The sequence below is a fragment of the Pleurodeles waltl genome, chromosome 2_1 (genome assembly GCF_031143425.1).
Source record: "Pleurodeles waltl isolate 20211129_DDA chromosome 2_1, aPleWal1.hap1.20221129, whole genome shotgun sequence".
NCBI lineage: Eukaryota > Metazoa > Chordata > Amphibia > Caudata > Salamandridae > Pleurodeles > Pleurodeles waltl.
Window position 1 is genome coordinate 441898967 of NC_090438.1, and position 144179 is coordinate 442043145.

The window sequence follows — 144179 nt, forward strand, 5'->3', positions numbered from 1 at the left end:
CCACACAACACTGCAACAAACACATCAACACTTACACCACTCCATACCATGACAACAACATGTCCCCTACTTACACATGCCCATCACACAACACACACCCATCACTAGGGGATAAAAACAATGCACAACACCTCACATGCTGCCCAGACAAAACAGGTAGCACAACCACTACTTACACACAAATATCCACACAGAAACAGTGTCAGCCAAGAACAAATATGCCCTAAGAAAAGAATTGCAGGACAAATATATAACATGGAAACCAACAACTGGTTGGTCCTAATATGTATTAATAATTAGATATATAATTGAAATGTCCAAGGCTATAGACCTGTACAATGAGAAAATGTGCAACATGCACACAATGCACATCTGTGTGCCCTCAACTTGACTCCTGACTGCCATGTAACCTCCACAGGTAGGGGCATCGAGGGGGCAGGCAGGCACCTCAGGGATTATCGATGGGGCCTGAAGGGGGTTTGGGCCTAGGCTTTAGGGGGGTCCTTTGGGATTGGCCTTGGAGAGGGGAGTTAGGTCCACCCTTAGGGAGGGTTGGGTTCTCTTGGGAGTGGTAGACTTCTTGGCAGGGAGGGGCAGGGGTACTCGCGTGGGTAGGAGAGGCCTTGGAGGTAGAAGAGACGTGCCTGGTAAGGGAAACAGAGCATTTTGGGTTCTCACATGTGAAGAGGAGTAGGGAAAAGGTCAAAACATGAAAGACCACTTTTTGTGACACACAGGCATGGTCATCAGAATGGGGTTTGGGTGTGGATGGTGAGGGAGAGGTTGTGTGATGTGAATGTGTGTTTTTTATGGGTGCATGTGTGTGGGAGGTATGCTTGTGGATGGTGGGTGTCTGTTGGGTGGGTGAGTGAGGGCATTTATGTATATGGGACTGAGGGGGAGTGGGGTGCTAAGGGAATGCTATGGTGGATGGGTGACTCTCTGTTGGGATGGTGTCTGGAGGTATGGTGGATGTGCTGGATGTAGGAGTGTCAGTGGGGGTGGTGTCTGTGGGTCTGTTGACTTGGATGGATGTGTGAGGGTATGCTATTGTGGTGACTGTGGGTAGGATAGTTGTAGTGGCTGGATCTGTGGAATTTGGTGTGGTGTCTGCAGGTTTGTCAGGTGTAGTATCAGTGATGCTGGGGGTGGTGGGGTGTCAGGGCAGGTTGTGACTGTTGCTGTGTCTGCATCTGTATGTTCCTTGTGTGCATACTGGCGGTATGTCTTGTGGTGCCTATGTTTGTCTTGGATGTTGAGATGAATGCATGCCTTCTGTGTGCTTTGGCTGGTTCGGGAAGGGGGTTTGGATTTGGGAACAGGAATGTGGAGAGAGGATGGTAAAACAATGGGTGACTGGCTGCCGTCATTGTCAAGGGCAGAGCTTGAAAGGATCTCTGTAGGCCAGCAAGAGTACCACAAATGCCCTCCAGAAACACATTACTCTGTTGGACATGAGTTGCCAGTCCTTGGATGGCATTCACAATCGTCAACTGACCCGCAGAGATTGACCTCAGGAGGTCAAAAACATCCTTACTGAGAGCAGCAGGGCTGACAGGGGCAGGTACAGAGGTGCCTGCAGCAAAGGAGATGCCCACCCTCTCAGATGAGCAGGCACGCCAACTGGGTGCGGAACTACAGGGAGGGCAGTGGTAGTAAGGGGGTGGCGGACTTAGATTGTGCTGGGGTGGTCCCAGATGGGTCCACCACCGCCAGGCAGTGTCCACTGCAGGAGGATTCTGAAGATGAAGAACTGGATCATGTGTCCCCCTTGGCACTCTCCTCAGCCTCCGGGCCACTTGGTCCCTCGGTATTGGTGGTATCATGACTTTGTGGCCAGCAGCTTCCCCACTCAGCCTTGTCTCCTTCACCTGCTGATGCTGATGCTGGGATACAGAGAAAGATGTAGGGTCATCACATTCTTTACAAACACATACATTCTACCATACACAACAATAACATCACATATATGTGTAAAACACCCCCAGGTAGGAACCATTTTGAGCCAACATCATGTCACAAGAACATATTTTCCACAACCCTATGTGACAACATAAGCCAACTATATGACCACTACATCACCATCCTATCAGTACAGCTATGACACAAAGTATACCTGCACAAGATAATTTGTCAACATAAATCTGTATCCCAATACAGGACATCAATGAGAAACCTTAACAATAACAATCCATCATTGGTAATTAGTTTTGATTTTGATATTACATTCATACATACTCCAAATCTATACTCACTCAGTTCATTACCAGATTTCATCTCCTATGAAAGTTACCTCATCATATTTCATTCACAACTCAGCATGTTGCTTAGCAATCACATTCAGAACTTGTAACTGTGTGCATAGCATTCACAATGGCAAAAACCACAGATGCACCCCATCTGGCATATCCAAAGTTGGAGTATAATAGAATTAAAATCCATTTCAACAACACATGTATCAATTGTGTTTTTGCAAAGGTTTATACATACTTTGTGGACCTACTCATCCTAGTCATTCTCACATAGTACACAAAGTCCTGTACAGCAATAGGGACCTACTCAGCAGTCTGGATTTACCCACAGTCAATCCTAAGGACCATTCCAACACGTTCAATACAATGGACACCTTTCATGTTCATGAAGGCCACATACAGTTCTAGTAATCATGATGATTATCAACCTTAAATCAACACTATCAAAATACCAACATCACTATCAGCACTTCAGACATGAGTAACCTTAAATCTTTGGAGTAAAGTTACACTGACATAAAAAACTTCTTAAGTGACCATGATTGAGACATACACCTAGAGTCGAGCAAATGGACTGATAACAGAAACCATTCCATTAACATGTGAATGCCAACTATAAAACCAGCAACACCATGAAGTCAATGTAAACTGAGCGTAACCATACAAACATCCTTCTAAACAGATTCAGAATAGCTAAAGGTAGTGTGCCAAACTTGGATCACAAATCTGGAAAATGGCAGGGATTACCAATGTAAACATGATGTTGGCAAAAACAGTGTATATTGTACCATGTAGGAGATGTCCTGCCCTATGTAGCATGCCCACAATACATTGGTTAAGGGAATGGCAGCTAGCCACTTACCTTCACAATACCATGTACACTGTACAAATAGTCTGAACTCACATTTCAATCTTACGTCTTGCACTAGGAATGTAGAAATACCACCATGCTGTTCTTATCATGTAGGATGTCCCCCTGATTATAAATCACATTTTCCAATGCACAGCCCACACTTATCAATGGGGACACCTCCACACACCTCTAAATAAGTGTAGCAAGTATGCCACATGAAATTTCAGACTGAGATCACACCTTCACATGAACTATACATCTAGTTCACACCTCATGAGCAATTGGCATGTTTCTCACCAGTCAGACCCTATGTTGCACATAGAGTTAGATCCAGTGGAACAGGAATGGACAGAGACCAAAGACCTGGAGAACTCACCAACATGATATCCGGAGTATGGATCAGTAGGTGGGAAGAATGACCCTGGAAGTTACATATAGAGCAGTATAGTTTTACAACTATGACACAGTCACACATGCATCACCACAAGCTTTGATACAATATGGTTATCATTGGTGACTTTTATGTCCCTATACACAATAAAATCTCCACACCTGTATATAAATGTTATAACCTGTACACCTAGGTGTCACAGCTTAAATACTTACACATTATATACTGAACTGGCGGAGGGGTGTACATGTATTTAGTCTGTACTCACCCCCTTGTGGTTGCTTTTCGGCCCTCAAATGCCCATCCATCTCAGGGTAGGCCACTGCCAAAATGTGGGCCATTAGGGGTGGGTCAAGGTCTGACGGGCTCCCCTCCCTCATTGGGAGGACATCCCCAACTGGGCCTCTGCAGTCTTCTGAGCCCAGCTTCTCAGGTCCTCCCACCACTTTACATAGAGGTTGCTTCGCTGGCTGTGGACCCCCAAGGTCCACACTTGATTGGCAATGGCACCCCATATTCCCTTCTTTTGATGGGTTTTGACCTGCATGCATGACACAGACAAAAGGAGAAAGTTAGGTCCACATGCATCAGCCCACCACAACTGGTCGGAATACTTCAGTCACAGCAAGCAGGCAAATATTCCCTTCCTATCAATCCAACCTCTTTCACAATTTACCATCTGCAGCCATTCCATGTGTGAAGAAGAGTCTCCCATACAACATGCATGATCAGTATCTGGTATTGACTAGACACATATGACCAGGCCACATGATTATCCGTAACATGGTATGTCTCTGTAAACATTTCTCACACCATTATTGTTGTACATGCTGCAATCTATGTTGTGCATACAGGAAGTTAGATTACATACTATCTACCATGTATCACTACTGTATGACTGGCTATGCCCATGTACACATTTGCATATACCCAGACATAATTGCCCATTCCCTCACATTTCATGTACACCATCATACACTGCACCTTTCACACATTCATATAGCATTGGACTCAACTGCTCCTGTGGTGCACCATATAGCTGTTCATGCAGGGGTAGGCCCTCATCGACACAAGCTTGTTCAGCTCTTCTGGAGTGAAGGCTTGGACCCTATCACCTGCAGGATGTGGCATGATAGCTCCCAGAGGCAGTCTACAGCAGCAGAGGTAGTGGAGGTCTTGATGGCAGCAGTGTCAGGCATCAAGTGCGCAATACTGCAGAAGATGGCGGTCATGTCCACCACGTACATGACCGTCACTGCCGGCCAAAGGCAGTAAGGTTTTCCAATGGCAATGGCCACCGCGGTTGTGACTGCCTACAGCCATGACGACATTCGCCGGCAGACTTATCCAGTACTGTAGGTCAGGCAGCTGATATTTTAAGGCAATTATATGTATAGGATAGTAATAGAAGTTCATCATTTACGATTACCATATAGTGCACAGAATATTTTAAGTGCTGCCTTCGTGTTTAGTAGTCTCATTGTGCATGTAAGTAGGAAAAGCTATGTAACAGATGTATGGGTGGTAATGGAAATTATAACCTATTCTCAACATCCTATGTGCGACGTCAATGTAAATCAGGTAGGACTATCAAACACTGGCAGTCACAACTACATATATGCATGTTAAGTACATCAGAGGGTTTATGGAATCTGAATCAAGTGGACTGTCATAGGATGATAGGAATATGCTGCACATCAAATGTCGTATGTTGCATCTGTCATCATAAGGAAATATGTGTGACTTGTATATGAACAGATTCATAATGTGTACATTGTATATTCAACTACATTCTATTTTGGCCCCACATAGTTACCTTGACATGAGGAGAGGAAGATAACCTCCAGTGTACCTCCCCCTGGTAGACGTGCATACCATGGACAAGAGACACATTATACAGATATATTGCCTTGATTGGGAGACTGTCATGGGTCTCTGTGATCATTTGGAACCATATCTCACGCTTGCAATTTGCAATCTCAATAGCATACCTCCCGTTGTTCAAGTCATGTCAAGTCATGTCAGTGCTGCATTTACTGGCCACTGGTTCCTTTCAGAATACAGTCACCCTAATTGCAGGGCTGTCTCAGCCCATGTTTAATGTTGTTTTTAAGGCTTTACTGTCTGCATTGAACAGGTGGACAGCTACATCAAGTTTCTCTGACGTGCAGATTTGGCATATGTGAAGGCAGAGTATTATGTTTTGGGACACATTCCACATGTGATTGGTGCCATAGATGGCAACCATGTAGCCTTGGTCCCTGCCAGTACCAATGAACAGGTACATAGGAACAGGAAAATGTGCCATTCCATCAACATCCAAGTGGTGTTTTTGACAGAGCAGCTCATTTAACAAGTATGTGCCAAGTATCCTGTATCAGTCCATGATTCCATCATCATGCGGAACAGCAATACTTCACTGCTGATGATACAATGCCACACAAAGAGGGCAGTGCTGGTTGGTAAGTCACCTATGACAGGTGTGTCTGCAAAGTTTTTCTCCTGCTATCACAAAAGTGCATGTCCAAGTTGTATGCTTGTGTTGTCATACCTATTCCTTATAGGTGACTCTGGCTATCCAAACCATTCTTAGTTATTGACACCAGTGAGGTACCGAACCTTGCCTGGGGAAGTCCGCTTCAATGAGAGCCATGGAAGGACAAGGCATGTTGTGTAGCAAACATTTGGGCTCCTGAAGGCAAGATTTAGCAGTCTGGACAAATCTAGAGGAGCCCTCCTCTGCTCACCTAACAAGATATGTCAAATTATTGTTGCCCGCTGCATGCTCCACAACCTTGCCCTGAGACGTCAGATACCATTCATACCAGATGAAGGGGGGGGTCAGGGATCTCATCAATCAGTACTTCAGCTGACTAAAAGTATGTGATGTGTTGTCAATAGTGAGATTCCATTTCGTAATCTACAAATGGCCATCACCTCCTATTTACCATCATCTGTGAGGTTTTAGGAAGCTCTAATGCCAATGAGTAAGATATGCATGCAGATTGTTAGTTGGCATTGTGTACTGAACAATGTGGTATACAGTGTCTTGATTTGTTACTACACAAGCAAAGTCACACTTGTAAGAAGGACTTGTCAGAAATGATGTATGTTGACAATTATGTCCTAGCCCTTATCTTTGATAGTTTCAGTTTGGCTCTTCCTCGTTGCCAAATCATAGACAGGGTCAGAGGCAGATGGCATTTGCAGGCAGACATGAGAATTTGACATGTATTAAACCAGGTAATGATTACCATGAGTATGTGGAGTCTCACTCATATGGCCAGACTGTCAGGACACTGGTATGGAAGTATGTTCTCCTACCAAGATGACCTGTTTGGTACTAGAGGTGGTCAAATGGTGCCATGTGCGTGTCCATATATGTCTGACACATGTGAAAACGTTGAACCAGAGCCTCTACCATCACATTGGCTTCAGCTGTATGTGACCTTCCTTACCCATAGCTGTCCATGTTTTACTACTTTGCAGACCAATGTGTATGTTTCTGAGTACTGACATAGGTGAGTGGCAAATCTACAGGTAAATGACCATGGTAAGTGAAAGGTTCGAGGACTGGGGACACCACTACTGATCTCTGTCTGTATCATGGGGTATGTCTATTAGAAAGCAAAGGTGTGGGTATGTGATAAGGCTTCACCTGGTGATACAAAGGGCCAATCTGTATGCAGATGTACAATACAGCTGTTTTGGCTTATGTCTATGTTATAGTCCCAATGTAATGGGTCCCCTGGTTATACTTTACACATGTGATGTCCATAACAAAGGTAGTATAATACTGAGGGACATATTGGTACAAGAGTTGTCATACATGACAGTTGTACATGGTTGCTACATGACACCTACCGAGGGCCTGTGATTAAGTGGTATTTATTGGGGAGTGCAATACAATATGAGTGAATTGAAACAGATATAACAGAATGTAAATAGTGAATCAGTCATGATTGATGAAATCATCAGGGTCGCTGCTACACCATTTGGGAACACAAGTCCAGTGTTCTTGCACCATAGGATAATGGAGTTAGGTTTCAGAACAGTCAACAGGGTGTATCAGTGGCACACAATGGGAAACAATCAGGGTCACCTTCTGGCAGTGGGGTTGGTCTTGGCCTTGGCATCTGCTCCTCCTGGATGCCTGTGTGGATATCCACATTTGTGGGGGTATCTTCTGGTGCAGAGGGTGGGGTGTCTGAGATATGTCCTTCCCCTGGCAGGGCCCCCATTCTACTAGCAGCCACTACTGTTGAAGGGCCTGAAGACTCATTACCAGTGGAAGAGGCCTGATGTTGTGTGGATGGCCTACTCAGGGCAGTGCTGATATCCCTCTGCACCCCAGCAATGGAAGCCAGGATGGTATATTGTGCCTGCCACTGCTGAATGGATTCCTGGAGGTTGTCCCTCTACAGCTGTTGGATTTTCTTCATCCTGCTAAGTACCTGGTCCAACATACCTAGGGAATTTAGGTAGGCTCCCAAGACTTAGGAGATAGTTTTCTGCTCAGTATTGTCCTTTAGAGACCCCATCATCTGGCCCACACCATCCCTCCCATGCACCCTACCCCCACATGCCTGTGCCCTTGGCACAGTGTGGCCACTCCCAGTGGTGGCAGGACTATCATTGTCAGGGGTGACAAGAGGAGACTCAGGTACCTGTACTGGGATCCACACAGTGGATGAAACAGTCCTTGGAACACGGTTTTGGGGACAAATGGGTGCCTGTGATGTATCTGCAACAGGGCTGACCGCTGTGGAATGACCAGGTGTCCCTGATGGGCCAGCTTTGTCATCAGTGTCTTAACATCCAGGGGTGTTCTCCTCACTGGCACCTTCGTCCAGAGGGGTTGTGTCAGTCTCTGGTATCCTCTCCATGGTCACAATGGCAAGGTTACCTGTAGGACGAGTGGAACACAGTTGCTGTAAGTGATACAACAAGTTATGTTTAAGTTTTGCAACTAGTGATGTTGTGTGAGATGCACACACTGCCTTAATATGATCCCTACAAATTACAATGACAGCTGCTACCAAATTTGACTTCATGCAACATGGGACTCTGATATTTTAATAGCATACACCATGCTCAAAGATGTTAAGCTATGTTGTCAGTTATTTGACTGTTGATACCCTCTTATGTTGTCAGACTATTGACATGGGTGATAACCTTTTTGTGCCTAGAGAAGTGTATGGCATGATACACGGCACTAAAAGCGGCACAATACACAATAGTGTCAGAGTAGGGACACAGTTTGGGAGTAGGCAATTTACATTGACCTCTACCTGGAAGTGCTGCATGTGCATCCACTTGGGCATCTAAATATGGCCCCCTCCCCCACAGATGAGTAAATTTCCATTTTAGGATTCTTTTTTTCTAAGGGCAGTTTGATTGGGCACTCAGCTGTAGCTGTGTTTAATTGTAATGGTAGTGGGAGTGGGTCATTGCATTGCTGTGATTGCCATAATGTGTTTACAGTGGAATATTCATGATGGGTTATATTGGTTGTTATTTTCACATGCATGACATCTCACACTTGGTGCTCTGTTCTGGTTTTATTTATGGTGGAATATTGCCTATTGGGAATTGTATTGTTATCAGTTCTATCCTCCCATCCCTAAGGGTTGTGGACCCAGGTGAGTTTAGTGGACATGTGGCAAGCTATAGAGGGGTATTTGTAGACTTGGCACAGAGGGGTGGTGAGTGGTTTGGTAACTGAGGTGAGGTAAGGTGGTGAGGGAGCAAGCAAGACAAAACATATTGGTCACTTGTATATTACAGAGACTTACCAGACACCTCTGCCTCGGGTATTCCAGTCAGGCCCTCAGGATGCAGTATGTCCAAGACCTTCTCCTTCTAAGAAGTGAAAGTAGGGGGAGAAGGTTGAGGCCCACCACCAGTTGTGAGTATTGCCATCTGGTATATGGATGTCATGGAGCATAACTCCCCCCTGACCTCCCTTGTGTGTGGATAGCTGCCTACAGATTTCACCCTGTCAACTATTCTTTGCCACAACTCCATTTTTCTGGCTATTGATGTTTGCTGGACCTGTGCTCCAAACCGGTGTGGCTTTATCCTAACAATTTTGTTCACCATGACCCTTAACTCATCATCTGTGAAGCGTGGGTGTTTTTGAGGGGACATAGTAGTGGTAGTATAGACAGTGAGGAAGTGTTAAAGAAAGGTTGAAGAAAACATTAGTGATAAGGTGTTGATGTTAGAGGGTGACAGTTGTGTATTGTGTGTGATTGTAAATTTTGTGTTCTGTACGTTGTGCAGGTGTGGGTTGTATACGTAGATAAATATGTGATAGTTATTCCTCCTCTGTAGCTGTGAGAGGTGTTCTGTTTGCAAAGGATTGTGGGTTCTGTATGGGGTGTGTTATATAGTGGAGTGTCTAGGTGTGTTGAGTGGGCGGATGTGTGTCAGGTGTGGGATATTCAAACTATCCAGTGTGGTGCAGTGTTCAGTGTCATGTGAGTTAAGACCGCTGCGGTTCTCACTGCCAATGGTTTTGAACCATGGAAAAACCACTGCTGTGATTTGTGGATCGTAATCTGATGGGAGGATTTTTGTCGGGCTGGCAGTGCTGTTGGTCAAACTGTCTTTTTTCCATACAACAATATGCTGGCGGTTTGGGAAAATTGGCTGGTTTTTGGTGGACTGAGCTGTGTACCTCTTAATACGGCGGTCGGGTGACTGCCAACATGTCAACCCTTTGGCAGCCACCACTGCAGCGGTTCATGGTCTAACTGCCAAACTCGCAATGAGGCCCTTAGTCTCTGAAATAGAAATCAAAAATCCTCAGTGGGACAAGGCAGCAAGATGTGGTCCAAAACGTTGTCAGATAGCCACTTGACAAGGTCTTGGTGTAGCCATTTTATTTACTTTTGAACAGAAGATCCCTCACCAACCAAATACTTTTCACACCTTTACCACGTTAAAATTTGTACCTCTGACTTTTTTACAGTGCAGATTCTTCCACTGAGGCAATGCGACAGGCTGTAGCAGAACAAAGCTTCTCATGGCCAGATGCCTTCTCCACAAGGTCCTGTTGAATCAGTTGCTTCTGCAGAAAATCTCTGGTCAATGTCGACACACCTTTTTTTGGATTAGCTTCATGGTAAGAGTCTGTTCTATGGAGGTCCTTGAAGCCTAAACGTTTCATAAGTCCCAGGTTTAAGAAAAGCCAGGAGGAGTTCATTTTGACACCAGCCATGGGTCCAGACCCTTGGGGACAGCACTTGGGGGTCAAGACTCAGATCAGCAGAGGCCAACCTCAGGGTGCAAGGCAGGTCCAGTTGAAACTGGTCAGCTGGGCATTTGAAGAAAAGGCCTGTTGTTTCACGTTTTGTCCCTGTAGCTTGAACAGGAAATTGGCTTTAGGACCCTTGGAGTGCACTTCTCTGTCCTTGGTAAAAGAGGGAGAGCAGGTAGGTCCTGTTGGCAGGGCTCCTCTCAGGTCATGGACATCAGATGCAGTCCTCTTCTGTTCTTCTGCAAACCCAGAAAGTGTTATGCCGGGTTCCAGTCTATGGGTGGGGGTACTTCCTAGCCACTCCCTGACTAATCTTGTAAGAGTTCTCACAGGTGAACCTACAAACATTTGCTACATTTTTATGTGCCCTACTGCAAACAATTCCACAGTAACCCTCTCAACCAAAAAGCCAGATAGCTGTTCAAAGTTCCTTTGCTGCCCCTAGGGGTGTAGCTCAGGGAATGAGCAATCCCTCCTCTGTGGTCAATCTAAACAAGTCTTGCGGGCAGCTCCTCTCATTTGAATTAGAGTTTGTCTGACTAGAGGGACAAAGGAGGGGGATGACTCAGGTGCTACTTACATCTGCCTGTTACAGGTAGACCTTTTGAAATATAATTATGTTATTGAGCACAGCCTTGATGGTCATCCTGCTAGAGGAACAGAACCCCTCCCCACTTCCAATGTCTTTGTCTCAACTCTGGGTACACACTTCAACCATGGGCTATTTAGCTCCTGGGTGACATCTGTAGGTCATGCAAATGGGCTTCTACAGGCACGTAAAAGGAAATTTTAGAAAAGTGTAGTTTGCAAAATATTTATTGTAATTCTGACTTCAGTGGTGATTTGTGCTTGCAATCAATAGTTCAAAAAGGTCAAGGATGAATTTTGTAGCTGTTTCCAAGTCGGAGACAGCAACATTAAATATAGCATTGTACCTCAATACTTTTCTATAGAGCAGCCAAACCAGTTACAGTGAAAATAGTTGTTAAGGCCTTTTTATTGAATCTTTTATGCTCTTTTGCCATTATAAGGGCATGTCTAAAATTAAGGCCCTTATTACACCCCTGGAGGTAAATCCCGCTTTCCGCTGTGCTGAAGACCGCCAACATACAGTTGCGGTAGCGGAATTCCACTACAGGTATCACGACCCACAGCTCGGAATCTTCCACAATACAGACACCCACATAAGTCCGCCACACCAAAGGTCAGTGATAAACTGGCGATAGCAAAACCTACACCGTCATGCCAACAAGAATACGCCCACAGTATAACGACCCACAAATCAATGCAGCAGTCTTTCAACCGCGGTAATCGATTGGCGGTACATGCCGCCGCGCTCAAAATACACACATCTACAAAACACAACTACATTGGACAATTCGAAATACACACACCTGATACACATATACACACCCAATCCAATATAAAGCACACATCCACATTACCCACAAACTCTTACAACCAAAAATCTGAAAGAAGGCCAGAGAGAGAGATTAGGTAACACAACACCAGCATCCACAGACACACAACACCATCACTCATACAACATCCACGCATCTCAAACAACACACACCAACACATCCCCTCACACATCACAACAGACAGCACCTCACACATCACCCACACCACATCAAGGCACCTCAAAGACACCCCAGGTTTTCTGAGGAGGAGCTCAGGGTCATGGTGGAGGAAATCATCGGGGTAGAGCCACAGCTAATCGGATCACAGGTGCAGCAGACATCCATTGCAAGGAAGATGGATCTATGGCGGAGAATTGTCGACAGTGTCAACGCAGTAGGACAGCATCCAAGAACATGGGAAGAAATCAGGAAGTGGTGGCACGACCTACGGGGGAAGGTGCATTCCGTGGTATCCAGACACCAGATTGCTGTACAGAGGACTGGCGGTGGACCCCCCACCACCTCCCCCACAACTAACAACATGGGAGGAGCAAGTCTTGGTGATCATGCATCGTGTGAGCCTTGCAGGAGTGGCAGGAGGACTGGACTCTGGTAAGTCAAATCTTTAATACCCTATCCCCCACCCCAACTGCATGCCATCACATACTCCCATTCTTACCCTCACCACTATCACTCCATCAACTCCATATATCCCACAATGAAAACCAAAACATCTCAATACCAAGGCCCTGCATGCAACACCTATGCATGGACCACCGTCACCGAAGCATGTCCAGTACAGATACCTACACAGACCCCAAACCAACTATCACGAAAGGGCTAACACAATGACGCAAGTACAGGAGTAGAGGGTACCGCACTCAATGCACAAGAAGGCACACACAGATACTAAAATTACGCATTTACACCCCAACAAGACCTATACCCAAGGTCACCAGACAGGAGGTGCCAGACATATCCAGTCCCCCCACAGAAGAGGCCCACATTGATGATAGCAGCTCTGCACGCCTGGATCAAGATGACCAGCCCCGCCCATCAGGGACCTTGGGACAGTCGGTTCCCATGACACAGTTACAATCCACCACAGAGCTTCCTCCCTCAGGAAACACCACCACAGCACCCACCCAGCGGGCCCAGGCCACTGTCCCCAGGACTCATCAATCAGCAGTGTGTCCACCACTACAGGGACCCCAGGCAAACCCACCAACCCAAGACAATCAGGGACCTGGGGTCTCTGGCACTGGGCACACGGTTCAGGGGACAGAGGCACAGGACAACAGGGAAGCTGGGAGGACTTCTGTGCAACAGGGGGAGGACAGGCCCAGGGAACCAACACTCCACGAGGCACTCTCCAACATCATGGGAGCATACCATTCCCAGGAGACCATGGGCACGGTACTGGCCAGGTTTCAGGAGACCCAGCGGCTGCAGGAGGAACACTACCTTGGGATCAGGGAGGACTTGAAGTCCATTAACACCACCCTGGTCACCATTGCAGGGGTGTGGGGAGACCTTGTCAACACCATGAGGGACACAGTGGCACACAAACGGGCCCCTGACACTAGCCTGGGCGATGAACAGCCCTCCACCTCCGCCGGTGCTAGTGGTCAGGAGGCACCGCACAGGAACAACAGGCCACCAGCAACCCACACCCTGCAGAAGGAGAAATACCCCACAAACGGTCCCTGAGATCCAGGCACAAGACAGAGAACATTGCCAAGACCCCCACCAGGAAATAAGACCCTCCGGAGTGTCACTCCTCTGTCCCACTTTGTCATCCTGTCCACCTTAAACTGCCATTGCTCCACTTCCTATGCCCCATTGGACAATGCATCTGTGATACAAATAGACTGGACTCTGCCATGGACATTCCTCCACCATCATCCCAGCCCATTGCAGACCCCCTTCACTTATTAGCACAGAAATAAACACCATTGATGTACAAATCAATCTGGAGCCAGTCTGTACTTTCACAAATGTATAATTGCAAAATCTCTGGGATTTAGCAATGTCAATGTACTTGTTCACATAGCAAGGATACACAGCTGTAGGCGAGGAGTAAACATAGCAAAGGGCACACATTGGGAGCCACACCTGTGAAATGGAAAGCCAAAGTGACAAGTCAGGGTCCATACACAGAGTGAAAAAGGCGGATTTATGCTAGCTCCTACAATAGTATGAGATGTGGGAAGCAGTTCCATCTTCTTACCAGTGTCTCACTGGAAGTATTGCATAATGATGTTGTTTCGGTTGTCTACATCTTCCTCTTCTGCCTCATGTTCTTCACTATCCACAGGCTCCACAGCTGCCACAAGACCAACATCAGGGCCATCCTCCTGCAGAAAAGGTACCTGGCGTCGCAAAGCCAGGTTGTGCAACATACAGCAGGCCACGATTATCTGGCACACCTTCTTCGGTGAGTAGTATAGGGAGCCACCTGTCAGATGGAGGCACCGGAATCTGGCCTTCAGGAGGCCGAAGGTGCGTTCGGTCACCCTCCTAGTTCGCCCATGTGCCTCATTGTAGCGTTTCTCTGCCCTTGTTCTGGGATTCCTCACTGGGGTCAGTAGCCATGACAGGTTGGGGTAACCAGAGTCACCTACAAATATCGAGGGACAACTGTTAGACATCCTCCAAACATTAGGGAGTCTCCCATACCCAGACACCAAATGGAACTGTGTGGGGACTTTAGGCTCACCTATTAGCCACACACGGTACCTCTACCGTTGCCCCATCACATAAGGGATGCGGCTACTTCTCAAAATTTAAGTGTCATGCACTGAGCCCGGATACTTCGCATTCACATGGGAGATGTACTGGTCTGCCAAACACACCATCTGCACATCCATTAAATGGTAGCTTTTGCGGTTTCTGTACACCTGTTCATTCCTGCTGGGGTAGGGACAAATGCCACATGTGTACCATCAATGGCACCAATGATGTTGGGCATATGTCCCAGGGCATAGAAGTCACCTTTCACTGTGGGCAAATCCTCCACTTGAGGGAAAACGATGTAGCTGTGCATGTGTTTCAGCAGGGCAGACAACACTCTGGACAACACGGTAGAGAACATTGGCTAGGACATCCTTGAAGCCATGGCCACTGTTGTTTGAAAAGACCCACTGGCCAGGAAATGGAGTACAGACAGAACCTGCACTAGAGGGGGGATTCCTGTGGGATGGCGGATAGCTGAAATCAGGTCTGGCTCCAACTGGGCACACAGTTCATGGATTGTTGCACGATCAAGTCTGTAAGTGATAATGATGTGTCTCTCTTCCATTGTTGACAGGTCCACCAGGGGTCTGTACACTGGAGGATGCCACCATCTCATCACCTGCCCCAGCAGACATGCCCTATGGAGGAGACTGGTGAGCAGAGGGTCATACAACACTTAGGTATCACAATGTGTTTTTTGCAAAACATTACAAATTTGCCATATGCCTTTGTTTGTCCGTATACCTGGCCTAAATAGGTATGACGCAGTTTTTTTGTCTGCCATGTGGCCCCCTGAAATGGCGGCTGCCTGAACTGTAAGGTGGGACAAGGGGAAATTAGGTAACTGATAGTAGCGCCTTGAGACCCGCACGGGTGAGTAGCGCGCTTTATAAATGTTAATGATTTGATTTGATTTGATTGGCGATGTACACAGTCGCAGTAGGCGGTCGAAGACCGCCCGCATTTCAGCATTGGTTAACATTGGGCCCAATGGGTTCCAGGAGCCAATGACGATGCACGCCGGCGTAGACGGTACGCACCGCCGCGGACTTGGCCACCATTTTCTAACTGTTCCCTCACTTGATGCCTTACCTTCAACAGGAGAGGACCTATACTGCAAGTGCTGCTGTGACCTGTGTCTGGAAGCGACGATGGTTACAGTGTCTGGGGAAAGAGCCCCTGCTTTCACTTTGGAGGAGTTGGAGAAACTGGCGGATGGGGTCCTCCCCAGTACACGTAACTGTACGGTCCTCCAGGCAAACAGGTGAGTACACTGTGAGCATAGTGGAGGGCACATGATTGAATGGAGTGTCGAGGATGGAAGAGGGTTGGGAGGGGGACAGGCCAGCATGTGAGGATAGTGTGTGTGTATGTAGGTCTAGGCCACGGTGGGAGGTGTTTAGGCAATGCGTGAGACAAACTGTATGGGATAGTAACATCCATTCTAACTTCACTTTTCCTCTAGGTCAGCGCCCACCAGAAAAAGGGTATTTGGCGTGCAATCGCCAAGGACGTCTGGACCCTAGGGGTCTACCATAGAAGGGCCAGCGCTGCTGGAGCAAGGAGACGGCGGAGGCCCAGCTGGGGATGGCCTCCCAACGTGGAAGGGGTGTCTGTCGCACCATGACCCCCCTGATGTACCGGATCCCGGTGGTGGCCTATCCGGAGTTGGATGGGCGCTTGAGAGCATCATAGCAGCCACAACGGGGTGAGTACAGTCTAATTCAGCAGACTCAGCGCGCTTTACGAGGTGTCTGGGTGGGGGTAGTGGGCTGTGGATTCCCCTAGGCCAGTGCGAACTTGGTAGGGTAAGTCCCTTTTTAGGCAGGCTCTGTGACACTCCAACCCCAATAGCGGTAATAACCATCTACAAATAGGCAGCCTCCTGTGGGTTCCTGGTGCGCAGCAAACGGGCTTAGGCATAGTCCCCCATGGGCATGTGAATTTCCTAAGAACTGTTAGTGCATGGCTTAGTGCCTAGGGCTGCTCCCTGTGTGTTGTGTCCGCCAACAGTAGTGGTGTTGCATGCACTGACCATGTGTATTGTAGGAAAGTCCTTTTTTTTTGCCTGATCACCCCCACTCTTTCTGGATAGGTACTGGTGGTTACTGACTCTTGGCTGTGCCCTGGGTACTGCTTACCAGTCCCAGGGCCAGTGCTCTGTGTAAAATGGATATGCAAATTAGGCTAATTATAATTGGCTAAGTTAACCTACCTATAAGTCCCTAGTATATGGTAGGGCATGTAGGTTTAGGGACCACAGCATAGGTGGTGCACACCTAGGTGCATTGCTGAGGTGCCCAGTGTCATTTTAAAAGCCAGCCTGCCTTGCTGGCTGCTTTTAAATTAAAGTTATATGCAAATTCGACTTTGGAATTAAAGGTACTTCCAAAGTTTTAAACTACCTTATTTTTACATATAAGTCACCCCTAAGGTGTGCCCTATGTGCCCCTAGGGCTGGGTGCCATGTAACTATAAGCAGGGACTTTATAAAAATAGATTTATAAGCCCTGGTGAGGTAAAAACAGCCAAATTCGTTTTTCCCTCATTGAAGTAAATGGCCTTCATAGGCTAGAATGGGCAGACTTTATTTTTAATTTTAAAGTCTCCTTAAATGTTACATACCAAGAATTTGGTATCAAATTGATTGTTATAATAAATCCCACAACTTCCAGTTGTTGGATTTAATATAACTAGTGCAGGTAAAAAGTTTAGACTTTACCTAAAAAGTTGCCAATTTCAGCTCTGCATTGTTTTTGCTGCTGTGCTCTGATTGGCCAGCCTGCAGCAGCTTCTGCCAGGCCACTTTTATGAGGTGTGAAGTGGCCTGGCTTTACACAAAGGAATGTGCTTGGGGGAGAGAATCTCCCCTCAGCAGATGGGGAAGCAGGAAGGGGGAGGGCTGCCAAACTGGTCTTCAAAGGCAGAGAAGGACATCTGGAGCACCCAGCAACACCCCCACATCCTGCAACCCCAGACAGCTAGGTGCCCCCTTGATTAGATTAGGAGAGGGCAGGAGAGGGGTGTGTTTATGATTTTTAGCCACACCAGTGGGTGGGTTCAGCCAGATCTCTCCTCCAAAAATCAGATTCATCCATTTTGGATTTTTAGAGACTATTGCCTTCTGGGATGGATCTTTGCCACACTTCCCAGGAAGTGGTCATCACAGGGGGACGACCCTGTCCCTGATTGGAGGACCAGGGCCCCCCTGCTTTTCACCCAGGAGCAAGGATAAAACTGGCAGACCTGCACCCACGCCTCAGATCCCCACCAAATTTCAAGAAGAAAGAACTACAAGAAGAAGAAGGACTGCCCTGCTGGACCCCTGGCCTGCACCTGGACCCTGCACTCAGAAAGACTGCACCAGCTGCACACTTGGGCTTCACCACAAGAAGGACTTTGCCTGGCTTCCACTGGTTCAAGGAGGGACTCCCTGTTTGCTACAGGTGAAAAATTGCTAACCAGAGTCCCCTGCACCAACTCCTGAAAAAGTGACCAGCTGACCACTGTCCAGTGGCCAAAAAGGAGTTTGCGCCAGGTGCACTCTGGGAGTTGAAGTCCGCACTTCCCAAGGACCATCACAGAACTTCTGGACCCTTGGGGTGAGCTGTGGACCCCAAAAGAACCTTAAAAGAACATCTGGGTGAAGCCCCAGAAGTTTGGAAAAGATTGGAGAAATTTTAGAAAAAAGCTCCATAAAGTGACCGACTCGACGCGGAAATTCTAGCCGGCTTGCCTCAACCGCGACCCGGCCTGACTTCGTGGTTCGTCCCGGTCAAGAAAAACATCCGAAAAAAAGACTAAGTCCGAACGTAAAAAGTTGACCGGGACCTTCCAGCCATCGTATCCGAGAAGGGCTCCACGGACGTCGGATCAAGATCCAGGTTTTCCCCGGTCGAAGGATTTTCATCTCGAAAAAACGACTAAGTCCGAAGGTAGAAATCACCACCGAGGAAACCGACTTCGCGTATCCGGACAAGGGCTCCAGGAGGTCGGATCCAACTGGCAGGTTCGTCCCGGTGAAGAAAAACTTCAAAATAAAGACTAAGTCAGAAGGTAACTTTTTAACCGAGGCTTCCCGCGACCTGTATCCGAGCAGGGCTCCATCGCGGTCGGCCTGAAAGTTTGACTTTGTCCCGGTCCTGGTGCAACCAGATGACCCGATTGGCGCTTTTTGTTTCTATGCGCTAGAAAATAATAATACTTTAAAAATTCATATCTCCGGTTCCCCTGAACCGATTTTAATCGTTTTTGTGTCATTTTAAAGATAAAAATATAAGCTATTTTTATAAATTGGTTTTGGATTTTTAAACTGTTTCCTGTGTTTTATTTAATTACTGTTTTGTGATATTTGAATGCTTTACACTTTGTCTCCTAAGTTAAGCCTTGACGCTCGATGCCAAGCTACCAAGGGTAGAGCTGGGATTAATTTACTGAGACCTAACTGTACTTTTGTGGAGGTTTGTGGCTTGTTGCTAGGTGTAGGTACCTACCTGCCCTACCAATAACCCATTTTCCAACATAATTGGAAGCAGCGACGGGATCCTGTACTTGTGTTCAATATCACGTTACAGTTTTAGATAAAACAAATTAAAAATCCTTTAAATTGTCCTAGTGCAAAAATTGTTTTTAATTTTTAATTTAAATTTTTTTTTTTTTTTAAATTAATTTGGATTAATTTCAATTATTGAATTTTTGTAATTTTTCTAAATTCTTGTTTCCAATTTTTGCAAAAAGCTTTTTGTTGACACAAAACTAGGGAACCATGGAGCTTGATCTGGCTAGCCTACCCACACTGACAGTAGTCCAGCTTAGGGGGTTGTGTATTGAGAGGGGGTTGCCTGCAACCACTAATCTCAGGAAAGAAATCCTGATTAAATCCCTGACAGCATGGGCTGAGGCCCAAGAGGTAGAGACAGAGGAAGCTCCAGAGGAGGAACCAAAAGAAGATGATGCTAACTCTAACCACTCAGGGGAGGAAAGGCATCAGACCCCAAGTGAGGAAGAGGAGGAACGGTCCTCACTGGACACAGTCACTAGGGGCAGACCCAAAGCTAGTGGTAGGAAGAGGGTCCTTTCAGGAGGAGAGAACCCATCCATCAGGGAGAGAGAGCTGGAAGCCCAGCTAGCCTACATAGCTTTGGAGGCAGATAAGCTTGCCCTAGAAAAAAAGAAGTGGGCAAGCAAAGAAAAAAAAGATGGAAGCAGCGAGAAAGAAACTGAGGTGTCCCTGGGTGGGGGTTTTGCCCCCAGATTACCCAAAGGGGTGGTTCCTGCCTATGTAGAGGGGGATGACATCGATAAGTGGCTGGGGGCCTTTGAGAGGGCCCTCCAGATGAGGAAAGTCAAGCCTCAGTACTGGGGTTCACTCCTTTGGGAGTTAGTTCCCAACTCTGGGAGGGATAGGCTCCTAACCATGAGTGGGGAGGATGCAGACTCATACCCCAGTATGAAGAGATGCTTGACTAAAAAGTTTGGTCTAACCCCAGAGCAGTATAGGCTTAAGTTTAGGGACACCCAAAAGACAAGCACCCAGTCCTGGGTGGACTTTGTGGACATTTCAGTGAAAGCACTGGAGGGCTGGATACAGGGCAACAGGGTAAGTACCTTTGAGGGGCTGTACAATTTGATTATGAGGGAGCACCTTCTAACTAATTGTGTCCAAGAGAGGCTCCGCCAGTATCTAGTAGACTCTAGGTTGACCAACCCCAGAGAGCTGGGGGAGGCAGCAGATGACTGGTTAAGAACTAGAGTTAACCAGAGACCCCCAGGGGGTGATCAGAAAAAGGGAGGACATGGTTCTTCTCAGGGGAAGAACCAAGGGAAAGATGACAAAAAACCCAAAGAGTCCTCACAAGAGTCCCCAAAAACTTCTCAGGGAGGGGGAGCCCCGAGCCAATTCACTTCTAAAGGGAAAGGGTATCAGGGGAAGAATTTTGATCCTGCTAAAGCAGGAAGGTTTCAGGAGCTTGCTAAGGCCGGCAAGTGTTTTGACTGTTATCAGCCAGGACATAAAAGAGGAGATGCTATCTGCCCCAAGAAGCCCCCCACTGGTGGGCAATCCCAGGGGATTGCTAGTGTAGGGTTGGGGGTGGAAGTTGGCCCAGGGGTGGAATCAGGGTACACTGAAGTCACCTTAGTATCCGTGGGTGGGGTGGACATTGCAACTATGGCCACCTTACCTCCCATCATGCAGAGGTATAGGCAGAGGCCTAAAGTCAATGGGACTGAAGTGGAAGCTCTGAGAGATACAGGAGCCAGTGTGACAATGGTCACAGAAAAGCTGGTTTCTCCAGAGCAGGTCTTACCTGGTGTCTTCCACCAGGTGACTTATGCAGATAGCAGAACCAAACTCCATCCCATGGCTATGGTGAGTCTGGAATGGGGAGGTGTGACTGGCCCTAAAAAAGTAGCTGTAGCTCCTGCCCTCCCAGTAGAGTGTCTACTGGGAAATGATCTTGAAGCATCTGAATGGTCAGAAGTGGAGAGAAGGGTCCATGCAAAGATGCTGGATCTCCCTGAATGGGTGTGTGCTGTGACCAGGTCACAGGCAGCACAACAGGGAAATGCTGGACACTTGGACCCTGGAACAATGGGCCAAGCCTCCAAGAAGAAGAGAAAGGGCACTGGGTCTGGCTTACCAGCCCCAACAAGTACAGAGGGTCAGGAAGAATCCAACCCTGAGGGGGAGGATCTGAACTCTGAGGGAGGGACCCCTTCCCTGCAAACTCTGCCTGACTTGGCAGAACTGCAAGGGGCAGGTGGGCCCACCAGAGAAGATTTGTGCCAGGGACAAAGAGAGTGTCCCACTCTTGAGGGCCTGAGGCAGACTGCTGCCAGGCAAGAACAAGGGGATACCAGTGGTACCCACAAGGTTTACTGGGAGGATGGAGTTCTCTACACTGAGGCTAGGACCCTCAAAGAAGGGGCTACTAGGAGAGTAGTGGTCCCCCAAAAGTATAGAGAATTCCTCCTTACCTTAAGCCATGATATCCCCTTAGCTGGTCATTTGGGACAGACCAAGACCTGGAACAGGCTGGTCAACCATTTTTTTTGGCCAGAAATGTCAGAAAAAGTCAGGGAGTTTTGCAGCTCCTGTGTCACCTGTCAAGCCAGTGGCAAGACAGGGGGCAAGCCAAAGGCTCCCTTAATTCCACTGCCAGTGGTTGGGACTCCCTTTGAGAGGGTGGGGATTGACATTGTTGGTCCCCTAGACCCACCAACTGCTTCAGGTAACAGGTACATTGTGGTGGTAGTGGACCATGCCACCAGGTACCCTGAGGCAATACCCCTCCGGACAATCACTGCACCCACAGTGGCTAGGGCCCTACTTGGTGTGTTCACCAGAGTGGGATTCCCAAAGGAGGTGGTCTCAGATAGGGGCACAAACTTTATGTCAGCCTATCTGAAAGCCATGTGGGAGGAGTGTGGTGTTACTTATAAGTTCAGCACACCCTACCATCCACAGACCAATGGTCTAGTGGAAAGATTCAATAAGACCCTGAAGGGCATGATCATGGGTTTGTCTGACAAACTCAGGAGGAGATGGGATGTCCTCCTCCCATGCCTGCTGTTTGCCTACAGGGAGGTGCCACAGAAGGGGGTTGGATTCAGCCCCTTTGAGTTACTGTTTGGGCACCCTGTAAGAGGCCCATTGTGCTTGGTGAGAGAGTCTTGGGAAAAGCCTCTCAAGGAAGCCAAGGAGAATGTGCTAGATTATGTACTAGGCCTGCGGTCTCGCATGGCTGAGTATATGAAGATGGCAAGCAGGAACCTGGAGGCCAGTCAGGAGCTCATGAAGCTCTGGCATGATCAAAAGGCTACCATGCCTGAGTATCACCCAGGACAGCTGGTGTGGGTTTTGGAGCCCATGGCTCCTAGGGCACTACAGGCCAAATGGACTGGGCCCTATCCAATCCTGGAGAAAAAAGGTGAGGTCACCTACTTGGTGGACCTTGGCACCCCCAGGAATCCTCACAGGATCCTGCATGTTAATAGGATGAAACCCCACCAGGACAGGGCAGACATGACCATGCTGATGGTCACTGATGAAGGGAAGGAGGAGGAGGGTGAACCTCTGCCAGACCTCCTGTCCTCAAAGGAAAAAGATGGGTCAGTGGAGGGAGTGGTACTCTCTCCCAAACTGACAGATCAGCAACAACAAGACTGTAAGCAAGTCTTGGGACAGTTTGCTAGTCTGTTCTCCCTGACCCCTGGACTCACCAATTGGTGTGTCCATGATGTTGACACTGGTGACAGCTTGCCTGTCAAGAACAAGCTGTACAGGCTGTCTGACCAGGTCAAGGCCAACATCAAAGCTGAAGTGGCTAAGATGTTGGATCTGAAGGTAATTGAGCACTCTGATAGTCCTTGGTCCAGTCCAGTGGTACTGGTGCCCAAAGCTAGTCCCCAAGGTGGGAAGAAAGAATTAAGATTCTGTGTGGACTACAGAGGTCTAAATGCAGTCACTAGGACTGATGCTCACCCCATACCTAGAGCTGATGAGCTCATTGACAGGTTGGGGGCTGCCAAATTCCTGAGCACATTTGATCTGACCTCAGGATATTGGCAGATTGCCTTAAGTCCAAGAGCCAAGGAGAGGTCAGCATTTTCCACACCAGAGGGCCACTTTCAGTTCAAGGTGATGCCCTTTGGGATGAAAAATGCTCCTGCCACCTTCCAACGGTTGGTGAATAGAGTCCTATCTGGGTTGGAATCTTTTAGTGCAGCTTATCTAGATGATATAGCTGTATTTAGTTCCACCTGGAGGGACCACCTGGTCCACCTGAAGGAAGTGCTTCAGGCCCTGCTTCAAGCAGGCCTGACTATCAAGGCAAGCAAGTGCCAGATAGGGCAAAGTTCTGTTGTGTACCTGGGCCACCTTGTTGGTGGAGGCCATGTACAACCTCTCCAGCCCAAGATCCAGACTATCCTGGATTGGGAGGCTCCAAAAACCCAGACTCAGGTCAGGGCCTTTCTTGGCCTGACTGGGTATTACAGGAGGTTTGTTCAGAATTTTGGGACCATAGTGGCCCCTCTGACTGAGCTTACCTCCAAGAAACAACCCAAGAAGGTCATTTGGACCCCAGAGTGTCAAAAAGCTTTTGACACCCTAAAACAGGCTATGTGTTCAGCACCAGTGTTACTGGCCCCTGACTATAGCAAGGAGTTTGTAGTGCAAACAGATGCTTCAGAGGAAGGGATTGGGGCAGTGTTAGCACAAGTTAATGAAGAGGGCCATGATCACCCAGTTGCCTTCATCAGCAGGCGACTACTCCCCAGAGAGAAGAAATGGAGTGCCATTGAGAGGGAGGCCTTTGCTGTGGTTTGGTCCCTGAAGAAGTTGAGGCCTTACTTGTTTGGCACTCACTTCCGTGTACAAACTGACCACAGACCTCTCAGATGGTTGATGCAGATGAGGGGGGAGAACCCAAAACTGTTAAGGTGGTCCATTTCCCTACAGGGGATGGACTTCACAGTGGAGCACAGACCTGGGACTGCTCATGCCAATGCAGATGGCCTTTCCAGGTTTTTCCACTTAGCTGATGAGGACCACCAGGGTGTAGGTTAGTACCCATCACCTTTCATCTGGGGGGGGGCAGTGTAGGAAAGTCCTTTTTTTTTGCCTGATCACCCCCACTCTTTCTGGATAGGTACTGGTGGTTACTGACTCTTGGCTGTGCCCTGGGTACTGCTTACCAGTCCCAGGGCCAGTGCTCTGTGTAAAATGGATATGCAAATTAGGCTAATTATAATTGGCTAAGTTAACCTACCTATAAGTCCCTAGTATATGGTAGGGCATGTAGGTTTAGGGACCACAGCATAGGTGGTGCACACCTAGGTGCATTGCTGAGGTGCCCAGTGTCATTTTAAAAGCCAGCCTGCCTTGCTGGCTGCTTTTAAATTAAAGTTATATGCAAATTCGACTTTGGAATTAAAGGTACTTCCAAAGTTTTAAACTACCTTATTTTTACATATAAGTCACCCCTAAGGTGTGCCCTATGTGCCCCTAGGGCTGGGTGCCATGTAACTATAAGCAGGGACTTTATAAAAATAGATTTATAAGCCCTGGTGAGGTAAAAACAGCCAAATTCGTTTTTCCCTCATTGAAGTAAATGGCCTTCATAGGCTAGAATGGGCAGACTTTATTTTTAATTTTAAAGTCTCCTTAAATGTTACATACCAAGAATTTGGTATCAAATTGATTGTTATAATAAATCCCACAACTTCCAGTTGTTGGATTTAATATAACTAGTGCAGGTAAAAAGTTTAGACTTTACCTAAAAAGTTGCCAATTTCAGCTCTGCATTGTTTTTGCTGCTGTGCTCTGATTGGCCAGCCTGCAGCAGCTTCTGCCAGGCCACTTTTATGAGGTGTGAAGTGGCCTGGCTTTACACAAAGGAATGTGCTTGGGGGAGAGAATCTCCCCTCAGCAGATGGGGAAGCAGGAAGGGGGAGGGCTGCCAAACTGGTCTTCAAAGGCAGAGAAGGACATCTGGAGCACCCAGCAACACCCCCACATCCTGCAACCCCAGACAGCTAGGTGCCCCCTTGATTAGATTAGGAGAGGGCAGGAGAGGGGTGTGTTTATGATTTTTAGCCACACCAGTGGGTGGGTTCAGCCAGATCTCTCCTCCAAAAATCAGATTCATCCATTTTGGATTTTTAGAGACTATTGCCTTCTGGGATGGATCTTTGCCACACTTCCCAGGAAGTGGTCATCACAGGGGGACGACCCTGTCCCTGATTGGAGGACCAGGGCCCCCCTGCTTTTCACCCAGGAGCAAGGATAAAACTGGCAGACCTGCACCCACGCCTCAGATCCCCACCAAATTTCAAGAAGAAAGAACTACAAGAAGAAGAAGGACTGCCCTGCTGGACCCCTGGCCTGCACCTGGACCCTGCACTCAGAAAGACTGCACCAGCTGCACACTTGGGCTTCACCACAAGAAGGACTTTGCCTGGCTTCCACTGGTTCAAGGAGGGACTCCCTGTTTGCTACAGGTGAAAAATTGCTAACCAGAGTCCCCTGCACCAACTCCTGAAAAAGTGACCAGCTGACCACTGTCCAGTGGCCAAAAAGGAGTTTGCGCCAGGTGCACTCTGGGAGTTGAAGTCCGCACTTCCCAAGGACCATCACAGAACTTCTGGACCCTTGGGGTGAGCTGTGGACCCCAAAAGAACCTTAAAAGAACATCTGGGTGAAGCCCCAGAAGTTTGGAAAAGATTGGAGAAATTTTAGAAAAAAGCTCCATAAAGTGACCGACTCGACGCGGAAATTCTAGCCGGCTTGCCTCAACCGCGACCCGGCCTGACTTCGTGGTTCGTCCCGGTCAAGAAAAACATCCGAAAAAAAGACTAAGTCCGAACGTAAAAAGTTGACCGGGACCTTCCAGCCATCGTATCCGAGAAGGGCTCCACGGACGTCGGATCAAGATCCAGGTTTTCCCCGGTCGAAGGATTTTCATCTCGAAAAAACGACTAAGTCCGAAGGTAGAAATCACCACCGAGGAAACCGACTTCGCGTATCCGGACAAGGGCTCCAGGAGGTCGGATCCAACTGGCAGGTTCGTCCCGGTGAAGAAAAACTTCAAAATAAAGACTAAGTCAGAAGGTAACTTTTTAACCGAGGCTTCCCGCGACCTGTATCCGAGCAGGGCTCCATCGCGGTCGGCCTGAAAGTTTGACTTTGTCCCGGTCCTGGTGCAACCAGATGACCCGATTGGCGCTTTTTGTTTCTATGCGCTAGAAAATAATAATACTTTAAAAATTCATATCTCCGGTTCCCCTGAACCGATTTTAATCGTTTTTGTGTCATTTTAAAGATAAAAATATAAGCTATTTTTATAAATTGGTTTTGGATTTTTAAACTGTTTCCTGTGTTTTATTTAATTACTGTTTTGTGATATTTGAATGCTTTACACTTTGTCTCCTAAGTTAAGCCTTGACGCTCGATGCCAAGCTACCAAGGGTAGAGCTGGGATTAATTTACTGAGACCTAACTGTACTTTTGTGGAGGTTTGTGGCTTGTTGCTAGGTGTAGGTACCTACCTGCCCTACCAATAACCCATTTTCCAACATGTATCTTCTGTCTTTCCCCCCTTTTTGTTTTGTCACCCTGTTCTTTCGTGCATTAGCATCATCTGGCGGAGGAGCAGTGGCACCGGAGCAGGAGGGAGCTGCATTCCACATGGCCCTGGATGGTGAAGTAACAGAGTCTGAAGGCACCAATGGGACGGAGGGCAAGGGGAGCTCCACGATGGGGACTGGAGCATACACCAGCGACAGCGATTTCTCTGATGGGAGCTCCGTTCACACCTGCATGCACTACATCGTCAGCCACTACCTCCATCACCAGCACGCCCATCACCACACACTGCTCACGTGCACTCACCACCCCCACTACCATTCACACATCCCCGTGTCCTCTCCCAGTGTGTCTGTGAGCCCTCCTCCCAAAGTACACAAATGCAGGCATACACCCACCCAACAGCCATCCACCTCACAACAGCCTCCGGCCCATGCACCTTCACCCAAATTCAGCAAACGTACACCTCCTACAACCACTACCTCTTCCTCCACTCCCAAACCCCCTCCATCGTCCTGTCCCAGTGTGTCTAAGAAACTTTTCCTGGCTAGCATTGACCTCCCTCCCCGTCCTTCCCCTAGTGCCAGGCTTTCCAGGTCCCAGCCCAGCACCTCAGCCACCAATTCCCCAAGCAGAGTGGTGCCAGCAACTCCGGTCTCATTAAGTGCGCCACCCTTTAGGGCTGCCAGTGTTCCACCTAGTGAGGCCAAGGAGCAGGCCATTCCACCACCTGCCAAGGTGAAGAAGGTGCCCACATCCCGGAGGGAGAAGCCGCACCTGCCAGCAAGCAAGGGCTCCTCAAAACCAAAAGGGGACAGTGTCAAGACACCAGCGGCAACATCAAAGGTGGGGAAGGGACACAAGCCGAAGAGCAGGTCTGGACGGCACGGTGGCTCCGTCTGCGGGACTAGAGTCACCCCTTCTGTCAACCACTACACCAACCTGTACAGTGGTGGACACCACCACCTGCACTGCCACCAGCGCCGCCACCAGCACCGCCACCAGCACTGTCACCTGCACATCTGCTGCCTCAGCAACAGTTCCCAGCATCATCCCCAGTGGGCAGCCATCCGTGGCTGCAGGAGACGTCCTGCTGTGTCCCTCAACAGGTGCAGACACATGCACCACCGCCAGCACCTCCGCCACAGACACCGCCACAAGCACCGCCACTAGCCCCGCGACATGCTCAGACAGTGCCACCACAGCTGACATGGCTATCATCCCCAGTGGGCAGCCGTCCGAGTCTGCAGGAGACATCCTGGACCCTGCCCAGCTTCCATGAGGCATGACTCTCAGCACTGTTCGTACCTGCAGGTGTCAGGCAAAGAGGCAGCAGGGTGGGGTATGTCTCTGCCTCCATGGCGTATCATGCTACCTGTTCCCAGGCAATCTCGTGGCACACACACCCATGTGAGGGAATGGGACCAGCCACACTGTATGTGAAGCGCTCTGAGCACCAAGCCCCCTCCAGAACCAGTGGAGAGATACATCCACTACCCCAGTCCTTGTTAGGATGAAGCACTCTGGGCACCAAGCCCCATCCAGGACCAGTCGAGAATCACATAATCTACCACAGTCCTTGTCAGGATGAAGCACTCTGGGCACCAAGCTCCCTCCAGAACCAGTGGAGAAAAGCATCCACTACCCCAGTCCTTGGCAGGATGAAGCACTCTGGGCACCAAGCCCCCTCCAGAACCAGTGGAGAAAAGCATCCACTACCCCAGTCCTTGGCAGGATGAAGCACTCTGGGCACCAAGCCCCCTCCAGAACCAGTGGAGACTGTTATTCACTTGTGATACCGTAGCTTTGCACTCCCCAGGATAGAACAGTGGGCAAACCACCCATTGGAAATACTTGTGAGACTGTGGCTTTGCACTCCCAGGGATAGAGCAGTGGGCAAACCACCCACTGGTAAGACTTGTGAGACTGTGGCTTTGCACTCACCATTTTTATTGATTACAATTTGTACAATCATTTAATTTTGTCCTTGCGTTCTTTCAGGGGGTGAGGGGGTGTATATGTAATGTTGCTGTATGTATTTGTGTGTATGGTGTTCTGGGTGAGGGTAGGGGTGGGGGTATTGCGTGTTGCATGTGTGTCACTCTCTTTTCCCTCCCCTTCCCCTGTGTTGTAGGTGCAGTACTCACCGTGGACGCCAACTGCATCTTTCATGCTCCTGAAACAGAAGGAGGAAGACCAGCATGGGCAGGATGTTTAGTTCGGGCTCCATGGCGTCCTGGTTCCTCGTTGGGTGTCGAGAGGTGAGTCCTTCCAAGTACTGTTTCTGCTGTGCTTTTGATCGCGTTGGTACCACCCCAGAAAAGGTGGTGGATAGGCCTGTTGTAATACAGTGGGTGGTACATTGTCTTCCGCCTGTCTGCTGGCGGTTGCCGCCGCAAGTGTTTGTTTCTACCGCTGAGGCGGTCGGAGTGTTAAAGTGGCTGTTTGTGCTGGCGGTTTCCGCCATGGTCATGATTCTAAAAAAAATTCCGCCGGCCTGTTGGCGGTATTACCGCTGCTTTAACACCGACCACCAGGGTTTCAATGAGGGCCTAAATGTTTTCATGTTATACTTTTAAATACCATGCACTCTGCCTTATGGGCAGTGAGTCCTATTTAGAGATGACAATAATATATATTTTTAAAAGGGTTTTAGGCCTGAAAAAGGGATTATTTTGAAAGGTTGAATGGGCAGTTCAAACGTAAATACCATGCTGCACATATCAGGCCTGCTGTCAGTTTTTCACTGTCACTGTAGTGAATGGCACAGTTGGTGCTGTGTTCCACTTGTGAAATTTGACTTACAAGCCACTGCTGTTCTGAACAAGTAAATATACTAGACTATGGTCCATATTTAAGAAAAAGTAGCCCATCAGAGATGATGTGCCACTTCTCTGTGCCCCCCTACCAGCACCTAATGACACGATGGTTGCACCATATTTGTGACGCATCATGGTGTTCAGTAGCACAATAGCGTCAACAATTTTGACACTAGTATAGCAATGTGCAAGTAGGCCAGTAGGTTTTTATGGGAGCATAATTTTAACACCTGCTCTAAGCAGGCATTAAAAATTATGCTAACAATGGCACAGTAAAATCTGTTAAATTTCATTGCACCATTATTGCGGGCCTCCCAGAGCTGGAACCCTCCCACTTGCATACAATATGCCTGGGGCAGGCATAATGTGGCACAAGGGTTTACAAAGTGGCGCATTCGATGCATTGCACCACTTTGTAAATATGGTGTGTGGAAAAAGCTGCTTTAGTGCCGCCTTACCGCCCCAAAACGTACGCTGTGGTGGTACTAAGGTGGTGCTAGGGGTTCCTAAATATGCCCCTATGTATTCCAATTCTCATTCTCTCCAGGCCCTATAGAGGACAGATGAATTTAATGACAGAACCCACACTCACCCACCTCTGCATATCTGCAGAAATGTGTCCCTATATTGAGACCCTCACTAAGTATTTCTACTGCACTAAAGCATTATTTTCATATAAAAAAACAAACTGTTCAACTGTCTGGAGAACTGCAGAGGATTTTATAATGCTGCACTAAAAAGAGCTAGGCTTGTGATCACAGAATTTTAGAAATGGGGTCTTGGGTTGGCAGTCAGGTTACCCCGTGTCCAAGCAAGGACCCTCACTCTAGTACGGGTAAGTCACACACAATCCAAATAATCCTGTGCCCACCCTCTGGTAGCTTGGCACTGAGCAGTCATGCTTAACTTAGAAGGCAATGTGTAAAGTATCTGTGCAATAAATCATGGAATAACACAGTATAGCACCACAAAAATTCACCACACAGTGTTTAGAAAAATATATAATATTTATCTGATAAGATGCAGGTCAAAACGATTAAAATCCAATAAGTATATGTTGAGATATCACTGTAAAAGTGATATACGTGTCTTTAGTCTTTAAAAAGCAATACATGTCTCTTTCAAGCACAAAGTACCTGGTTCGCATGCAAAATCTCCGCAACGAACCGCAGCAGAGGAGATGCGTGGAAACAAAGGAGGTGTGCATTGATTTCTCGGGCCGCAACGAGCGATGCATCATTTAGATTTCATGCAGGGACAGCTGTGTATGCGCTTGGTTGTGGATCCTCTTCGGTTTGCGGGGTTTTCGGATGCCCTGGGGATGATGTGTGGATTTCCGGCGCTGACAGAATGAAGTCACAGAAGCTGCGTCGATCCGGAGGGCGTTGCGTGGACATTTCTACCGCACGGCAGGCACTGGGTCGATTCCTCTCTGGAAGTCGGGCTGCGTCGTTCCACCTCAGCTGGGCGTTGATCCAATGGGCTGTGCATCGAATTTCCGGTCGCTACGCTGGTGCTGTGTCGATCTTCTCATTGGGAAGTTGGGCTGCGTCCTTCCAGTTCGGCGTGTGGTACATTTTTCACCACAGTCCAGGTTATGCATCATTTCTGGCAGGCTGTGCATCGATTTTCACAGCACAAGGAGTCCTTCTTGTAGAGATGAAGTTGTTTTGGTCCTGAGACATCAGGGAACAGGAGGAAAGCTCTATCCAAGCCGTTGGAGAGCACTTCTCATCACAGCCATAGAGCAGCAAGGCAACAGGGCAACAGCAAGGCAGCAGTCCTTCACAGAAAGCAGACATGTGAGTCCTTTGGGCAGCCAAGCAGTTCTTCCTAGCAGGATGTAAGTTCTGATTCAGGTTCTCTTCTCCAGGAAGTGTCTGAGTTGGTAGGGGCAGAGGCCCTGTTTAAATACCCAAATGTGCCTTTGATGTGGGGGATACTTCAAAGAGTGCCTTAGAAGTGTACAATGTCCCCTTTCAGTTCAATCCTGTCTGCCATGGTCCTAGTAGGGGTTATGGCAGTCCTTTGTGTGAGGGCAGGCTACTGCCCTTTGACTTGCAAAGTGTCAGGCCCTCCACCCTCCCAGCCCAGGAAGTCCCATTCAAAATGCATATGTATGCAAGTAAGGCTGAGTATCCTGTGTTTGGGGTGTGTCTGAGTGAATGCAAAAGGTAGCTGTCAACTAAACCCAGACAGATGTGGATTGTAAGGCACAGAAGAATTTAAGTGCAGAGAAATGCTCACTTTCTAAAAGTGGCATTTCCAAAATAGTAATATTAAATCCAACTTCACCAGTCAGTAGGATTTTATATCACCATTCTGGCCATACTAAATATGACCTTCCTACTCCTTTCAGATCAGCAGCTACCACTCAAACAGTATATGAGGGCAGCCCCAATGTTAGCCTTCGAAGGGAGCAGGCCTCACAGCAGTGTAAAAACGAATTTAGGAGTTTTACACTACCAGGACATGTAAACTACACAGGTACATGTCCTGCCTTTTGCCCACACAGTACCCTGCCCTATGGGTTACCTAGGGCATACCTTAGGGGTGACTTATATGTAAAAAAGGGGAGGTTTAGGCTTGGCAAGTACTTTTAAATGCAAAGTCGAATTGGCAGTGAAACTGCACACACAGGCCTTGCAATGGCAGACCTGAGACAAGGTTAAGGAGCTACTTAAGTGGGTGGCACAATCAGTGCTGCAGGCCCACTAGTAGCATTTAATCTACAGGCCCTGGGCACATATAGAGCACTTTATTAGGGACTTATAGGTAAACTAAATAATCCAATTGAGTATGATCCAATGTTTCCATGTTTAAAGGCAGAGAGCATATGCACTTTAGCACTGGTTAGCAGTGGTAAAGTGCACAGAGGGGGTTATTCCAACTTTGGAGGAGGTGGTAATCCGTCCCAAATGTGACGGATTTACCACCAGCCGTATTACGAGTTCCATAGGATATAATGGACTCGTAATACGGCTGGTGGTATATCCGTCACTTTACCGTCACTTTTGGGACGGATTACCACTTCCTCCAAAGTTGGAATAACCCCCAGAGTCTTAAAACTAGCCAAAAACAGTATTTAAAAAGTGGAGGGAGGCAGGCAAAAAGTTAGGGGTGACCACCCTAAGGCTGTCAGGTCCCCACCTGCTGCTTAGAAAAACTGTAATGAAATAATCTTTTCAATCTTCTTACTAGTACCATTTGTAGTTTCAGCTGTGTAGGTGACTTGAAACTGCTACTGGTTATCATATGCTGATGGTTATCAATTGTGGCACAAGTGAGACACAGATGTAGGTCTAGTGGGTGCTTATAATTTGGCTATTGGTAATGTTACTCCAGTGCTGCTGATGGTGGTGGTGACATTGAGGTATTGAGAAAGTGTAAAGTTACGTGCTGCCTTTAGGGTACATGCCTTAAATTAAACACTTGGTGGAAGGATAACAAAATAATTTATGGACATACTCTCATTGTCCTTATAAAATGGAATCGTATTCAAAGTATTGGCTCCTAAAATCATAATGTTTAGTAAGTAATGGATGTAAATGTAGGGATATGATTGTAGAGAATAATTATTTTTATTTGCATTTAAAACCCTTCGAAACAAAACAACAGAAAAAAGAACTCGCATAACAAACAATTCACAAGCAAACAGAAAATAAATACATCTGGAATCTAAACACACATACATATTGATTTCACAAGCTGGACTGAAGACGAAAAAACAAAAAATTGAACAAGTAACAATGAAATCAAACAGTAACATCTCTTAAGGAGTAAAGGCTGTCCATACTCAATAAATGCCCTTACATTTGTAAGTTGATGCTGGCTTGTTGTAGACTGCATAGGTCACAAGGATCACCTGCATATCAAGTGGCACCTATCAGCAACAGACTGGGAGTGTAGGTGTGCTCTTCTAGCTCTTGCTGTTGGTTGTGTTGGTAGTTTGGACCTGTTTGCCTCACGTTTCACCATTTTTGTTTATTGTCACACATTATCCAAATAGTTTGTGTGATTAGTTCCATCTGGTATATTTTTGAGTGTCAGAAAACAGTCCACTACTGATATCTTGCATAAATATAACATAATATGAATAACTAATTTCAATATGATATAAAACACATATGCTATGAGGCATGGCATATGCCACCATTTAAGTTAATAAAAAGTGATGAAAACAGTGACAAGTGAGCTTGTAATTTACTTCCTTTTGTTAAAAAAAAACTCTACTGTGATGATTAACATATTAAACATGTACTGAACTTTGATATTCAATGACAAATACAGTTTTATAGCATGTTCCTATACAAATTTGCCATATACCAATGAATACCTTGAAACGTTTTATATAAGTGGTGTCAAGTTCCTTTCGCATGTGTTAAATGAATTTCATAGAACACAAAATTGCAGTTGTGCCAACAGAATTGAAATTATTCAGTCATGATGCTGGCTAGACTGAAGCATGTTTCATTCATTGGGCCCAAGTGTCAGGATATAAATGATGTGTACGTGTACAGAATAATAACCATTTTTAATTTATTAAAGTTAAACATGTTTATTATAAATTACAACAATTCATGCTAAGCAAATTACAGTTAATTAAATGTAATTGTATCTTACATCCCATACTTAAAATATGTTCTAATTCATGAGATACCATGAATAAGTCATCTGTAATTGTAATGCCATTGAACAGGGCATCATTGCTCATGTACTCAAAGTACAACACAGATATATGCCAAATGAGGTGTCTGATTAATCTTCCATGACTATTGATTAACCCAAGAAAAGCAACTCACTAGCACTAAAAACAAATCACAACAGAGCAAATTCAGCATACTCTTTCATAAATGTTTCAAACATATTTCCAACCTCTACCTCTTTCTATAATCTTAACCTTTTCTGTAATAGCTTTAAATCACAAGTTAGTAACTGTGTAAAATTTGCCTTTTTTGCATGGGCACCCCCAGATTTGCCACCTTTTGCAGGTCCGTATTTTTGTTTGTATTAAAGTAATTGTACTGTGACACTGCTATTAGGTTCCAATTCTATTTAATGACATTTTTCATTTTTGTATTTGGCTGTAGCACAGATGTGACCAAGTGTGTTAGAATATGTTACAGAAAACCGTGAACTGTGTTTGAAATAATTATCAATGTTTCAGAAACTTAAGCACCAAATCAGTACAGCTAAACCCCATGTGCAGAAGCTGAGAGACAAAACTTGAAATAAAGAAGATGTGCAAAGTTCTCAACCAAAGAGTTTTTGAAATAGGAGAATTTTGGGCTTCCTTTAACAGTTCCGAGTCAGGGAGCCATGTGTGGTCCCGATTTAATTAAATTCCAGATCACTATTGCTCTGCTGAAGAAGAACAGCATCATACCTCTCCGTTTTAAATGTGGGAAGCTCAAAGAGGAGCAGTTCTGATTACTCAGCTCCCAAATAAATTCCTATAATCCAGTCTGGAGGGAACTAGCACCTGAAAGCAGGCTTTAGGTCCTAATTAGGTCTAGACAGAAATATAACACTATTTGTGGAGTTGGTGGAATTCAGGACCTCCGTGCTACGCATATTGTTTCTATATTTCTTTATTTTAAACTTAAGAAGACATGTCCATGTGTAAAATGATACATTAAATCAATTGTACAGCTGCAACACATCAATGCTTATACATGGAAGTTGTCACATAGAGCATTACCCTTGATATCCACTGTAATAAAGTCATACATATCAAATTGACTAGTATGTACTGATTGGATTCCTGCACTGGTATATATTTTAGAAGACAGTGGATAACATACTTATTTCGTGTAATAACCAAAGAATTAAATAACCTTAAACGTGGCTGAACTGCAATTAGCTAGGTGTGCATTGATGGTGCAAAAGCAAAAGGAGGAGCAATCAGGGCTCGAGCCAGTCTGGCGGGCAGAAAACCCAACAGATCCCAACATAGGTGGCAACAGGAGGGGGGGCGGGGCGGGGCGGCTCAACCTCAACCATCAGATTCTATAGCCGGCTGTGGTCCAAGTGACTCTCAATACCTTCAAGAGCTGCCGTCCAATCTGGGGGGTCATGAAGCGGGCCCACCCGACTATAGGATGATAATAATATGTGTTGTTCTGCCAGTATTCTGTTGCGAAGATCAACAAGCCAGCTCAACACCAGGGGGACCAACGCAGACTTCCAGCACATCACTAGGCATCTTTTTGCTAGTGTGAGTGCTAAGTCCAATATTTTATTCATTGATTTGTTCTTAGAGGTTCTATGTTTTACTCCTAGCATATAGTGTGTCATGTTGCGCTGTGCGTTCCTCTGTGTTATTTTGTTTAGCGTCCCAGTTTTCGCTTCCCAATATTCAACTACGCGGGGGCAGGTGCACACCATGTGTAAGAAATTGGCATTCCCATTGTGGCATCTCGGACATCTCTACCTGATGCCGATGAGTAAATTTGTGCTAATCTCACGGGAGTGAGATATGTGTGATGTAAATAATTAAATTGTATGTACTTTTAACAGGCATGCACAGTGATAATTGTCGGTACCATGAGGGCCTGTTCCCATTGTGTATCTGTAAGTTTCACGTGGAGTGCATCCTCCCAATATTCTTGGAGCGATGTCAAGGGACATCTAGCCTCCATGTGTAGAGCTTTTTAAATGTTTGTAATGGCTTTCCTCTCTCCCCCATGAGCCAGCAGCATCTGAAGCAATATTGATGTATCCTGTTCCCTAGGCAAAGTATCCAAACGGACTGCTGCTTGTCTCGTCACCGGCACATATGCCATGGAAGTCGCCGAGGACACACCAAAATCATTCACTAGGTTGTCAAACAGGACCAGCATGTGATATTCAAACAGGTCTCCCCATTCCACTATGCCCACCACCTCCCAGGCTCTCAATGAAGGATCACGCAGGGAAATAGCGCTTCACGGCATAACCCGCAGCGACAGCTATGGGCATAAGGAAATTCCTGTCCTGACTTACGTCTGAGAGCAGACCAGCATCTCTTAGCAGTTTTCATTAATAAATTACTACCACTGACAGACTCAGCTGAGTGCAGTGACATTAACCAACTCAAGAGACCACCTGAGCTCACTGCCTGACACGCGGAGGATAAATCGAACAGGTTGTGACCCACCAACCAGCACATAGGCCACTGGAGTTGGGCCACCATGTAATAATGCTCAAAATAAAACCCCCAATCCACCCTCCGATGCAGGCACATAAAGCTTGGGCAACACCACTCGGCTTCTGCCTCTGCCCCATATCAGTGCAGTGAGAAGCGAACGCATCTCCGTGAACCACTTCCATGGGAGGTAAACAGGGAGAGCCGAGAAGTGGTACACCAGTTGCGGGAGGACCAGCATCTTAGCTATAGCTAGTCTACCCATCAGCGATAGCGGGAGGGAGTTCAAATATTGTAACGACGATCTTACCCCTGCCAGTACCTTGCCTATATTGGCATCTAGTAAATCTCGAGGTATTTAATGGTGTCATATTCCGACTTAGACTAGTTCACTTCAAGGCAAGATGCCCTGCCAAATTTTTGCAGTAACGCCATCAGCTGAGGCACCACCGTGATGGGTTTGCGAAGGTACACGAGTGCGTCATCTGCATAGATCGAGACGACATGCGAAACCCCTTCCACGCACAGACCCCACTCGGGAGCCCTCATTCTATGGCCCGCACCAAGGGTTCCATTGATAGCGCGAATAGAAGTGGGGACAGGGGGCAACCCTGACAAGTTCCATGTCCGATGACAAAAGGCTCTGCGATTCTAGAAACTGTTTTCACCCGGGCTAACGGTGCCTGATATAGTAGAGTTATCCATTTCATGAAGCTAGGACCAAAGCCCATTGTTTGCAGGACCTTCAGTAAATAGCCCCAACCCAAAGTGTTGAATGCTTTTTCGATGTCCAACGAGGCCACTACATTATCCCCCCCGCACTCGCCCAGTCCATAATGGAAAACAATCGACAGAGGTTGAGGAAGGTGTTTCTGCCAGGGATCAATCCATTCTGGTCAGAATGCACCAGGCCAGATATTATGGACGCAAGTCTTTCTGTTAGTATACGACTTAAGATCTTGTAATCAGAGTTAAGCAATGATAGCGAACGATAGTATCCCAAAAGTAATGGGTCCCTGCCCAGCTTTGGGAGTACCACCAAATGTCGCCTCCCTCAAAGAAGCTGGGAGGATCCCCCCATCGTATGCTGCGTTATACATTTTTAACAATTTAGGAGCCAGCGTTACCTGATATGTGGCATAAAATTCAATCGGCTAACCATCCGTGCCGGGTGTTTTCCCCCGGGCCATGCCTTTGATGACCTCCCAAATTTCCAAACGCTGTAAGTGAGCCTCAAGTGCCTCCCTATCTGCAGGGGACACTCTTGGCATATGGAGGGGGCACAGAAACTCTTCAGCCACTGCACCCTACCCTCCCCTCCCATCTCCAAGGCTGTGTACAGAGCCGAATAATATTCATAAAAACCTGCATTGATTTCTACCTGTGTGTTCAGTAATTGACCCTTCCCATCCCGTAGTGCCGTAATTGGTGTCTGGGCACGCTCCGAGCGAAGCCACCATGCCAACAATTTGCCTGCTTTATCACCCTCCGCATGTTTGTGAGCCTGGTATTTTCTGTAATTTAGCTGGGCCAGTCAATCCAATGCCTGTTTGTGGGCAATCCACACTCGCACCAGAGCCGCTGCAACCCCCGGGGCCGTAGGTAGGAGTTTCTCATAATGGAGCTCCCTACGCAACAGCAGCGTCGTCCCATAATTTGTTTTAATCGCATGTCCTCTCAATACCACCTTAAAGGCGTCCCACTCGATCCCTGCGTCCAACGCAGTATCTTCGCTAAATTCATAGTAAGTTTCAATGTGCCCTCTCAAGCTCTCCCTGTAAGTAGTGTCTTTTAGTGCCATAACCGGCAGTCTCCAAGTTGGTATACATGGTGGACTGCGGCTCCATTGAATCCCTACCTACAGGGGTGAGTGGTCGGGTAAGGCCTGCACTGGAGACCTTTAACAACACTTCCAGATTGCAATACACTATATCAATCCTAGTGTGTAGAGCTTGAAGGCTTGAGTAAAACAAATATACCCGGTCAGCAGGATGCAGATTATGCCACGTGCAATTGATTATGTGTGGCCCACAGGCACAACTGTTGTGCAAGCGCTACTGACTGTGCTCCCTGCAGTGGAGGGCAAGACCTATTTAAATCAATGTAAGGTGTGCCATTAAAATCACACCCCAGTAGCATGGTGCTGCCAGGTTGTGGAGAAGGGACATGGACAAAGTCAGTAAAAATAAGGCCTGTTGAGCTTTGGGGGCGTATAGTGAAACTAATGAAATCTGTGTCCCATCCAGTGCCCCCTCTAAGATGACATAACGCCCATCTGAGTCTATCTGAGTCTTTTGTATCAACAACGGTACCCAAGGGGCCAGCCATATCAGGACACCCCTAGCATATCTGAAATATGTTGTCCCAACCAATGTTCCTCGCCATCGCTTGCACACCTGTCCCAGGTCCGGCGCCGTATGGCTGGGCAGGAATTGATAAACCTTATGACGCTTACCAAAGCCCTCCAGTCCACTAAAATTCCATGTTATAAAAGAATATTGTGCCATTCGAGCAGGAGGTAATTTTATGGGACAGAGCCAGGCTGTACGACCATGTAGACAAGCAACACTGGAGAACAAATACCACCCGTCATACGCCGCCCCCGTCTCATTCTCCCGCACCCAGCACACACATGCAATTCGAGCCAGAAACCCATGAAATATGCATATAACATTAAACAACTCTTCCCCGGCTGATCCAAAAACTGAAGGTCAGCCAATAGCACTGAAATGCTGCTACCAAACGAAAACATTATTGTTCACTTATGATTACACTGAGGTGTAAAACGGGTGGGGGGAGCACAGTCAGTACATGCAAATCACAGTAACCTGTAGTGCTATTAATGAGTAATACCAACAAAGTATCTTAATCCAGCCCCTAGTGAGGCTGACATTGACAAGCCTTTCAATTGAACTATGTGGGTTCGTACCACGCCACCCAGGAAGCGCAGGTATTAGAGCACATCTTCTGCAGTCTGTGGCGTCACCTTTGGGCCCCCACCCAAGGCCATCCTAAGCTGTTCCTTGTCTGGACCCGGAGGGTTCTTATCCTGCTGCTCCATGCTTTCCGATGATGACGACAACGCGGGGGAGCCCACTCTCAGTTCTACCTCTGTGCGCTCCCGCTTCTGTTTCATGGTAGCTTGTTCCACGGTAGGGGCTGCACGAGTACGCCTGGCTCACCCAGGAGGATTCCCCCTCAACCTGCGCCTCCGCAGACGAGGGGGTAATGAAGGTGCCATTTAAGCCATGCCGCTGCTTTCTAACCATGCCCAGGCCTCCTCTGGTGTGGCACAGAATATAGTGTTAGTGTCAGTTATGATACGGAGAGTAGCTGGGAGCTGCAGCACGTATCTGATGTTGTGTTCTCTTAGCAAGCGCTTCATCCCAATAAGTGAGGAACGTTTGCTTTGTACTTCAAGAGTATAGTCAGAATAAATGTGCACCTGTGCATTGTTGATTCTCCAGGGTCCTTGGGCGCCAGCTTTCTGGCTCTCTGCAGTATGTGGTCTTTGTCCCTATAGTTAAAGAGTCTAACCACCAATGGGTGGGGGGTTGGGGCTCCCAGGCAGAGGGAGACCTTCAGGTACCCTATGCGCTCTCTGCACTGAGAAAAAGGATGAATGTTTCCCTTGTAGGACTGATTGGGACAACCACTGCTTCATGTATAGATCCATACTAGGGCCCCCCTCCTGCTCCAACAGGCCTGCCACACGGATGTTGTTGCACCGGGATCTGCTCTCCTGGTTCTCAAGCCATTGGCACAAATGCAGAACCTCCTTCTGCAAGTCTTTGATGTGTTTGGTGTTGGCCTCCAGAGAGGCGGACAGCTCCGAAATTGTGCCCTCAGCGGAGGTTACTGGTTCTTTCAGTTTCTTGTGCTCGTTGTGCAAGTAGCCCACATCATTATGCAGGGCATCTATTTTAGGTTCCAAAGTGGACTTTATACTTTGTACTGCATTAAGTATGTCCTCAAAGTTATGTGTATGCACCCCCAGGATAGCTGTCACCGAAGAATCCTGAAGGGTCCCAAGGCCCCCTTGCTCCCGCTTCATCAGACATGGTCCGTCTGATTTATTGCGCCCCATCTCCGTGATTGGCGATGATGATCCAAGCCACAGACAGCTACTCCTGTGGCGCAAGACATGGGCCGCACATCCAGGCCGATAGGTCAGCAATCTGTGCTCTGTATGATGACTCGAGGCCCGTGCCCTTGTTGCAATCCCAGGGACCTCAAAGAGGCTGAGTCGCTCTCCTCCGTGACCTGCTCAGTCCCAACAATCAAAGCCATCTGGTGGGGGAGGGAGTGCTGCGAAGTCCTCGATACGCCCTCCGCAGAGAGTGCACCACTCCATGGTCACCACAGTCGGCCGCAGGTCGCCCACTCAGCCCGCAACCGTGACGCAAGCCAGCGCCCAGGCAAGGTACCCCTTATGAGCTGCAGGCCGCGCATGCGTAGGATGCCGGAACAGGCCACCGCCACCCAGGTCTCCTTGGTAAGTTCCTCCACCTTCAAAGCCCCTTGCGGACCTTCTTCCCACTGCTGGCTTCCCTCTCCAGCCTCCTCAGGGGCCGGCACACCAGCACGCAAGGCCGGACCCAGCGCCGACACACCGGCCCATCTCCGTTCACGGGTCCAGGTTCCCCTCGGCAGCAGCCGCACAGTTTAGGAGCTGTGAAGCAGAATACTAAGCCCCAGGAGACATGTGTTGTGCGGCTGAATAATCCGGCTGTTACGATCTTTACAGGATAGTAATCGGGCCTTGCGCGGAGACTGATTAGACATCCGCTCCATCTACCATCTTGGCCACGCCCCCCTCCATGCTACACATATAACGTGGATAACATACTAAATTTCTCCATCCAGAGAGTGGCAGAAGTATTTTTCTTTTTGCATGTGTAAAACTTGTTTCAACATGTGTTAGACTTGTTTTAGTGCACACGGGTGAGCTGAACAAGATTTGCTGGCCTTTAGTGAGTGCACCCAAGATTTGCTGCATACAAGTATGATTTTCAGTCGTTGCACAACCTTTCAGCACCATTTTTATGATTTTGGCGAGTGTGAGCAGCTGTGACTGCTTCTTGAGCAGATTTTCTACTCGAGAAACAGCTAAATCTTAAAAGGCATTTTTGAGTGAATATTCTACAACCATTCAGGTTGTGTTTAGTTTACATTTTTATTCAACAGGAAGGAAGTGCCCCAGAGACTCTAACGTCCTCCTCCTGTCCAGCAGGCTCCTCCCAGTGCTTTGTCCTTCTCCTGGTAATTTTCACTTGGATTTTGAGGTGGAAGGATCACTCTCTCAGTCTGCAATTCCTACTGCATATATACCATTGGATTTTAAGGACTTTGATTTTGAGATATCACAAGTAAGTTGAATATTATTAGTATAAGGGTGTTGTTTGTTTGATAAAGGGCATACACTAGTATTTATTTGTACTTGTATTTGTTTTTTTTTATTTGATTGTGTTAGTGGTGGGTGGCCTGGAGTTTCAGTAGGGGACTAGTTATTATTTTGCATTTAAAGGTCAATACATTTTCTCCATGTTTGTTAACCCCTTCGCTGCCAGGCCTTTCCCCCCTCCTGTGCCAGGCCTTTTTTTGCCTATTTGGGGCAGTTCGCGCTTAGGCCCTCATAACTTTTTGTCCACATAAGCTAACCAAGCCAAATTTGCGTCCTTTTTTTCCAACATCCTAGGGATTCTAGAGGTACCCAGACTTTGTGGGTTCCCTTGAAGGAGGCCAAGAAATTGGCCAAAATACAGTGAAAATTTCGTTTTTTTTAAAAAAAATGGAAAAAGTGGCTGCAGAAGAAGGCTTGTGGATTTCCCCCTGAAAATGGCATCAACAAAGGGTTTGCAGTGCTAAATTCAGCAGCTTCCTAGCTTTCAGGAACAGGCAGACTTGAATCAGAAAACCCAATTTTTCAACACAATTTTGGCATTTTACTGGGGCATACCCCATTTTTGCAATTTTTTGTGCTTTCAGCCTCCTTCCAGTCAGTGACAGGAATGGGCATGAAACCAATGCTGGATCCCAGAAACCTAACCATTTCTGAAAAGTAGACAAAATTCTGAATTCAGCAAGGGGTCATTTGTGTAGATCCTACAAGGGTTTCCTACAGAAAATAACAGCTGAAAAAGAAAAATATTGAAATTGAGGTAAAAAAACATAAATTTTTCTCTACGTTTTACTCTGTAACTTTTCCCTGCAATGTCAGATTATGGAAAGCAATATACTGTTACGTCTGCTGGACTCCTCTGGTTGCGGGAATATATAGGGCTTGTAGGTTCATCAAGAACCCGAGGAACCCAGAGCCAATAAATGAGCTGCACCCTGCAGTGCGTTTTCATTCTATACCGGGAATACAGCAAATCATTTGCTGAAATATAAAGAGTAAAAAATTGCTATCAAGAAAACCTTTGCATTTCCAAAAAGGGCACAAGATAAGGTGCTGAGGAGCAGTGGTTATTTGCACATCTCTGAATTCCGGGGTGACCATACAAGCATGTGAATTATAGGGAATTTCTCAAATAGATGTCTTTTTTACACACTCTCCTATATTTGGAAGGAAAAAATGTAGAGAAAGACAAGGGGCAATAGCACTTGTTTTGCTAATCTATGTTCCCCCAAGTCTCCCGATAAAAATGATACCTCACTTGTGTGGGTAGGCCTAGCGCCCGCGACAGGAAACGCCCCAAAGCGCAACGTGGACACATCCACAATTTTGGGAGAAAACAGAGGTGTTTTTTGCGAAGTGCCTACCTGTAGATTTTGGCCTCTAGCTCAGCCGGCTCCTAGGGAAACCTACCAAACCTGTGCATTTCTGAAAACTAGAGACCTAGGGGAATCCAAGGAGGGGTGACTTGCGGGGCTCGGACCAGGTTCTGTTACCCAGAATCCTTTGCAAACCTCAAAATTTGGCTAAAAAAACACATGTTCCTCACATTTCTGTGGCAGAAAGTTCTGGAATCTGAGAGGAGCCACAAATTTCCTTCCACCCAGCGTTCCCCCAAGTCTCCCGATAAAAATGATACCTCACTTGCGTGGGTAGGCCTAGCGCCGGCGACAGGAAACACCCCAAAGCGCAACGTGGACACATCCTAAATTTTGGAAAAAAACAGAGGTGTTTTTTGCAAAGTGCCTACCTGTAGCTTTTGGCCTCTAGCTCAGCCGGCACCTAGGGAAACCTACCAAACCTGTGCATTTCTGAAAACTAGAGACCTAGGGGAATCCAAGGAGGGGTGATTTGCGGGGCTCTGACCAGGTTCTGTTACCCAGAATCCTTTGCAAACCTCAAAATTTGGCTAAAAAAACACATGTTCCTCACATTTCTATGGCAGAAAGTTCTGGAATCTGAGAGGAGCTACAAATTTCCTTCCACCCAGCGTTCCCCCAAGTCTCCCGATAAAAATGATACCTCACTTGCGTGGGTAGGCCTAGCGCCGGCGACAGGAAACACCCCAAAGCGCAACGTGGACACTTCCTAAATTTTGGAAAAAAACAGAGGTGTTTTTTGCAAAGTGCCTACCTGTAGATTTTGGCCTCTAGCTCAGCCGGCACCTAGGGAAACCTACCAAACCTGTGCATTTCTGAAAACTAGAGACCTAGGGGAATCCAAGGAGGGGTGACTTGCGGTGCTCGGACCAGGTTCTGTTACCCAGAATCCTTTGCAAACCTCAAAATTTGGCTAAAAAAACACATGTTCCTCACTGTCTGTGGCAGAAAGTTCTGGAATCTGAGAGGAGCTACAAATTTCCTTCCACCCAGCGTTCCCCCAAGTCTCCCGATAAAAATGATACCTCACTTGCGTGGGTAGGCCTAGCGCCGGCGACAGGAAACACCCCAAAGCGCAACGTGGACACATCCTAAATTTTGGGAGAAAACAGAGGTGTTTTTTGCGAAGTGCCTACCTGTAGATTTTGGCCTCTAGCTCAGCCGGCACCTAGGGAAACCTACCAAACCTGTGCATTTCTGAAAACTAGAGACCTAGGGGAATCCAAGGAGGGGTGACTTGCGGGGCTCGGACCAGGTTCTGTTACCCAGAATCCTTTGCAAACCTCAAAATTTGGCTAAAAAAACACATGTTCCTCACATTTCTGTGGCAGAAAGTTCTGGAATCTGAGAGGAGCTACAAATTTCATTCCACCCAGCGTTCCCCCAAGTCTCCCGATAAAAATGATACCTCACTTGTGTCGGTAGGCCTAGCGCCGGCGACAGGAAGCACCCCAAAGCGCAACGTGGACACATCCTAAATTTTGGGAGAAAACAGAGGTGTTTTTTGCGAAGTGCCTACCTGTAGATTTTGGCCTCTAGCTCAGCCGGCACCTAGGGAAACCTACCAAACCTGTGCATTTCTGAAAACTAGAGACCTAGGGGAATCCAAGGAGGGGTGACTTGCGGGGCTCGGACCAGGTTCTGTTACCCAGAATCCTTTGCAAACCTCAAAATTTGGCTAAGAAAACACATGTTCCTCACATTTCTGTGGCAGAAAGTTCTGGAATCTGAGAGGAGCTACAAATTTCCTTCCACCCAGCGTTCCCCCAAGTCTCCCGATAAAAATGATACCTCACTTGCGTGGGTAGGCCTAGCGCCGGCGACAGGAAACACCCCAAAGCGCAACGTGGACACATCCTAAATTTTGGAAAAAAACAGAGGTGTTTTTTGCGAAGTGCCTACCTGTAGATTTTGGCCTCTAGCTCAGCCGGCACCTAGGGAAACCTACCAAACCTGTGCATTTCTGAAAACTAGAGACCTAGGGGAATCCAAGGAGGGGTGACTTGCGTGGCTCGGACCAGGTTCTGTTACCCAGAATCCTTTGCAAACCTCAAAATTTGGCTAAGAAAACACATGTTCCTCACATTTCTGTGGCAGAAAGTTCTGGAATCTGAGAGGAGCTACAAATTTCCTTCCACCCAGCGTTCCCCCAAGTCTCCCGATAAAAATGATACCTCACTTGCGTGGGTAGGCCTAGCGCCGGCGACAGGAAACACCCCAAAGCGCAACGTGGACACATCCTAAATTTTGGAAAAAAACAGAGGTGTTTTTTGCGAAGTGCCTACCTGTAGATTTTGGCCTCTAGCTCAGCCGGCACCTAGGGAAACCTACCAAACCTGTGCATTTCTGAAAACTAGAGACCAAGGGGAATCCAAGGAGGGGTGACTTGCGGGGCTCGGACCAGGTTCTGTTACCCAGAATCCTTTGCAAACCTCAAAATGTGGCTAAAAAAACACATGTTCCTCACATTTCTGTGGCAGAAAGTTCTGGAATCTGAGAGGAGCTACAAATTTCATTCCACCCAGCGTTCCCCCAAGTCTCCCGATAAAAATGATACCTCACTTGTGTCGGTAGGCCTAGCGCCGGCGACAGGAAACGCCCCAAAACGCAACGTGGACACATCCCATTTTTTGAAAGAAAACAGTGCCTACCTGTGGATTTTGGCCTGTAGCTCACCCGGCACCTAGGGAAACCTACCAAACCTGTGCATTTCTGAAAACTAGAGACCTAGGGGAATCCAAGGAGGGGTGACTTGCGGGGCTCGGACCAGGTTCTGTTACCCAGAATCCTTTGCAAACCTCAAAATGTGGCTAAAGAAACACATGTTCCTCACATTTCTGTGGCAGAAAGTTCTGAAATCTGAGAGGAGCTACAAATTTCCTTCCACCCAGCGTTCCCCTAAGTCTCTCAATAAAAATGGTACCTCACTTCTGTGGGTAGGCCTAGCGCCCGCGAAAGGAAGTGGCCCAAAACACAACGTGGACAGAACATATTTTTTCACAGAAAACAGAGGTGTTTTTTGCAAAGTGCCTACCTGTGGAGTTTGGCCACTAGCTCAGCCGGCCCCGGGAGGGGGGGGCAGAAATGCCCTAAAATAAATTTGCCCCCCCCCCAGCCCCCACCAACCCTGGGAGCGACCCTTGCCTACGGGGTCGCTCCCCCTGCGTCACATTGGCGCCACAAAACAAATCCCCGGTGCCTAGTGGTTTCTGCCCCCTTGGGGGCAGATTGACCTAAAATCGGCCAATCTGCCCCCAAGGGGGGCAGAAATGGCCTAAAATAAATTGCCCTCCCCCCCAGGGAGCGACCCTTGCCTAAGGGGTCGCTCCCTTTGCGTGAAATTCACTCAAAGAAAAAATTCCCTGGTGTCTAGTGGTTTCTACCCCCCTTGGGGGCAGATTGGCCTCATCAAAATAGGCCAATCTGCCCCCAAGGGGGACAGAAATGGCCAAAATATAATTTTCCCCCAAGGGGAGCGACCCTTGCCTAAGGGGTCGCTCCCCACCAAAAAAAAAAGAAATGAAACATAAAAAAAAAAAAAAAAGGTCCCTGGTGCCTAGAGGTTTCTGCCCCCAGGGGGGGCAGAAAAGGCCTTCTCAAAAAAATGCCCCCCCTGGGAGCGACCCTTGCCCAAGGGGTCGCTCCCTTTTGTGTGTTTCAATAAAAATAAAAAAAATCCCTGGTGTCTAGTGGGGTTTCAAAAGCCGGATTGCAAGTAATCCGGCTTTTGAAACCCTCGGAGGGACTTCAAAGGGAAGGAAATACTTTTCCTTCCCTTTGAAGCCCCTCCGGGCCTCCCAAGTGATTGAAAAAGAAATGCTTTTGCATTTCTTTTTCAATCGCGCTGGAAGCAGAGCTTCCAGCGCGACTAGGGAGGCCCCTGTGACAAATCAGCGCGCGCTCGCGCGCTGACGTCACAGGGGGGGGTGGGGGGGGTCGGGGGTGGAAGGGGAAGGTCTTCCCCTTCCATCCCGACTTGGGGGGGGAAGGGGGGTGCACGGGGGGCACGCTAGCGCGCCCCCAAGTTCCCCTGTGTGTAGGACGAGATGATCTCGTCCAAGGCACAGGGGAACTGTAGCCTTGGACGAGATGATCTCGTCCAAGGCACAGAAGGGGTTAAATTTTCACTATTCATTTATTCTACTATATGGACTAGTCTCCTCATGGGCCATCACACGTCATGGGGACATGAAACAACTGTTCTGAGGTGTATGTTGTTTTAGACCTCATTTAGGCCACAGATGGCATCAGATTGAATTAAAAGTGTGAATTTTCTTATTTGTAATTCACCTTTTTTTCTGCACAAAGTGTATGTTGGTGGGGTAATATTTGATGCTTTGGGAGGATATGTGTTGTTACAAAATTTATATAGATCACTTAAGTTTATTTTTTGGCATTGCTGAACTAATTGTAGTGTTTTCTTCTTTGTTACCAAGCCTTGTTTGTCTGGCCGATGTGTGTGTGTTTGCAGTAGGCCAGAATTTTTGTAGGTTTGCTCTCAATGGAATTTTGTGTAACCAGTGTCCATAGGCCTGCAAGTGTACTTTGTTATCCATGCCTCCTTGCTTGTTGTTTGACCATGTGGCCAGTGGCCATTTGTTGTAGCCAACCAGTGGGCTTTTTCAATTGCCCTGCATTTGTCCTCAGACAGGTATCTTATCAATAATTGTACTGCAGATGTTACAGTGATATTATCAATGATGTTATCGAAGATGTAATGACTGCTACAATTTGTGGGGTAATTAACAGTGCATGGCGAGGGCACGAGTTATAGTTACCTTAGGGCACAAGTTATAGTTACTTTAGATAACTATAACTATAACAAGTAAAGTTCTATGGTTTTGTATGAGTACATTGAGAACCTAACTATAACATCCCTGTAACCTTTGTTTTCTTCAGTGAACTTCTAAGGTTTTCTTAATTCTGTTTCCTAACTATAACATACCTGTAACCTTTGTTTCTTTTCAGTGAATTTCTACGGTTGTTTAACTTAAAGTAATTTTCATTACCATATGTTAATTCAACCACTGCCATGCATGGCTTTTGGCTGTGCACAGCGGCGGTTGATCACAGAGCCTGTGGTCTACCCCTATAACAACCCAACCCTGTGCTGCAATGTGCTGCACTGTGCTGTGCATGGCATTTGTCCGTGTGCAAGCGGGGTTGGCAGCAGTGCAGCTAACCCCATGACTACCCAACCCCACATAGCCCTCCTCCCCAGGCTGATCTTGGCCCGGTAACCCATCTTATTAGGTCCAGTCTAAATATTTAATTGTTTCTGGGGAGGGGGCTGCACAGCCCCCCTTTCTAGGTCGATCTTGGACCTGGGGACCCCACCCCCTGAGGCCAGGACTACATTGTTTGTTTTAGGGGATAGGGCTGTGCTGCCCCTTCCTCAGGTGCAGCCAAAATATTTAATAATTTTTTGGGGGAGAAGGGAACCCTCTTCAGGGCCAAGCTCAGCCCCAGGGACCCCATCCCCTGGGGCCTGGCCAGGTGACTTAAGTGTTTGGGACTGTGAGGGAAGTCAGAAGGTCCCCACCGGCCCAGTTGGCTCCCCGTCTTCTGCAGGACCCACCATAGCTATCGCAGAGACGGAGCTGCTATAGCAGCTCCCTTTCTGTGAGAGCAATTGTTTCCTCTGTCTCCTTGTTTGCATATTTTCAGGCAGGGAGATGGAGGAAACCTCTGCTTGCAGCGATGGAGAACTGATTGCAGCCAAGCCACAGCAAACAGCAATATCCTAGGGGTGGGCAATCCAGGACATAGCAGAAGCGGGCCTTGGAGGATGGTGGTACCCAGGGCCATCACTGGCTCCTTGAGGGGGACTACAAGGCCACCTCCAACTAATAGTCCCAGCACTCAATTTTGAAAGTACCCCATGGAGGTTGTAGTACCTGGGGCAGAGTGTGTCCACTCACCCCCCACACTCAATGTTAAAAGTGTCCCAGGAAGGTGGCGGACCTGGGACTGTGAGGAGCCATACAGCCCCCGACACTCAATGTTAAAAGTGCCTCAGGCAGGTGGTAGTCTGCTGGCTGTTGTGGGGCCATGTGGCCCCCTCCCTCAATTTTGAAAGCGCCCTGGGGAGGTTGTGGTCCCTGGGGCTGGGGGGCCAGAGTGACACCCGCACTTATTTTGAATAAGGACCCAGGGGGTGGCAGTCCCTGTGGCTGCGGGGGAGACTGGGTGCCCCCCAAATATATAAATCAATGCCCAAGACCTGGCACACCTGGGGGCAATATAGAAAACAAGGTCAGGAGACCTTGCTTGGTTTTTTTTTACTGGATTTGTGGATCCTCCTTGATTTGCTGCAAACATTAAAAAAAAATGCTTGTTAGCTCTTCGTGGTCCCTCTGGGACCCTAGCACCATAGCTAAGGAGTCAGGGTGATTCTACGCTAGCCTCTTGGCTTTTTTTTTTTTTAGTTTTTTAGTCCTAAGATGGCTGTCAACACTTCCTGGTTTGAAGTGATGGCAGCCAATGTGCATTTCCATGTGCAGGCTTGTCTTTTATAGCAAAGTAATCTCGGCCAGAGATATACACATTTGTTTTCCCTTTATTCGCTTCAAAACTCATATATACATATACATACATTATTATATATATATATATTTGTGTTTTATATTTATATATGTATGTATATATGTTTAAAATACATATGTGTGTGCATATATATATATATATATATATATATATATATACATATATACATATATATATATACACACACATATGTGTTTGTAGATATGCACCTAAAACCTTAATAATTCACACCCCAAAAACCCACACCCACCCTGAACCCTAAAAAAAAACCCTTACCACCCAAAGACCCAAACTCGCCAAAAACGTAAAAATGTCCATGGCACCCAAAATCCCCCACCCACCCTAAAACCTAAAATTGCCTTTGCCACCCAAACATCCATACCCACCCAAGCCTTACAAACACCCTTGCCATCCAAAAACCCATAATCACTAAAAAACCTAAAAATGCTCTTGCCACAGAAAAACCCATATCCACACTAAAAACGCTGTTGCCACCCAAAACCCACACCCACCCTACACCCTAAAAATGTCCTTACTACCCAAAACCCACACCCACCCTAAAACGTAAAAATGCTCTTGCAACCTAAAAACCCGCTCCCACTCTAAATCCTAAAAATGCCCATCCCCACCCGAAACTCTAAAAACACCCTTGGCACCAAAAACCCACAACCCATCTAACCCCTAGAAACACATTTATATATATATATATATATATATATATATATATATATATATTGACGAAAATTCATAACTTATACTTTGGTCAGTTCAGCTGCTGTCTTAAAGATTTTGGGGTGATCCATCTAGTGGGTGTTGGGAAAAGTGGAGGCACCAAATGCCTTTTACCCAGTAAATTTTGCATAGGGTCGTTAGACATGCCTAGAGCATAAACTGCTGAACTGAGTTAAACCAAATGTAGCCAGAAGGATGATGCTGTTCCACAGATTATGCTTTTTGTGGCTTGGTGTAATTGCATTCAGTAGTTTTAGAGTAATTTAAGGCCTCTGTTGATCCGAATGTCCTTTTGCAGATATCTGATTGGCTGCCAACTCTTCAACAAGGAAGTGTTGGCTCTGCTTCAGCCAAGTTAGCCCTGGGGACAACCACCTCCATGGGGTTACAGTAAAAGAGCAAAGGGGGTCTATTTTGTATCCCTGGGCCCCAGGGAACACCACCTCCCCGGGGCACTGCTCATTGGATGGGGGCCCCTCGCAGATCCACCGATGGCCCTTGAGACCACCACCCCCAGGGCCAGCTCCTGCTATGTCCCGGATTGCCCTGCCACCGAGACACAGCTGTTTCTTTTGCTTGGTGGGAACTGACAGTCCTCACCAAGCAAAAGCAAGCAAAGTTTTCTTTCTGACAGTGGGAGCTGTCCAACAGCTCCAGCTGTCAGAAAGAAGAGTTTTTCAGCTGTTTGCATGTATGGAAACAGATGGAAACATTGCTCTCACTGTGGTCTCCAACATTTTGACTGGGTGCTCTGTGGGTTACCCGGGTCATATGGCTGGGCTCCAGAGCATGGCCCCAAATAAATGTAATTAAGTTGGGTCCTGGGGTTAGGGTCCCCAGGGCAGAGATCAGCCTGGGGAGGCCACACAGCCCCCCTCCCCAAATAAAAAATCAATAATTAGGCCTGAGCCTGGGGGATTCCGTACAGCCTGGAGAGCGCAGCAGCCCCTGCCCCAAAAAAATAAATAATATTTAGGCCATATCCTGGAGGATGGATCAATGGATCATTGCAATTTTTTAAAGTGTTTTTTTGCCCTGGAGGGAGTCCCTCTGGTATCAGATCCCCAGCGCTGAGGGGTCAGGGTGACTCTACAGTGGCCCCTTGTTTTTTTTTGTTTTGTATAACTTTTTTTGTTGGACTTTGCTGAAGTCAAGTGTCAAGATGTCTGCCAACAATTCCTGGTTTTAACTGTTGGCAGTCAATCAGACCTCTCCAGCTCCATGCACAAACTCTTATTAATCACGAAGATAGATGATCCACAGCCCTAGATATACAAATGTATTTGCTCTTCAACATCTCAAAAACTACTGAATGGATTTGCACCAAATAAGCAACAGCACAATCTGCGTACTGAAAGCTTGTTTTCTTTGTGTTCAAAGGACCCATTAGAATTGACATGGGAAACATTACTTTTTTGACCCTTCTTTTTCTCAGCCCCCGCTTGATGGATCACTCCAAAACTTTTGTTGCCCTACAAGAGTCATCGGCACACTTTGTTTTTTAGAAAATGTTGCTACAATTTGTCATACAGTGCCAAAGATAGAGGCAAGTCAAAAAAACACTTTTCTAAATGGAAAGATTGCCCCAACTATGTACCACTAAGTAATATATAAATATAAATATACGTATAGCTAGATAGATAGCTAGATAGATAGATAGATAGATAGAGAGAGAGATAGATAGATAGATAGATAGATAGATAGATAGATAGATAGATAGATAGATAGATAGATAGATAGATAGATAGATAGATAGATAGATAGATAGATAGATAGATAGATCGATATGAAAAAAACAGAGTCTACAAGGAAATTATAGTTAGGAAATAAAAATAAAAAAACATAGAAATTCACTTAAAAACCAAAGGTTACAGGGACATATAGGTTGGCTCACTTTTTAAAAGCACAAAACCATAGAAATTCACCTGTAATAGTTAGAGTTATCTCAAACAACTATAACTCGAGGCTCCAGCCATGCACAGTTTTTTCATCAAAACTTTTACTGCAAATATTACATTGATGTTATCATTAGTGTTATCAAAGATGTCATGAGTGCTGTAATTTGTGGGGTAATTAGCTCTGCATGGCGAGGGTGTGAGTTATAATAACCTTAAAACACAATTTTCTTTTATTTAATTTCCTAACTATAAGTCCCTGTAAGCTTAGTTTTTTTAAGTGAATATAGATAGATAGATAGATAGATAGATAGATAGATAGATAGATAGATAGATAGATAGATAGATAGATAGATACCCTAGCAGAGTAACTAAAACAGGACTAGACAAGGCCAGGAATAGAAGCTGAAGGTATATCTTGCAGGAAATAAATAAAAAGAGCAAAAGGATGAGGCAACAAGATGTATTTTGACATATTCTAATAAGAGCAAAGAAATACGAAGGACCATGGAAAAACACTGGTCCAACTCTAAATTTAATCTTTAGTGACCATCCAACATTAACTTTCAGATGAGCAACCAATCTAAGAGATGGGTTGGTACGCAGTCATTTTGTCATCAAGAAAGATAAATGGCTTAAAAAAACTGGATGTTATAAATGCCATCAATGCATGGCTTGCAAGATAGCAATCAATAAACAAGCATACAACACAACAAATGGCTAGCAGCTCAAAATCATGCAACATATCACATGTAAAAAAAGCAAATTTACAATCTATGTGATTGAATGAAGGGTATTTGTGACATATCTATCTATCTATCGATCTATCTATCTATCTGTCTATCTATCTATCTATTTATCTATCTATCTATCTATCTATCTATCTATCTATCTATCTATCTATCTATACATAACACACATAAACATATATGTATATATATATATATATATATATACATATATATATATATATATATATACACATATATATATATATACATATATATATATATATATATATATATATATATATACACACACACATATAAACATATATATACAAACACACACTATGGGCCTCAGTAAGACTTTGACGGTCTTTCTGGATGATCGCTGCGGTGGTGGGCGCCAAAAGACCACCATGTTGGCGGTAATCTGACCGCCCTATTAAGAGTCACACTGTGAAGATTGCCAAAAAACAGCCAACATTCTGACTCCTCCAGGGCACTGGAGGGTGGTAAAGAGGCAGTCCCACCACCAGCACCGCCAGCCCAACAAAATTCGACCCAGCAGTTTACAAGCCACAAATCACCACAGAGGTTCTTTCATGGTGGAATTCCATTGGCGGGATGAACCGCCGCTGACAAAACTCACTACACCACATTGGATAGTTTTCAACAAAAACACCATTCACATATACCGAGTGCAGGACACATTTGAGAGAAAGCACAGTTACACTACAGGCACACATAGACATCTCACTCTTCACACACCATACAACTGCACAACCAACACAATAAAAATATCACTAGCACAGACAACCCTCTGCAACTGTCTCACCCTCACAATGCAGCACCCACACCTCACAAGTACACAACACTGTACCCAAACACTCACAGCACCATCACACACCATCTACACAACCACTACCATGTCCCCACAAAAACATCCACGTTTCACTGCTGTCAATCTGAGGGTCATGGTGGATAACATTGCTAGATTAAAGCCACAACTGTTGGGAACACAGGTCCATTGCCAGGAAAATGAAATTGTGGCAAAGGATAGTGGACAGGGTCTATTCAGCCATACACAAGAGACGACATCAGGAAGAGGTGGAACGACTACAGGGGAAGGTACATTCCATAGCATCACGTCACCAAATCGCTGTGCAGAAGACAGGTGGTGGGCCCCCACCTCCTCCCACAGTTTACATCTTGGAAGAAGAAGGTCTTGTACATACTGCATCCGGAGGGCCTGCCTGAAATAACTGGGTGAATGGAGTCTGGTAAGTATAACAGTCATGTTACACATTTGTCCTGTACTGCATGCCTCTTCACCACCCAAATACTCCCTGTTTAACTAAATGTCCTACTGTCCCTCCCACCTATTCACCTAATGTCCCTCTACTCTACTGTGTGCCACACCTACACTCACCCCAACAACCCTTGCCAATGCTACGTAAACTACTGGCCCATCATGTCACTACAACTCCCAGAATGCACTAGTCTATCATTGTGAAAACCTGGAATGTGCTCAACACATCACATGTAATGCATGTACAACTAAAGCACTAGCAACACCATTTAGATTGTACAAGTGAGACCAGTACATGGCAATGACAGAAATGCAATGGCACACTCACAATAGCAACCAAAACAAAGTACAGCTACAGCCCAGAGACCATTCTAAATGACCACAGAAATAGACTTACTATATATATGATATCTAGCAACCCTGGCCATACACAGGGTAACAGAGATGAACAGTCATGTCAAATATCAGACTAAACGAGAACCCATATGCAGTGCAAACTGTAAAAAACTTTTATGACAGCTCTCAAAATGGACAATGGAAACCAAGTCACTGAGTAGTATGAACAACAAAGGTATGCAGTGCAGCAGCTGTCAATGTCATTACAGGGAATCAAGTTAAGCCACTGTATACATCTCACAAAGATGTAACCAAACACACAATTTGACCTGGACTCTGTGTCACATTTCCTCCACAGGTAACCCTGCCATAGCCAACATGGAGAGGATAGCAGACACTACCAGTCCCCCTCAGGATGATAGCCGCAGTGTGGACAACATGCCAGGATGTCTGGACTGTGACAACCAACCTGGCCCATCTGGGACACCTGGTCAGTAAACAAATCCCAGCCTTACCCTGCCCACATCAACCTTTCCCACCCCTGGGGCATCCTCATCACAGCCAATCAAACACTCCCAAGCATGTGATCCAAGGACTGCTCAATCAATTGTGTACCCCACAGTACAGGGACTGGAGTCTAACCTGTACACCCAAGACTATTATGGACCTGCTAACACTGGGAGTGGTACATCATGCCAGGTGCACAAGCACCTGGGGATAGGGTGTGTAGGAGGGAAGCAGTGGGATAGAGAATGCAAATCATCACCCAAGTCCTGGGAGCATAACAATCTCCTCAGGACAGGATGGGCCAAATAATTACCATGCTGGGAGAAAAATAAAGCCTGCAGAGGGAATACCACCAGGAAGTCATACAGCAGTGGCAGGCACATAGGTGGTCATTACAACCTCGGCGGTCTTTTAAGAAGACTGCCGAGGGACCGCCGTGCGGAAGACCGCCAGTAGTGGCGGTTTGCCGCTCAGTGTATTATGACCGTTGGCTGCCCTCCGTCATTTTTCCGACGGAGAGCCGCCAACAGCCATACTTGCGGGTGGCGGGGAAGTGGAGGTTGCTCCACCTCCACCGCCACGACAACAGAACACTGCTGAGCTAATCACGTCCTGTGATTCTGCGCAGCGGTGTTCTGTTGACGGTGTGGTGTTGGCGGAGCTGCCCCCATGGCTCCCGTCACCTCCCGGAGGATCGACGGAACAGGTAAGTCGATCGTCCGTTAGGGGAGGGGGGTGGGGGGGTGTTGTGTGTTGTGTGGGTGCATGGGGGTGTGCGCCTGTGTATGTAGGGGGGTGTGTGAGTGCGTGTATGCTTGCGGGGGTGTTGCGTGTTTCGGATATGTGTGCGTGTCTTTCTGTATGTCTGTATGGATGTGTGCGTGAATGTGTGAATGTGGGTGTACGTGTCTGAGTGTGTGTGTGGATGTTGGCATGTATGTTGGTGTGTGTGCGTGTATGTGTGTTGGTGGTGCCTGCATGCGTGTCGGGTGTGTATGTGTAGGGTAATGTCGGGGGTTGGGCCGGGGAGGGGGGCCCTGCCACCTTTGGGTGGTGGCAGGATTGGTGGGGGTGTAGGGGAGTGAGTCGGGGTGGGGGTGGGGGGTGGGGGAGACCCCTCTCAGTGCCAGGGAAAGAATTCCCTGGCACTGATAGTGCTTACCGCCATGGATTTCATGGCGGTTCAAACCACTGGAAATCCACGGCGGTAAGCCGGGTCACAATACCGGCGGCGGTATTGTCACGGCTGCCGGGCTGAAGACCCAGGTCTCCAGCCCAGCGGGCGGAACGTGGAAGCAGCGGATGACCATGGCGGTTACCGCCATGGTCATAATACATAAAAAAGACCGCCAGCCTGTTGGCGGTCTTACGGCCGCTTTAACACCGTCTGCCAGGGTTGTAATGAGCCCCATAATGCCACCATGGCTTCCACTGCAGGAGTTCTGAGGGACGTGAACACCACCCTCATTAGTCTCTCCAGACAGCATCAGGACCCTACCACATGCTCCCTAGCATCTGGCCCATCTAGATCTGTGGCAGCTAGAGGAATAGAGGCCCTGTCAGGGGAACCACAGGCCTCAGACTGACCTCCCTCTGTAGGTGAAGAACCCCCCCTGCAAATGTAGACATCCATACAGACATCTGGCTGGAGCAGATGCCAAGAGCAAACCCACTGCCAGGAAGTGAACCTCTCCTGATGTGTCACCCTGGTGTGCCACTGATACACCTATTGACTGTTCTGAGTCATTATGCCATTTACCTAAGGGCACTGGACCTGTGCAACCAAGAGCTGTAGCAGCTACCCTGATGAATTCACCTGCCATGACCTCATTCATCACCATTTTTATTAATCTATGCACCGTTATTTTGACTATCACTTGGATTATGTTCACAATAATTCACCATTGAACACAGGTACTGTATATGTATCTTCAATACAACATCAACAATTGTAATGCTTCCCACCCATGGTCTGGGCATACCCTACTGCATCGAACAACCAGTGTAATGGACATCAGAGGGAGCACCCTAAGCAGGAGACACAGTACTATGGAAATGTTACAGGCCAAAAATAAGTGAGTGTGAAATCCAGAGTAACACCAGGGCATAGTCAGTATCTGCAAAAGAGCATGACAGAGAGTACCATCAGGGTGGAAGGCATAGTGGCATACTAAGCACACGTACTGGTAATTAAAGGCATGGTAACGGTAAACTACCTACCAAGCATGGTCACCCTGATAGGAACTATACATCACCATGTGCAGGATCTTTTCATTAACATACAATAGCAACATATTCACTTATCCCATGGAACACACAACGAACATCACTGAGGATACACTAAAATAGGCCCCTTTACTGTAGGGTTGTCACTCACCTTTGTCAGTATACTGTGACCTGCAACTTGGACAGCAATGTCAGTATACAAACGCAGCTAGGTCCCAAATTCATCATTAGGTATTCCACTCATTGTGAAGCCATAGGGCATGATGCTAACAACACACATGGGCCATTTACTAAAAATTACACATACTACACCATGACACCCCCCCCACCCCTACTGATACAAGGAAGGTATGAAGCAGTCGCAACCCCACTTGTATGAAGGAAGTACTAATAAGGTACAGCCCACTGTACCTACATGCATATTAACAGCTACCTGACTAGTTCTACTGTCATGTCTGTCAGCAATACCAGTGCCTATTGGCAATGAATACCTCAAGCGTAAGTTACAGAGCCAAACAGCGCATGGCTACATCAGTGAGTGTAAGGAAAAGAGGATAGGAGAAAGCAAGAAACATAACTCAATACTGATTGTAACATTACAAAATTGCATGCCATGATCTGGCATAATTATACACAAAATAGCTGAACATTTTGTACTGTACACTTTACTATCAATCTGCATCCTCAACTCGCACATAGGCATTGGAGCACATGACACCACCACTGATGAAGCTAGAAGGGAGGTATGAAGGCAGCCATCTACTACAAGTTGTGCTCATTCAACACTTCATATGTTCCACTTCACATTCCTGTATGTCAGTTGAAGTACTGATTGATGAGATCCACCCTAGAGTTACTGGCTCCTTCTTCCTGAGCATCTTCATCACTTGACATGTCTTCATTTCCAGCCACAGGTCTAGCTGCCTCCCTCTCATCTGCTATCAATGGAATCTCATGCCTCGGGGCTAGATTGTGAAGCATGCAGCAGGAAATTATTATTTGGCATACCTTTGGGGGGAGTAGAGGAGGGCTCCACCCAATAGATCCAGAAATCGGAATCTTGCCTTCAGGAGCCCAAATGTTCGTTCGATTAAATAACTTTTCCTCCTATGGGCCTCCTTGTAATAAAGTTTCCCTGGCATGGCTGGGTACCTCACTGGTGTCAACAGCCAAGGACGATTTGAATTTCCGGAGTCACCTGTGTATACAAAGGGACAACAACTCCAGTGTTGTATATGGGACTGGATAGATTGTGATGACAGGTGACATAACTCACAGACACGCACAACAGTACTAACTTACCAAGCAGCCAGGCTCTGTTTGAATTCGTGCCATCGAATATGGGACATTGCTTTTCTTCATGATGTAGGAATCATGCACAGATCAAGGAAACTTGGCTGTCACTTGGGAGATGTACTGGACTGCCAGACACACCACCTTTACGTTGATTGAGTGGTAGTCCTTCCTTTTCTTATACACCTGTTCATTGGCACTAGGATTGACCACAGCTACATAGTTGCCATCAATGGCTCCTATCACACAAGGAATGTGTCCCATTTCATAAAAAGCTGCCTTCACATAGGCCAAATCCTCTTGGAGGGGAAACCTGATGTAGCTGTCCAGGTGTTTTAACAATGCACACAGTACATCCTTCAACACAAGACTGAACATGGGCTGAGACATCCTAGCTGTTAAAGCCACTGTATTCTGAAAGGACCCTGTGGCCGGGAAGTGCAACACTGACAAGACTTGAACAATGGGAGGTATGCAATGGGGATTGCAAATTGCAGGCATTAGATCTGGCTCCAACTGAGAACAAAGTTCCATGATGGTCAGACGATTCAGATGCGATGTCTGTACGACATGCCTGTCCTCAATGGTTTCCAGGTCTACTAGTGGACGGTACACTGGTGGGGTCTCACTCTCCTCATTGCAGAATTACTGTGTTGAGAGAAGGGAGTATACTATGAGTTATGATGTATTCACACATCTATTACACATTGTATATAACATGACACCTAACATATTTAGAGGATGCGTAGAACTTCCAACATGTACAGTACAGACCAAAGATATTCACTAATTTCTGCCTCATTGCTGCACATTGGCTTACATACAAATTGAAATGTATTAATGAGACTAATGTAAATGTACAAGTGTGTAACCTTTAGCTGTCCTAAAATATTCACACTAACTATTGTAAGCTGTCTATATCTACCTGTGGCCTATGTACCTTAGAGTTTCTAAGCACAGTTATCACCATGTAAATTCCCTAAGCACGTCAGTAAGTGAATATATGACAAATATGTTGCACATACATGATGGCACTACATACGTGAATACTGTTTTTGGGTGGAATAGGTGTATGATGCAGATAAGTAAACACATCCATTGAAGAAATGTTCATAAAATGGCAGGAGCCTGACCCACTGTACTGGACAGGTGGAAGTGACCTGAGTACGCCTGTGGAAGTTGTAATGGTGCTAGCGGTCAAAACTGCTTTGCAACTTGCAATTGGATAACATTGCTGCCCTTGTTCAATGGTGATGACCCCTGGCAGTGACAGTCCTGTACGTGACGGGCGTGACTGCCATTTTCTGCTGCAGTGCTCACTTGACTCCTGATATTGTTGTCAACAAGATGTCCACGATGTGAGCTGCTGTATACTGCCTCTGGGAGCCATCATGCCATGTCCTGCAGATTATAGGGCCACTGCCTTCACTCCTGAAGAACTAAAGAGGCTGGTGGAGGAGGTCCTACCCCTGTATGGCCAGGTATATTGGGAACCAGAGGAACAGGTGAGTCCTATGCCGTTGTCGTGTGTGATAGATGTTGTGTGTGATGTTGCATACTGCATGTGCATTAGTGTGGGTGCCGATGCATGCATATGGCATGATGTGCAGGTGTGTATGCTGAGAGGATGGGAATGAGTGGCAACTTGCTGTGTCTGTTGTGCACTGAACAATCCTATTGGTATGGTGCCAGTGTGCATGACTTTCTCTTTTTGTCTGTGTCACTTATGCTGGTGAACGTCCACCAGAAGAAGGGGATCTGGTGTGCCATCGCCAAGCAAGTGCGGACCCTGGGTGTCCATACCTGGCAGAACAGCCTTTGCAGAAACCAGTGGGAGGACCTTACACGATGGGCCTGGAAGACCTCAGAAGCCCAGTTGGGGATGTCCTCCCAATGAGGAAAGGGTGCCCATCGGACCCTGCCCCCCCAATGACCCGCAATTTGGTGGTAGCCTACCCTGAGGTGAATAGCTGTTTGAGGGCAGCACAGCAGCCACAATGGGGTAAGTACTGACAAAACCCATGTCATTTGCTCGGATAGCTTGATGCTTGCTGTCACACTTTAGTAGCTGAGACACTGTAGTAGGTGCTCCATGTAGGTAGACAACTGAGAATACATTGTACTCTATTTGCATGACAAAGAGATGGAGATCTGGCTCTAGGCTAGGGCATGTGTATGTTTAGGTCAGGTGTGCCTAGGTACTTCTATGTCTGCATGTGGAGATGTACACTGGCCAGTGCCACATGTGTCGCTCCACCTAGGTGTATATAGGTCTGTAGGCTGCTGTTTCATCCTACCTGTCTAGTATATGCTGGTCTGTATACCTGAATATATGAGTATGTAGCTCTATGGTGTCAGCCCACTCCCATCTATGTATGTCATCTATATTTGCTACAGTGTGCCAGACATGTGTGGGACAGGGCCTAGTTAGCTTTTGTCGTGGTACAGGTGTTGACTCAGGTGAACACTACTTATGGTTTAGTAGTGATGTCCCCATTGTCCCTTCATGCGCATAATATGGGGTATGTGAAGGTTGTAACTTAAGGACGTCCAATGTGGGTGTTTAATCTTGTATATGTGGCCTACTCATGCATTTCGAGGCAATTGAAATTTGACCTAATCCCTAGTCTCCCAATGGCTTTGTTTCAGTGGAGGTAAGTGATAAGCAAGTCCCACCCATAGATAAAGTGCAATGTCAATGCAATATTTGCCAATGCCCTATCAATACTAATGCATCATGTGGTAATATCTGCCTACGTCATGTCACAATGGATTCTTGGGGTCAGATCGTGTGGTGTGGGAAACTCCTTGTTGCCCTTTCCTTAGCTGATGTGAACAGGTTGGGCAGGACATGATATGGGCTCACTTCTTACTATGAGATGTCACTGTTTGGCTGTAGTACTATTTGTCCCACAGAAGTTGTAGTTGTGGCATATGTTGTAAGTGCAATGACAGTTGTCTGGGTCCATGTGTTTGCATCAGGTATACATGTGTTCTCAGTGGTATATGTGTGTCGTGTAGACCTATAGTAGTAGTATTCACATGTGGGCACTGGTATGAGTGATGTGAGTTCAAACATGTTGACATGTGGTGTCTCTCTATATGCATGTCAGGTGGACTAAGAGTTAGCTTAATAGGTATTCATTGGCTGTCCTATGTTTATTTGTGGTTACAGTGCTCTCTGTGATTGTCAGTGGGTGTATCATGTGTGCAAGGTAGGCCACTGTTGCCGTACATGCATGTATGGTATCATGTGGAGTATCAGTGCATAGAGACTGCAACTAGGCCTCTAGGATTAGATACATGTAGTGATATAGCTGGTCTCCATACACGTATTGTTAGATTCAGATGACACCTGACTGGGATTGCCACATGTTGTACCTTCATCATGGATTGTATCCATAGTGTAGGATGTGTACAGAGGGTTCAGCCAAGCCTATGATGGCAGTGGCAGGAGCTCTGCAGTTAGTCAATTGAGTTGCCTTGAACTCCGTGGTTTATTCTTTATGGACATGGACATATCAGGAGTTGAATGTGAACATGCATGACATCGTGGTAGCTATCAATTGCTATTCCTTATGGTGATGGGGATATAAGACCTGGATGCAAGAAAGTTTTTCGGCTTTAGCAAGGGCATAATATGCATGCCGACATAGGTTTACAGGTGAAAAGATAGAAGCGTTTAGTTGTGGTACATGACACTGATCATGAAAACAGTGAGAGATATGATATGAAGGGATGGGTAGCAGTGACATGTTGTTCCATGAAGTAGGACTGTGGTATTCCGCCTGGGATTCCCTGGCCAGAGGATGTCTACCTACAGTTGTGCATGTTGTTATGTGTCTATGTGAAGAATGTGATGACCTCTCTCTTCCTTTCTCACTCTTTCCCTCCCTCCCTCTCTTTCTATTTATGTGCATCAGCACAACATGCAAAGGAGATGGGGCACAGGTGAGTAGGGAAGCTACTGGCCACAGGAACTGGAGTGCTGAGACCACAGACAGCGAGGGACCCAGTGGCCTGGATAGTGAGGGGAGTTCTATAGGAAAGTAACCTCTTTCTAGCATGGTTACCCTAACCTTTGGCCTGTTTGTGAGTGTGTGTCAGTGTGTTTTTACTGTCTCACTGGGTTCTTGCTAGCCAGGACCCCAGTGCTCATAGATAAAAACCAATATGTCAGTATGTTTTTGCCTGTCTCACTGAGACCATGCTAGCCAGGACCCCAGTGTTCATAGTTTGTGGCCTAATGTGTATGCCTGTGTAGTGCCTAACTGTGTCATTGAGGCTCTGCCAACCAGAACCTCAGTGCTTATGCTCTCTCTGCTTTTACATGTGTCACTGTAGGCCAGTGACTTTATTTACCAATTTTAATTGGCATATTGGACCCCCCATATAGGTCCCTAGTATATGGTATCTAGGTACCCAGGGCATCCATATGGGCTGCAGCATTTATTTTGCCACCCATTGGGAGCGCAGACAAACCCTTACCCATTGCAGCCTGCGTGAAATAGTGCACATACTATTTCAAAGCAATTTTCACAGCACTTACGTAACTTATAAGCCACCTACATGTCTAACCTTCACTTGCTGAAGGTTAGGTGCAAAGTTACTAAGTGTGAGGGCACTCTTGCACTAGCAAAGGTGCCCCACATAGTTCAGGGCCATTTCCCCAGACTTTGTGAGTGAGGGGATGCCATTACACGCTTGCACTACATATAGGTCAATACCTAAATGTAGCTTCACAATGGTAACTCCGAATATGGCCATGTAACATGTCTAAGATCATGGAATTGTTCCCCCATTCCACATCTGGTATTGGGGAGCCAATTCCATGCATCCTGGGGGCTCCATCATGGACCACCAGTAGTGCCAACCCAGGTCTGCGAGGCTTGCACTGCAGCTACAGCTGCTGTCACCTCGCAGACAGGGTTCTGCCTTCTTGGGTCTGGGCAGCGCAGTCCCAGGAAGGCAGAAAACAGCATTTCCTCTGAGAGAAGGGTGTTACACCCTCTACCTTTGGCAATAGGTGTTACAAGCTAGGGCGGGGTTGTCTTCCCCAGCCTCAGGGAATGCTTTGAAGGGCATCTCTGTGCATAAACCAGTCTACACCGGTTCAGGGACCCCTTCTCCCCTGCTCTGGAAGGAAACTAGACAAAGGAAAGGGGAGTGACCACTCCCCTGTCCATCACCACCCCAGGGGTGGTGCCCAGAGCTCCTCCAGTGTGTCCCAGACTTTGACATCTTGAATGCAGAAGTGTGAGGGCACAATGGAGACCTCTGAGTGGCCAGTGCCAGCAGGTGACGTCAGAGACCCCTCCTGATAGGCTCTTACCTGGTTAGGTAGCCAATCCTCCTCTGATGGCTATTTAATGTCTCTCCTGTGGGTTTCTCTTCAGATAATGAATGCAAGAGTTCCTCTGCACTTCTCTCTTCAACTTCTGCCAAGGATTGACCGCTGACTGCTCCAGGACACCTGCAAAACCGCAACAACGTAGCAAGAAGACTACCAGCAACATTGTAGCGCCTAATCCTGTCGACTCTCTCGACTGTTTCCTGGTGGTGCATGCTCTGAGGGCTGTCTGCCTTCACCCTGCACTGGAAGCCAAGAAGAAATCTCCTGTGGGTTGACGGAATCTTCCCCCTGCCGATGCAGGCACCAAATTTCTGCATCACCGGTCCTCTGGGTCCCCTCTCATCTTGATGAGCTTGGTCCCTGGAACACAGGAGCTGGATCCAAGTGACCCCAACAGTCCAGTGGTCCTTCTGTCCAAATTTGGTGGAGGTAAGTCCTTGCCTCCCCACGCCAGCCAGTAATCCTGTGTAATGAATGATCTGCAGCTGCTAGGGCTTCTTTGCACTTTTGCAAGACTTCCTTTGTGCACAGCACAGCCCATGTTCCCAGCACTCCATCCTGTATTGCCCAACTCACTGAGTTGACCTCCGACTTCGTGGGACCCTCTTTTGTTGTGCTGAGATGACCGCTGTGCTCAGATTTGTTAAACGCCTGTTCAGGTGCTTCTGCGGGTGCTGCCTGCTTCTACATGGACTCTTTCTTTTGTCTTTTGCTGAGTGCCCCTTCTGTCTCCTCCTCCAAGGTGCGACCTCCTGGTCCTTCCTGGGCCCTAGCAGCACCCAAAATCTTCAACTGTGACTCTTGCAGCTAGCAAGGCTTATTTGCAGTCTTTCTGCGTGGAAACAACTCTGCATCCTCCAGCATGCCATGGAATATCTTCTTACCAAAGGAGAGTTCCTGGCACCTTTTGTTGTTACAGAATCTTCCTCTTCTTCCACCAGGAGGCAGCCCTTTTGCACCTTCATCCGGGGTCTAGTGGGCTCCTGCCCCCCCAGACACTGGCGTGACTCTTGGACTTAGTCCCCTTCCTTTGCAGGTCCTCAGGTCCAAGAATCCATCTTCAGTGCTTTGCAGTCAGTTGTTGCCTTTGCAGAATCCCCTATCTCGACTTTACTTTACTGTCTTTCTGGGGTGGTAGGGTAACTTTACTCCTACTTTTCAGGGTCTTGGGTGGGGTATCTTGGACACCCTTAGTGTTTTCTTACACTCCCAGTGACTTTCTACACACTACAATAAGCCCCGGGTCCATTCGTGGTTCACATTCCACTTTTGGAGTATATGGTTTGTGTTGCCCCTAGGCTTATTGTCTCCTATTGCATTCTATTGTGTTCTACAGTGGTTGCACTACTTTTCTAAGTGTTTTACTTACCTGATTTTGGTTTGTGTGTATATTTTGTGTATTTTAATGACCTCCTAAGGGAGTATATCCTCTGAGATACTTTTGGCATATTGTCACTAAAATAAAGTACCTTTATTTTTAGTAACTCTGAGTATTGTGTTCTCTTGTGATATAGTGCTATGTGATATAAGTGGTATGGTAGGAGCCTTGCATGTCTCCTATTTCAGCCTAAGATGCTCTGCTATAGCTACCTCTATCAGCCTAAGCTGCTACAACTCTACTAATGTACTAATAAGGGATAACTGGACTTGGCACAAGGTGTAAGTACCATCAGGTACCCACTATAAGCCAGGCCAGCCTCCTACACCTATTCTCTCCCATTGCATTCTATAGGGTTTCCTACAGTATCCAGTGTTCTATGACTATTTACTTGTCTAATTTTGGTGTCTATATATTGTGTATAATACTTACCTCCAGAAGGAGTATTGCCTCTAAGATATTTTTGGTACTGTGCCACCCAAATAAATACAAATATTTTTTGTCTTTACTTGTGTATAAGTACTGTGTAACTATAAGTGGTATTGCATGAGCTTTGCATTTCTCTTAGTTCAGCCCAAGCTACTCTGCTATAGCTACCTCTATCAGCCTAAGCTGCTAGAAGACTACTACATTTCACTAAAAAGGGATAACTGGACCTGGTATAAGGTGTAAGTACCCAAGGTACCCACTACAAACCAGGCCATCCTTCTACAAGTTCCATGGGGGGCAGTGGAACATCATCATTATCTTCAGAATTCTCCTCCAGTGGACACGCCCTGGTGGTGTTGGAGGAGTCTTCTGGAACCCCACCACCATCTTTGTCTGCCACCCCCTTTCTACCACGGCCCTCCCTCTAGCTCCCCACACAGTTGTCCGTGCGCACCAGATGTTTGGCATCTCCTTTTCCACAGGCACCTCTGCCACTGCCCCATTCTGCTCTGCTGCCCTCAGTGAGGAGGCTATTGACCTCCTGAGTTCGATCTCTCTGAGTCAGACGACCATCGTGAATGTCATCAAGGGACTGATAACTCAAGTTCAGCAGATTAATGCATTCCTAGAGGTCACTCACAGTGCACTGGCAGGCCTACAGAGACCCTTTCAGGCTCTGGCCTCCATACTAACTGCAACCAGTCACCCTTTGTCTTCCATCCCCCTCCACCTACCTCTTCCCTAACCCAAACCCCACTTGCCAAACCCACCCAAAGCACACAGATAGACCAGAATGCATCCACCCCAGCATCACTGAAACTACACCTGACACACCTGCAGACACAACACCAACTACCGACACAGCTACATGCAGCACATCCGGCATGCCTGCAGTCACCACCCCAATAGACAGTCACCCATCCACCACAACATCCCCCAGCATCTCCACCCAACAGACACCTACCACCCAAAAGCATACCTCAGACACATTTGCAACCAAAACAGCCACCAGGACACCTCTTATAATCCCTCCCTCCTCCCCCAAACCCTTTTGGCATGACCATCCCTGTGTGTCAAAGACATTTTTCCTCTCGGAGTTGACCCTGTTCCTTACTCTTCTCCCACCCCATGTGACCCCCAAAAGATGTTTGTCCATCCTCAAGTCCAGCCCTTATACCTTCAAGACCTCCCCTGCTCTCCATGCAAGTTCCCATGCCCCTCCCAAGAAGTCAACCCCTCCTAAGAGTTCCCAACCCTCCCCTATGCGTTGACCCCATACCCCCATCCCCATCCCAAAACCAAGGATCCTCCTCCCAAACCTAAGCCCAAACCCCCTCCTCCACCCCCAATCCCTTAGGAGCCTGCCTGCTCCCTTGATGTCCCAACCAGTGGAGGTTACGTGGCAGTCAGGAGTCAAGTTGGGGCACAGACATGTGCATTTAGTGCATTTAGCTTTTGTGCATTTAGCACTTGCCATTTTTGACTGGCCTATGGCCTTTGTACATATTGTTTTAAATATTTATTTTAACAACTATCAGGGCCTATCTGTTGTTGGTTCAAAGGTAAATCTTTGTCCTGCATTTCTTTTCTTAAGGCAGTTTTGCTATTGGCTGATATTGCTTGTGTGTCAGCATTTGTGTATGAGTGGTGGTTTTTCTACAGATTGGGGGTCATTATTACCCTGGCAGAAGGCGGAGAACTGGCGGTAAGACCGCCAACAGGCTGGCGGTCTTACTTCTGGAATTATGACCATGGCAGTTACCACCATGGTCATCCGCCGGTTCTCCGTTCCGCCCGCCAGGGCGGAGATGACCGCTGGGCTGGAGACCTGGGTCTCCAGCCCGGCGGCCGTCACTAGACCACCGGCGGTATTTGGACCCGGCTTACCACCGTGGATTTCCAGCGGTTTGAACCGCCATGAAATCCATGGCGGTAAGCACTATCAGTGCCAGGGAATTCCTTCCCTGGCACTGATAGGGGTCTCCCCCAACCCCCACCCCGACTCCCTCCCCTACCCCCCCAACACCCCTGCCACCCCCCAAAGGTGGTAGGGCCCCCCTCCCCACCCCGACCCCCAACACGACACGCATGCAGGCATTACCTACACACTTACACGCACACACGCCGACATACATGCCTACATCCACACACACAGTCAGACACGCACACCCACATACAAACATACACACTCACATCCATAAAGACATACCCACAGACATACACGCACTCATTCCCATACACACAACACCCCTGCAAGCATACACGCACTCACACACCCCCTCTACATACACACACTCCCATGCATGCACAAAACACACAACACCCCCCCACCCCTCTCCCCTCACGGACGATTGACTTACCTGGTCCGACGATCCTCCAGGAGGAGACGAGACCCATGGGGGCAGCTCCGCCGACACCACACCGCCAACAGAACACCGCCACGGCGAATCACAGGACGTGATTCGCTGGGCGGTGTTCTGTTGGCGTGGAGGTGGAGCAACCTCCACTTCCCCGCCTCCCGCCAGTATGGCTGTTGGCGGCTCTCCGTCCGTAAAAGGACGGGGAGCTGCCAACGGTCATAATAGGCCGAGAGGCAAACCGCCACCACTGGCGGTCTTCCGCACGGCGGTCCCTCGGCGGTCTGACCCCCATTGTGTCTGTCCTACGTGTGGTTGTGTGCATGGCAGTTGTCCCCCTGTGATGGGTGTGTTGGATAATGGGCATATGTATGTTGAAGAAATGTAATTGTGTTGGTATTGTTTGGTGTTTGTGTTGACATGTGTACTTTGCTGTCCTGTGTGCATTTGTGTGGTTGTACTGTGTGCATGTGTGAGTGTGTGTGGATGGGTATGTGTGAACCATTGTGATGTGTGTTTGAAGGGTATTTGGTATGGCTCATTGTTTGGATGTCTGATTGTGTGTACTTGTCTCTGAAGTTGTAACATTGTGTTGTATGATTAAATTGTAATGTGGAAGTGTGTATTGTGTGTCCTTAAGGATGCTTTTGTGTTGTCACAGTAGTGGTGTTGTTGTGTCATTTAGTGGTTTTGTGTGTCGTTGTGCATGAATGTACCGCTACTGTGTAACTGGGTGTTGTGTGTTTTTGCTTGTGTGTGTGTTAGTGATGCGTGTGCGTGCATGGCAGTGTGTGAGTGTGCATGTCAGTGTGAGGTAACATGTATGTATAACCCTCGCCACCCATTCCGGGTGTGTATGTTGTGTGTGCATAGGTACTTTGACATTTAAAATAGTGACAGGTAAGTGTGTGTACTCATGGTTGGTGTTGCTGTTGTAGTCGCTGGTTCCAAAGTCGTTGGGCGAGCAGGAGCAGATAGAAGATGTGTAGTTTTGTTTCCATCGCGGCTCCAAATGAGTATGTGATCCTGGCTGTGAGTGTCTCCTTTTTAAATAGTTGGTTTCCGCCAGGGTTTCCATTGTGGTGCGACCACGGCAGAAGCCTTGGTGGTGTGCTGCATCATAATCAGTCCGGAAACCATGGTCTCTGCCAGTCTGGAGGTGGCTACCGTTGTCCGTGGCAACTCAACCGCTCTGACAGTGCCAGATGTGGATTGGCTGTATTCTGTTGGAAAGACCGACATGGTCATGATTTAGTGGTCTTCTCCGCCAGCCTGTTAGCAATACGACCGCCATTGCCAACATGGCGGCCCTGAGACTGCCAAACTCGTAATGACCCCGCCGCATATATATATATATATATATATATAAATATATGTAAGTCCAACTATATATATATATATATATATATATATATATATATATATATATATATATATATATAATTTCAATAGGATGAAAACAAATCAAGACATTTTAATTCAAGATTTCAAGACACAGTACTTGGTGATGCACAAATGATAAATAATCACCAAAACCTGATTTCCAGACATCGCCATCTGTAAATCACAGTGTGCTACTGTACAATGCTTATTTACATTAAATTGTCTGCCTCATGCTGCTTAAAGCTATGTAGGTCACAATAATTTGTTCTTATGAAAATGACGTTGTGGGTCTAAAAAGTTTGGAAAGCACTGATGTAAACTGCTGTAAAGCATTAAGGCCCTCATTACAACATTAGCAATAAAAAACACCTATTGCTTCGGCAACGTCCGACAAAAGACCATTGGCACGGCTACTTAGGGACATTGGGGTGGGGACAGGGTGAAGGTTTGGGACTGGAGGAAGAAGAGGTTGTAGGAGGTGTCTGCTGATTTTGGGTGCAGGTGCATGGGCTGCATGCTGTTGTGAGGTAGATGGCTGTTGGGTGCCTGAGTGCTTGCGTTTGTGTACTTTGGGAGGAGAGGGCACAGACACAGTGGGAGAGGACACAGGGGACATGTGCAAGGATGTGGGGGTGGTGACTGGTGTACTGATAGGTGTGCTGATGATGGTGGTGGTAATGGATGCAGGTGTGAGTGTAGACCCAACAGGGAGGGAGGTGGAGGACAAGGAGGAGGGGGACACAGTGGAGGCAGTGGATGTTGGTATGTCTGCATCTGGATAGTGTTTGTGTGAGTGCCTTTGGGTTGATATGTGGTGCTGGTGTTTGCCTGAACCTGTGTGCTGTCTTGTGTACATGCTGGTCTGCCTGTGTGCTTGGGATAGGTTGGGGTTGAGGGGAATGGGATTGAGTAGAGGAAGTTGGAGGGGGAGGCTAGAAACAGGGTCAATGGCTGCCATCAGAGAGGAGGCCAGAGCCTGGATTGATCTCTGTTGGGCTGCCATGCCAGTGTGAATGCCCTCCAGGAAGGCATTTGTGTGTTCCAATTGGGCTGCCAGCCCCTGGATGGCATTCACAATGGTTGACTGCACAACAGAGATGGATCTCAGGAGGTCAATAGTCTCTCACTCAGGGCAGCAGGACTAACTGGGGCAGGGCCTTAGGTGCTGGAGACGAAGGAGATGCCCACTCTCCTGGGTGAGCGGGCACGGGACATACGCTGAGTGGCTGCAGGGAGGGTGGTGCCGGTACAGGGGGTGGCAGCTGTACCTGTAGTTGAGGTGGGCACAGAGGTGTCCAGCACCCCAGGGAGCTTTCATCGGAGGATTGATCACTGTCTGAACTGTCCCCTCCAGTCTCCGCTGTGGTGCTACCCTCACCCTCCGTCCCACTGGTGCACTTACCGTCAGTGGATTCGGCCTCACGGGCCCTGTGGGATGCAGCTCTGTCTGTCACCGGTGCTTCTACTCCTCCGCCAGACGATGCTAATGCACATAAGCACAAGGTGACAAAACAAAAAGGGGGCAACAACACCACCGTTGGCGTACACGACATACACACACAGGGAACAGTCCTACACACTAGACAATCCACTGCCAGTCACAATGCTAGTCTCCAGCTATGGACAGGGATACCTAACTCCAATTGCAACATACCTGAGACCCACAGACCCCTGCCCAGTAGTGGATGCCTACTAGCTTTTTTGGAGGAACTTTACATCAGACCCTGCCCAACATGGGATCTACCCTGCAATGTCCAGCCTGGCCTAGGGGCACCCACAGGCCCACATAACCCACCTGGATACCACCCAGCCATGCACAAGTAGAATATTTGGGCACTGTACTCCCCCCCTTGTGGCTGCTGTGATGCTCCCAAGCGTCCATCCAGCTCTGGATAGGCCACCGCTAGTATGCGGGCCATCAGTGGGGTCAGGGTTCGACGGGCACCCCTTCCTCGTTGGGAGGCCATTCCCAGTTGAGCCTTCGCTGTCTTCCGTGCCCAGCGTCTCAGGTCCTCCCACCGTTTCTGACAGTGGGTGCTCCGCCAGCCGCAAACCCCCAGGGTCCGCACGTCCATGGGGATGGCAAGCCATATATCCTTTTTCTGATGGGTGCTGACCTGCAGAGAAATACACAGAGGAAAAGGTATCAGTCAGACCATCCTGCCTGTTACACTCATGGCCCACCATAGCCCTTCACATCCCCTTACACACAGACATGGTTCAGCATACATGCAGCACGCTGCCCAGGGCATTTCCACCAACCCTCCCACACGAGGCCTTCATACACAGCACTCCATGCATTCATGCTCCATGCATCGTGCTCACAGTGTACTCCCCTGTTGGTCTGGAGGTCCAAACAGCATTCAGTACTAGGGTAGGACCCCATCCACCAGTCTCTCCAACTCCGCCGCGATGAAGGCAGGGGCACTTTCCCCAGTGACACGAGCCATGGTCGGTTCCAGACACAGGTCACAGGAACACATACAGTGTAGGTCCTGTTGAAGGTCAGGTAGCAAGTGAGTGATCAGATAGAAAATGTCAGTCAAAGTGAGTGATCAGATAGAAAGTGTCAGTCACGTCCGCGGTGGTGCGTACTGTCACCGCTGGTGTACATCACCATTGGCCACTGTAACCCATAGGGCCAATGGTAACCAATGAGGAATTGCACAGCGGTTCTCGACTGCCTCCCGCAACGGTGCACAACGTCAGCGGAATTACCTCATTTCCACATGTCCCTCCATACAGGACAGGCAGATGCCATTTCAGGGGTGGGGCCAGGTTATGCACCTAACTGTGTCACAGTACACATAAGCACCATTTGGACCTATCCAACAATATACTGCTACAATCACAACATGCAATGAAGTGTATTGTTTGGAAATATGGGATACTGACCAGCTACTCACCATTTTGCCCCATAGATTGGAACTGCTGTGGATGAATAGGAGATGGAAAAATCACCCCGTGTACAGACCCCTGGTGGACCTGCCAACAATGAAGGACAGGCACCTTATCCTCACCCATAGACTGGACAGGGCCACAATCACAGGGCTATGTGCACCATTGGAACCTGACCTGATTATCTGCTCTCCGTCACCCCACCGGGATCCCCCCTCTTGTGCAAGTCCTATCTGTGCACCATTTCCTGGCAACTGGCTCCTACCAAGTGACAGTGGGCTTGGCAGAAGGAATGTCACAGCCAATGTTCTCTATAGTGCTGACCAGAGTGATGTCTTCCCTTATTAAACACATGTGCAGCTACATCGTTTTCTCCCAGGTGTAGGATTTGGCCATGAAGTACTGGGTTTTTCAGAACCCAGTGGTGCCAGGGAACACACCCTAAGACTTCGAGTCCTTCCTGTTTCAGACTACAGAAACACAGAGTCTTCTTGGTGAAGTCAAAGATCTTGTTTATTGGCTGCAGCCAGTAACAGGTATCCTAGAAGTACAACACGGTGTATATTCTCAGGAGACTGCTCCCTTTGCAAAGCTAACCTTCTCTTTTATACAAAATATTATGCTTTAGGCAAACATTCCTTATTTTACAGTTGATCATTCACATATTTTCACTACAAAGAAATAGCAGGTTTATGATGACAAGCCCATATTCCAGTTTGTCCAGCCCTCAATCAATTACCCGGAAAGGCTTAGTACTTTCATCAGATATCGACGGACCCCCAATATAAACGGGCACCTCTTCCTCGTAAAGCAAGTCATAAAGAAGAAACAGGGACAGGTGTGTGTAAGATTAGGCATGGTTTGTGTGTGATGAAAGGTTTATGATGTGTTGTGCCTTGATACTAATCTCATTCGGCCACTGGGAAAGAAACTGGCCGAACAGGTTTGGCTTCAGGCAGTGGAGTCAGCTTGCCCAGGTCACAGAGGAGTCAGCAAAGACGTACGTGTCCTTCAGACTCGTTTTCAGCATTAGACATTGGCCTATGTGAGGGCAATCACAAAATGGCTGTCGTGTAAATGGAACACGAGGGTTCAAGACGGAAACTCTGATATTCGGGTGATTTCATTACCCGAATATGAATACAATGCTTGTGCATACTATTGTAATCATTCTCGGTCTGCTGATACCAAAATCGTTGTGATACGACGATGTTTATAACACGGGTCCAGAATTTTCAGTACCACAGCCACAGTGAAAGCTGATTTCTATGCAATGGGACATATCCCCAACATTATTGGGGCAATTTATGGTACACTGATTGCATTCGTCCCTCCCCCCCCGGAGAAATGAACAGGTGTTCAGAAATCGAAAGAGCTTTCATTCAATGAATGTGCAGATAGTGTGCCTGGCAGAGCAGTACATTTCCAATGTCAATGCAAAGTATCCTGGGTCTGTGCATGATGCCTTTATCCTGAGGAATAGCAGGATCCCGTATGTGATGGGTCAACTCCAGAGGCACCAGGTGTGGCTCAAAGGTGAGCCCTGGTTCCCACCCAGTGGATGTTGGTGTATGGGTATGGTGTGGGCACTAAGGGTTAGTGTGTGTCTAACAGGTGTCCCTCGATATTTTCAGGTGAATCTAATTACCCCAACCTCTCATGGCTACTGACCCTTGTGAGGAATCCCAGGACAAGTGCAGAGGAACGATACAATGAGGCACAGAAGAATTATAGAGAGGACATTCGGCCTCCTGAAGGCTAGGTTTTGTTGCCTCCATCTAACAGGTGGTTCCCTGTGCTACTCACCCAAGAAGATATGCCAGATCATTGTTGCATGCTGTATGTTACACAACCTTGCCTTACATCACTATGTGCCTTTTCTGCAGGAGGATGAGGCTGGAGATGGGCGTGTGGCAGCAGTGGACTCTGTGGACAGTGAAGATGAGGAGGCAGAGGATGAGGGTGAGGACAACACAAGTGCAATAATTCATCAATACTTCCAAAGATACACAGGTAAGACAGTGTAACTTCACATTTAATTGACAGTTTTGTGTCTGAAGTTGTCACTGGCAGGCTGATATTCCCCCTTATATGGCCACTCACTGTAGCCTTTCACATCTCTATTCCTATGTATACATTATTGTACAGTTGTATTGTAGTGTTTAAGCCTTGTTAAACAAATTCATAGTTAAATCATTTGAGACTTCATACTTGTACTTTTTCAAAGGGTGTTTATTTAAGTGCTAATAAGTATAGGGGGATTGTGCAATGGGCTGGGGTGATGGTGGAGGAAAGTCCAGGATAGAGTCCAGTCTATGTGGATCACAGGTGCATTGTCCATGGGGAATAGGAAGAGAAGCAATGGCAGTTCAAGGTGAACAGGGTGACAGGGTGTGATACAAGGGTGACATTCAAGAGAGTGTTATTTCCTGGCAGGGGTCTTGGCTACGGTCACTGGCTTCTACCTGGATTGCAGATAACGTTTGCAGGGTGGTTCTCCTTCTGCTGGTGGCCTGTTGGTCTTGTGGTGGGGCCTCCTGTCCACTAACGGCAGTGGAGGTGGAGGCATGTTCATCGGTTTGGCTAGTGGTAGGGGCCCAGTGGTGTGCCACTGCTTCCCTCATAGTGTTGGCCATGTCTTCAAGCATCCCGGCAATGGTGACCAGGGTGGTGTTGATGTCCTTCAAGTACTCCCTGATCCCCAGGTTCTGTCCCTCCTGCAGCCGCTGGCTCTCCTGCATCTTGTCCAGTATCTGTCCCATCGTCTCCTGGGAATGGTGGTATGCTCCCAGGATCATGGTGAGTGCCTCCTGGAGAGTCGGTTCCCTGGGCCTGTCCTCCCCCTGTTGCACAGCAGTCCTCACAGCTTCCCTGTTGTCCTGTGCCTCTGTCCCCTGAACCGTGTGCCCACTGCCACTGACCCCAGGTCCCTGATCGTCCTGTGTTTGTGGGGTGGCCTGGTGTCCCTGTAGTGGTGGACACACTGCCGATTGACGTGTCCAGGGGACAGAGGTATGGGCCTTCTGGGTGGGTTCTGTGCTGGCCTTTCCTGAGGGGGAAGGCTCTGTGGAGGTATGGGACTGTGCCTGGGTAACCAACTGTCCGGAGTTCGTTGATGGGCCAGGTTGGTCATCCAGATCCAGGAGAGCAGAGCTGCAGTCATCACTGTGGGCCTCCTCTGGGGGGGGCTAGATGTTGCTGGCACCTCCTCTCCGGTGACATTGGCTGGGGGACCTGTGGGGATGTAAATGCAGTGTTATTGTTCTGCGTGTGTCATCTTGTGCATGGGTGTGTTGCCCTCTATGGTTGTTACTGCCCTGGCAGCTTTGCCTTGTGTGGGTTGTTATTTGGTGGACTAGCTGTTTAACTCTAGTGTGCATGCTTTAGTGATAGGTGTCCATGTAGGTCTGTGATGGGTGTCCATGCATTGGTGTTGCATGCAGGCCTTGGTATTGGGAGGGGTGGGTTGTGATGGGGGTGTGTGGGAGGTGGTGAAGTGATGGGAGTGAGGGTGTGGGTGGGTGTATGTGATGGCATGCTGGTAGGGGGTGAAAGTAGTAAAGAGTTGACTTACCAAAGTCCAGTCCTCCTCCTACTCCTGCCAGGCCCTCAGGATGTGTGATTGCCAAGACTTGCTCCTCCCATGTTGTTAGTTGTGGGGGAGGAGGTGGGGGTCCACCACCAGCCCTCTGTACAGCTATTTGGTGTCTTGCTGCCACGGAAGGAACCTTCCTCCATAGGTCATTCCACCTTTTCCTGATGTCATCCCTTGTTCATGGGTGCTGTCCAACGGCGTTGACCCTGTCCATGATTCTCCGCCTTAGCTCCATCTTCCTAGCAATGGATGTCTGGTGCACATGTGATCCTAATAGCTGTGGCTCCACCCGGATGATTTTCTCCACCATGACCTTTAGCTCCTCCTCTGGTGTTGATGAGGGTGTGTAGGGTGATGTGTTGGGGTGTGTGATGTAAGGTGCATGGATGGTGTATAGATGATTGTGGTGTGTGACTGTGGTCTTGTCTGTGGTCTTGCTATCTAGCTTGCGTCACTTGTTTGTAGTCATAAAGGTTTGTGGGTATTGTTGGTGTGTGTTTTATAGTGGTGTGAGTGTATGGGTGTGGTGTTTGTATGGGTGTCAGGTGGGTGTTATTTAAATTGACCAATGTAGTGTTGTTTTGTATGCGTGTGTGTATCTTGAGCGCAGCGGTATGTAGCACCAATGGTTTACCGCCATTGAATGTCTGCTGTGGTGATTCGTGGGTCATAATGATGTGGGCGTAGTTCTGTTGGCGTAACGGTGTGGATTTGGATACCACCAGTTTATCACCAACCTTTGGGCTGGTGGACTTGTGTGTGTGTGGCTGTATAGTGACAGATTGCTATGTGTGTGTCATAATATGGGTAGCGGTAATCCGCCACGGCGGCGGTATGTTGGCAGCAGTCACCATGGTGGTATGCAGTACTTACCGCCAATGTCATAATGAGGACCATAATCAATTTTTTTAAATTGATGTTGGATTTTCATTGTGTTTTATGTTTTACTTATTTACTGTTTTGTGATTATTGAATGCTTTACACACTTGTCTCCTAAATTAAACCTAATTGCTCATTAACAAGCGACCATGGGTTGAGCGGGTATTCATTTATTGAGACCCTGACTGGACCAAGTGGGGGTTTGTGGCCTATTGCTAAGACTAGGTACTTACCTGCCATTACTAGTAATCCACTTTCCAACACCTTTGCAGTATGAGTGAGAACCCCCCTCCCCACTGTTCCTGCCCAGGAAGACTCATCAGTAAAAAGATTAATGAAGATGCTGCTAAGTGTCCTGTATTTATGGCTGTCTGGATGAAATTCACAAGAGAAGAGGTCACTCAGCACAGACCAGATTTGGATTGGAGACAGGTTGTAAGACACAGAGAATTGTATAAGCAGAGGAATCCCTACTTTCTAATAGCGGCATTTCTGAAATAGTAATGTTAAATCCAACTTTACCAGTAAGCAGGATTTCTCACTATCATGCCAAACATACAAATGTGACAACGATTCACCTTTCAGATTAGAAATTACCATAAAAAAGTATACAAGGGAATTCCTAACGCTGACCTAATGCTGGCCTATGAGAGGAGCTGGCTTCAAAATAGTGAGCAACGACTTAAATAACCTACCTTTTAGAGAGATTGTAGCCTGCCCTGTTGGTCACATAGGGCTTACCTTGAGTTTAAGGCTTGACAAAGTGTTTTAACTGTCACTTCGAGGTGGCAGTAAAACTGCACACACAAACCTGGCAATGTCTGGCCTAAGACATGGTTAAGGAGCTACTTATGTGGGTGGTACAATCAGTGCTGCAGGCCCACTAGTGGCACTTAATTTTACTAGGCAAATATAGTGTACTTTACTAGGGACTTATAGGTAACTTAAATATGCCTATTGGGTAGGAGCGAATGTTGCGATGTTTAGCGGAGAAAGCACAAGCATGTTAGCACTGATCAGCAGTGATAAAGGCCCTCATAGGGCTTCAGCGGACAATTTACACCACCTGCTGAAGTCCTGATGGCTGCCAGTGCAGTCGCCTCCCCACAGGCCCTATTACGAGTTCCCTGCTGGGTCAGTGCACGAAAACTGTGTTTCCTCCCGCTGACCCAGCGTTTTTGCAGCCAACAATGCTGACGCCAGCTCATGTTTGAGCTGGCTGTAATGTTGCAGTACGTAGGGGGCAGCAGCACCTGTGGTGCTTTTCACTGTAAGCGCAATGGGGCTACCCATGGGGATTCATGCAGTGCCCATGCCCAGTGCATGGCCGGTGCAGACCCCCCTCTAGGGGCCCCCCATACCCATCTCTGCCAGCCTTTAAATTGCAGGGCTACCCCATGTAATCACTGGTGTAGAAGGGATTCGTAATCCCCAGGTGGCTGTCCGACTGCCACATTACGACCGTGGTGGTTGTGCCACAATCGGACCGCCACATTGGCGTCAGTCCGATCGCTACTGCGTCGTTATGAAGGCCAAAGTGTACAGAGTCTCAAAACCAGCAAAAGCAAGATCAGATAAATGGAGGGAAGCAGGCAAAACTATGGGGGAAGACCACCCTAAGGCTGTCAGTCTAACATCTATCATGAATGTTTATGTGTAGAAGGAAAATGGCTATGAGTTGGACATTCAGCATGTGTAGGGGGTTGGATACTCATGGGTGTAGGGTGCATGGAATAGCTGGATGTTAACACTGTGGCCAACTCCTGATGTTCATGACTTAAGGCTGTGCAAAGTGGCAGGATGGTTGCCTGGAAAGCATGCACACAGTCAGTCCCTTGTGTATTGAAGGCGACTATGCATATGTTGAGTTGACTTATTGCAGGGGGTGGTCATGTGAAGGAGGATGCTCAATGAGTGCACTGAGTAGTGGCCCCGTAGCCAATGTACTGCTCATATGTGCAAAGATTTTGTGCAGCAGGGAAATCACTTGTTACAGAGCAGGATGGATTTAAGGGAATTGGGCTAGAAGATATGTGCTACATTACACTGTTTGGTGGGCATGAATAAAGTCCATATAGGACTGGGGATTGCTCACTAGCAGGTGGTTTTGACTAGGATTATGATTAGTTGGTGGTTGTAGATGGTTGCAGTCTGGGGAGATTGACTGCTTGATTTACTTGAAGTTAGGATGAGTTCTGAGTACCGTCACCTTAGGAAGCTATGGGTGCCCTATCGGTGCCATTGGGAGTTGTGGAGGAGAGGTGCATACATAATTTTTTTTCATTACAGTGCTACGTCAGTGCCCCATGGTACCAGAAACAAAGCTACCCCAGAAAAAGTATCAATATGGGCCTTTTCCTTTGTACTGCATGAGAACCACAGTACCAGAAAAGTTCACAAAATATTATTATTATATATAAAGGTAGGCCATATTTTAGTAAGTAATTTGATTTTTATATATGTTTGACTAAGTATATAACACTGAAGAAATGTGAGAAATAAGATTACTGGGTAAGGGAGTGTGAGCCCTTCTTAAGCAACAGCCACAATCCTTGTCAGGACGAAGATTAAATAAATCACTAAATTAATATCTGCTTAACCCTCTGGTAGCTTGGCACAAAAGCAGTCAGACTTAAATTAGAGGCAATTTGTAAAGTATGTATGCAACACTTAAACAGTAATAAAGTGAAAACACAACACAAGAAAAACACAACATAACTTTTAAAAAAAATAGATTGAAATGTAATAAATTATTTGATACCAAAACAGTAAAAGTCCAATCAGTAGAACCGGAGATGTGCAATTTCAAAGATTTAAGGAAAGTATATCGCTTAAAGCACAAACTGTGACTCATGGTAATCCGGTCATGCTAGACTGGGTGATAGTCACAAGTTGAGGATGATCACAATGGAGTGCATGTTAGATACAAGGACCAGATTAGTCCCACTGAAAAATTTATCTTCTCAAATTCTTGAGCAAACAGTCCAGTTTGCTGTGGTGCAGGAGGCTGCAAGGAGAAGGAAGAACATTTCTTGTGTTTATCAGTGTAGTGTGAAGTACAGATCCTGTGTTGCTGGTCACTGCTAATGGTTGAAGTAACACATGGAGTCGGGTACACCAGATCCTCACTTTGACATTTGATTCTGGCGGCAAGATCCTGGCATGACAGGACTCATTTGCATTTGCAAAGACCCCAAAAAAACTGGATTTCTCCATTTTGAGCCCTAGGAGTAAACACTGATTTCAGCCAAGGTTCTAGGACCAGGGAAGGCACCGTTTAGGGATCAGGGACTTACTCTTGCAGAGGCTAGCAGAGCATAGGCAGATCCAGGTGTAGGTGGAGGTAGTTGGTCAGCTCGGCTGAACCAGGGAGGTCTCTGGAGCTTTTTATTTCCCCGGAGTTCAAAACAGGAATTCAGCCAGCTGACCGTGGAGTCATCTGAGCCTGGGATGAATGGTGTAGGTTCATTCTTCTTTCTCAGAAAGGGCATCCTTTTTCTGTAGTATCCACAGGTCTAGGAGTGACCTATAGAGTGAGTCTGAGGGTCCCCTTTTTATGCCTGGTTCTCACCTTGAAGTGAGAGAAGTTTCTAGAGTTCTCCTACTACAGACGTGTCCAGAATTCCCTGCCTCTCTACCCTGTTCCAAATCTGTCTGGGGGCAAGAGCCTAGTGTAAAGTCCTTTGGTGTGAGCTAAGCCATTGCCTTTGAAATCCAAGTGTAGTAGGTATCAGCTCAGCTCCACCATCCTGTTAAACCTAGTCCCCCTATTGTGGTACTGTCAGGGAGGAATACACAAAGACCAACTGCCAACTACACCTAGTAATCTGACTCTGAAACAGAGTGCGGGCATCAAATGTTTAGAACGAGAAAATATATTTTTATTAAAGTGGCATTTTTAGAATTGTGGCTTAAAATCTGACTTCAACACTAATATTGTGAAAAAGCATACATTTAAAAAAAAAGAAATATATACATATATAGTATAAAATAGGAAATATTACATGTGTCAATATATAACATTAATAAAAATGTTAATTAAATACATTTAAATAACATTTAATACTGTATAAAATATATATTTCTATAAGCAAACACATGTGTGTGTGTATTTATATATACATATATATGAAGCAACACCATTATTAAAAACATCCATTTTACCTTGTATTACATCTTGAGTTATTTTTCAATGTATGTATGTATATATATATATGTATATATATATATATATATATATATATATACACATATATATATATATATATATATATATATATATATATATATATATATATATATATATATATATACACACACACACATTAAATAAATCCCTGAAGGATCTACACGAATGATCCCTTGCTGAATTCAGAATTTTGTCTACTTTCCAGAAATGCTTAGCTGTCCAGGATCTGACATTGGTTTCACACCCTTTTCTGTTACTAACTGGAAGGAGGCTGAAAGCACAAAAAAGTAAAAAATGGGGTATGTCCAGGTAAAATGCCAAAATTGTGTTAAAAAATGTGGTTTTCTGATTCAAGTCTGCCTGTTACTGAAAGCAGGGAAGATGGTGATGTTAGCACCACAAACCCTTTGTTGATGCCTTTTTCAGAGAAAAAAAACACAAGGGCCCTCATTACAACCCTGGCGGTCATAGACCGCCAGGGCTGTTTAGTTGGAAGCACTGCCAACAGGCTGGCTGCGTTCCTTGGAATTGAGACCGCGGCGGAAGCGCCGCGGCCACACCGCCGGGACCAACGGTTTCCCACCACTTTGGTCCCGGCGGTTGTAATCCAGGGGATTACGAGTCCCCCTCCCACCAGCCTTTTCATGGTGGTATGAACCGCCATGAAAAGGCTGGCGGTAAGGGGAGTCGCAGGGCCCTCTGCCACGGCCCCATGGAGCTTTTCACTGTCTGCATGGAACACAGGTACAGAGGCCAAAGTCACCCCCTACCAACAGGCAGGAAGATGATGGCCCCAGTACAAATGGTACCGCCTGACCTGGGCAGGGGACACAGGCATAGGGGGCTAGGCCCAGTGGTGGGGCCTCAGTGGCCCAGGGGGGAGGCCACAGGATGGATGCAGCAGCCCAGGACATGATCTCTGAGGTCTTGGGGGTCTACCAGCATACCCATGATAGGTTGGCACATATAGTATCCACCCTAGAGCACAGTCAGAGGATATAGCAGGAACACCACCAAGAGGCCATGGAGCAGTGGAAACAGCACCACACCACGATGGTCAGCGTAGCAGGAGCACTGCTGGAGCTGGTACAAACCCACTCTGAGACCCACACAGGACAGGAGGCCCCCATTACAGCACAGGACACAGACCGGACAATGACACCAGCAGCAACATCCCAGGAACTACCCTCAGAGGTAACACAAGGGCCAACCATGTCATCCCCTCAAGGTCAACAGCAACCCATCGGACCCTCAGGCCAAGATTTGGGACTTGAACACCTGCCAAAAATATGGCCCCCATCAAGAAGTAACTCCACATCAATCTGCACAACAACCATCCCACACATTCAACCACCAAACAGTGCTAAGAAGCAATACGAACTAATCCAAGCATTGATGGACCCATCAATGCTACTAACAAGGCTGCCACCATGTTGGCATTGAGGACAACCACCCATGACCAACTGCCATCACTGTAGATTGCATTATTCAAATCCCTGCCACCAATAAAACACATATCACACCTGTAACACTGTCCCCTATCATAATATGTGAACAAAGTGAAGTATGGATGCAAATGGCCTATAACCACTTTATTGGTAATGTGTTGCATGAAAGTACTCCTGTGAGCCTAAATGTGGCCCCAAAATAAATGCACTAAATTGTATTGGGTACCATGCAGACCTGGACCCAGTTATAAATAGAATATTCTAACCCCCCCCTAGATGACAAACCACACTGACAGTATGTGGCACAAACCCCAATGTCAGCCCTTAGTCCCACATAGTTACTGGAAGTAGAGTTGTGTCAGTTGGGTCCTGGATTTGACATCTTCCACTTCCTCACCATCACCATCACTCTCCTCTCCTCTCTGAGGAAGCTGGTCAGGACATACAGCACCCTCCACCTCTAAGAGGGGAATAGAATTTCTCACTGCCACGTTGTGCAGCATGCAGCAGGCCACCACTATTCTACACACCTTTTCTGGCCCATAGGCCAGAGAACCCCCAGAGATATGTAGACAACGAAATCTAGCCTTCAGGAGACCTATTGTGCGCTCTATCACCCTCCTAGTACGTCCATGGGCCTCATTGCAATTCCTCTCTGCATCCGTCCCAGGATTCCTCACTGGTGTCAGGAGCCAACGCAAGCTGGCATAGCCAGAATCACCTAGAAAAAGGTGCAATACAGAGTAGTCATTGTCAAGCCTCTGAGTCAGACAGCCTGGCTGTCTGCTAGGTGGCAGTTTGTGTCAGAAACACTTATCTATGATCCACCCTCTGTCCTCTTGTAGTTGTTCCATCTTCTGTGGCACACTACTGTTCCTCAGCACAAAGGAATCATGGACTGAACCGGGGAACATGGCATTCACATGTGAGATGTACTGGTCTGCAGTACATACCAATTGAATGTTCATGGAATGAAAGTTCTTTCTGCTTTTGTACACCTGTTCACTGACTCTTGGGGGTATGATAGGTATGTGGGTGCCATCGATGGCACTGATCACACGGGGTATGTTTGCAAACGCATAGAAGTCAGACTTGATGGCAGGGAGGTCGTTACTTTGAGGAAACTTCACATAGAAATCTTGTCAGAACCATGCTGAACATTGGCTGTAAAAATCCAGCACCCATGCCCACTGTCACTTAAAATGAGTCCATGGCCAGGAAATGGAGTGCAGAGAGCACCTACACTTCAGTAGGGATGGCATGCTGATTACAATTTCCAGGATTTAGTGCAGGATCCAGTAATGCACAAAGTTCAAGAATAGTTGCACGTGTGAGTCTGTAATTGATTATGGTGTGATGTTCCACCATGGTCCGCATATCCACAAGTGGTCTGTACACCAATGGAGCCCTTCCTCGCCACAAGGGTTGGTACATAGGAGTGATTTGAAACACATGTGAGGAGACACATACATAGGCACACATTGTCATTCATTGTGCACTGCATACTTGATTGTAGGGACTCATAAGTTAGATGTTCTCGACAGATCCTCATCCACACCTTAATGAGTGAACATTGTATGTAATCTGTTGTAGTGTTAATGGTCACATGCATAGTTGCTTTATGTGAAAAATAGGGCCTGCATTGTGCACATATATATGCGTAGTTAGTGCCAAAATGTCTGCCCCCTGTAATCCAGAACTGTTGTTGTGAAAGTGACCTCATACCACTAGCAGTTGACGTAACAGCGTAAGGTGGTGTTTTCCACCGTTTGCACCGTCATTGGTTAACATAGATGCCAATGGGGAATCCTTGCATATCATGATCGCCGCCGGCGGTGACTGTGCATACCGCCGTGGTACGTACGCAAATTAGTTATCCCAACTTCACTTGACTCCCTGATCTCATGCGAACAGGTACTCTACTGTGTGCACTGCTGTGTCCTGCCTCTGGTCATGGAAGTGGCTCGTGTTGCAGGGGAAATGGCCCGGCCTTCACCCAGCAGGAATTGGAGAGGCTAGTGGACGGGATCCTGCTCCTGTACCGCGCTCTATGGACGCCCAGAGGTACAGGTGAGTTAGGGGCTTGGGGGGCACTGTTTGAGTGTAATGGATAGTGTTATAAGTACATATGTGTGCACCTGTGAGCCTGCATGGGCCATGATTCATGCCATGCTGCGTGCGTATGTCCTGTGAGTCTGTCAGTACTGTCCGTCCCATTGTGAACGTATAGCCAGCTGTACATATTTAGCAAGTGCCTGACTTTTGTGTTACATTTCTGTGTCTCCCTTTTAGGTCAGCGCCCACCAGAAGAGGGCACTTTGGGATGCCGTCACCAAGGACGTGTGGACCCTGGGGGTCTACAACCTGCAGAGCACCCACTGCAGGAAGAGGTGGGAGGACCTGCGGTGCTGGGTGCGAAAAATCTATGAGGCCCAGCTGGGGAAGTCCTCCAACCTGGAAGGGGTGCCCATCGGGCACTGACCTCCCTCATGCTACGCATCCTGGTTGTGGTGTACTCAGACCTGGATGGGCGCTTGAAGGCTGCACAGCAGTCACAAGGGGGTGAGTACTCATGTCACAATCTTAGCCCTTGATGGATGTCTGTATGTGCATTAGGGTTCATGCTGCTTAGTTGCAGGGACTCTGACTGTTATCCATCTACATCATGGCCCCCAAAGGGATGTAGGGGTGTCTTGTGCAGGTCTCCTACACGTCGGGTCCTTAGATAGTTCAGGGGGTGGTTGTAGAGCAGGGTTCTGGTCACTAGTCAGGTGCATGGCCATGGGCATAGTGAACGGGGCTGCCTGTTGGGGATGTCTTCTGGGTGGGTGTATGTCTGGCCACTATGTTCACACCGTTCAGCTATTTACAAGTGTCTCTCCTATTTTGTCTCCCCATCCTTGTTCTCTTGTGTTGTTTTATTACATCAGCAACATCTGGCGAGGGAGCTGAGGCACCGGCAAGTGGGAATGCAGCGGCCCACGGATCTTCGGAGGCAGAGTCATCGGAAGCCAAGGGGACCAGTGGGTTGGAGGGCAAGGGGAGTACCACTGGGGAGGCAACTACCACTGGAGGTAGTGACTCCAATAACTCCTCCGATGGGGGCTCACTGGCAGTGGCAGACCCTAGTGGGCAGACCACTACAGTAACATCTTCCGTCAACCCCCAAGCTATCACCGCCCTCCCTTTTGTTCCCCACCGAGTTGCCTATGCCCGCTCACCCAGAAAGGTGGGCATCTCCTTCGCCCCAGGCACCTCCTCCCCTGCCCCAGTCAGCCCTGCTGCCCTCACAGAGGAGGCTATTGACCTTCTGAGAACCATCTCTGTAGGGCAGACAACCATCGTCAATGCCATCCAAGGGATAGCACCAGAGATGCAGCAGACAAATGCCTATCTGGATGGCATTCACAGTGCCGTGTCTGGCCGAAAAAGATCATTTCAGGCTCTGGCCTCCTCTTTGAGGGCAGCCAGTTTCCCTGGTCATTCTGTCCCCCCTCCAACCTCCTCTACCCTTTCCAGCACCCCACTCCCTTCACCCGTCCAAAGCACACAATCTGACACGCAGTCAAGCACCTCAACACACAAGATGCACACATCTAAACACAGGCAACACACCTCCCACCACAAGCATTCACACAGCCAACATACACATGCACACACCGCAACATCCACTTCCCCTAGTGTGCCCACCTCTCCTGCCTCCCTGACTGTCCCCTCTACATGCATACCCTCATGCACTTCACCTTCAGTCACTGTTGCTTATCCTCTTACTGCAGTCACCACAATAGCAGACATGCATACATGCACCCCAGACACCACACCTGCACTCACCACAACTACTGTAGTTGACACATGCAGCACACTCACCAGACTTGCATATACCCACACAACATACAACCACACTGGCAGCCTGTCTTCTCCCACTGTGTCCACCCCCTCCTCCAAAAACACACAAATGCACCAAGACACCCACCCATCACACATCCACCACACCTCAGCATTCGGTCCAGTCACCTGCACCCACAACATGCACCCCTACACCACTGACGTCCACACACTCTGCCTCCACTCCATGCCCTCCTCCAGGACCAACCCAATTGCTTCGAAATAACTTTTCCGCTCCTGTGCTCACCTCTTCCAACCCACTGGCCCACCCTTTCTTGTCCTTAAGCATGCGCACCTCCTTGCCCTTTCCACTCTTCCACTTCACAGTGCACCCCTGTCCGCCCTTCACATTCCTGTGCCCCTTCCCCAGAGAAGAAGAAGCCCCGTGCAAAGCCAAGTCCATCTGGCTCCACCCGCTCGAAAGACACACCCCCACCTTCTAAAGCCAAACGCAAACCCACTCCACCTTCCGAGCGCAAGTCCAAGCCCCACCCCCGTCGCAAATACCCACCCCCACCACCCCCTGCCCCCATTCCGTGAGGTGCCTGGATGCCCCAATGTTGCCCCATTCCGTGGAGTACTGTGCACTTTCGGGAGTCAGGTTGGGGCCTTTGTGGCCCATGGGACCTCTTGCACTACGGACTGGCCATTGGCCTTGTTGAAAATAGTTGGCTCTGTGAGCTCAAATAAATATTTATGTGTGGCCTGTGTTTTGGCGGCACACTCTTGAACCCTGGACTTTCGTTTCATTGTTTGTGGGTGTGGGGCATTTGTATGTACTATGGTCAGGTTGGATTTGCCTTGTGTTGGGTAAGTTCCTCTTGTTGTAGGGTGTATGACTTGTGTTCCTGTGAAGGGTTGGGGGACGTTGCGATGGGTATGTAACTGTGCCCTTTCCTCCCTTGTTAAGTAGGTTGGGGAAATTACCGTCGTCGTCTTTGTCGGCGGTCTCGTTCGTGGAGGTATATGGCAAGGAGCATCTGCAGGTCTCTATCCATGTCTGCTTCGGCGCGTTGTGTGGGCCTCCGGTGAGTGTTTCCTTATATTAGGTTCATTTCCGCATGGACTTACGTGGCAGTGGTTCCCGCTCCAGAACTGGCAGCGGACTGATGGTTCGTTATTTGATGGGCAGGTTGGGCCTTTCCTTCGGTCTGTGGGCGGACTCTGCCGTCGTCGTTGGCACTCCTCTACTGGCGGTGGGTGGTTTTCTGGATGCCTGTATTTCAGTAGGTTCATTATTTGGTGGTCCGTACCACTCCTCTGTTCATGGTTTTTACCGCCACCGGCGGCGGCGCGGTTTGAACCGCCGTGTTCATAATGAGGGCCATAGTTTCCATAGGAACAGTGTTTTTTTGTTTTGACAGTAACTTTGGTGCCGTTTGACGTATCTTCATGAAATTTTCAAAACGTATACACCACTCACTTCCCCTGTTGTCTTGGGAGATTCATCAAGTGGAGGCTGAACAAAAGGGGGTCCCAACATGCATTTTCCCCATGCAATTTCCCATAGGGATTTTAGACACAACTACAGTCCAAACCGCTGGACCAAATTTCACCAAATTTGGCAGAAAGCTAGCTCTTGGAGCAGAAAGAGCCCTTTTTATTACTTGGTCCATATCCATTCAATAGTTGTTGAGGTATTGAAGGAAAACTAAATGGAAAGATCTAGGGTCAAGGGTCTACCACCAATCCACCACAGTGGTTCTACGGATCAATGTGCCAAAGCAAGGCCCTGATTGGCTGGCTACAACCTGAGAGAAAGGTTGCAGCTGCCATTCTATAAGCATGGTGCAGGGGGGAACAATAAAAGAGAAAAGTGGCATGAGGGGTCAGGATAGAGGTAACATCACCACAAAGGACACATGGAAAAACGTGCCCAAATTTGTTTTGGGCTTATCTGTGGATCCACTGCAGGTCTCAGCATGACCTTCAGTGTAAATCTGCAAAAGATCCACAGATAAGGAGCCCAATGACAAAAAAACACCCACTCACTCACGAACCCCACATGGGACTGGCAGCAGGGCCTGACTGCAGGCCTGGCCCTGAGTCTAACCCACCAGCAGCACACGGTCAAAGACTGTGTATGGTGTGGGGCTGGATGCATTAGGGGTTTGGCCACAGGAGCCAATCCTCTGCCTCATTAAAAAAAACATTGAAATTGAAAGAATAAATCAAATATTACAGGGACATTATAATTAGGAATTTGGATTTTAAAAAACCCTAGAAATTCACTGAAAAATACAAAGGTTACAGGGACGTGCCCCATGGTAACTATAACTCATTCTGTTGTCATCCACAGCTAATTACTCCACATATTACATATTTAATGATATCTTCTATGACATCATTGATAATATCACTGTAATATTTGTAATGCAATTATTGAATGAGAAAACTGTGCATGGCGGGGAACCGAGTAATGATTACTTTAGGTCACAAGTTAAAGATTATCAAAAAAAGTCTGAGAATAATAGGCATACTATGCCCACTCCACTGCAACATTAAGAAAAGCATTGGGGGTGGGGGGGGTGAGAACCATGAGGCTCCTGCAGTTTGGGGGTAAAATCTGTCATTATCCTCCCTTATTTGGCCCCATCACAGCTAAAACCCTGACAATTTGCACCCTAGATGACTGCAGCGACCTGGTCTTTAAACCCTCATCAAAAACGATCCAGCACATGTGGAGATCCTAGTCTGTTATACCCCAGCATGCTTCGACAAATTGGCAGCTACGGTACAGATCTGAGCATGCTCATCATCACTGCCAGTGTGCAGGAGCTGCCACCTCGCTGAGGGATCGGTCACTTCTCACACCTATCTCTACAAGCCGGGAGGTGAATTAGCTGAGTCAGACACAACTGCTGTTGCCAAGCGGGGTGTTTCCCTGCTAGGGATTGATGCTGCCTCCATGCAGGGTACCCCACAGGGTCTGGGTCTTCAGAGGTGAAGTGTGCTACCTGACTGTTCACACATTAAGGTGGTGGCTGCGGGCTACCGGGGGCTTTCCATGAATTAATGTGGCTGTGATCATAGATATCACCTGCAGGACTGTGGGTCTCTGCTAAAGGCTAATTGCTTTGTGCAATTTACCCGACTACGCTGACTGAGCAAACGCTCACACAGGACCTGCCACTACCTGCTTGCTGGTGCCTTCGGGCCCCACACAGTTTCTCTCAGTTTGAGGCTTGCAGTGGAGCAGTGCCCATTTGAGAATCGGATGCACCATCTGCGCCGGATACGCCTGGTGGGGGGCTGCTTTGGAGCTTCGGGGAAAAAAATCACCATACCTTGTGTCATTTTCTCCCTATAAACACAATAATGACCATGCTGCTGCCTTGATCGGTGCAGGCCTGCAGGGACAAAACTCTACAACACTGCTGAGATATTGTAAGCAGGCCTCTCTACCTAGAAATCACAGCCTCACTGCGTAACCCTCTAAATGTCCTACTACTGTAATGCTTCATCAGTAAATAGGCTATATTAGGAAATACCTAAACTCAATAATCAATCTGCAATTACCTCGTCTTGGTCTGTGACTCAGCTGGGCAGGGGGATGCAGTGGATGACCCCAAGTCCGCTTGAGCCCCCATTGGGAAACATGGAAATAAAATTGTGTGGGTGAGGCAGGACTGGGCAGCTGAACTACATTATGCCACTATCATGCCACAAATACAAGCTCAACACTGTCTCATATCATGGCAAACCGGCACAGCAGGTCCCCATTTCTACTGTCCCTACAAAAATATGGCTCAGGAATGCCTGCTCCTACCGGCCCCACGTAATTTATCCTTCACATAACCATCATGGGAAAACATGACGGGCGGCAGACTAAGCTCAAATTCAATGCACAAAGAGCCACAAGAGTTGTGGCTAACCGTCCAGTCCAGCCAGATGTGGATGATGCATCCACAGAGAATCCTGGCAGCACAGTAGACATGATGTCACTACTGCTGGCCATGCAGCAGAGCCTTACATCTGTTAAGGAAAAATGGACACCATGTGTGCCAGGATAGATTCCATCACAAATAAAATGCAAAAACATAGTGGTCGCATAACAGAGGCAGAAAAGAGAATATCCACAGTGGGGGATACTCTCTCAAACCAAGGTGAACAGTTGCTGAATATGGAGAAAGTATTGAAACTTATCTCTGTCAAAAATGAAGATCATGAGGCACGACCTTGCAGAAACAACCTGCGGATATTGAGGTTCCGGAATCCACCAATACTGGAAGGATGGTGAAATATGTGGAGAGACTGCTGGTCACGCTCTTTGGTGCAGAATTATTCTTAAAAATGCTTATCCTTGAATGGGCCCACTGGACCTTGATGGCTCGCCCTCCGCTGGGCACCCAGGTGAAACCAATCCCTAGTAGACTCCTGAACTATTGTGACTGCAATGTTGCCCTTCCATTGATGTGGGAAAGCACAATCTTCAGTTTGATGGCAACACCTTGACTATATACCCAGACTTCACTGTAACTGTGTAGGAGGCACAGAGGAAATTTGCACCCATCAAGCAGAATTTGAGACTACCCTCCATAACATGTGTGATGCTCTACCCAGTCCGACTTCACATTTCCTTCCGGGGTAACGGTCATATTTTCATGTCTCCACAACAAGTAACTGAGTTTATGTATACCAATGCCTGACAGGCTCACCAAATACACTGTCTGGACCAGCTATGCCAATGTCAGTGAGAGGCTGATTGAAAACCTTGGGGACCTACACACCTTGTGCCTCAACTGTTTTCAGTGATACTATGTGGCCATATCTCACAATTGCCTTGATTGTGGGACCCTCGGTGAGACACTACTGGGCAGCTCAGGTGCACTCTGACTGTCTCCTAACCGTACATTAGGCCTACTGACTCATCCTATTCCCCTATGTGCTTGCCTTGGCACAATGGGCTACCAAAGGGATCATATGCTACACCCTGAGCAACCCTGTTGCTGTGGAGATTAACATGACTGGCTCTCTCTAGACGACTGCCTGCAGGAGATCCCCTAACTCATTCCAGTTGTTACGTACTGCATTACTCTCTTAATCATTTTTTGTTTATGTGATTTACTGTCTTTCCCTATCATATTTGTCTTTATCTCGCTCTTACTCTACCCTTTTCCTCTTTACACCTCCCTCTCTTCCTGAAGTTAGCTATTTTCTCACATCTTTCTCTCTTAAAAACACAGGTGCCAATTCCACTGTGTTGTTATTATGAAACATGTTCTGTTAAGAAGTTTATGGGAGAGTTACATATTCCTGACATTATTAGTCTATCGGTGCTGGAGGAGGGTGGATAAGGGACTGTTTGAATTACTAACATATACACACACTCTACTTCTGGTGATGCCACACTGCATATCATTTGCAGATTTGTGCCTCCACATATATTTTATCCCACCTTTATGCACACCAGTACAACTGTCTCTCCTGGAATGTCAGAGGATTGGGTGACCCACATGAACGTAGACATGTAATAGCCTGTCTAGAAAGATGAAATATCCATATCTCCCTATTACAGGAATCCCAGTTAAAGGATGTGGCACACACAACATTTGTGACCCGATGGGCTTCCCACAGGAAATGTTCTACTTTCTCCTCATATGGATGTGGAACTATTATCCTCATTTGTAGGGGAGTCCCATACACACCATTGGGCGCTATGAATGACAACCAGGGGCTGGGGTGGCTTGCCTGAACAATGGTCACTATTGCTAATTGTTATGGCACCAACACCGATGATCCAACATTCTTTGACAGACTCTGGGTATGGATTGCAACCATCGGTTTCATATATGTCATATGGGGTGGATTCTTTAACATAACATTAAATACGATATTAGATAGATCACATGCTCCATCCAAATATAATGGTACAGCAGCAAGACATAGTCAAGGAATAATGAAAGAACATTACCCAGTGGGTGCATTGAGGACACTTCACCTTTCAGACAGGGAAGGCACATTTTATTCCTATGTACACAATAACTGGTCACACTTAGACTATTGGCTGGTGCCCTAGGGACTGTGTAGCTGGATACACAAGGTCACTCACCTAGCACATACTTCCTCTGACGGTCCTAATGGAACTGTGAACCCCGCACTTGTTTCCCCAGGGGTTAAAGGAAGGATATACCCTACCTTGTTACTTGACACTCCTTGCCGAGAGGAAGTAAGATAGAAAATGGCCAACTTTTTTGACCAGAACAAAGGCTTAGTTCTCACGATGGGCACTGTATGAGAGGCCTTCAAGGTCACTATGCGAGGCTTCTGTCTGGCTAAGGGCAGTGGGATAATGAGATCAATACATCATCAGCTTAGTGAATTAGAGACCAGCTTAAATGCACTAGAGTCTAGACAGAGTGTTTCTACAAAATCCAAACTGTCTAAGCAGGTACACCTCACCATGTTCGAATATCAGGAGATGGTGAAGAAGAAAGTTCCATATTGTGGTAAATATGCACAAGCTCAGGCCTATGGTGAGAATGAATGCCCAAAACATACTCTGGCAACCATTATATGCAAACTACGCTTTACAAATGATATCATGGCAATACTGGATGCGGATGCTATACTAATTAAAGACACGCCAGATATCCTATGGGCATTCTCTACATTTTATGGCTCCCTGTATTTGGCTTGTAGCCCACAGGCCACTGACATTGAAGCTAATCTTGAGGATGTGGCACTGGAATGGCTGAATGATAAACAAAGACAATTCTTGGCTACAGAATTTGAAGATGATGAAATCAGGGAGGCTATAATACAACTGCAGTATATGAAGGCCCTAGGCCAAGATAGGCTGCCTGCCAAGCAATATAAGACATATATAGATGCACTACTCCCAGTTCTGAAATCTGTCAATAAAGACACAGGAGCTGGGCTTCCTTCCCCCCTCTATGCGAGAAGCCATGTTTATCACTCTACTCCAACCAGGAAATCTGCCAGATTATTGTGAATCATATAGCTAATTAGGGGTCCTCTTCACATAACTTGCAGATCCACTTCAGGCTTTTGCAAGATATAGATTTGGATATTGCTGCAATGGCAGCTTTGTGAGATGCCGCCAAGGCTTTCGATTCATTGGGATATGACTATCTGATGATAGTACTTTGTCGGGCGGGATTTCCCCCTTCCTTCTAGAAATAGATATCTCTCTGCTATTCTGAGCTCACAGCGAAAGTCAGAATTAATGAGGCAGACTCAGGCCATTTATAATATCCAGGGGGACATGGCAGGGATGCCCACTCTTGCTATTGCTCTTTGTATTGGTGATAGAGCCACTAGCTGTAAAGCTCCATCAGCACCACTGGGAGTATGCCTTCTGTTACCCTTCTCACCTCATATTACTCACATTATATGCATATGATATAACGATTTATCTGAAAGATCTAAGTACTAATCTAAATTCTGTATTAAGTGAATTTGTTTGCTTTGGAGGGCTCTCGGGCATCCAAGGAAATTGGGGAAAGTCCCAATTATTCCCTCTAATGCTTGCTACAGTACAGTTCACTCCAGACTTCCCGCTAGAGTGGTGCGATTCTAAGTTTCGATATCTAAGAATATTAGTGTCTAATGACCAGAGAGAAGTTATACATGCAGATTATGGAGTCAGTCTTTCCAAAACCACAGAGCATCACACTATGGATTTAACTACCTTTGTCCATGGTGGGGGCATTTCACTTATGAAATGGTCATCCTACCCAAATTTTAATACATCTATTTCTCAACATGCCCTACTGCCTGAGACAACAGTTCATTCACACACTCAGAATGTAACTGGTCTGCCTGAGATGGGCGGGTAAACACTTTCCCCTGGCGTTGGTCACCCTACAAGACAATTTTCTAAAAGAGCCTTTGAGAGTCTGGACATGAAGCTCTACTACTTAGGTTCCCAGGTGCTACCCCGCAGTTTAGGTACAGAGACATATGGGTCCCTTACAGTCCTACCTCTTGACTCTGACACCAGACACGGAGACAAAGAACAAGCCTACCACCTCACATTGAAATTCCTCACTCAACTGATATACTCACTGGGGCCACCTGCAACCATGTGTACACGATTACACAATATTACACTTGTGACCCTAATGGCCATCAATGCAAAAGTTGGTAATCACACGGCCTGTTACAGTGAAATCCCATAACACAGGACAAATCAAATGGAACTTTATCCTCTTATGTGTACATGCCCCCACTTGAGAATGTTAGCCCTTTCCTACAAAATTTTAAGCGGTATGAAGCAGATGTTGGCATAATATACAAAAATTGAACATCGTCCGAATGAAGCACAGTTGAACATAAATGTAATTGTTGTTTACGGTTCCATGTATGGATTAACTGAAAAATGTCAATAAAGAAATAAAATAAATAAAAAAGAAAGCATTGGACTTTGGAGGGGTAGGATTTACTAATCTCACTCCAGTCTGTGCAACAGTAAGAAAAGCTTTGAACTTTAGAGGAGTAAAAGTTGCTGTTCCCACTATATTCTGTGCAACAGTAGCGAAAATGTTGAACTTTGGAGGGATTCAATTTACTATTCCCACTCCAGTGTGTGCAACAGTAGGCAAAGCTTTAGACTTCGGAAGGGTTAAATTTACTATTTCTACTCCATACGGAGCAAAAGTAGGGAACGAGTTGGTTTTCAGAGGGGTAAGATTTACTATTCTCACTCCAGTCTGTGCAACAGTAGGGAAAATGTTGGTCTTCAGAAGGGTTAACTTTACCGTTCACACTCTGTGCAACATTAGGAAAATTGCTGGAATTTAGATGGATTAAATTTACTGATCCCACTCCAGTCAACAGTACAGAAAGTGTGGGACTACAGAGGGGTTAAATTTACAATTCCTACTCCAGTCCATGCAAAAGTACAGAAAGCATTGGGCTTCGTTGGAGTAATATTCACTATTCTCACTCCAGTCTGTGCAGCAGTAGGAAAGAACTTCATTTCAAGCACATATCATATTTGAATAACCGGTATTAGTTTACAAGAAATATAACATTATTACTAGGAGTATTATTAATTAACCAAAAATATATTGAAAACAATTAAACAATTTACATAATTATTAAACAGTTTTAACACGAATTATCAATTCAAAAATATTATTTATTTATTATTCCATAACCTTCCCACGCTACACCCCCGCAAATCCGGCAGCCCCCACTTAACATATAACTAAAATAAACAAATATGACACAATGAACATAATCAATTAAATAATTATTAATACATTTATAACTAACAGTATATTAATTATTACTTAAATAACTTTCCATCCTATGCCCCTACTAACTCCGCCACCCACACAAAATATGTAACTTCAAAAATATAACGTTTGCACTATTTATATAATAATAATCAACTACATAATTAACAATAAATTAATAATTAAATGATAATTATTACTTAATTAACTTACCACCACATATCCCAGAAACCCAGCGGCCCAAAACCTAATACATAACTTAAAAAATGAAAATATTACACAAGTCACATACCTAATATTTAACTAAATAATTAATAATAAAATGAATTCTTAATTGTTAATGATTACGTAATCAACTCCCCCCCCCTATAACACTTCAAGTCCGGCAGCCCACACCTAATATTTAAATAAAAAATATAATTAGTACACAATTTACATAATCAATGTCGAATTCATTAAAAATAAATAATAACTCATTGTTAGTGAAACCTAATCAATGTCCCACTCTATACCACTACAACACTATAAATTGATATGAGCAATTAAATAAAGGAGGCTATTCAGCTACCAGGTTACATTTGGAGCCTATGCAAATGTACCTAAAGAGGCTTTAGGCAGGGAAGAGGTTACTTTCTAAAAGTAACTTTTCCAAAATACGTAATACAAATCCAACTTCATCAGTGAATTGGCATGTACTAAGTATTTCAAAATGCCCACAAATAAAATTTGTAATTGATTTCTAGCCAGAGACAATATTATTACATGTAATATTACATCCCATGACTTTCCTGTGGAACAGCCAGTCTTGCTACATTGAAAGTAGCTCTTTAGTTTTACAAGAAATTGGGTTACTTGGAGAGGGAGGAATCCTTCTCAAGCAGCAACCACAATCCTTGTCTGGGTGAAGCCACAAGCAAACCTCAAATTAGCCTGTACTCAAACCTCTGGTAGCTTGGCACAGATCAGTCAGGCTTAACTTAGAGGCAATGGTCCTGATTCACACAGGTAAACTTAGACCAAAAGTCTAGGTTTAGACCAAAAGTCTAACTTTAGTTGTAGTAATATTAGACTTTTGGTATAAGTTTAGACTTTTGGTCTAAAGTTTGACCAAAAGTTTAACTTTACTATGAGTAAGACTTCAGATCTAAACTTGGACTTTTGGTAAAACCTTAGGCGTAGAATAATACTTTTTGCAGCAATACTGCACAAACACAGTTTTGCGGCAAAAAGTATAGAATGCCTTGCGTCATTCCAAAGCACCAACTGGGCACCACATTTAAGGAATGCCACAAGCCGGCTCTAAGCTTGGGCTACTGTCACTAAAAATGACGTTAGCTGGGTGGGGGTGGCGATAGGAATGAAGGTGGTTTTGCCTCAAAAAATGACACTAGGCTGGTTAGAGGAAAAAAAAAGGGCCATTTACCTGCCCAGCGTCATTTTCTGACACACAACCATCCTAATACATGAATCTTGTCTTAGACATGTAGGAAAGAGAAGTCAAGCATTTAATAAAAATTCATAGTGGGAAAAAACTGTTAAGAATTAAAGTGTTATGAGACACAGCTAGCACCTAAATCAAGGATGCTTCCAGGTAGTTTAGCAAAATGCATGAACATGTACAAATGTTCAAATGAAGATAGTTCTGTAAGAAACAAGAACTTTAAAGAGCTTACAGAAAAGTTAATTTGCAAAAGGGTACTAAACAACATAATTACATCAAAACAGCAAGTAAAGAGGAGTCATGAAAGATGTATGCAGAAACAGTTTGCACACATTCTTATAGAGAACTCTTTTGCACTAAACAGTAAGTTGTTCATTCTTATTCCTAATAGAATTAAAACATTATATAGAGTAGTAAGTTCATTAAAAAAGAAGTGCAGCCAGAAGCAAAATATAAACATGTTGAACATTTTTGCTATATTTCAGGGAAGTGGGTATTGGAAGTATACTTCCAGTACAGAAGCTTTTTTTTAATGACGATAGCTGTTTTCAGCAGCATACCGTAGTTTTTGCTGTTGATCAGGATGTATGTTCATATGAAGGGAAAAAGATACACCAGTAGCAAAGAAGAAATTAGTACCAAGTAACAAATGAGATATTATTAGAGATCATATGCTAAAAAGACGTCATCCAGCTCCTTAATGAGGGACAGTGCAGTCATACCTGTAAGATAACAGAGGAGTCAATTGAGAAATTAATTTTTCTTTAACAAGTGTAAGAGGAGGCCTCTTTTTGCATGGTTAGCCCCAACTTTATGCCTGACTTTGATGTGTCCTAGAACTTGTGGTGCCCTGGGCACCTGCTCTTTCCCTTAGTCTTTGTGATGCTTGACACAATTGGATACACTCATACGTATCACTGTAAGACCCTAGAAAATGGGTACCCCAGTACCCAGGGCATGAGTTATTATGAGTAGGCTCCGGAGAGCAGCAGCATTGATTGTGCCACCCTCTCGGGCCCTGTACCCAGATGCACCCAGCACTGCCATTGCAGGCTGAGTATACTGGGGTAAACCTACAAAGGTGAACTCAACTTGGCACACTCCCTGTGTGCCCTGTCCACCCTACACTGCATATGATATGGGTAAGTCACCCCTCTTGTAGGCATTACAGCTTTAAGGCACGGTGCACCACACCATATGTGAGGGCATGATTGCAAGAGCAATATGCCCCCACTGTGTCCTTGCCAAACCTGAGACATAGTGAGTGAACAGAGCAGCGATTTTAAGTACATGTACTGGACACTGGTCAAACATGAGTTCCCCAGCTACACGATAGCCACTCTGCACCCTGAGTTGTTTGGTATTGAAAAGCTCAGGATGATAAATCCAAACTAGTACTAGTATTGGATATAACCCCCCTGCAAAAGCTAACCTAACTGTCATAGTTTCTGACTGGTTCCATCCAATGTGCCACTTCCAGACAGCCAATATACAAATCTGGGGGAGAGACCTGTCTCACTGGTTTGTCAAACTATGCCCTTCATGGGTGGAGGAGCTAACACCCCCTCCCTCAGGAATGTGCACTCTCTTGGTTGTGAGCTTCAAAGGGCTACCGCCCTTGAAACGTGAGCCCCCAGGTCTGCTGCTAGCAGCAGATGGCTTCCCCTTATGTCAACCCCCACTTTTGGTGGGAGCAAAGACGGGAAGCCACACAAAGGGTAGAGGAGGGGTCTCCCTGAGCATGCACCACCCCTCGGGCCTTGTAGGCAAAGTGGACCCCCCATTTCATTTTCCTCCATGTTGGATGGCAGGAAAATATCCAATGAGGTTTAGGGAAGTGACCCTTCCCGCAGGAAGTGGTCACTGTAATGGGTGTAGCCACCAAAGGGTAAGTAAGTGACATTACCAGGTTCCACCTAAAATGCCCACTAAATTCAGTATTTAATGGGCTTCCCCAGACCAAGAAATTAGACTCATCGGGAAAAAAAGAAAACATCACCAAAGAACCCGACAGGACAAGAACAGAGGACCTGCTGCACCAGAGGAGGCTCCAAGATCCCTGCTTGCTGCACCAGAGTCCCTACAATCGCCACTGTGCAGGAGCTAACCACTGGACCGCTACCTCGATAGTCTGCAAAGACTTTAAGGCTTCACAAATAGCCTGCGATCTCCCTCTTGAGTGGAGGCACCACTCATGAAACCAAAGAAACCTATAAGGAACCAGCAAACCGGTGACAGTCACTTCACCGACCGGATGATATCTTCAAAACTGGAAGTTGCAGGTGGACCTGATGACACACCATTAATATCCAAGATGAGACCTGCAAGTGTGCCAAATTTGGTGGCACTGTGCTCTCCCATGGCTGAGTTGTGCCAATATCCCAGGTACTGGTCAGTGCACATAGGACATCCCAAAAACCAGCTCACCCAGAGCTGCAACTGGGCCAGGAGGAAGCCCCACTCAAGGGGCTTCAGTGACACCCCGGACCTCCCACCAGAATGTCCTATACGTCCTGAAAGGCTCTCATAAGAAGACTTACCTCCAGCTCCAAAGGGTCCGTTTGAGCACAGTATTCAAGACTTTAAACTCGCCCTGCACCCGGCCGCCCTGAACCCTGCATTGTGGGATCTGCTGTGGGCCCTAGATCCCCAACCCCTTGTGACCCTGACAGCCCAAGGAACCCCAAGGCACCACTTTTAAATCTGCCATCCAGCTCCTTTTCCAGGTGGCCCTGTGCCAGTGACAAGAGACTTTCCAACACTGCTCCTGACGGAACCAGGGGCACCCCAAGTCTCTCCAGCTGGAACAGTGTACCCACTGACTACTTCGGTCATCCTGCCAAAGAAGACTCATAACTCAACTGTACGATTTTTAATGCATTCTCATAAATTCTGGTCTTGAATTATTGAGTGTGTGTGTTGCATGATTGGGTTTGTGAGTTCAGCAAATACTAAGCCCATCTCCTGGATTAGTTCACGTGCGCGACCAGCTACCTAAAAATTGGAGCATTAGGTGATCTAATTTTTACCTCTGGAAACCAATGTGTGGTTGCCTGGACCCCTGCACAGTGTGCTTAGCTTTGCACGCTACATAGAGGGCCAGCCTCCTACAGCAACTATATCAGGGGATGTATAAAGGAGGAACTTAGACTTCTACAACGTATTAATCCATGCAGAGGTAGTATGGTAAAGTAAAGTTTATTAGTCATTTAAAACCTTAAACAGTATAAAAACCCACAAATAAAAGACATAATAATAAGCAATGAGCCATGTGAGGAGTAATTAATCCTCAAACCCATATGATGTGCAAAATTGTCCTAAAGTGAAAATGTATACATCTTTAATATGCAAGGGTGACACCAACCCATTTAATGTGCAAATACGCAATACCTGCAACAACTGTTAGTACACCATTCTAAAAAAGTCTAAAGAATAGCAATCCTAATATCCAATGTAACTTGAGATCCGAATAACAACATATACTATAATCATTTCAAGAGCTTCTATTAGAGGTCATTAGCACCCTATACCCTAAGATCTTCCACATGGATAAGTAGTTAAAACAGTGTAAAAAGGATGGTCAGGCATATCCTTTCGATATAACCAATTGCAGGCTTTATATGATGTACAAGTTGACACAACCAGTCAGCTAATAGTGATGTTTCATTATATGAATGGTTAAGAAGGACCAATAATATAGACCCTCATTACGACTTTAGTGGTTATTTTCACAGACTGCCGAAGCTACGGACACCAGAAGGCCACCAGTGCTGGTGGTTTTCTGACCAACAGATTACGAGTACTGAAGGATTTCCACCACAATTTGGGAGGAAATCCTTCAGCAGTCGTGCTGGAGGACGGCGGTGCAGAGGTGGTTCCACAGCCATCACCGCCATGCCAAAAGCACTCCGCCCGCTTTATTACGAGCAGTAATATGGAGTGGCGGTGTCCTGATGGTGGGGCGCTGTCGGCAGTGGAAGCACCAAGTCCTGTTCCCTGGTGGATGACCTCCTTGCCATACAAGGTAAGTCGACTGTCCAACAGAAAAGGGGGGGGTATGGTGTGTGGGTAGTGTGTGCATGTGTGTATGCGTGTCTGTATGCATGTGTGAATGTAAGTGTGAATGCATGTGTGATTGTTGAAGTGAGTGCATGTTGGAATGTTTGTGTGAATGCATGTCTGTTGGTGCGAGTGAATGAGTGTGTGTATGCGTGTTGGTGAATGTGTGTAGGCAGGGCATGTGTGTGTGTGTGTGTGTGTGTATGAGTGGACAGTGGTGTGGGGGAGGGAGGTTCTGTCATGGAATGGGTGAGGGAGGGGGGTGCTGTCATGGAAGGAGGAGATGGTGGAAATGAATTTCCTGTTGCCTGCAGCCTTTCCGCGAGTGTTTTCTTGGAGGTGGTACCGCTGCGGAAACCCTGCTGGAAAGCTCACTCAAAATACAGCCTGCAGTCTTCAGTGGGAAGCCAGCCAGGAGGTGCTGTCCTCCAATCCGGCTGTCCTACATCCCTGACAGTGTGGATTTCTGCCAGGGTTTCCGCAGCTGTAGCACCTCAACGAAAACCCTGGCAGAAAGGCTGCCAGTGACAGGAAATTCCTGTTCTGTCACTGGCATACGACTCCCCCAACCCCCCTGCAATTACAATACCCCCACACCCCACTTCCATGACAGCACAACCCTCCTCGCTCCACCCTCCCCGCATACACGAACAAACACACCCACACGCACCCCGCAGACATGCAATATCCAACATGCATACATACACTCATTCACTCTCACTAACAGTCCTGCATTCACACAAACATTACAACAAGCACTCACTTCAACAATCACACACGCATCCACGCTTACATTCCAAAAACGCACTAACTTCAACAATCACATATGCATTTACACTTACATTCACACACACACGCATACACACATGCAGACATACACCCACTCACACACGCACACACAACATCCCCTACCCTCCCACCACTCTCCCCTATTTGATGGCCGAATTTCCTCTTTTGTCGAGGAGGTCACCTGCCAGGGAACAGGACCTGGTTCTTCCAACGCCTGTAGCGCCCCGCCATCAGGATACTACCACACTCTATTACTGCTTGTAATATGGTAGTCAGAGTCCTTTTGATGTGGCAGTGATGGCTGTAGAACCGCCTCAGCGCCACCAACCGCCGAAATGACTGCTGAAGGATTTCCACCTAAATCGGGCACTGGCAGTCTTCTGGTGCCCACAGCTTCGGCGGTCTGTGTAAAAGATCGCTGAAGTCGTAATGAGGTCCTGTATTTCTTGGAACCAGTGATTCAATAATAGCTGATCTACAAAACCTAACCCACAGTGTATTAATTTATTTTCTCAGCAGGCTTCTTAACTGTTGGCCAAGGACTGGGCGGATGCAACTTATGTGCTGCAATGGTTTGTCCACTTGGTGGCATAGGCCGCATTTCCAATCTCCTCTTTGATAATCTTTTCTCCACCTTGGTAATCTTCAGAGGGTAGGTGGCTTCCAGGAGGGGAATTCTTCTTGGACTTCATATGATTTAAATACATCACAAATGCAAAAGCTTGGACACTCTAACTTTATCATCCAGCCAGCTTTGCAGTTTAATTCATTTATTTACTGCTCTTCTAGAAGCATAACTGAGTATTTTAAGATTCCATAAGTCCCCCAGCTCATGCTTTTCAATACTTTTGTCAGATACGTTTTACATTCGCTGTTCCTGCATTACAAATTCATTTTGAACCAAATTAAATTGGTCAGTGTATCCTTGACTGCTGACCGTAGTTTGTGACAACATTTAACAAATGCTGCAGGCCAGGCAAGTGTCTGCTGTATCACTCAAAACTCTAGCCTGACTTGGGCAGGAGATGGAGATGACAGTAATCAAAAGGCTTGCTTACAGGATTATACCATAATTCTCTCAAGGAGGCTGGCCTCTGCACCTATCATCATTTCAGTTCCATATGCAAGAGTAGGTAAAAATGTACCCTTCATTACTGCGGCCAAAAACCAGATGTTGTGCCACCGAATATATTTTGCTAGATTAGAAAAGGTGTAGTTAAGATCCTTAGTTTTACTTTTGATCAATTCTCTCTGAGGAGCAAATGTAGCTCCCATGTCTATCTTAACTCCTATGTACACATATTTGAGGGTTATGCAATCATTTCTCCATTAAGGTACCATTAGTGTTTGTTTAGGATGCGGTGAACAAATGAGATAACCTTTGTCTTTTTACGGATTACTTCCAGCCCATTAACCTCTGCATATGAGCCAAGGCAGTTTTGTAGTCCCTGTAGGCCTACTCTTGTGCTACTGAGAAGTAACAAATCATCTGCATACAAGATATTTGACAGTGGCTGACCTCCAGGACTCGGGCATGTGACACCACAGCACCCGATTCCATTAAGAGATCTGGAATATATAGGGTGAAGAGAAAGGATGCGAAAACACAGCCTTGCTTTAATCAGGTAGATGTTTGCACTTCTCTTGACAAGTGAGTTCCATCACCAATTTTGATCTTTAGCCACATATGCGAGTATAGCAGGACAATAGCCTACAAGATGCTCAATGGAATTCCTAACTTCTGGACTTTGCCTGTAGCCTGACACGTGGTACGCAGTAAAATGCTGCCTTAAGGTCAACAAAACAAATTAAATGGGGAGTACCTGTGCCTATTGCCCTAGTAAGGGTGAACAGCACTGCCAAAAGGTTGGTTATTTTACATTGGCTCTTTGTAAATCCGGTTTGATTGAATGGGAGCCTGCTGGTGTCTGAGACCAATGTTTCCAGGTCATTTGATTACTAATGTGGAAAAATATTTGAGGTTAGTATTCATAGGTGCGATTAGTTACTTGGTGAAGATGTGGCCCCTCCAGTAAAGATGGCATAAATGATCGAGCATTTCCAGATATTGAGAACAACTCCTTTTCTAAAACAGATTTAAACATAGCTGCCAGAAAGGTTTCTCATCTCTAAGATGAGTGTTTAAAAAGTGCTTGTGATATCCTGTTGGTACCTGGCGCGCGGTCAGACTGGGATTTTTTAAAGATGATGCAGGTGTATATTCTAAATAAGCCAGCATGTTGGTTACCCAACTGTCACTCTGGGGATTGTTCTGGGCCAGTTGCATTGTAAGTATTATCTTTAAAGTGACACTTCAGATGTTCTATCCACTCACTCTCACATATATTAATGTTCAGTGTTGAGACGGGGCCACTCACCTGAAAAGCAGGATGTCTGCAGGGTCGATGGTATGCCCCCTGACCTCCTGGAATACCTCTTGGCACTTGCTGGTGGACACAGATACCCCGGCAGGTGTCCCAAAAGGAAAGGGGGAGTGGAAGAGAAAGAGACAAAACACTGCCACGTCTTTCCGGTCCAGCCAGGCACCCTGTATCTTCGAGGGGCAGGTCGTTGTTGACAGAGTGATAGTAGAGTTAGTGCACTCAACTTCCTTGAAACTGAATCTCTCTTTCTGATATGGGCACAGGAGCCGTAGCAGAACAACGGGATGCTCCAGCACTTTTCTTGGATAATAATAATTGTTGGCACAATTACTAACACTGCATTACCAGAGACCCAAACTCAGTACCATAACAATCAGTACTGCAACACTAGGGCTGGCTTCACAGAGATTCACTGTTGCACACTTCAATTAGAACTGTGGTTGCACTTATCATGCACAAGAAAGACAAACAAGGGCATTAATTATATCACACATAACTTTCCTACATGCATAAGGTTAAACTAAAGGGAACAAAAACAATCCAAGAAATACAAATATCCACTCTGAGTTTAAACAGTTAGGGTAGCACAGTTTGGTTTGGTTTCACTGTGTGTGTGAAAAACCTTTCAAAAGCAATTTCCTCAAACCTGAAACACAGGCATGAATGACACAATTTAAATCCAAGAGTTATGCTATTAGAGAAAGAAAAGTCACATAAATGCTTTTTTTAAATTGAACTGTCACTTTTTGTAGTACTTGAGCTCAAGCAGATTTCCTGGAGCACATTACGGCAAGTAACTACAATAATAATGTAGAATGTTCAGAAATGCATTTGTCTCTTCAAGATAAACACTCTACCAAAATATGAGGTCTGAAATACACCAGAGGTTCTAAGTAAGCACGGAGCTCAAAGAGCAAACTCCCTGGAGAATACCAGTCACTTCCGGAGTGCTGGAGGAATGCCTGGTAGAGGAACGAAGAAAAGAAGTGCCTCAAAAGTCCTGAATACAAGGTTGACAGCAGGGGCTGGACTGCCAAATCAGATGCTGAGATCTGGAAGCAAAAGAAAGCCAAGCAGGGAGGTATGCTTCACTCTGCTATTTACAGCCAATCACGAAAGCATTTGAGTTTCCACATGTGGATGAGTCACCACACCCAATTAGAAGCACATGTCTACACCACACCCAATTAGAAGCCCATGTCTACACCTGCTCACATTAACACAGCACATTATGTTTACTTAGAAACATGAAGGTTCAACCAAGAACAGAGATATTATTTAACCCTAATTCCTGGCGATGCTGACAGATAACGCAGGAGGCACCTTGGGGATTCCTGACACTCAGGACTTCCCTTGGGCCATTTCTGATATTATTGTTAACTTTCCAGATTTTTTTTGAGTTATTTGACTTTGAGGCGTTCAGCAGTTGGTCCCACAGACTTCCTTTTTTGATCTTTTAAATGCCCATATTTCTCTTTTTAGCAAAGTCCTCTCCCAACTCAGATTCTTTAATAAGTTTTTATCGCAAATGACATGCATCATAACACCAAAAAGGCATGAATCATAGCCCCTGTGCAAACCCTGAAATCACTGCCATGGTAATGCTTCTCCTAGTATTGGAACACACATAGGCCCTCATTATGAAATTGGCGGCAAATCCCACTTACCGCCATGCTGACTGCCGTCACCATACCACTGCGGCAGCAGATATCCGTTCACCATATTATGACACAATCACACCAATCCATCACTATTCAGCCACATACACAATTCTGCCGCACCAAAGGTCAGTGATAAACTGCCGGTATCCAAACCCACACCGTTACACCAACAAGAACTACGCCCACCACATTATGACCCACGAATCACCACAGTAGACATTCAATGGCAGTAATCCTTTGGCGGTACATACTGCCGCGCTCAAAACACCAGATTGGACAATTCAAACAACACACACCTGACACCCATAAACACACCACACCCACACACCCACACCACTATAAAACACACACCCACATTACCCACAACCTCTTATGAATACAAACCATTGGCACAAGACAGACACTACGACTACAGACAAATCCAGAGCCACAAACCACCTACACCTCTACACCACCCATGCACCCCATATCACACACCCCAACACATCACCATATACACCCTCACCTACACAACTCACACAACACCCATGGCACCACATAGACACCCCAGATTCTCAGAAGAGGAGCTAAGGATCATGGTGGAGGAAATCTTCAGGGTAGAACTACAGCTACTTGGAGCACAGGTGTAGCAGATATCCATTGCTAGGAAGATGGAGCTATGGCAGAGGATCGCAGACAGGGTCAATGCCGTGGGACAGCACCCCAGAACAAGGGACGACATCAGGAAGAGATGGAACGATGGGGTAAGGTGCATTCTATTGCAGCAAAACACCAACTCGCTGTACAACTAACACAACTAACAACACGGAAGGAGCAAGTCTTGGCAATCATGCATCCTGAGGGACTGGCCAGAGTAGCAGGAGGACTGGACTCTGGTAAGTCAACTCTCTACTCCTATCACCCCCCTACCTGCATGCCATCACATACTCCCACCCTCACTCCCATCACTCCACCACCTCCCACACCCCCCACCATCACAACTCACCCATCCCAATGCCAAGCCATGCATGCCATACCAATGCATGGACACCACTCACAGACCTGCATGGACACCTATCACTAAAGCATGCACATTAGAGATAACTAATCATCCCACCATACACCAACCTACACAAGTGAAAGCTGCCAGGGCAAATACAAACAAAGAGGGCAACCCACCAAATGCACAATATGTCACACACAGAAACAATAACACAGCATTTACATCCCAACATGTATCCCAGCCAATATCAGCGGAGAAGAGGTGCCAGCACTATTCAGTCCCCCAACTGAAGAGGCCCACAGTGATGACAGCAACTCTGGTCACCTGGATCTGGATGACCAACCAGGCCCATCTGGGACCTCTGGACAGTCGGTTAAACAGGCACAGTCACACACCACCAGTGAGCCTCCCCCACCTTGAAACACCACCACAGCACCCACCCAGCATACCCAGAACTCTGTCTCCAGGACACTTCAATTAGCAGTGTGTCCACCACTACAGGCACCCCAGGGCACAACTCATACCCAAGACAATCAGGGACCTGGGATCAGTGGCAGTGGGCACACGGTTCAGGGGACAGAGGCACAGCACAACAAGGAAACTGGGAGGACTGTTGTGCGCAAGGGGGAGGACAGATCCAGGGAACCAACTCTCCTGGAGGCATTTGCAGAGATCCTGGGAGCCTACCAACATTCCCAGGATACGCTGGGCCAGATCTTGGACAACATGCAGGAAAACAGGCTGCTGCAGGAGGTACAGTATCAGGGGATCAGGGAGGACTTGCAGGCCATCAACACCACCCTGATCTCTATAGCAGGGGTGCTGGCAGACATGGCCAACATTATGAGGGAGGCAGTGTCACAACAGCGGGCCCCTGCCACTAGCCAGACATCTGAACTGCCTTCCACCTCCACTGTCGCTAGTGGACAGGAGGCCCCACCACAGGACCATCAGGCCACCAGCACCCCTCCCCCTGCAGAAGGTGAACCACCCCGCAAACATTCCCTGTGATCCAGGCAGAAGCCAGAGGCTATTGCCAAGACCCCCACAAGGGAATGAGACTCTTCTGATTGTTACCTTTGTGTCCCACTCTGTCACCCTGTCCACATTGAACTGCCATTGCTCCCCTTCCTGTGTCCCCATGGACAATGCACCTGTGCACCAAATAGACTGGAACAATATCCTGGAATTTCCTTCATCATCACCCCATCCCAATGCACATGCCCCTCTTCTTCTTAGCACTTCAATAAACACTCTTTGAAAAAATACAAGTATGGAGTATGTCAACATTTTTAAGTATGTCTTAGTTTAACCAGGTTCAAACATTGAAATTCAACTGTACAGTAATGTTCACATAGGAAAGACCTGTAGTTGGCAGCAGTAATCACACCAGGAGCCCTAGTGGGGCACCAACATCTGCAAAATGAAGTTCCAATGGGTATAGTGAGTGGGCATAGAAGTGGGAAATAACAGCATGCCAGTGCCAAAGATATTCTAAATAATGACAATGAAATGTGAAGTAACACTGTCTTATCTGTGTCTCATTGGAAGTATTGTCGTATCACAGCTGTTCTGTTGTCCTCATCCTCATCCTCTGCATCCTCATCCTCACTGTCCACAGGGTCCACTGCTGCCACACTGACATCTCAAGCCTCCTCATCCTGCAGAAAAGGCACATGGTGTCTCACGGCAAGGTTGTGCAACATGCAACATTATCTGACAGACCTTTTTAGGTGAGTACCACAGGGATCCCCCAGTTAGATGGAGGCACCTGAACCTGACCTTCAGGAGTCCAAAGGTCCATTTGATTATCCTTCTTGTCCGCCCATCTGCCTCATTGTAATGTTGTTCTGCCCCTGTCCTGGCATTCCTCACAGGGGTCAGTAGCCATGATAGGTTGGGGTAACCAGGGTCACCTGCAAATATCAAGGGACAACATTTAGGCACACAATACCCTATATGTCCCACACCATACCATACATCAACATCTACTGGGTGGGAACGAGGTCTCCCCTATTAGCCACACCCTTTGCCTCTGTAGTTGTGCCATCACATTTGGGATGCTGCTATTCCTCAGGACAAAGGCATCATGCACCGATCCTGGATACTTAGCATTGACATGGGAGATGTACTGGTCCGCCAAGCACACCATCTGTACATTCATGGAGTGGATATTCTTACGATTTCTGAAAACCTGTTAACTTTGCTGTGGGGGGGGACAAATGCAATATGAGTTGAATCAATCGCTCCAAATATGTTGGGGATATGTCCCATTGCATAGAAGTCAGCCTTCACTGTGGCCAAATACTCCACCTGGGGGAAAACAATGTAGCTGCACATGTGTTTAATCAGGTCAGACAACAGTCTTGTCAGCACTATTGAGAACATTGGCTGTGACATTCCCGCTGCCAAGCCCACTGTCACTTGGAAAAACCAGTTGCCATGAAATTAAGCACAGATAGGACTTGCACAAGAGGGGGGATCCCAGTGGGGTGACGGATATCAGATATCATGTCAGGCTCTAGTTGGGCACTCAGCTCTGTGATTGGTGCCCTGTCAAGTCTATAGGTGAGGATAATGTGCCTGCCCTCCATTGTTGCCAAGTCCACCAGGAATTTGTACACGGGGGTTTGTCTCCAGCTCCTAATCATCCTCAGCGGTTGCAGTCTAAGTAACAAAAGAGTGAGGAGCCAGTCACAAACTGAACATTGGAGCCACAACAATACAATACATGATGTTAATTTATAATGGTTAAGTGGGATTTGCCCTGTATGTCCTATTTTTAACTGTGATGCAGTTATTATCCAGGGCCTGTCCCCCCCAAAATGGCTTCCGCCTGTCCTGTGTGGAGGGACAGGTGGAAGTGAGTTAATTCCGCTGACGTTCTGCGCCGTTGCGGTAGGCAGTCGGGAACCGCCGTGCAACTCCTTATTGGTTAACATTGGGCCCTATGGGGTACAGTGGTCAATGGTGATGGAAGCCGGCTGTGACGGTACGCACCGCCATGGACGTGACCGCCATTTTCTGTCTTTTCACTCACTTGCTACCTGACATTCAACAGGAGAGGACCTAAACTATTTGTTCAGCTGTGACCAGTGTCTGGAACCTACCATGGCCCTTGTGACTGGGGAAAGGGCCCCTGACTTCACCTTGGCAGAGTTGGAGCGACTGAACAATGGGGACCTACCCAAGTACGGACTGCTGTTTGGGCCTCCAGACCAACAGATGTGTACATTATAGGCATGATGCATGTGGCATGAATGCACGGAGTGGTGTGTGTGAAGGCCTCATGTGGGGGGGGTGGGTGGATGTCCCCTGGGTGGTGTACAGTTTGTTTGCTTGGCCATGTGTGTATAAATGGTGATGTGAAGGGGTATGGTGGGCCATAAGTGTAACAGGCAGGACGGTTTGACTGATACCATTCCCTGTGTATATTTTTCTGCAGATCAGAGCCCATCAAAGGAATGGCATATGGTGTGCCATCGCAAAGGACTTGCAGACCCTAGGGGTCTATGGCAGGCGGAGCACCCACTGTCGGAAACGGTGGGAGGACCTGAGATTCTGGGCATGGAAGATGGCGGAGGCCCAGCTGGGGATGGCCTTCCAACTAAGAAGAGGTACACGTTGAACCCTGACCCCCCTGATGGCCCGCATACTGGCGGTGACCTCTCCAGAGCTGGATGGGCACTTGAGGGCATCACAGCAGCCAGAAGGGGGTGAGTACAGTGCCCATCATTACAACTTACGCATGGTAGGGCGGTACCCAGGTGGGGGATGCGTGTCAGTGGGTGCCCCCAAGCCAGGCCTGACATTGCAGAGTAGGTCCCTTGTTGTCCAGGGTTCTGAAGTGATAATCCTACTACCTAGCTTGTAGGCATCCACAACTGGTCAGGGCTGTGTGGGTCCCAGGTGTGCTGCTTGGTGGCTAGCAAAATAACTGGTAGTGCAATGCATATTGCGTAAAGCTGTTCCCTGTGTGTGAGTGTGGAGTCTACGCCAATGGGGGTGTTGGTGCAGCCATTGACCCAGTGTATCTTATGTCTCTTCCCCCCTTTTTGTTTTGTCACCCTGTCCTTATGTGCATTAGCATCATCTGGCGGAGGAGCAGAGGCACCGGCGACGGAGTAAGCTGCATCCCACAGGACCATGGAGGCAGAGTCCACCGACGGCGAGGGCACCAGTGGGATGGAGGATGAGTGGAGCACTACGGCAGAGACTGGAGGGGACAGTCCGGATACAGATACCTGCTCCGAGGTGCCCACCCCAGCTACAGGTACAGCCGCCACCCTGTACCAGCACTGGCCTTCCAGCAGCCCCTCAGCGAGTTGGCCGTGCCCGCTCACCCAGGAGGGTGGGCATCTCCTTCGCCCCAGGTACCTCAGGCCCTGCCCCAGTTAGCCCTGCTGCCCTGAGTGAGGAGGCTATTGACCTCCTGAGATCCATCTCTGTAGGGCAGTCAACCATTGTGAATGCCATTCACCAGCTGGCAGCCCAGATGCAACAGACTAATGCATTCCTGGAGGGCATTCACACTGGCTTGGTGGCCCAACAGAGATCAATACAGGCTCTGGCCTCCACTCTGATGGCAGCCATTGTCCCTGTTTCCATCCTCCATCCTCCCACCCCCAACTTCCTCTTCCCAATCCCATTCCCCTCACCCCCAACCTATCCCAAGTACACAGGCAGATGAGCATGCACACAAGACAACTCACAAGAGTGGCACAGGGAAACACAAGCACCATCCAGATGCAGACATACCAACATCCACAATTTCCACTGTCTCCCCCTCCTCCACCACCTCCCTCCCAGTTGCGTCTACCTGCATGCACTACATCCTCATCCACTACCAGCATCACCACCACACCTAGGACAACACACACCTCACCGGCAGATACATCCACAGCAGCCATGCACACGTCCCCTGTGTTCTCTCCCACTGTGTCTGTCACCCCCCTCTGAAGGTAAACAAACGCAAGCACTCAGACAACCAACAGACATCCACCACACAACAGCATCCAGTTTTTCCCCTCCACCATTGACGTCTCCCCCCCGACCTTCAAGTCTGGCCAGGGTGGCTGAAGCCCAGGCAAGCACCTCAGGCACCCAGTCCATGGGCCCAGTAGTCTCCACACCCACTCATGGTGGGGAAGGATCCTGGGGACCAGGCAGCCTCAAGGAAAGGGTGCCTGCCCCAGATACGGACCAGAAGACCAACTAGCCTACACCAGCTGCTGAGAAGAAGGGAAAGGAGCATGCCCCAGCTGCTTCCAGAAAGGGCGAGGAGCCTGCCCCAGCTGCTGCCAGTAAGGGCGTGGAGCCTGCCCCAGTTGCTGCCAGGAAAGGCAAGGAGCCTGCCCCAGCTGCTGCCAGGAAGGGCAAGGAGCCAGCACCAGCAAGCAGAAAGGACAAGGGGCCTGGTGCAGGGACTCAGACAGAGCCCCCACCACCAACCATGGTTGTGCAGCCATCCGAGGGTGCAGGGGATGGGCTGGAGCTTCCCCCCACCACCACCAGCATCAGTAGCAGCAGCAGCACCACCAGTGGGCAGCCGTCTGAGGCTGCAGGGGATGGGCTGGAGCCTTCCCCCACCAGAGGCAGAAGAAGCACCACTACTACCACTGAGCAGCCGTCACCGCTGGTGGACGGTATGTAGTCTTGCCTCCATGGGCTGCTGTGCGGCCTGCTCCCTGCAAATCCAGTGGGTATGACACCCACCTGGGAGACTGTGACCTTGCACTCCCCAGGATCAAGAGTACAGGGCACGATGCCCCCACCAGAACCAGTGAGTAAGACACGAACATCCGCAGCCTCCGCAGGATCAAGAGCACAGGGCACAATGCCCCCTCCAGAACCATTGGGGAAGCCACCCACCAACCCCAGCCTCCCTAGGATCACGAGCAGCCTCCCTAGGATCACGAGCACAGGGCACAATGCCCCCTCCAGTACCAGTGGGGAAGCCACTCACCAACCCCAGGCTCCCCAGGATCAAGAGCACAGGGCATGTTGCCCCCTCCACAGCATGTGGGGAAGTCACCCACTTGAGAGACTGTGGCCTTGCACTCCCCAGGACAGAGCACAGGGCATGTTACACCCTCCAGAGCATGTGGAAAAATCTCGCACTTGAGAGACTGTGGCCTTGCACTCCCCAGGACAGAGCATAGGGCATGTTGTACCCTCCAGAGCATGTGGGGAAGTCACCCACTCGAAATACTGTGGACTTGCACTCCCCAGGACCAAGCACAGGGCATGTTGCCCCCCTCCAGAACCAGTGGTCTTGTTCCATCTGCCGGCTGAGGTGCCCTCCGTTCCCTGTCCCTCTGAGGTGCCTACCTATTTCCCAACTGAGGCCCCTGCAGTGTTCTTTCTGGGTTGGTGCAGGTGACAAGTGGGGCCTTGAACTTTGGCCTGTGGCCCTCTGGCCCAAGCACAATGAGGACTGGGCGGTGTCCCTTGAACTGTACATATGTATATACCATTACATTGCATTTTCATATTTCTACTGTGTTGTTATCATTACACTCACTGTAGCACATTCCTGTTGTCCTTGCATTATTCCTCATGGGTACAGAGTAAATATGTTTATTACTGCAGATGATTATGTGTATGGTGTTGGGGGTCGGGGTGTGTGTGTTGCATGCATGTGACACTCTCTTTTTCCTCCTCCCTTCCCCTGTGTGCTAGGCGGCTGTACTCACCGTGCTCGCGTTCACCGTCATTGGTGTTTGTGGTGGAGCAGGACGTAGAAAATAATTGGAAATATTTGCAGCTTGGGCTCCTTGGCAGCATGGTTTTTCCCTGTGTCTCCAAAGGGGAGTCCTTTCCTTTCTGTGCAGTGTTTCCGCCAGACTTTTGAAGTTGTTGGTACTGCCTGGAAAAGGTTGCAGTTTCTTGTCTTATAAGATGGTGGGTGGAACATTGACTTCCGCCTGGCTGAGGGCGGCTACCGCCGTTGTGCCTGTTGTTTCCGCCCTGGAGGTCGGTGTCGTAAAGTGGCTGTCTATCTGAGTTCTCACTATCATGGTCATAATTTGGCAGTAAATACCACCAGCCTGTTGGCGGTATGACCGCCACTTTATCACTGACCGCTAGGGTTGTAATGAGGGCCATAATATTCTGCTAGGGCAGGAAACATCAGAGTGGCTAGAGACACAGGGGTACCACTGTTATCCTAAAAATAAATACAGGGCTGGGCGCCTGTGGTTCTACTGAAATCTAGATAGTAATTAGGCACCTGCGCACCTATTATTAGTATTACGGTAAACCCAAATTGTTCCCCAATGAGCCCAGTTCCTAATGAGTGTCCTCACTGAGCTCTGATAGGGGGAGGCTCCCACTAAAGAGTTTCACGGGGAGGCCTCGCTGGGTCTCCTCTGTGCATGAGTCAACCAGCTGCAGCAGGCCGTGTGCCTCGAGGTGCAGCTGACAGTCACACAAGTTCATCTCTTTGACACAGGCTGGCATGGGTCACTTGAAGGGAAAATGCAGGTGAGTTCCAAGGCCCCCCCAAGGAATGGGTCACATGGGGGGCACCCACACTGTGTGGCTTCTGGCTGGGAAACCTTGCAGATTAGTTTGCCAAGGACATCTATCTGCAAGCCTCAGGGTAGCTGCTGTGTTTTGTAGGGCTAACAGCTGAGTGTGGCAGTCAGAGGATGCAAAGGAATGTACACGCCGTACATGATACCCGGTCTGGTGACAGGAAGCAGCGCTGCCAATGAAGGAGCGCAAGGTGGCTAGCAGGAGTTCCCAGGGCTTGGCTCACATTTCATATTCTTTGGTACTATGCTGGGAGCGACTCTCTCCCAGCGGGACGGTGTCAGCCCTGGTGCATGACAGTCTCTCTCCTTCTACCCAATGGATGATCGGTCTGAGAGACTGCATTGTGTTGGTGGCTTCTCAGGCAGGGGGTCCTTCCAAGGGGGACTCCAGTCCTCAGCAACGTTATGTATGGGGGAACGGTGTCTCTCCTCCTAGGCCTGCATGTCCTATTCCCCCTGAAACTGGGGGAGGGCCAATCCCTAAATTCTGGCTGCCACAAGGAGGAGGGAAATGAAGTGGCACTCCACCTGCACTACAACAGTAAATAGAAAAGCAATCTTCCTGTGCTTAATTCATGCATAACCACCAAAACACCAAAAGGATAGTGCTCCCCAGGCACTATATATATCTTTGCAGAGCCAGGGGCAGCAACTACCCATCAGTAATTTCACGCTGGCCCCTAGGAGATCTCTTGGGGGGACATACGACAAAAAGGCAGGCCAGCTCACATCAAGGGGTTCAAGTGGTGCTTCCTCCTAGCTGGCCCCCTTCTCCTAGTGCAGCCAATGTCAGTAGGGCAGCTGGCAGCGAGGCAACATACAGAAAAGCAATCCAGATGAGTCCTTTCTGCCATCCAACAGACGCGAGGCAGCAGGGCAACAAATGAAGGACGGTCTATATGAGTCTCCTTTGTGCAATTCCAGCAGTCCTTCTACAGGGGTTCTGTCCCCATCCCAAAAGTGCTCCAAAAACATGGGGTTGCAGACCCTCTAGGTATACTTACATTTCCAGCTTCTAGAATGTGGGAGAAGGTTCAAGCCAGATCTAACCAGTTCCAAGAACTTCCCTTCCTCTCTACCCTAGCTCCAGACATCAGTAGAGGGTAAACAAGCCCTTTGTGTGAGTGCAGGATGCAATCTATACAAGTTTAAAGTGTGCCCCACCTACCTCTCTCCCAGTTCAAGAAGACCATCAGTATGCAGATGTAACCCTGTCACACCTAACTCTCCCTGATGGATGGCTGTCAGGAGTGTATGCACAAAGTGGGGCTGTCACTCTGTCCTAGACAAGGATTCGAGTCATGCTGCCAAGCACCAGAAATATGAGCATATAGAAATGCCCACTTTCTAAAAGCGGCATTTTTAAAACAGTAATGTCAAATCTACTTACACCAGTAAGCACGATTTTGTACTACCATTCCAAACATACCAAACATGGCCATGCTACTTCTTCTAGATCAGAAATTACCAGTTAGACATATATAGTAGAATTCTTAATGCAAGCATATGAGAGGAGCAGCACTCACAGAAGTAAGAAACTAAATAGTCTGTTTTTCACTACTGAGACACTTAGGGACATATTTATACTCTGTTTGCGCTGAACGTGCGTCAAAAATTGTGACGCGCATTCGGCGCAAACCTTGCCCCATATTTCAACTTTGACGCCCGAGCCCGCAGACGTCAAAATTCCTCCATGTGCGTCATTTTTTGGATACAGGAAACTGTCTTGCGTTCATGACATGCAAGGTAGGCGTTCCCGCCCCAGAAATGACTTTAAGGCCTTTGCGCCTTATTTATATTCCAGCGTCATTTTGACGCACAGGAGGGGGTTGTGCCTTGAAAAACAGCGCACAGCCTGATGTGTGCCGTTTTTTAACGCCTGGGTCAGGGCAGGCATTAAGGGACCTGTGGGCTCACTTCCATGGTCTCTGACCATGGGAGGAGTCCAGAGGTGCCCTTCCCTTCCCCCAGGGACACCCCCTGCCACCATCCCCCACCCCTGGAGGACACCCATGGATGGGGGGACCCATCTCAGTTAAGTTGAGGTAAGTATTTATTTTAAGTTTTTTAAAGTGGCATATGGGGGCCTAATTTGGGACCCCCTACATGCCACTGTGCCCAATGACCATGCCCAGGGGACAGGAGTCCCCTGGGCATGGTCATTGGGCAAGGGGGTATGACTCCTGTCTTTGCTAAGACAGGAGTCGTTTCAATGGGGGTTGTGCGTCAATAAATGGCGCAAGTCTGGTTTGAGGCATGATTTTTGCGTCAAACCTATGCCGGCGATGCCTGGTTTGAGTCATTTTGTTTTACTCAGACCAGTCCGCAGTGCCGGCTAAGGCGCGTTAGGAATGGCGTTAACCGGCGGTAAAATTTTTGCCGCAAACCAGCGCCGGCGCTGGTTTGCGTCAAAAAGTATAAATATGGGACTTACCCCAAAAAGACATATGTCCTACCTTTTATACACACAGCACCTGCCCATAGGGCTATGTAGGGCCTACCTTAGGGGTGAATTAGGTGTAGCAAAAAGGGAGTCTAGGCCTTGGCAAGTAGTTTGACTTGCCAAGTCAGTGTGGCAGTAAACTGCACTCACGAGCTCTTCAGTGGCAGACCTGAGACATGTTTGAAAGGCTACTTCTGTGGGTGGCAAATTTGCAATGCAGGCCCACTAGTAGAAGTTAATTTACAGGTCCTGGGCATATGTTATACCACTTTACAAAGGACGTACAGGTAAATTAAATAAGCCAATCAAGTGTGATACAATTATACTGAGTTTTATGGGTGAGAGCTAATGGAATTCAGCACTGATTAGCAGTGGTAAAGCATCTAGAGTCCTACAGTCAACAAAAAGAGGGTCAGAAAAATAGGAGAAGAATGGGAAAAAGTTTAGCGATAACCTTTCAGAAAGGACCATGTGTAACAGGGTGGTACGCATTTTTTTAATTTTAAAGAGACATATGCATAGCAAGCTTGTCTGCAGTTTCCATCGTCCTCTTAGGGGGTAACATACACATTTACAAGGACCAGGGGTTAATGTGAATGCTTAGAACATCCATCTAAGATGCAAGGTGATCTCTGCTGTAGGAGGCTGGCCTGGTGTGTGGTAGCTACCTTTAGTACTTACAGCTTATACAAGGTCCAGTTATCCCTTGTTAGTGTACTCTAGTCAGTGTCTAGAAGCCAGGCTCTCTAGCGATAGCTGTGGATGACCAGCCTAGGCTTATCTAGGAGACATGCAAAGCTCATTCAATTCCACTCTAGTCACAAAACACTCACACACATGAAAGAAAATACTCAGTGTTACAAAAATAAAGGTACTTTATTTTGGTGCCACAAATACCAAAAATACCATAGAGGCTATACTCCCTTAGGAGGTAAGTAATACACAAATTACTTACAATAGTTTGCAGAAATAAGCATAAAAGCAGTTATAAAACAGTGCAATTAGTTAAAATCACAATAGTTATAAATGGTCCTGGGGAAGCACAAACCATATACTAAGAAAGTAGAATGCGAAAGTTGGTCCCCCACCTAGGCAAGTGTAGTGTGTAGAGGGGAGCTGGGAGTGCTAGCAAAGCCCAAAGGTAAGTACCAGAACCCCCCCAGTGACCAGGAAAGCAGGAGTAAATCACAGTATGTTTTCTAGAACACACAGAAAGAAGAACAGAGGAATATTGCAAAACCCAGAAGAGACTGCTACACATCAACAGTAGATTCCTGGACAAGAAGACCAGTGGAAGAAGGGGACCAAGTCCTAGAAGCACTAAAGAGTCCAGGAAAAGCTGGAGCCCTGCTAACCCAGATGAAGGTGCAAAATGAGAACCACCAGGTGAAGAAAAGTCACTACTGTACCCAAGAAGATGAAGTGGGGTTCCTGGTGGGTGCAAGTGATGTCCCACGCTGGATGGAGGAGTGCAGTCTGGTTTGCATTGTCGGAGTCTGACAACAAGCCTTGGCACATGCAAAGCCTGCTGTTTACAGAAAATGGCGCTGCCCGGGACAAAGAAGGACCAGGTGGACTATACCCAGGAGGAGGTGTCAGAGTGGGCCCTCAGCAACTCAGGGAGCCCAAGCAAGACCAGGCAGTACACACAGGAGTCCCACATCACGGGAACAAGACAGTTGCGGAAGAGGCTCACACAGCACGACAACAAAGGCTCCCACGCTGCCTGAGAACCACTCCGGAAGCTGTACGTTGCAGGATAGAGTGTTGGGGTCTGGAGCTTCAAGATGCATAAAGAACCTGGAGGAAGGATGCCAACAAGCATTGGCAGCTAAAAATACTCTGTGCATGGGGGTACTGTCTTGCGTGGGGAGGAAAGGCCTTACCTCCACCAAAGTGGGACAGCGGAGAGAGAGGACCTTCAGGACCTCTTCAGTCTACCACCCATGATGCAGGATCCACGCAGTTCAGCAACAGAGGGGATCCATGCAGCCGGTCGTCTTCAAAGTTGGTGCCTGCAGAAGCAGGAGAGTGACTCCTTCACCCCAAGGGAGATTCCTTTTTACTTTTGATGCAGGCTGAAGACCGGCTGTTCTCAGAGGATGCACGACTGGGAAACTGTTGCAGTTGCTGGCAGGAGCCAAAGATACAATGTTGCAAGAGGCATCTTGCTTCTTTGTTGCAGCTTGTAGGTTCCTGGAGGGTTGAGATGCAGTTTCTTCTTCAGTGAGAAGTCAAAGTAAAGGATACAGAGGAGTCCTGCTGGAATCGTGTAATCTGAATCTGAGGAACCAAGCAAAGGAGAAACCCTAAATAGCCCTGAATGGGGGATTGGCCACCTAACCAGGCAAAACCCAGTGACCCTCTGGAGGAGCTCTGAGCACCACCCCTGGGGTGGTGATGGACAGGGGAGTGCTCACTCCCCTTTCCTTTGTCAATTTTCCCACCAGAGCAGGGACTGGGGGTTCCTGAACCGGTGAAGACTGGTTTATGCAAGGAGGGCACCAAATGTGCCCTTCAAAGTAGTTCCAGTGGCTTGGGGAGGCTTCCTCCCCCAGCCTGTAACATCTATTTCCAAAGGGAACCCCCCTCTCCCAAACGAAATCCTGTGTTCTGTCTTCCCGGGCTTGAGCTTCCCAAGCAATAGGAGGGCAGAAACCTGTCTGTGAGGTGGCAGCAGCTGCGACTGCCTGAAAACCTCAGAAGACTGAAATGGCAATACTGGGGGTCCACTAAGGAGCCCCCAGAGTGCATGAAATCATACAACCAATGCTTGCAAAAGCATTGGGGTATGATTCCAACATGTTTGATACCAAATATGCCTGTGTTCAGAGTTACCATTATGAAGATGGACATAGGTAGCGACCTATGTCCAGTACACACGTAAAATGGTGTCCCGGCACACATGAAGTCTGGGAAAATGGGCCTGGAGTTTGTGGGGCACCTCTGCTAGTGCAAGAGTGCCCTCACACATAGGTACTTTGCACCCTGCCCTCAGGGCTGGAGGGTCTGCTATCAGTGGCAGTCCTGCAGAAGGCTTTGTATGGGCTCCCTATGGGTGGCAAAATATATGCTGCAGCCCATAGGGATTCCCTGTAGCCCCAATGCCCTGGGTACCTAGGTATCATATACTAGGGACTTATAAGGAGCAACAGTATGCCAATTGTGTGTGAAATACAGACTTTTGGGCAAGAGCATAATCACTGGGGTCCTGGTTAGCAGGTTCCCAGTGAACACATTCAAAACACACTGGCAGAAAAAGGGGATAACCATGCCAAGAAAGTGGGTACTTTGCTACACAACCCCCCCCCCCAAAACGAGGGACAATAAGGCTAACCTTGCCCAGATGAGTCTTCATTGTCTAAGTGGAAATATCTGGAGAGTCTATCTGCATTAGTGTGGTTACTCCCAGGCCTATGTCCACTGTAATGTTCATACCCTGTAGGGAAATGGACCACCTCAACAATTTTGGGTTTTCTCCTTTCATTTTTTTATGTCATAAGAGAGGTTTGAGGTCTGTCTGAACAATGAAGTGAGTACCAAAATGGTCTCAGCTTTGTCAAAGCCCAGACCACAGCAAAGACCTCCTGCTCTATTTCTGACCAACACTTTTCTCTGGGGGGTAACCATCTGCTGATAAAAGCTACTGGTTGATACTGGCCCTCTATATTGAGCTGTGAAAGAACTTCCCCCACCCCTACCTCTGAAGCATCAGTCTGAACTGTGAACTTTTTGGAGTAGTTTGGGCTCTTCAGAACAGGTACAGAGCACATGGCCTTTTTAAGTTTCTCAAAAGCTTTTTGACAGATGACTGTCCATAATACCTTCATAGGCATTTTCTTGCAGGTGAAGTAATTAAGAGGGGCAACAATGGAGCCATAGTTCTTAATGAACCTCCTGTAATACCCAGTAAGACCTAAAAAGGCTCTGACCTGGGTTTGTGTGGTAGGGGGAGTCCAATACAAAATGGTTTGAATCTTCCCCTGCAGTGGCTGAGTCTGCTCCCCACCTACTAGGTGTCCCAGATAAACCACTTTCACCTGCCCAGGTGGTCATTCCAGGTGGAGCTAAAGACAGCTATATCATCTAAATATGCTGCACTCTAGGCTTCCAGACCTTGGAGGACTCTATTCACCAACCTCTGAAAAGTGGCAGGTGCATTTTCCAAACCAAAGGGCCTTACTGTCAGTTGGTAGTGCCCTCCAATGGTTGAAAATGCTGTTTTGGTTTACTATCTTCTGACAACTTAATCTGCCAATAGCCTGCAGTAAGGCCAAAAGTCCTAAGATACTTGGCAGATTCCAGCGTATCTATGAGCTCATCAGCTCTAGGGATAGGAATAGCATCTGTCTTGGTGACTGTATTGAGCCCCTTATCGTCAACACAAAACCTAATCTCCCTTTTCCCATTTTGAGAGTGTGGCTTAGGGACTAGTACAACTGGGCTAGCACAGGGCTATCTGAGTACTCAATAACTCCCAGGTCAAGCATCATTTGCACCTCTGCTTGATGTAATCCCTTACATGATCAGGTTGCCTGTAGATTTTACTCTTGACAGGCAGACAGTCTCTTGTATCAGTGGTGTGTTCACACCATGTGGTTTGTCCAGGTTTAAGGGAAAGCAGTTCAGAGAACTTTCCCATGAGATTTCTGCAGTCCTCTTTTTGAGACTCAGAAAGGCAATCTGCTAAGACTACCCCCTCAACTGAGCCATAAGCTGCAGAAGTTGAATATAGGTCAGGGAGAGGGTCACTCTCATCTTCCTGTCCCTATCAGTGGCCATGAGCAGGGCTATGTCAGCCATGTCATAGTAGGACTTTAGGTGGTTCAGGTGAAGTAGTCTAAGAGGGCTTCTTGGAGTGCAAAGGTCTACTAAATAGGTGACTTCACCCTTGTTTTCCACTATGATGTGTGGTTCACACCATTTATCTTGGAGTGCTGTTGGTGCCAAAGGCCCCTTGACCCACACTTTCTGGCCTGGTTGGTACACAGTCAGGCCAGACTTCTGGTCATGCCACTGTTTTTGAAACTCTCGGCTTGCCTGAAGGTTTTTACTGGCCTTCTTCATGTACTCAACAATCTTTGATCTGAGGCCAAGTACATAATTCACTATGGGGGTCATTACGACCTCGGCGGTCTTTTCAAAAGACCGCCGAGGCCGCGGGAGACAGAATACCGCCATTGCCGGCGGTATTTCTGTCTCCCTATTATGACATTTTCGCTGGGCCAGCAGACGGTAACAGTGTTACCGTCTGCTGGCCCAGCGGAAATGTCACATCAACATTGCAGCCGGCTCGTAATTGAGCCGGCGGCAATGCTGATGTGCAGCGGGTGCAGTAGCACCCGTCGCACATTTCACTGCCCGAAATTCGGACAGTGAAATGCGTGACGGGCTATGCCTGGAGGCCCCTGCACTGCCCATGCCAAGTGCATGGGCAGTGCAGTGGCCCCCAGAGGCACCCCAAGTCCCCTTACCGCCGCAGCGGTGCATGCACCGCTGCCCTGGGGATTATGACCGCCAGGCGGAAACCTGGCGGCAAAGTGGAGGGGCCGGTGGTATGGCCGTGGCTTTTCCACCACGGTCATAATTGCTGGCAGAACACCGCCAGCCTGTTGGCGGTGTTACCGCCAACATACCGCCGGCCGCCAGGGTCGTAATGACCCCCTATGTCTTGTTTAGGGGGCTTCAGGGGTTGCTGCCAACCCTCCTTCACAAGAGCTAATGGCCCCCGAGCAGGGTGACCAAAGAGGGCTGTAGCTCACTCCTCTTTGGGGTACCTCCCTGTAGGCAAAGAGGAGGCATGGTAACAGGACATCCCATCTCCTCCTGACTTTTTCAGAAAGTCCCATAATCATGCCTTTGAGTGTTTTATTAAAATGCTCAACCAACCCATTTGTTTGCAGATGGTAAGGTGTAGTGAATTTGTATGTTACTCCACACTCTTTCTACATTGCTTTTAAGTATGCAGGAATGAAGTTGCTACCCCTGTCTGATACAACGTCTTTTGGGAAACCCACCCTGGAAAAGATTCCCAGTAGAGCTGAAGTGGTCCTAAGAGGTATAGCTTGTGGATACCTGGTGGCATGGTCCACCATGACTAGTATTTATCTGTTTCCAGAAGCTGTCATGGGGCCAGCAATATCAACCCCAACCCTTTCAAAGGGTACCCCAACCACTGGCAGTAGGATTAAGGAGGAATTTGGGGTGCCACCTGTCTTGCCACTGGCTTGACAGGTGACACAGGAGCGACAAAACTCCTTTGTATCTTCTGAAATGTGAGGCCAGTGAAAGTGAGAGACCAGTCTGTCCCAAGTTTTACTTTGCCCCAGGTGTCCCGCAAGGGAAATGTCATGGGCTAAGGTCAACAAAAACTCTCTGTATTGCAGATTGACCACCAATCTTCTGGTGGCACCAGGCTTGGGTTCCCTAGGTTCTGAATTCAGGAGGTTGTTCTCCCAGTACACCCTGTTAGTGCCACTGACATCCCCAGCCTCTTCTTTGACAGCTTGCTGTCTCAAACTCTCAAGTGTGGGGCAGGTTTGCTGTGCCACACTTAACTCCTCCCTGGCAGGCCCTCCTGCACCTAAGAGTTCAGCTGTGTCAGCTTGAAGTTCTTCAGGTGTAGGTTCTGTTCAAGGAGTTTACTCCTCCTCCTAAAAGGGTAATCATCAGTGGAGGGAGGGATAGGGGATAATTTCTTATCATTCCAAGCCCTGCATTTGGGAAGCTGTTGGTCCATACTTTCAGGATCCAAGTTTCCCTATTCCCTTCGGTTTTTGGCCTGGGCCCTTGTCAAAGCAAAGATATGCCCAGAAATGCCCAACATGGCTGTATCGGCCTCCAATTCTACTTTAGCCCAAGCTGAATTCTCCAAGTCATTCCCTAGTAGAAACTCTACAGGTAGGTCTGTGGGTACTAAAACCTTTTTAGGAACAGTATCCCCCCCCCCCCAGTTGAAATCAACGACTGCCATGGGGTGGCTCACAGTATTATTAGGGGCATCAGTCACTTGGTATTGGTGACCAAGTAGGTGTTGCTCAGGGCTACCAGTTTTCCAGTCACCATGGTGACAATGGCACCTGTGTCCCTGTAGGCCTCAACCTGAACACCATTTATTAGGGGTTGTTTCTTGTACTTATCCATATTAATGGGACAAGCAACAAGGGTGGCAAGGTCAATGCCACCATCAGAGACTAAAGCAGCCTTAGTGGTTTCCCTAACTAAACCAACCCTCACTACATTTCCTAGAGTGAGCCCTTCTACACCCTTGGACTTGAAGAGTTGTCTCCTGCCCTAAGGCCTTTGTTTAAAAAAAATACAGCACCAAGGATTTTTGGTCTGATTATGATGTGAAGAGGATTGAAACCCACCACCAGAAGAGTTTTGTGGGGCTGATGAAGACTCTTTACTTTTATCTTTCTCCCCACCTTTGTCATTAAACTTACCATCATTCTTCTTGTCCTTGTCACCCCCTGTACTAGCTTTTCTGCTCACCCTTGTTCTGACCCATTTGTCCGGCCTTCTTTCCCAATTCTTGGGGAGAGATCAGATCTGAGTCTACCAAGTACTGGTGCAACATGACAGGCACACAATTATTCAAAATATGTTCTTTCAGAAATAGATTGTACAACAGACACTTTGCTGCCATGTAACCAGCCTTCTAAAGTTCTAACAGAAGAGTCCTGAAAGTCAGCCCAATCCTGTGAGGCCTGTTTGCTGGTCTCCCTGAACTTAATTCTGTATTGCTCAGTGGTGAGACCAAAACCATGTAAGAGTGCTGTTTTGGGAATGTTGTAGTAGTCTGAATCTTCCTCTTTGACAGTAAATAGTCTATCACTCCCCTTATCAGAAAAGGACAAACAGAGAATAGCAGCCCACTGCCTTTGAGGGACCCTCTGAACTTTATAGACCCTCTCAAGTGCAGCAAACCACTTATAGATATCATCCCCCACCTTGTATGGGGGAACTATCTTGTGTAAGTTTCTGGAATCCATGGAGTCCTCCCTGACTCTATAATACCTGAACCTTGAGCTGTTGCTGCTGCCACTATGGGGTGCTAACCCCAAACCCTGTCTCTCTCTCTCCACTGCCAAAGCCTCCCTACCTATGGCTAGCTGTTACTGCTGCAGCCTCAGCCTGGCCTCCTCCAGTCTCAGTTTCCTGAGCTCTCTATCTATAGAGTCATCCCCCGGAGTTGTACAGTGTGACCTCTCAGACACTGAAGTGACATGAGAGTGGGAAGAAGTGGATCTTTCCCTAGTCTTAATGACCGTTGCTATGTGTCCTTGGTGTAAAGGGAGCCCTACCTGAGTGTAAAGGGAGCCCTACCTGAGTGACTTCCCCTCCTACTACCAGCTACACTAGTTGGTCTGCTAGGAACAACATCCTTTGAAGAACCCTCCCCTGGGCCTAGAATATTACCCTCTGACTCAATGGGATTGGAGTCTACTTCCTCCTCCTCCTCCTGGATACCAGCATGTTCTTGGTTATCCTGAAGAAGGAGGCTCAAAAGCAGACGCTTATTAGGGTTCTTCCCCATGTCTAGCTTCCTCTCTGAACACAGCCCCTTCAATTCCTTGAAGGTCAGGCCCTCATAAGGGGAGTCCATGACCTCAGAGCTGTGGCCAGCTGTAGACATGATGTGTGTTAGGGTGGTGTAGGGTGTACCTATCCTACGACAACCTTAGTCCCTCAAAAAGAAGTTTAGAGCAAGGGCTATGCCTATACCCTAGCTTGCCTAAACATTAGAGACTAGTTCTCGGCACTAGGTACTAAGTATATACCTCTAGGTGTGGAGTGGTCTTTCCTGCGGAAAGCACCAAGTGACAGAGTGATAAGGCAATTGCATGTACGTATCCCACCCCTGCACCACCAATGTAATAGACTGGCCTGGTGTGGTGGGTACCTATGGTACTTACACCTTGTACCAGGTCCAGTTATCCCTTATTAGTGTAGTGTAGTTAGTGTCTAGAAGCCAGGCTCTCTAGAGGTAGCTGTGGATGAGCAGTTAAGGCCTATATAGGAGACGTGCAAAGCTCATGCATTACCACTGTAGTCACACAGTACTCACACACATGAAAGAAAACACTCAGGCCCTCATTATGACATTGGCAGTAAATCCTGCTTACTGCCATGGTGGCGGCCACCAACATACCGCTGCTGTGGCGAATATCCCCATATTATAACACACACACACACCAATCCGACAGAATACAGTCACATACATAAATCCACCAGCCCAAATGTCAGTGCTAACGTGTTGGTACCAACACCAATACCGTTACACCAACAGAGCAACGCCCGCCACATTATGTCCCTTGAATCACCACAATGGACATTCAATGGTGGTAAACCATTGGCAGTACATACCGCCGTGTCCAGAATGGATGCCCACATACAAAACAACACTACACTGGCCAATACTTAAAACACACACCTGACACTCACACACACACTACACCCACCCACCCACAGCACCATAAACCCCCCCCCCAAATTATCCGCAACCCTTTACGAACAACAATTACTGCCAGGAAATTGACAGGACCGGCACAGAGACAACTAAACACACACCACATACACCCATACATCCCTCACGCACCCCACAACACACACCCCACCACATTACTCAACACACTCTCACCGACACACACCACACAACACCCATGTCCCCACAAAGGCACCACCATTTCACTGATGAGGAGTTAAGGGTCATGGTGGAGGAAATTGTCAGGGTAGAGCCACAGCTGTCTGGAGTACAGTTATAGCAAATATCCATTGCCAGGAAGATAGAGCTATGGCGGAGAATCATGGACAGGGTAAATGCTGTAGGACAACATCCATGAGGGATGACATCAGGAAGAGGTGGAACGACCTATGGGTGAAGGTACGTTCCATGGTAGCAAGGCACCAGCTCGCCATCCAGAGGACTGGCGGTGGGCCCCCATCTCCTCCCCCACAGCTCACTGCATGGGGGGAGCAAGAGTTGGCATTACTGCATCCTGAGGGACTCGATGGAGTAGCTGGAGGACTGGACACTGGTGAGTCAACATTTACTACTTATTACCCCTATACCTGCAAGCCATCACACCCCCTCACCCTCACTCCCATCACTCCACTCCGTCCCACACACTGCACCTACACAAATGACTAACCCCAATGCAAACTCCTGCATGCCATACCAATGCAAGGACAGCCCTCCCAGCTCTGCATGGACACCAATGACTAAAGCATGCACAGCATAGGGAAACTAACAATCCCATAATACATCACCATATACAAACAAAGGTGGCAGGGCAACAGCAACAATAGAAGGGAAGCCAGGGATGTACCACATGTCACAGACATGAAGCATTAAACATCAATTACATCCCCACAGGTGCCTTAGCCAATCCCAGTGGAGAGGCGGTGCCACGACTATTCAGTCGCCCAACAGAAGATACCCCCAGTGATGAGAGTAACTCTGAACTTCAGGATCTGGACCAACAACCTGGCCCATCAGGGAACACTGGCCAGTCGGTCACCCTAGCGCACTCACAGTCCACCACAGAGCCTCCATCATCAGTATCCAACACCACAGAACTCACCCATCGTACCCACACCTCTGTCCCCGGGACACATCAATGAGTGGGGTGTCCACCTGTACAGGGTCCCCAGTCCACACCTCGCCCCCAAGACAATCAGGGACCTGCGGGTCAGGGGACAGAGGCACAGGCCATCAGGGACACTGGGAGGACTGCTGTGTGCCAGGTGGCAGACAGGCCCAGGGAACCAACTCTTCAGGAGGCACTTTCTGAGATCCTGGGAGCCTAAAAACATTCCCAGGACACAATGGGCCAGATCCTTGACAATGTGCAGGAGAACAGACGGTTGCAGGAGGAACAGTATCAGGGGATCAGGGAGGACTTGCAGGCCATCAACACCACCTTGATCTTCATAGCAGTGGTGCTGGCAGACATGGCCAATATCATGAGGGAAGCAACAGCACAGCCGAGGGCCCCTACCACTAGCCAGTCCATTGACCAGCCCTCCAATTCGGCTGCAGCTAGTGGGCAGGAGGCCCCGCCCCAGGACCCACAGGCCACCAGTACCCCTCCCCCTGCAGAAGGTGAACCACCTCGCAAAAGTTCCCTGTGACCCATACAGAAGCCAGAGATACTTGCCAAGACCACCGCCAGGAAATGAGACTCACCTGATTGTCCCTATTGTGTCCCACGCTGTCACCTTGTCCACTTTGAACTGCCATTTCTCCCCTTCCTATGGCCCCTTGGAAACTGCACCTGTGCTACAAACAGACTGAAACAATATCCTGGACTTTCCTCCATCATCACCCCATTCCGTAACACTTTTCCCTCAATTTCACAGCACTACACTAAACACCCTTGAACACAACTTGACTACTAGTATTTTATGTGTTGGAAATGTGCATTTATGGATCAGTCACATCTAATGCAAATGATCTGAACAATGTGAGAGCATAGCAATAATGACCTGTAGCTGTCTGCACTCATCACATCACTACCCAGTTGTTATCTCACCAACATCTGTAAAATGACAAGCCATAGGTGACAGTAAGTTGAGATGCAATGGAAGTTAATGACCTCATGCTACAGCCACACAAAAAACATAAATATTCAGACGAATGGTCAGCTGCACTGTCTCACCTGTGTGTCATTAGAAGTACTGGTGTGTAACTGATGTTCGGTTGTCCTCATCTTCTGCCTCCTCATGCTCACTGTCCTCAGGGTTCACTGCTGCCAGAGGGGCATCTCCAATCTCCTCCTCCTGCAGGAAAGGTACATGACATCTGAGGGCCAGGTTGTGCAACATGCAGCATGCCACTACTACCTGGCAGACCTTCCCGGGTGAGTAGCACAGGGATCCACCTGTCAGATGGAGGCACCTGAACCTGGCCTTCAGGAGCCTGAAGGTCCTCTTGATGATCCTTCTGGTTCACCAATGTGCCTCATTATAATTTTCCTCAGCCCCTGTCCTGGCATTCATCATGGGGTCAGCAGCCACAATAGGTATGGGTAGACAGAGTCACCTGCAAGTATTAAGGGACAACATTTAACCTCATAAAATGATATGGGGATGACACCTGAAGGCAAACACTAACATATAGGGGGTCATTCTGACCCCGGCGGGCGGCGGGAGCCGCCCGCCTGGAGGGAACCGCCAGAATACCGCTGCGCGGTCAAAAGACCGCCGCGGGTATTCTGGGTTTCCCACTGGGCTGGCGGGCGACCGCCAAAAGGCCGCCCGCCAGCCCAGTGGGAAACACCCCCCCATGAGGATGCCGGCTCCGAATGGAGCCGGCGGAGTGGAGGATGTGCGACGGGTGCAGTGGCACCCGTCGCGTATTTCAGTGTCTGCAAAGCAGACACTGAAATACAAAGTGGGGCCCTCTTACGGGGGCCTCTGCAGTGCCCATGCCAGGGGCCCCCAGGGGCCACACGACACCCCTCACCGCCATCCTGTTCCTGGCGGGCGGAACCACCAGGAACAGGATGGCGGTGAGGGGGTCGAAATCCCCCATGGCGGCGCAGCCAGCGGAAAACCGGCGGGAGACCGCCGGTTTTCCTGTTCTGACCGCGGCCAAACCGCCGCGGTCAGAATGCCCTGCGGGGCACCGCCAGCCTGTTGGCGGTGCTCCCGCCAACCCCAGCCCCGGCGGTCCTTGACCGCCGGGGTCGGAATGACCCCCATAGTGTGTGGGATCCATGGCTCACCTATTAGCCACACCCTGTGCTCCTGTAGTTGGGCCATCACATTTGGGATGCTGCTATTCCTCAGAACAAAGGAGTCATGCAGCGACCCAGGATACTTAGCAATGACGTGGGAGATGTACTGGTCTGCCAGGCACACCATTTGCACATTCAGTGAGTGGAAATTCTGATTCCTGAACACCTGTTCATTCTGGTAGGGGGACTAACACAATATGGGCCTCAGTCGAAAGACCGCGGAGGCCATTCTGGTTTTCCCGCTGGGATGGCGGGTGACCGCCAGAAGGCCGCCCGCCAGCCCAGCGGGAAACCCCTTCCCACGAGGAAGCCGGCTCCGAATGGAGCCGGCGGAGTGGGAAGGTGCGACGGGTGCAGTTGCACCCGTCGCGAATTTCAGTGTCTGCACAGCAGACACTGAAATTCTTTGTGGGGCCCTCTTACGGGGGCCCCACGACACCCCATACCGCCATCCTGTTCCTGGTGGGCGAACCGCCAGGAACAGGATGGCGGTATGGGGTGTCGGAATGCCCATGGCGGCGCAGCAAGCTGCGCCGCCATGGAGGATTCCGTCGGGCAGCAGAAAACTGGCGCGAGACCGCTGGTTTTCCTCTTCTGACCGCGGCCAAACCGCCGCGGTCAGAATGCCCTGCGGGGCACCGCCAGCCTGTTGGCGGTGCTCCCGCCGACCCCGGCCCCGGCGGTCCTTGACCGCCGGGGTCGGAATCACCCCCTATGTGTCCCATCAATGGCCCCATCAATATTCAGTGTCTGTCCCACTGCATAGAATCCAGCCTTCACAATGGCCAGATCTTCCACCTGGGGGAAAGCTATGTAGCTGCACATGTGTTTCACCAGGGCAGACAAAACTCTTGCCAGCACGATTGAGAACAATGTCTGTAACTTTCCTGCTGCCAAGCCCACTGTCACTTGGAAAGAACCAGTTGCCAGGAAATGGAGTACTGATAGCACTTGCACAAGAGGGGGGATGCCCGACAGATGACGGATAGCAGATATCAGGTCAGGCTCCAACTGGGCACACATCTCTGTGATTGTGGCCCTGTCCAGTCTATAGGTGAGTATAATGTGCCTGTTCTCCAGTGTAGCCAAGTCCACAAGGGATCTCTACACAGGCGTTTGTCTCCTCCTCCTATTCATCCACAGCGCAAGGTATCTCAGGGACACAAGAGTGAGTAGGCTGTCACAATTTGAACAATAGAACCCTAACCTCAATGTACATAGTGCATTTATGTGATTTTATCACTTACCCCCAATTTCATAATGAGGGCCTCTGTGTTACAAAAATAAAGGTACTTTATTTTGGTGACACGAATACCAAAAAGACCATAGAGACCATACTCCCTTAGGAGGGAAGTAATACACAAATTATATACACTAGTTTGCAGAAATAGGCATAAAAACAGTTAGAAAACAGTGCAATTAGTGAGAATCACAATAGCTAGAAATGTGCCTAGGGAAGCACAAACCATATACTAAGAAAGTGGAATGCGAAAGTTGGTCCCCCACCTAGGTAAGTGTAGTGTGTTGAGAGGAGCTGGGAGTACTATAAAAGCCCAAAGTTAAGTACCAGAACCCATTCCAGTGACCAGGAAAGCAGAAGTATATCAAAGTAAGTTTCCTAGAACACACAGAAAGACGAACAGAAGAATATTGCAAAACACAGAAAATATCACAAGACATCAACAGTGGATTCCTGGACAAGAAGACCTGTGGAAGAAGGGGACCAAGTCCAAGAAGTACAGAAGAGTCCAGGAACAGCAGGAGCCCCTGCTAACCTGGATGGAGGTGCAAAATGAGAACCACCGGTGGGGAAGAAAAGTCAGTACTGCACCCAAGAAGAGGAAATCAGGTTCCAGGAGGGTGCAAGTGATGTCACACGCCAGATGGAGGATTGTAGTCCAGTTTGCGTCATCGGAGTTCGCCAACAAGCCTGGCACACGCAAAGCTTGCGGTTAGCAGAAAAAGGCACTGCCCCATACTAGGAAGGACTAGGTGGACTCTACCCACTAGGGAAGTCAGAGGGGGCCCTCAGCAACTCAGAGAACCCACAGAAGACTAGGCAGCATACACAGGAGTCCCACAGCATGGGAACAAGAAAGTTCCAGGAGAGGCCCACTCAGCACTACGACAACGGCTCCCATGCTGCTGGAGAACCACTTAAGAAGCTGTGCATTGCAGGATAGAGTGCTGGGGTCCGGAACTTCAAGATGCAAGATGAACTTGGAGGAAGGGTGCCAACAAGCCTTGGCAGCTGCAAAAGACACAGTGCACGGTGGTACTGTCTTGCTTGGGAAGGCAACGTCTTACCTCTACCAAACTGGGACAGCTAGAAGAGAGGATATCATGACCATTTCAGTCTACCACCCGTGATGCAGGTCCCATGCAACTCATCAGGAGAGGGGATCTACGCAGCCAGTCATCGTCACAGTTGGTGCCTGCAGAAGCAGAGGAGTGACTCCTTCACCCCAAGGGAGATTCCTTCTTCCTTCTGATGCAGCTGAAGACCGGCTGTCCTTAGAGGATGCATGACCGGGAAACTGTTGTAGTTGGTGGCAGGAGCCGGGGATACAATGTTGCAAGAGGTGTCTTGCTTCTTTGTAGCAGCTTGTAGGTTCCTGGAGGGTCGACATGTAGTTTCTTCAGTGAGAAGTCGAAGTAAGGGATTCAGAGGAGTCCTGCTGGAGTCTTGCAATCTGACTCTGAAGAAGCACCCAGAGGAGAGACCCCTATTAGTCCTGAAAGGGGGATTGGTCACCTAACCAGGTAAGCACCTATTAGGGGAGGGCTCTGATGTCACCTGCTGGCACTGGCCACTCAGATTCTCCCAGAGTTCCCTGCCAACCTTGATTCCAAGATGGCAAAACCCAGGGACCCTCTGGAGGAGCTCTGAGCACCACCACTTGGGTGGTGATGGACAGGGGAGTGGTCACTCCCCTTTCCTTGTCCAGTTTCACACCAGAGCAGGGACTGGGGGTCCCTGGCATGGTGTAGACTGATTTATGCAAAGAGGCCAGCAAATGTGCCCTTCATAGCATTTACAGTGGCTTGGGGAGGATACACCCTCCTCAGCCTGTAACACCTATTTCCAAAGGGAGAGGGTGTAACACCCCTCTCCCAAAGGAAATCCTTTGTTCTGCCTTCCTGGGCTTGAGCTGCTCAAGCAACAGAAGGGCAGAATCCTGTCTAGGAGGTGGCAGCAGTTGGGCTGCCTGAAAAGCCTCAGAAGGCTGAAATGGCAATACTAGAAGTCCTCCAAGGAGCCCCCGGAGTGCATGGAATCATAGAACCAAAGCTTGCAAAAGCCTTGGGGTATGATTCCAACATGTTTGATGCCAAACATGTCTATGTTCGGAGTTACCATTATGTAGCTGGACATAGGTTCTGACCTATGTCAGGTACATTCATAAAATGGCATCCACGCACTCACGAACTCTGGGAGAATGGGCCTGGAGTTTGTGGGGGCACCTCTGCTAGTGCAGGGGTGCACTCACACACAGGTACTTTGCACCCTGCCCTCAGGGCTGGAAGGCCTGCTATTGGGGTGACTTAAGAGGGACCCAGTGCAGTGAAAATGGCAGTGAAAGGATGCTTGCCTCTTTTCACGCAGGCTGCAGTGGCATTCCTGCAGAAGGCTTTGCATGGGCTCCCTATGAGTGGCAAAATATATGCCCATAGGGATCCTCTGTAAACCCTATACCCTGGGTACCAAGGTACCATATACTAGGGACTTAGAAGGGGCACCAGTATGCCAGTTGTGAGTTAAATAAAGACTTTTGGGGTCCTGGTTAGCAGGATCCCAGTGAACACAGTCAAACACAATGACATCAGGCAGAACCTGGGGCCAACCTTTCCAAGAAAGAGGGTACTTTACTACATCTTCCCATAAATCAGTGGTAATATAGGTTCACAAACCACCCTTTGTTCTGCTAAAGGAATTACTTTTTTCAGCAGGCTTCCTAAATTCCACAAATCCAATTAGAGGTATGTTAACCAGGTTTCCGGAATCATTCTTATATTCAAGAAACCTAGATATTGGGCAGCTGTTGGATCTTCAGTTTTTGTCTGTAGACCCCTATGTTCTAGGAGCTAATAGACTGGCTGTCCCAATCAGGGACTGCCCACTGGACGCTGTTCTATCTTTGCAGAATGTTGCTTGTGATAGAGCTGAAGGCAACCAAATCCAGCTATTTTGGGGTTTGTGTTATTTTAATTATTTGCTGTTTAAGGAGTTCCTCTCCTATATTAAATTGGATTGTGATATTTGAAAGTCCTGCGGTACCTATGGTGTGACCTGTGATAGCACATCTGCCAACCGTCCCTCTTAATGCAGATACAGTAGTATCTAGGTTCTTCTCCATATACTGCAGCTCTAAAAATGGATGAGGATATCTATCCCCGGGGTAGGGTATCACTTCTATACCCCAGACTTCTAGCAACTTTTTCTTCTCTAAAATCTGGACAGGAAGTTCCATAGCAGCAAAGGTGACAAGAGTAGGAAACTACAATGGTTTAGGCCTGCAAGTGCCTTTATTGATTTTAAGATACCTGACTAGTTTAGAATGCCCTGTAGTCCCCTGGATTTTAATTCAGGGATCCATAGTAGCCACTATCCCTGATCCATGTACTCCATTGATGAGTATTTGCAATCAATCAATCTTAAATGACCAGTAGGCACAATTTGTAATCCAATGTGTCTGTCATCAGCTTCACAGCCGTCCCTTCCTGCCAATTGGCTCCAAGTAGCTATTCCTAGTTGCGCACAAGGACCCCCTCTTGCTTCCTTTGCAGCTTTGGTCACAGGTGGTTGAGACCATGCCTCCATGAGGTTCTGAAGTTTTGGATCTAAAGATTGGGGTGTTTCTTTCATAAGATCCCCAGCGTCATAGCCTCCCTGATGCCCATGATGCCTAGATCCCCCGAATGCCAGTGCAGATGATTCCAGACCAATCTGCAGCATGGGCTTATCCATTATTACTTGAGTTTGAGTTACTTTCTCCTAGCAGGTTCAGGCCTGATGGCCTTCTTCATGAGCATCCTTATCTTGCCCAGGCATCCCTTTCACTAAGGGATCAACTAATCGTGCTGGGGCTTGTTCGATGGAATAAAAAATGGCCTCCTTATCTAATAATGGATACCCTACTGTTACGACAGGCCAGTAAACAAACATTCTGGCTGTGGGTGTGGAATCAGCCAGCTGCAGGTCAATTCCTGAAATGTTTTCCACTTCATCCCCTTTATCTTTGTGCATTAACGGTGATGGTGCTTTTATGTGATTGCATGTCTTAGGCAAACTTTATTTCTACCCTTCCTTCCAAGTTTCCGCTCTCATTTTTTCATATAGATCGGTCCAAAAGTTCTACCCTGCAGTGGGCTCTGTGTTTGCGCTACTTCACAGTGTAGATCAGCAGTACTTTTTTGGCCAGCATGAATTCCTCTCTGGCCTAATCCTGCATCCACCACCTCTGCTTCATCCACAAGGGATCCTGCTCTTCCAGCCAGTTCCTCCTGTTTAGCAGAGTATGTACTTTCAAGGCTTCCATCTTGCGTAGTGTTTAAAGGTACCTTTGTTTGTGTGCCCCCTGTGGCAATGCCGATTTTGACTTCCCCCAGGATTCCATCAATAATCATGGGAAGTGGCAGCAGTCTAATTAACACCTCTTTTCATGACCATATGGTGAAATCATTAGAATGATTTTTGTGAAGCCTTGTAATCAAGGTGTTTAATTTGTCAAGTTTATCATCTATTCTGGAGACGAATACTGCCATGGTATTGGGACGGTCCACCTGAATATCTGTTTTATTTGCATGATGCCTCAGGTTCATGAGTATCACTTGCATTGAGTTCAAGATTGCCACCCACATGGTATTTGAATCTGCCTTCATTTGTGTCCCTATTATTATTGTGTGCTTGCGCCATGTGATTAATTTGGTTGTTTGCCATCCTGAGGGCATTGCCAAAGCATCCTCATGCGATTTCCTGCAGACTGGCCTCCCCGTTTTGCTGCCATTACTTTCTCTCTGGCTCCTTTACTCCACTGGTCTTACATTTTGGAAAATGATAATGGTGGTCATTACGACCTCGGCGGTCCTTTTCAAAGACCTCCGAGGAACCGCTGTGCTGAAGACCGCCAGTGCAGGCGGTTTTCCGCTCAGCGAATTATGACTGCTGGCAGCCCTCTGTCCTTTTTCGGATGGAGAGCCACAAGCAGCCATACTGGCGGTCGGCGGGGAAGTGGAGGTTGTGCCACCTCCACCACCCCGTCATCAGAACACCGCCCACCGAATCACGCTCCATGATTCGGCGTGGCGGTGTTCTGGTGACGGGATGCTGGAGGCAGAGCTGCCCCCATGGATCCCGCCCCCTCCCGGAGGATCAACGGACAAGGTAAGTTGATCGTCTGTTAGGGGAGGAGGGTGACGGGGTGTTGTGTGTTGTGTGCGTGCATGGGGGTGTGCGTGTGACTATGTAGAGGGGGTGTGTTTGAGTGCGTGTATGCATGCAGGGGTGTTGTAGTTAGAAAATGTGTGCGTGTCTGTTAGTATGTCTGTATGTATGTGAGCATGTATGTCTGTATGTAGGTGTGCATGCATGACTGTGTGTGTGTCTGTTGGCATGTTTGTTGGTATGTGTGCGGGTATGTGTGACGGTGGTGTCTGTATGCATGTAGGGTGGGAGTGTGTTCCGATGTTGGGGGTAGGGGTGGGGAAGGGAGTCCTGCCACCTTTGGGGGTTGGCAGGGGGGTGGAGGTGTGGGGGGACGACTCGGGTGGGGGTGGGTGGTGGGGGAGAACCATATCAGTGCCAGGGAAGGAATTCCCTGGCACTGATAGTGCTTACCGCCATGGATTTCATGGCAGTTTCCGAACCCACGAAATCCATGGCGGTCAGCAGGGTCCTGATACCGCTGGCGGTCTTGTGACGGCCGCCGGGCTTGAGACCGAAGTCTCTAGCCCAGCGATCGTCTCCGCCCTGCCGTTCGGAATGGAGAAGTGGCAGATGACCATGGCGGTAACCGCCATGGGAATAATTCCATTTTTTACCGCCAGCCTGTTGGCGGTAACTCCGCCACTTCTCCACCGTCTGCCAGGGTCATAATGAGGGCCAACATGTATACTGAGCACTCTTTGGGCTATCATCATCAATCTCCTGTGGTTAGTTGTAATTAGTCACACAGGGAAACAGAGACACCAACACCAGTGATTCGTGGTCTGCCAGCTGAACTTTATCAAGACCTAATTTAGGAGGGTCAGTCTCCACAGGTAGACTTTGTTTATGATACTTTTTTGAGATCACAATCACTGGTGATAGGGAAATGCAGACTGAAGTCCTCCTCTTAACTTAGTTAATCTCATAGCCCAAAAGATCAGAGGCCGTTTGGAAAGGAGGACTACAGGCTGGAGCAGAGTCATCACCTTCTCCTGCTCCCTTTCAGGGTTTGTGACCTCCTTTTGCTAGAGTCTTGACGACCTGATCATTTAAAGCCTGAAAAAAACAGTTGTCTTAGGGACCTTGTGCGCTAAATTTGCTACCTTAATTTGCTCCAGAGTTTTATGATCTTCCATTATGCCCTCCCGCTATCTATACCCTATGCATTTTCCTCTGCTTCTCATCTGCCCTCGATGCTTGGGTTGCTATTGTTGAATATAGTATGCCTGTGTATTATGCTTTTATGCCTTCTTTTTGGGGCTGTTTGTCCAGAGCTGCCTCACGTTTCCTCTTACTGGGGCCTAGCATTTTGCCCCTCTGTCTGCTAGATCTCCTTTTAAGCAATTTAAATAATAGTCAAATGACACTGTGTGTATTATAAATATTAGATACACTATATACAGTATAGGGTAATAGTATTATAATATATTAATGGCAGGGGGTAATGGTCTCAGACGTTAATGTTGTTAACTGGACACCACTTTTAGGAGCACAAAGTTCTACAGAGCTTTTGCAAAGCTTTTGCAGACTCTCCAAGATCTCCAAGTCACAAAGAGAAACAGAGAAATCCTGGGCCGCCTTATATGCTGGACCAGGATCAGGATCTCAGATGTCATTCTTCTTCTGCCAATGATATGAAGGCAAATCGGCAGAAGAGGGGGAAGGAGGGACATGAGCACGCCGGAGGCAACTGGATTCTGATTTAGTTTTCTAATTTTTAATCCATATTTGATACAGTGTTCAGTTCTGCCGGGTTTTCCTGCCTCCCCAGATGCCACCTCACTTTGTCGCACTGCTTCACTGCCTCACTTACAGATTCCCTATTTTCCCATATCTTCCCATTACTTCACTGACTTCTGTAGTAGTTCGTATTCAATCATTCGTTCTCAGGTCCAGGGATAAGGATGGTCAAGGACAGGGGCACAGGCACACAAAAAAACAATGATGCCATCTCACCCTACCTTATATCACTTCTTTCCTTCCTTCCCAGCAAGTCTTTGTCACAGACGAGGCGTTGCTCATTTCCCTGGCCTTACTTCTGGGGTGGGCACACAGGTTATGCAGAAGGGGAGAAGTGTTTTGTCATCTTGAATTTAGGCAGAGAGAGGAACCGTGGGATTGTTTAGCGTAGGGCACACAGGACATTTTGGAGAAGTGGGTAGGATTAACCTTGGGAATGTTTAACCTATTGATTAGGGAGAGTACTCAAGCCACCCATACCTGCAAACTTTGGCCGACATGAATGTGGCAGTCACAGTACCCTCCTCAGAACACTACTTGATGAGTGGAAGATCAGAAGAAGACCAAACCTGCAGCTTGAGATGTGAGAAGAGCCCTTATGTTTTGGACCTACTGTTCTTGTACTAAAGAAAAAGTAGTGGCTCCAAGGGTCACAAGAGTAGCCTCTTGTTGAGGATAAACTGACACAAAACTATATAAGGGGCCTTTTTTTAGACCTCCCAATAGACCACTTTTAACTGGACCTGTCCAGGACCCTGCGGCAGCAAATGCTGTTTTAGTTGACCTCAGGAGAAAGTATATGGCCTTGTAGGGCCCTCTTCACTGGGAAATATTACTTTCAATGAGATCAGTGCATGCTATGCATTTACCATGCTGCCATTACCATGCATATGCGTGGTGATGTCAGAGAGAGTGGTCTAGCCACCTGGGCAAAACAGGAATGAGCTGAGAGCAAAGGAGAGAGAAGTAAATGGGCCTGGGGCCAGGCTTTGAGGGGGCTTTGGGTAGTTTTTAGGACAGTGCGAGACAGAGTTTTAGGGCACAGGGCGGGGGGGGTCAGATAGTTTTTAGTACAGGGTGGGATAGGTTTTAGGGTTCAGGCTGTGGGTGGGGGTCAGGGTAGTTTTTTGGACAGGATGGAGTAGGCTTTAGGGTTCAGGTCAGGGGGGGTTCAGGGTAGAATTTAGGACAGTGCAGGGTAGGTTTTAGGGTTCAGAGAGGGGCACGGGGATTGGGGTAGTTTTTAGGACAGGGTGGGGTAGGTTTAGGACTCAGGGCAGAAGCAGGGTGAGGGTATTTTTTAGGACAGGGTGGGGTAGGTTTTAGGGTTCAGGGTGGGAGTGGGGGGATAGGTTTTAGAACAGGGCAGGGAAGGTTTTAGGGTTCAGGGTGGGGTTGGTGGATCAGAGTAGTTTATAGGGCAGGATAGATTTTAGGGTTCAGGTTAAGGATGGGGATCAGAGTAGTTTTTAGAACAGGACAGGGTTATTCTTAGGGTTCAGGGAAGAGGATTGGGTTCGTTTTTAGGACAGTGCAGGGTAGGTTTTATGGTTCAGGATGGGGCAGGGTATTGGGGTAGTTTTTGGGACAGGGCAGGGTTACTTTTAGGGCTCAAGGCGTGGGTGTTTGAGTCAGGACAGTGGGTGGAAGGCACAGTTTTAAGGGCTTGGATGGGGAGGAGTATGGTATCAGGTGTAAGGTGGTAGGGCGGTATAGAATTTACCACACATGTTCCTTTACCAAACATGCTTTTACAACAAAATTTGTTCCATCATACATCCCTTTCTTCTGCTATGCCCGCAGTGTTTCACTACTGCAGGAATCCAAGCTCCAAAAATGTGAATGTAGAAATCTTTATTATATAAAGGCACCAAAAATATCTGGCCAATGAGGGCCATTCCTTGGGAGCAAAATTTAAATTTCTCCCACCTGGTACTTTCCCACCAAGCCATCAATGGCTTTAATGGCACCTCCTCCAATGGCTAATAACCTCATTGACCCTACTCATCCACAGCCTGTTGTCTTGTCCTGCTGACGATTTTGATTTACACTTAAGAGAATTGAGGGCATATTTATACTTGTTTTGCACCAGATTTGCGTCATTTTTTTAAACTCAAATTCGGTGCAAAACTAACTCCATATTTATACTTTGGCGCTAGGCCTGTCTAGCGCCAAATTTATGAAGTTAAAGTCATTTTTTGGATGTGGAAACCTACTTTGCATCAATGAGCTGCAAAGTAAGCATTCCTGTGCAAAAAATGACTCAAGTCCCTAGCACCTTATTTATCCTTCTGTGCAAAAATCACGCATGGGGGGGACAGAGGGGTCAAAAAATGGTGCAAAGCTTGCTCTGCACCATTTTTTAACATCGGGTTCTGAGCAGGCATTAGGGGACCTGTGTGCCTATTTCCATGGTGGAACACCATGGAAGAAGCCCACAGGTGCCCTCCCAAGGTCCCAGGTACCCCACCCCCACACGCACACACCAGAGGGACAGCTGAGGATGGGGACCCCCTTCCCAGGTAAGTACATTTAAGTATTATTTTTTAAGTGCCATTGGGGGCCCTGAAATGGGCCCCCCTACATGGCATTGGTGCAATGGCCATGCCCAGGGAACCGCTGTCCCCTCTGCTGGCCATTGGGGTTGTGAGCATGACTCCTGTCTTTTCTAAGACAGGAGTCATGTGGTATGGATGGTTTTGCACCATTTTTCTTTTACTCTAACCTGCCTAACGTCATTTTTTGGTGCAAAACCCCCTTCTTCCATACCACCAGCCCCACCCAACTAACGTCATTTTTTTTATTTTATTTTTTACGCTAGCCTACCCTTTGCATCGGCTTGCACCATTCCATAAATACGGTGCCTGGCTGGTCCACAGAAATGGTGCAAGCCGGGGCTAATCTTTTTGGTGCAAAACTGCGTTAGTGCAGTTTTGCACCAAAAAGTATAAATCAGGGCCTAAGAGCCTGATTTAGAGTTTGAAGGATGGGTTACGCTATCACAAACTTTCTGAATATCCCATCTGCCATATTACAATGTATATAGGATGTAATGGAATTGTAATACAGTCGACGGGCTAGCCTAAGGGCCTGATTTATACCTTTTTTAGCACAACATTTGCTTCATTTTTTGACGCAAAGCACCACAAACTGTCAAGCGCCAAAAAATATGCAAATGCTTCACTTAAAAAGTGTAAATGAGGCCCTAATTCTGAAGATAAAACATCTGACCAGTTTGAACCTGGCTTCTGTAGGTGGGCCAGATTTTGTTGTAGTCAGTCTAAAATTCCTGTGTTTCTGACTTATCAATAATGTTGAATGCTGTAGTTCAAGAACAGGAAACAATAGAAGCTGAGGTTGCAAGGGATGCCAGAGCTCAGGGATAAGTAATCAAGATTTACTTTGTAACACAAAAGAATGATGGACACATAGAAAGAGCAAAAGGCCATGAATTATTGCTTATGTACAGGAAGGTGTCCCTTCCTGCACATAAACAATCATTGAAAAATGATGATTTGGTACAGCACACACAGAAGTGCCAAATTGCTATTGTAGGTTGTTATTGTGCAGGAAGGGACACCTGCCTGTATATAAACAATCAATCCTCTCAACGCAGACACCCTTGCACTAAGGTGCAAGGATGCCTGTGTTGGCGCTGGCATCTAAATTTAGTGCCAGCGCAGGGGGAAACACAGGGGTGTGCCATATTTTAGTAAATGCAGTGCATCCCTGAGTTTCTAAGGGGATGCAGCAAGGAACTGCAAATTTTGGCACAGCACCCCGCTGCACCACTTTTTTGTAAATCTGGCCCAGAGTTCACCATAAGTGAGGTTAAAACACATATTTGGATAACTCAACATTTTCCATATTTTTCCAACAAAATCTCCTTCAAGCTTGATTCCAATCTAGGTATAATCTTCTCTCTGCAGTCCCATATCAATGGTAGGTATACATATTGATTTCACGAATCCTACCATATTCACAAGCTGCCCTTATTTTCCCTTGAATCTCGCTATCTGTGAACTTATTATCTCATGTGTAAATCTCTGATCTGAGACAATATATTTCACTAATACTAGTTAGGCTTAACAAGCTTTAGCCAGCATGCATTGTGCACATGGCCATTCATGCACTTCATCCTCATCACCCATCTATCACTGATTTCATTCAAAATTACAAACCCACCCACCCTCTATGCTCTGATGCAGAAAGTGTCCTTGTGATTCTTCGACATAGGAAGCTTTACAAGGGTAAGAAGTGTATATGTGGAATGATCTAGCTCAGCCATTCTTAACCTTTTGAGTTCTATGGACCCCCACTGAATCACTACTGTAAGCGGGGTCATCACCTAATCATCAACCAATCGTTATTCGGTCATCCAGTGACCATATCATAATACAATAAAACACATAAATTACTTTAAAATCAGCATTCAGAAGAATTATTTCATATCAAATCATGTATCAGTAAGGCAAGCGAGGATAACATTTCTTGATTCAAGTATAGATCGTAGGCATATAGTTGACCGTATAAAATTTGCAATAAGAAACATATTGTTACTGTTCGCAATGTGAAAAAAACTCCTTGGCAGCCCTGCATTGTCTAATATTTGTCTGCTTCAAATGAGGTAAAATAAGTGCTTTCCTTAGTTAGGAATAATATTTTCAGATGAGGATAAAGTGCATGTACTTTGATTAGAGCATCTATCACATTGACAGACGGGCAATATAGCAGCAAGCATATCCTGTCTGGGGTACGTTGCAAGAAAGTGAGCAGTGTTCAACAGTAATCAAGTTTACAGAAATCTATGATTTAAGTTACTGACCTATGTTAAGTAAGGCTCAATGCGAAGACATTAGATTTTCCTGAATTTTTAAGCATTCTCTTCTTCGCAAAATTAGCAAAAAATATTTTAGCCAATGAACTAGAAATATTAGATGAAAAGGTGTGTGGATTTCTGAATACATTTACTCAGGTCCAGCCAATTACATGTCTTATACATATATATAATCTAAAGTATTTGAAGGCTTGCTCCAATTTGAGACAGTCCGCTATAATTAAGCGGTTATGTGAAGTTAAGTCTTTGGTCCAAATATTTAACCATAAAATGAGCAGTTGCAACTTCACAGTGACACTGAGGTTGCCTAGCTCAGTTTCAGAATGACACACGTAATATCTAGTGGACATAGGGAAAGCTGGAAGCCTTTTTAAAAAACAAGTTTTCGCCTTCTCGAACCCAGGCTGATCACTGAAGACCCATACACAGCCACATATATGGCTCCTGGACAGCACTTAGCCTTATAGATTGTTAGCAGTTCTTTAATTGGCCTGCTATTCATTCTGGCAGTAAAACCTACGACTGCCTCTCTGCTCCTTGCTAATGCAGCTACCCTGCCAGCTTCATCTTCAAAAACTATTCCCAGATGAGGATATGAAGAAACCTTGCTGATATTCATGCCGGTAGCAATAAATACCTCGCTTTTCCTACTTCGGGATTCAAACATCATTATTATGAGTTTTTGATTAATTTACCATCGGGTCGAAGCTGTTCATAAAGGCACGGAAGTGATCTAATAATCGCTGCAGACCAATTGCAGTTCTAAACAATAGAACGGTGTCATCAGCGAAGATCAAAGCAAGTACACTGCAGTTTCTGACCCTGGGGCAATCAACATTAAAATTAAACAAATATTTTTC